Genomic DNA, 144,179 nt, shown 5'->3' with positions numbered 1-144,179 from the left:
ACATTGTACAAACAATCTCTTTCTTTTCTTGTCTAAAACAAGCCATTTATTCTGAAAGTATGGATATATATAGTGCTTTCTGTGAACTGAGACATAACACTGCAAAAGTATTCTATATTCAGGAAGATAATAAAGTAGTCATAGCCACATGCATGCAGTACATTATTGTGCAGCTACTGCTTACAGACTAAGATGCCGTCCATCTTACTAAACAGGAATGCAATCCAAAACCAGCAAAAGGTATGAAACGATTATTGATATCTGAGGCTAAATTTTGTTTGTAGCCAGTTGCTCAACAGTAACAGGGGCCATTTCACATACTTCCTAAATGAAATCCTGTTAAGCAGGCAAGATCTAATGAAGAATATGAAAAATTTCCAATTTCTATTGTTGATATATAAGTGATCAGCATCAATAGTTGGTGCCAGAATATAATGCTAGCAAGAATTGTTCTCTAATGGATTTCACTCTTAAGAGAAGTTTCATAAACATTTTTGGATTTTTTTTCTTTTTAGTTATGAAATTCAGAATTTAAATGCAGGATATTTTATCACATAGGTGCACAAGTTGTTACTGACTGCCATTTCAGCTGCATATGTCAAAAATCTAGTTTCTCAAAGCTCAGATGGTAATTAGTACCAGAGTTACATTTAGTGTACAGCTACACTGGTAATTTGGATCGATCTAGCAAACTGTTTCACACGCTGTTAAGCTATTTCTTTTCCATGTCACTCCTTAGTGGTAATCCACATCATTCTTCTGGCTGTTGGACCAGAAAATTGTTTTCATTTCTGCGAATTGCTCTAGTTTCTCCTTTCAACCCCATCCCTGGTAATCATCAAAAGAGAGGAAGTGGGGTGCTAAGATCAAGTATGGTACCTGATTTTACCACTCATGTGATGCGTGATAATTTGGTTTGACAACAAAGCAAGCTGTGTGCACACATAAAGAAATCTTATCCTGGTAACTGCCCAGGGATACATTCCTAACCCACAGTAAATGTGATACACTTTCACTAAGAGATAAACCACCTCCTGTTTTCTATGAGGTAATAGTGTGACCAAGTGTCATTGTCATGGAGCAGTTGTTGCCTGATAGTTTCTTATTGTTGCCTGATAATTTCTTACTGTTGTCTGATAATTTCTTGTCAGTAAGTCATTTCTGAGTTTGTAATCTCCCTTCCTAAGTGCTGTAGCCTGTGTAGCAATTGCATCCATCCTGCCTCCAGCACTTCTGCATGAGTCAGTGGGGCAGAAGGCTTGAGAGATGAAGAAGACAGGGTTGGCGGTATATGGGAGGAAGGTGGAAATGATAAAGAAATGGGAGTTTGGGGTTGGTGGGATAGGACAGAGGGTGTGGAAAATGGAAGAGGAGGCTAAGAAGGCAGGGGTATGCAGTAGAGAGGAATAAACATGTACTTGAGGATTGGAAATGTTGAAGTGGTTGCATACAGTTGGAAAATAGGTTATGGAGGTTGGACAGCTAAGGGGTGAGGACTGGACTGGCTTCCAACAGCCAGAGGGATTGGAAAGAGATATGAGAGCCTCAGAGTTGGGATCAGAGCAGATGGTGTTGTCAAACACCTACGTAGGGGACTAAACAGCTGGACATAACAGTAACTCAAAATTAGTCTAGTGATCTCCACACACATTGCTTTCAGAAAACAGATCCCACAACTCCAGACAAAAATGGAGCAAGGCGGATCTGTCATGGTAGCTGGACTTGCTATCCTATGCAGTGTAGCTGTGCCTCCCTGCTGTGAACTGCTCTGGGATGGGACTTTCTTGCTCCCATGTATCTGTCCTTCTTGCTGTTTAACTTTGCATAGAACAGTCAGATGTCTACCGGGCATAAGAGATTGTTCTCTTTGTGGAGAAATAACGTACATGCTGTCAGCTAGAGCAGGGAACGTGACTCTGGCCTTCCAGCTCTCTTCTGCATACTAGAAAATTTATGGTGTCCTCTGAGGTTTTGAACAAAAGAGGATGAACAGCACCTTCCTTTTACAGCACTTTGAAGTAAAAGGGTATTCTACACCTTTGTTGGGGGGATTTTTTGTTGTTACTGATTTGGTTTGTGTATTATTTGTTTGGTTTTATGTATATAGAAGGAGCTTAGGCACTTTAAAAAAGGTTAAAATGTTTCAGGCCAATGGATAAAACCCTACAGTCCAGAGTTAAGTGGCTAAATGCTACAGATGGTGATATTTAAGAGAACTCTGTGTTTCGTATTAGCTGGAGGAAGTGACTCTGTAAGAGTGCAGGTTTTTGAGCATCCTGGTCTTGCATACCCGTATCTCTTGAAGGAAAGAAAATACTATATGTGGAAGTGAGGATCTTAGAAATTTTTATACCTGGGACTGAGGTATTTTTCTGTCTGGGACTGAATTACCTAATGAACATCAGCTAGTGCAATGGGTGGATGCTTAAATTTTAAACTGATAGCCTATGAGGATACATCCTTATGTTAGACACTGAGTTCTGGCCTCAGGTGTCTTCGAGAATGGACTGCCTCTTCTGCAGGCGATGTTCCTTTCAGCCTCCTTAACTGCAGTTGTATGAAAAATAACACCAATATTTCAGATTTATGGATATGGTGATGGCAAATAGGAAATATCAGATCTTTTTCTTTAGTAATGAAAAAGAATGCTGTTTTATTTATTTTGCTTCATTTTTTGTTTGTTTGTTTGTTTTACCTTAACTTACATGCAAATCCATGGTCTTCTGTAGTAACGTAGGCTTCAGTCTGCGATCTAACACCAAATGTCTCATTTAGGATACGAAAAAAAAAATGAATCTAATTTCTAAGAAGATGTCAATTAAACAGCACATTTATTTCTATGACTTTATGACTTGTAGCCCTTCTTTGAGCTTCCTTTTGTCTTTAAAAGTAAGGCCAGACCTTGGTATATTTCCTCCCCAAGGATATTGTATATGAAGATTTAAAAGTGCCTTGTCTTGCACTTCATTTCAGTTAATATGACAATAAATGTAATAATCTTTTCTGGAGGCAACGGGATGGGATGGTGCTTGTCTGTACAGTGGTGAGAAAATTCTGAGAGCATTGCTGAGCTCTCATTTGCCAGTAGTTTCACACAACTCTAATTTCTCTGAGACTTAAGTGCACAGTGTAGCAGTAGAATAAATCTAACGTAGGCAAGCAAGAAAACACAATGTTTTTTTCTCTAATGACACTATTAATCATTACGCGGTCTTTGTTACATTGACAACTGCAGCATAAAACTCATTTCTTGAAGAAACTTTTCAGCATTCCAGCTATCTCTTAGCACAAGCTAACATGTTCTTAGAGATTTTTTCTTGATAAGTCTGGTGGTCTTGCAGGCTGCATGTTTTAAATTGGGGCCAAAGATTATCTTTGGCTCAAATGACACAGCATGCTTTGTCTCCAGATGACTCTTCCCTCTCCTCCCCAGCCCCCAAAATAGAGTGGCTTTGTCTGCACCATCTTAGGAGGAATGTCCCCTTGTACTTCTGTCCCTCAGTGTCCAGGCATTACCTGGGGGAGAGCTGGTTGGCAGAGACCAAAAATATGCAAGCAGCACATGAGAAACAGTACAGATAATCTCAGGCCAGTGCTCAAGCCTCTACTCTGGCATTCGTTAGCTAGTGTAGATGTGGCTGTAGTGATTACTGAGAGGAAAGTCCTTCCAAATCTTGAATATTAGCATATATTTATGTCTTTTCACCTAATTTTTGAATAAATTTCTATTGAAGTGAAAGAACTTGGATCAGACTATGATGAAATTGTGTATTTTCATGTTTCTTTTGGTAGTGTAGTCATCCTGAGTCAGACTTGCCTGGTACTGCAAGGTATCATGTGTTGTACAGCAAAGAACCTGGGTTGAACACACATGGCCCTCTTCATCTGCAGTCCATTCATACTCCGAAAATGTCAGCAGCGAGAAATCATGTAGGAGCTTAAACTTTTCCATCACACTGCATATTGGCGAATACCTGATCCTGGGCCCAAGTATGTTTTCTAAGATCTGGATAGCAGTGAAGTAGGGACTTAAATGCTGGCTACGTCTCAGGTTTAAGTATGTCCTTACAAAGATACGTGAGGACACTGAAGAAGAATTCATTTGAATGTGCTCATAGATTGTGAGAATTGTTTGGTTCATAGGTCCTTCGGTAGTAGCTAAGGTTTAACTACTTTCTACTCTCTCAGTAGTAACACAGGGTTGTGTCCAAGTCTGGGTAAACCCAAACTGGTGTTTCCACAGCATGTGGCATTTTGGTTATCATTGGGCTGCTACAACAACTTCTGAGAGGTTTTTGCAACCAAGCATTAATTAGACAAGCTATTAGGGGCAAGAGTAGCATAAGCCATTCCCTTATGTCTGCACTAACTGATCCCAAGCATCCTGAAGTCACTGAAAATCTTTTTATTGATTTTCAGTGAACTTTGTATTAGACCTTGGGTATTGCTCAGTTACAGCAGACAGTAAGGACATTACATTCTTGTGACGTTGTAGTATTATTCATGAAGTATTGTAGACATGGTGAATTAGTAATGGATACTGTTCTACACCTTCCTCCCGACCAAATGACGTATATGACAAACATTGAATGTGATTCATCCTGCTTTTCTTCATTTCTGTAATATTTCTATTTCATAATAACAAAAATGTAATTCCCATTCAAAACCTGCTGGACTTTCTGACTCAATGACATTTATCAGTAACAGTGTTTGTGTTGGCTGCAATATATCCTTTATCAATTTTAAATATTCTACTTTCACATTTTGCATTCTGTTATTTTCTTAGTGTTTACCAAGTCTGCTTACTTTACAATAATCAATATATAGACCTTGCATGATTTTCCTTTTTTTTTTTTAAAAAAAAAAAAAGCAAACTCTTCTTATTATATACAAATTCTCTCCTCTCCCACATATAGCCTTTTGATTTTCATCACTGCTGTCAAACTTGTCAAGAAGAATAATCAAATATGAACCAAGGATTCAGGCTGCAGATATGCTGTAGCAATAAAGCAAATCATGCTTTACATACATTTTTGTATGTAGAGTCATGCCCACTGTTTACCCTGTAATGCCAAAGGGATTTTGATCTGCTTATCAGGCTTGACATTACATATGTACCACATGGTTGTGGCAGAGCACTGCTATATGCTGCTGCCATAGTAAGGGAGAACAAAGATTACTGTTGAAAAAGTAGGTATGCTATGACCCCAAATATTCTGATGCTTAGTTTGCTCACCAGCTCCACTAAAGGATGTTCAGGAGATGCTTCCTTTCCACTGCCTCATCTGGGAAGACCTCAAATTCTCTCTTTCATATGCTGCTGCTCTCAGTGGAAGAGAGAAAAAAAATGCAATTGACTTTTCCTGTTGCCTCTGCTGTTTCTCTTGAGAAATGTCTGTGCAAAGTGATGCAAGAGAAAGTATGTAGGAAAGAAGACAGAATGTGTGTAAGGTTTAAGATGAGTTCATCTTTGGCTTAAACCTTTAACATCTTCTCCACTTCTGTTCTTTGACAACAAGTTGCAGATGACTCCATGAAGAGTCCATTCCTGCACTGAACTTCTCCATCACTCTCTGTTCAGCGCCTCAGTGTGTGTTATATCCTTGAAGAAAAGAGGGCTAAAATGGGCAGCTGTAGAAGACTGGATGCTGGGCATGTGAGTGATGGGAGAGAAGCAGATGGACAAAGGAGAGAGAAGACTAAAATACAACCACTGTTTCCTGTAATCATTGCCAAAAGCTCCAGAAGCAGTGGAGGAAGACTGCCTGGTTGTGAAACATGGAAGTGACAAGAAATTAATTTGCAAAAGGAAATCATCTGTTTCAAAACTTCATGAATATACAATTCATAGTTACTCAATGATGCACTAAATCCTTCCAGAATCTCAAATGCATCTATGTTCCAACTTCTGATAACAGAAAATGTGAGGTAGGAAACAACATACCCAACACAACCGTCTCCTAACCCTGTGAACAATGCCAGAACAAGTCAAAAGCAGGAACTGTCCTTTTTGCTTTTCTGTTAAACAGGGTGTGAGGAACGGAACATGTTGTGTCCCAGCTTTCCTTCAGCTCCGGCACAGCTGAGGTGCCACTTACAACTCACAGGCTCAGACACTGACTGTACTTGACTGTACTCAGACACCGAGGTTGCTCCCAATAAATCAAACTGTATTTCTAGAAGTTACCACTGTTAATATCTTCTTTAAAAAGTTTATTAAAACATCACCCTCATTAATCTCTTAGTGAACTCCCCTGGACATTTTCTAATAGAACATATATCTTCTTCTTTGGGAACTTATCTCTGACCCAGTGTACAGCGAGGGGCAGTTACTATACCTCAGTTTTCTTCTGCCCTAAAAATATTATGCTCCACTTTACTTGAACTTTACTTTTCTTACTTGCTTCATTCTGATACATTTTGATTTATTTTTAAATGTATATTTTCAAAGAATAGAAATAACAGTTATATAATTCAGATATTTTCAAGCTACATTTGTTTATTCCTCTTTCAGAGTCCACCTATTATTTCAGCAAGTCTGTGAATAAAAACTATATTCCTCAAATTCCATTATAGCTATTGTATTGCATAAAATATTACAGAATAGTAGGCTCATTTCTGTAAAATGACTTAATTCAAGTTTTTTTTTTTTTTTTTTTTTTTTTTTACAAAGCTGTGTTTGGAGGGTACAATTAAATACATAAATTTCCCTTTCTGTGCTACAAGATTATTCAATTTTTGCTCAACTACTTGAAATGCAAAACTCTCTTCAGTGAATACTCAGGAATTAGCTGGCACTTTTGTTGCACCCTCTCTGCATCTGCCATTCCTCACTTCAGATAATCTGTCAGAACAGACGGGGTAAAATCAGCTGTTCTTCAGCAACACCATTTTTTCCTGCTTAGAAACAGAGAATGTGGGTATCTTGAAAGAATATAATGAACATGCAACTATTTTTTTTTCAGTAATTGTGGGCCATGTATTTAAGCCAAATCCTTACCCATTATAACAGCAGCCCATTGACAGGTGCTAACGGGCAGTATATTATCTTATGCAGGGATAATTGTGTTTAACAATATTAATGGCTAAGCGATAATTAATTTGAAGATTGGCATAAGGTATACATTTTTAGCAATGCCAATCTTTAGTCTGTCAGGAAAAAGAAAGAAAAAGTTGAACTATAGCACTGGACTGTTGCCCTGATGAAGCCATAAATTACTCCAGAAGGGAAATCAAGGAGACTTGGCTTCCATTGGCTCATGGAAAGAAATCAAACCACTTCACCCAGAGAAAGAAACACCATGTTCTGCAGCATATTTCTTCCATGGAGACAGAGAGGATAGAGATCAGCTGCAAATGATCCCTGGTCAAGCTTCCAGGTGTGTTGGGAAAGCTTTCTGCTTAACCATGGCCATGAGTCAGTCTGTCTTAAGCTGACAGGTTTATTAGGCTCATAACTAGAGAAAATAAAAATGCTCATGTACAAAGATAGTGAATATTTGTTTCAGATTTATGATTTTTTTTTTCAGTAAAGGAGAAAAAAATACAATATTCTTATCTGAAAAGACACTTGTCAATTCTCAGAAGTAAAATGGGCTTGTTCACTTGTGCATTGTGGATTATTTAACTGCTGTTTTGTTCTACATGAGCATGTATATATATTATACATAAAGGTCTGTGCTATTTATATGGGCAGCATTCCAGGTGTAGCTAAAGAAGTTTTCTACAGAGCAAAAAAGGGAACAAAGATTAGTCTGAGATTTCTTTGAAATAAAAGAAAGAAGCACATTGGGCACTGAATATTCCAAATGGTTGGGTAAAAGTGTTATTTTTGTAGCAACTTTCCAAACATCTTATTAATGATATATGCTAGGAGTTGTTTTAAATATTACTATGACTTAAATTTTTCAATGACCTACTTTTTCAGACATATCACAACTGTGTGTGATATGACCTACCAGTAGTAACTACTGTTGTGATTGCTTTTCAAGCAATGTTTTTGAAACTATGGTTGCATTTCTGCCATTTTAGCTTCCAAATTTTTGTTAAATCAGTTCCAGAAAGCTTATATGCTTTTTATGGATATTTATGTACTGAACACCCAACCTTATGCTAAATTGTCAGTGATTTGGTGAATAAACGTGATTAACACATTAAAATTTTCAAATAAAGTGATGGTGACTTGTGAATTTATGCTTAAATTTATTGTACTTTGTTCATCAGTCACTGATATAAGACAAGAACAAATTTAATACAGTCCTTGCAGAAAATTCACTTTTAGTCAAGGAATATAGTGGATTATATTAAATAGAATTTAGAAAAAAAAAATGGAGATTTTAAAGAAAACCTGTTAATGTTAAGGTACTCTACAGTAAATAATGAAAAATAAGTGGGAACATTAAAAATATTCAGTGGTATAGTCACAGAGAAAAAGAGAAAAAGAGAGATTATAATGTGTTTTTAATACAACTTTATATAGATATTTCCAATACCTGGCCAAATGACCGGTATAGCTAAGATGCAGGACACTAAAAACAAAACAAAACAAACAAAACCACAATTTCTACTTTCATTTAACACCTCTCTTAGCCCAGATAAATACTTGAAGCTTTTAGACACATCATTTTAGGTTGTAACTGGACAATAATATGAAATGTGTCATTTAGTTTGTATTTCATTTGGTCATGAACTTCATCTGTAAAATAATAATGATTTTGACTATTGCTAATCAGGAATAGTGTAATAATGCTTTGCTTCTTTCTCAAGTATTTCAGCAGAAAGCTTTACTTTTAAAGGTATGGAATTACAAATGTTGAACTTATGGCTGAATCCAGTCTATTTGATGAGTTTATATGACCCATTTTACTTTTTCATGTCCTGAAAAATGTGGTGTTTTAGAACAAAGTGATCCACATTGCAATGAAAAAGAAATGCATACCTCAGAAATGTATTATTATTGAACAGCATCTGCTATCAGGACGATACAATGCATTTATAAATAATGCATGAAATCACCTCATTTGAACAATTTCCAGATCTCTCGTGGTGTCAGAGTCCAACAGTCTCTGGCCAAGTTCCTTTAGATATTCTACACAAGGAGAGTTTAATGCTTTTGATTTAAAAGAGTGAGACAGCAAGATGCTGAAATCACAAGACAAGCATAATACAGTAATTGCAATACTCAGTTAAACCACATTTCAGATGGCTTGCCCATTGCCAGTCTCTGTGTGCTCTGCTGTCATGATGCTGGGAAGGAAATAACATGGCCAGCAGCCAGGTCAAGCCTCTTGCTCTCTTCACAGCTCACTTAGTTGGCTGCTCGCTTTTGATCCTCTGTCTTGGGCTAAGCCATGCAGACGTTACTCCTGTGCTGGTCTGGCTGGCTCAGGAAGACATTTGCTCCTTTTTGATCATCTCAGGGATGGCCATTTACACAAGCAAATGATCCACCCAGCCGATACAACTGTGTCTCTAAATTTGTTTCAGAGGCCAACCTCTGTTCCCCCTTGTGTTCAGAGAAGTGCAATTTTCTTTACAACATCTGTGGCCACTTGCTACATTCTTCCCTGAGCTTCACGAGCACATCATCTGGGCCCATCTCCTCTGAGCCTTTGTCCACTGAGGGGGTATGTTGACTGGTCAATTAATTCAATATTTCATTCATTTGCATGGTTCAGCCACACGTGGGCAGTGTCTGTTCTTCATGATCATTGCACATTTGATCAGTAGCTATCATCTTCCTAAATTTGCCTATCTTGGCTGACAGACATCAGATTGTATAAATATTAATATAATCCTGCTGCAATATATTAAATCATGGCATGGTGTATTTTCTATAAAGATCTTATAAGGAAGTCACTCCCTACAAAATTATCCCTGCAGTTTGCTTATTAACTGCTAGTTATTTAAAATAATGAATGATTCTGATCAGTTTTCATCATCCAAAAGTAGTTGTTTTGTGCCTATTAGCTGATCTAAAGCTAAATTACAGTACTACTAGCTAGTCTGCAATGGACTAAAATATCAGGAGTTCAACCCTAAACAGTCACTAAAAAATGCAGGCAAAATGGTACCACATAACAGAAGGTATAATGTTTTTAGTTTTTTTTTTTTTTTTTTCTAACAATGAACCTCCTGTCAAAACCAAGTCTGCTGTAAGATAAAGCACGTGAGATTTATTGACACAGGTTTGGAGATGCATCACTTTTTGCTGTTCTCAGAGCTCTGTGAGGGTAGCAAAAACCTGAAGCCTGTGTTGAGTTTGGGTTAGTGAGTTCACTGCTCACATATTCTTTCCTGGCTTTGGGTACCTAGGTTTGTGCTTTAATTGTAAATTCTATAACCAAAAGCCTTCTAGAATTTGCTTAGATCCTTAAATTAGAACGCCCCAATTCCCAAGCAGCTCCCCCAAAATCTCATCTCAAGATATAAGACCTCAAGGTGATATGTTATTTAATTATGAGACAGTATTAAATTTAGCACATGATATACCAAAGATCTTAAACATGACTTTGAAATAACCATTGTTCTTAAAAGATAAACCACAAGAAAGTAGAGCTCATTTTCAATGCCATACATATCTCGAGCATTATCTAGACTCATACTTTGAGCTTGACTGGCGATTTCTGTGTTCCAGGAGGATGAGATTCTCCTGCTATCTTATCAAACTCTCTGCTGCTTCCCTTGCTTTGACCTAGTAAAAATAGTCCCCTAAATAAAGCACCTCTAATCCTTTGAAGTGTTCAATGGCCTTTGTCATGAGACCTCTTGACCTTTCCTCACAGGTCGTGGTAAACATTCTTCTTAAGCTATGACTCGGAACTCTACTATAGATGAAACACTTTGACCATAATACAGTATCTGAGACATATGAAATTGGTAGGATATTTTTTTCAGAGATGGTTTCTGTTTTTGTTTTGTTTTGTTTTGTTTTTTTTAAGCTCAGAGTCTCTTTGTCTTATACAAGGGGCTCTGTGCAACTTGTAGCTTAGAGAGGAGTAGCATGAAGAGCAGAAAGCAAGCAATAAACTGAAGACATTTAGGTGGAAGGCACAGGGCACAGAACGTCCTAGAAGTGATTGGTAAAGTTATTCTTTGGAGTTTTGGTTATAAGAAGTACTTGCTAACATAGAAGATTATATGAAATTGTTAGAAGTACTAGACTAAATGTATAAAACCAAAAAGCGTTGAAAGAATACTCATGAAGTTGAAATCAAGTAAAGCAAAACAGGGACAGATAATCAAATCCCAATAAAAGAATAGTAGCATTTGTAATAATAATAATAATAACAAAAAATCTCATTTCACTAGACAACACCATTCCATTCTCCAGGCATCAGGTGTGAAAAATCTATGCTAAAAAAAATCTATATCTAAGTATTCAAAGATCATGTGGAAAATCCTTTGTAATCAACTTGATATAAGTGTTAAAAGTCTCTGAAAATTGAAAGAAATGTGGTAAGAACAAATAAAGTAAAGTGTAGGAAAAAAAGCGCATTAGATTAACGACTTCAATGATTTTAACTGTGAGGCTTTGGGAGAGCACGTGGTCCCCAGTCATTAGCTTGAGGGCTCACCTGTGCCCTGCAAGCCTTGGAAAGCAATCCAACACGCCATACTGCGTCATTTCTACAGAGATGATAATTTATGTCAGATTTTCTGGGAAATTTCACTATAATTTCTATACAAACACCTGACCACATTAGTCTATATTTTTCTCTCCTCTGTCTCCTCAGTACCAGTGAGGAGACTCAGAAAATCAGACTCAGAAAAGAGAAAGATCCTGAACCTTTTTTTTCTTTTTTTTTTTCTGTCTTTAGCAGTTCCATGCAATGTCAATATAATCTTCCTTACTAAAATTTCTCAGAGTCCTGTACATTTCCATGAAACATTCTGACTTTAATAATAACCCATTGCTGTAAATGTAGCATGGCTTTTCTTCACTAATTCCCTATCAGATACAAAGGTTTATAATGTTTTCATCTTTATTTTCAATTGAAATAATGGGTCAGTCCCCAGCTATATTAGTCACAGAAATGGCTGTACTCCTCTGCCACCATGGCATGTCACAAAGCCAAGATCAAAGCTGTGCAAGATCCAGAAACAGGGCAATAACTGTTCCATAAATAGTCCGCTAAGGACTATTGATTCTGCACTGAAGATGTCTCCCATACTTAATGGCAGCACAGCCTCTAAGTGACAAAAAAAAAAAAAAAAAAAAAAAAAAAAAGATTTGTATCCTTGCAAAGCCAGTGCTACAGGTGCTGTGACTGGGTTGATTCTTGTAAGTGGATACAGGACAGAAAAAAGGGGATCCCCCCAAAAGAGCTTTTTTAGGGTTCTCTGTAGCAGTTTATACATATCCCTCAACTTGAACCTACTTGTCTGGGGCAGGTTTCAAAGTTCGTTTGTATTCTTGTTGAATCTACATTATAGCAGGTATGGTACAAACACGAAGAAGCATGCCTGCTTCAAAGAGTTTACACTCTAGTCTTTAGAAAATTTAATAACCCTCATAAACTCAAAGGAAGTTTGAATCAAATAGACTGCTGTGAAAATAATGTAGGACATCACTCTTTCTAAATAACAGACAGAAATGCATCTCATCTTTGCCCTTAAAGCATTCTCCATGAGTGTATCTTGCTGGTTCCTATACTGATCACAGCAGGTGAAGGGCATTCTGCCTCAGCCCTTCTCTCTGACCTGGGATAATCTTGCCTGAAATGTTTAGTTAAAGAAAATTGATGCATGGGTATTTTCTTCAAATTAATATTATTAAAAAATTAATTGGAGATGTTAGTGCTGTTTTTTCCCTTTAATTAACAATGTATAATGCAACTTTAACTGCAAGTGAATTACATTATAAAGGCAGAAGGTATCTTCTGAAGGCTTTTGAAGTTTTTTTTCTCTCGCTCTTGGGGAATTAATCCCATTAGTATTAATAGATTATCTGCTTAAATTCCTCATATATTATTATGAGAACTGAGCTCAAAGTTTAGCTATTCTAAAAAATGTAATGCTTGTAAATTAAACATGTTCTACTAGATCTTAGAGCCATTAAAAAGAAAAGATGTATGGAATTTCAATGTGATTTTGGCTAAACACGTTAGAAAAACTGCTGCATTGATGAAGACGATCAAACTGAAAATAATTAGTGTGATATTCACAGGAAAGATTTTGAGATTGACAGGGGACACCTCTTTTCTGCCCAAAAAGGAAGGTGTGAAAGCATTCCCATTCCCATTGCCATTCCTACACTTCTCAAGAGAAAAAGTTGACTCTTTTCCCCTTGGTTGCAACAAGAGACTTCTTTTCTCCTTAGCTCCTTGGTGTTTAGGTTAAGCTAGCCATCTGCACAGCATTCTCTTAAAGAACAGGCTTCAGAGAAGTGGCTTTTGGTTCTGGCAACTCATTGACATGAATGATGCAATCCAAATTCCAAAACAGCTGGTTCAGGCTATCATCCAGTTCCAGCAGATAAATTTCTTTGGTTATACATAGGCCATAGTTCTAATTAACCTATGAGTTAGCGATTCACCTGTACAGAAAAGAAAAAAAGAAAAAAAGAAAAAAAGAAAAAAGAAAAAAAGAAAAAAAGAAAAAAAGAAAAAAAGAAAAAAGAAAAAAAGAAAAAAAGAAAAAAGAAAAAAAGAAAAAAAAGAAAAAAAGAAAAAAGAAAAAAAGAAAAAGAAAAAAAGAAAAAAAAGAAAAAAAGAAAAAAAGAGAGAAAAAGAGAAAGAGAGAAAAAGTCATCTCCCCAAATCTTCATATTCTTATGCATCCATCTAAATTTCAAAAACAGGTAAAGAACAACAGATCCCAAACTTCATTTTGTCCTAACCAGCAGAGGAAACCCAGACACCCATAACAGGCCACAAGCATGTCATAAGAAAATCCATTACACCCCCTCAGGGGGGAAATCTTAGAATGACCACCAGAGGCAAAAGACTGGCAACATATTGATCAGAGTTGCAAATGCCATGTTTCCTTTAAATGTACCATGTGCAACTGTCTCTTTTTAATGTGAATATTATGTGTATTTCGAATTGACAAGTTCAAGCACAAAGGTTGAGTTGTAGAAGCAGAGAAGTGGAGAAATAATACTTAAATTTTCTTGGACAAGCATTGTGAAGTAAGCCTACCTCAGATTCCCTAGCTGAGATAAGCTAATCTTAAAAGGAAACAGGTTGAGCTGAACACACTCTCACCTTGACTACTGGAACTAGAAGATCCTGATGCATTTTATTGAGGATAGCAATGCAAATGAGTGAGTTTCTACAAGAGTTTCTGAAAAGCACTTCATATGTAAGAAGCTGAAAGAGCTCCGTTCTTTGTGTATGCAAAGGGAAAAGTATTTTTACAGAGGCGTTTATCCAGATAGACAAGCTTTCCCTCAGTTTCTCTAGACACACTTGAAGAGCAGTTGCAACAAATATGAAATTGTATTTGATGGAACAGTAGGCTCTGAGAGAGGTTCAGAAATAAGGACAGATCTTTTTCCACCGAGTCAGGATTCCCTCTAAATTTCTGATTCCACTTCTGAGGAGCTTCTCTGAAAAATAATGCTGGAAGGTGAAGCAAGAGGTCTGCGTAAACTCTGATGATGCCATGTCTACTGAGCACCTCAGTAAAACTGAATCACTATGGATTAGGTGGAAAGTATCCTCCATAGGAGAAGGAGGAGGCCAGCAAAGAGACGTGTGGACAACTATGACTTTCTATGTCCTTGTAGAGTTTCAGTCTCCTTATAAAATGGAAGTTCTTAAAAAGTTCTTAAAGTAATGATGTCAACCTTCCCCACAACTCTGGGTGGAGAAACCCATCCTAGGTATTTTTCAACAGAATACTCAGACCAACCAACCCCTTGTGAATCTGCAACTATGACATGCAGACAGATTATGGTAATGTCAGGATTTCAATTGCTGTTGGACAGACAGCTCATTCAGAGTAGTCTGTGAGTTGTGTTTTCTGAGAGTCATTCTGAATAATGCTAGCTTCTGGATACCTAGGGTAGACCCTAAGTAGATTTTACCTTCCTCTCTATAATTTCTTTGAGACCTCTGGGGAGACTCCACAAGGCAGTTTACAATTTTTCCTGCTATGACTATTTTTTCCTATGACTGCTTTGGAAATGCTGCCGCACACATCTAGGCAGACTGCTGGCTAAAATGGCTTTGAACAACTCACAGTTTGGTGATGTGCATTTTGCTGAAAAATGTCTTAAGCTAATTCAACTTTGTCAGCTTTGAATGTTTCTAATTTAACACCTACATCACTATCCTATGAGCAATAAGATGAAAAATGCTATGTGGATGGAATTTATAAACTAAGGTATTACAGTAATTCCCATCAATAAATAGTGGAAAAAACTTTACTAGGTGTATTCAAAGCTATAGTGAAGGAAAAAGGCAAAGGATTAATTTCACAGGCATACAGAGTTGATCCATTTCCAATTTTTGTATAATTTGATTTATATATATTTCCTTGTTTTATCTTACATATTGTAAAAGATTTTTTATACTTATTATTCTGCCTGTGTCTGTACGTAATCAAGGCCATAACTATCCACAAGGGGTCTCTAAATAATTAGGGTGAATAGTTAAAGCTTCAGTGAATCCAATACAACTGAAACCTAGAGTAACTGATCTGCAATTTGATTGCTTTAAAAACTATACAATGTGTATATAAATGAGGTAGTTTACCAGATGAATCAATTTCTTCTAAATTATGGTAGCATAAAATTAAAATCTTGACTCTAAACTTAATGCTGATGATTTATATATAGTTGTGATGAAAAGACAAAATAAGGAGCTAACTAAAATGTCAGCTGGGTACAGTAACAGTTACAGATGACACTACAATCATAGTAAATATGCAGAAATTTTATCTGGTGAGGGCAAAGACCAGAACAAAAGAAATTCTAGGAACATGAATGCAGTTTAAGACTATTGTCCTCATTTTAAATATCAGACATATATCATCTGAGATTCAAAGGGTAAAACATGGAAAAAACTATGATAGACTAAAAAAAGCGAAAGCAGAAACAGCAATGAAAACAGTCAAGTGGACTTCATTTTAATTAAATACCAGCAGAAAAAATAATGAAGTTCCTGTTCATTTGTGAGTGACACATGCTCAGGTAATATTTCTGGATTCTATAATTATCTTGTTGAGCAAAATCCAGCCAAAAAAAAAAAAAAATAGAATAAATATATATGTGGACAAACTGTCAGTGGCAATGATGGATTCAAGTGATAAATGTGGAAACTGACTTATACACGTTACTGAGCTGCATGAAAGAATTACTAAATTAACACCAGTTTTTACTTGGATTTTCTGAATACTTCTTGGTATTTCTATTACAATAGCCCATTTATCACTTGCTTTCCCCACACTGCTTGTAAACTCTTATTTCTGCATTTATCTGTGTTCCCAAGCTACATTCCCATTTACTATTAAGGTTATTTGAAGATATCACTTCTACTCTTTAATCTTTGAAAAAAAACCTTCACCAGATCATCTGTATTCCTCAACAGGGATTCATAATCCCCTTGCCTTATTGAAATGAGATAAAGCGAAGGCAGACAATATTGATTTTCTAGATATTTGGATATTGAACGAAGTACAGAACCAGATTCACAGGAGAACTAATGCTTCAAATTTTTATTTAGAAGCTTTATTTCCTAAACAACCAAGGAGATGATGGTGTTAAACGAGAGGCAGGTACATAAACACCCATGAGCATTGAAGACTATAAAGAATGTAGGTTATGAAATCTGGGCCACCTCTTCAGATCTCCTACTTATACTGATTTTTCCCGTTTAACACTGAAATGAATTACTTTTACTTTTGTCTTAAAAGTGTTTTGTGTACAATTAAGGTATGATTATGTCCTGTCTCTACTGCCACTTTACAAAAGCAATATGACTATGTAATCTGCTTCAGTGCCTATCTTTTCACCTTCCCAATCCAGGTTTAATGAAAGCAGCATGTTTCTAAACATTTAGCATTTTTGTACTGAAAAGCACTACTAAACTTTTTTCTTGTATTGACTAAAAGCATCCCTTGCCTTCACCCATTATTTAACAGAACCTCAAATACATGTGCAGTTTCCTTTCCAGTTTAACCTTTTGAGAATGTCGAAAGAGAGAATAATTTCTATTTCTCCTTGAGATATGTTTCAGAAACTAGCTTTTGAAAACAGTTCACTGAAGCAACTAGTTCTTATGTTTCAGAGAAAAATAACACATCTTTTTTTGTCATCTGGGAAGTTCAGACTTCAGTGCTCTGAGGGCTCCCTTGGTCTCTTATTTTTTTAGCTTCAGTCAAAGCTAAACAGAGACAGTCAATCAAATCCTGGCTTAAGTTTTACAATAAAGGCAAAAATAAAAGATGAAAGGTCCCGAGTACTTCAAGTTCTGGATCCTGAGGCAACAAAAATACTGGGAAAATGTCAACTGGATTTTGAATGTAGTGAATGAGATAAAGTTAAGCACATTATAGTGAACAATGAACATCAAGAGACATTTCCAAGTAACAAAATCTATTAAAATGTGTATTTTCTTCTGGGCAGAAAGGAAGTTTCAACACTGTAATTAAACCTTGACTAAAGTAGATAGAGTGATATCTGTAGATGCAGAAGGATAATGCCACTTCCTCATTCTCCTATGTGAATTAATTTCTGTACTTCAAGAATGTTTTAAAAATACAAATACATACAGCCTGCAAAACCCATACATGAAGAAGTGTGAGGAAAATAACATGAAGTTAGTTATGGGTTGATATTTTTCTGGCTGTTATTTCTATCAAAACTACTGCAAAGTCTGTGCTGATACACTAGTGGTAAAGATAAATTGATCATTATTTGAATAAAATTGCTAGAAATAAACTTAATTGTTGTAGTGTCTTACAAAATTAGTCAAGAAGATGAAGTGGGTAAAGAACAAGCTTTTAAAAAATTTCCAAGGAAATTCTGATTTTTGGATTTTAATATAGCTTTTAACAGTATCTATTGTATAACCATGAGAAAGATAATAAAAATTAAGAATTAATAGCAATGAAAGTTGCTCTTCTATACAAAAAAACAGTTAGCTCTGAATTTCTGGAGAAGCATGAACACATCACAGAATGGGATATCTGAAGACCTACCACTATCTCCCAAAGAGTTATGAACTGGTAAAAAGATGCCAGTAGTTGTTTCACCTAAGCTCGTAAATATTTTTGAAACTTTAAACCTAAAGAGGTAGGAAAAGGTTTTCAGGACTGGAAAGGTTTTCTGGACTTTCAGATGCACCTCGGTGTGTTATATGCATCACTCACATTGAAATCTACAAATTGTGTCCATAGTGCTCGAACACTTGAAAAATGATTTAGTGCACCTCTCTGAATCTTTCTGTGTCTAAATGTAACTGGCAATTTGTCCCTTATTAATTCTGCAGGCCAGAGCACATACTTACAAACGAGAATTATAATATTCAATTAAATAAAATTGAAACTGATTTGGTGACCTCAGATGGGACACTCCAGGGAAGAAAAATGTGTTAAACATATCAGGCAATAAAGCAACAGTACAGAAGACAAAACAACCCAGATGAAGAAACATCACAAGATATGTCTTTTCAGATGTGCCACCATAAATAACAAATTAGTCAAAGAAAGGATTTCTCAGTGAGTGAATTTTTGGCCACAAGTTTAATTTTTTTATAATAGTCAACAGAAAACTATTCTAGCTCATTCATATTAGTTTCCAGGAATTTGTGTGTCTTCCTCAACACAATGAATCTACTTAAGTAAGGCTTTACACTAATTTAAAACTGCTTTGGTTTGAAAATAGTGTGTTCATTTAGATATGAATGGTATTCTAAGTATGCAGTACATATCATAAACAATATAATCTGAAACAAAAGGGTTTTTTTATCTGTTCATACTTCAGATAACTTCTTGTAATCATTTGCTATTCTTTAATGTACTAGCTACTTCTGGGACTCAAAACACTACACAAATGTAGCTTATGTTTCAAATTATCTTAGTCACGTTTTTAACACTCTTATCTTGCAGAACTACGTTTACTGCATTTATTGTGTTTATTTCTGTATTATATTATTTCACAGGTGTTGGATTGGTAACTAGCAGCTAGACGTTTGATTGCTGTCTTATCACAGCCCTAGTACTAATGCTTTCTTCCCAAGTGTTCCAAGAATCACTGATTTAACATAAAATATATGTAAAGCAGAACATCCATTGTGAGGTAAAACACCACCACGAATGTTCAGAGGATTTGTTAGGTACAAAAGTGTTTTCCTGAGGAATGCCGTGCCGTCCTCATGGCAGTTGTCTATGGGCATGCCGAAAACAGGTAGTGGGGTCTGCCTACAAGTCATCTCATCTCTTGTTGCAAGTCTGGGCTGATGTATTCACATCAGTCACATTTACAGAACTCCCCTGCCTACTTCATACCAGTGAGTTTCGGTTATTTCTCAGTGATCCTCTCCATTATATGGGTACGATATATAGCAGCTCTACAGCTTCTTGACACCTTCATGACAATTATGAAAATCAAATCCTGACATTCAGGAAATCCACTCTGTATTCAAGTTATTGTTATTGTGATTTTATTGACCAAAATCTTGTCATGCTATCAGACAGAAATTGCTCATTGTGATGCATGGACTGACTAGCGTATCTCAGATTTGTCTAAATGTCAAGATTGATTTATAACAGCCTGCTATCTCTTTAATCTTTTTTTTCCTTCTTCTTCTTCTTTTTTTTTTTTTTTCCTCAGAACTTTTCCAGTCAGAAACTTCCCTGTCAGTAGCATCTTGGTGTTAGAAGAATAAATATTAGTGTAACATACACTGGGAAATTTGAAGAGGTTTTTGATGACATTAGTTTAAGACAGGAGATTAAATTGTTTTTCAGTCTAATTGAGTTCCACAACAATTAGGTATTACAGAATCACAGAATCAGAGAATGATTTGGATTGGAAGGGATCTTAAAGCCATCCAGTTCCAGCTCCCCTGACATGGGCAGGGACACCTCCCACCAGACCGGGTTGCCCAAAGCCCCATCCAGCCTGGCCTTGAACACTTCCAGGGATGGGGCATCCACAGCTTCTCTGGGCAGCCTGTGCCAGTGCCTCACCACTCTCTGAGTGAAGATTTTCCTCCTAACATCTCATCTAAATCTGTCCTCTTTTAGTTTAAAACCATTACACCTTGTCATATCACTACACTCCCTGACAAATAGACCCTTGCCAGCTTTCCCGTAGGCCCCTTTTGGGTACAGGAAGGCAGCTATGCATTTGTGCTTGGGACTGACCGAGCCCAGATGCAGGACCTTGCACTTGACCTTGTTGAACTTCATGAGGTTCGCATGGACCCACCTCTCAAGCCTGTCCAGATCCTTCTGGATGGCATCCCTTCCCTCCAGTATGTCTACCGCACCACACAGCTGTTTTATTCACAGGTATAAAGAGGCTTTTTAAAGTCTCGTTTATGCATTACAAACCTTGTTTTAGTGGGCTAAACAAGCAATAATCTTTAAGAATGCATTCTTAGTATAACTTCATGGGTGGTTTGTGTATCCACCCTAGATGTCTTCACTTTCCAGCCTGTGCATATCCTTTGTGAAGAGCATTGTTTATTAATAGGGAGAGAAAAGGGTAGAGATCACAGTGAGGATAAGAAATAAGGTACAGAATGAATATGTTACTTGACCCATTCTTATTCTTTTTTAAACTTTTTAAAGAGGAGAAGAGGAAGATTCATTTTGCCCATGGTCCTTTCAGACCTTGAATTCTGTATAAAATGAAGAACCACGATACCTTCTTGATGTACACACAGCGCTATCAAGTATCAAGGGTTTGGGCAGGAAGTGAAAAACCTGAACAACGTATAATATACAGAGAAAATTATCATTCGTTTACAATTCTGCCAATGATGTAGATTTTCTTTATAATGGCAATAAAGGCACCTATCTAACCCAAAGACTCTTTTGCCAAGCTTCCGAAATGTGCAGCTAATCATGAAGGAACTGGAGTTGCTGAAGATCTAACCATTTTCCTTATTTCAGAAAGCAGTAAAACTGGGTTAGAGGCTGCAATTCCTTCTGTCAGAATGCCTATATAGTAATGAAGTAATTATGCCAGACAATCACTTTCCAAAAGAAATATCCTTGAAAATTTTGAATATATGGTTCTTAAAAGCTATCTATACTGAAGATTGGAAATATGGTGCTTACATTTAATTTGAAAAGGTACCAAAGATTTACAAGCCTTTGATTCACTTCCTGCCCCCAAAAAATCTTTTACAGACATAAAGTTCCCATTCACATCAGTTTACCAGAACATTTAATTTTAGCAAAATTTTCCACAGAAAATATTTCTCACAGCCAAAACAAAAAACTAACAACAACAACAACAAAGGATAGGTTTCAAATTAAACAGTAAATGGTGCCATGAGACACCAAAGCTGCAATTTATAAAAAAATATACAGAGAGAAAATGACAAAAGAATTTAGAATCACAGATTTGCCTCAACACACAATGCAAGACAGTAAAACTGTCTTGGTAGCAAACATCTCCCTTTTAGAGAACGAAGTCTGAAGTGTTATAAACATCCAACCTTCTAGATGGTGATGTCAAAAATTATATATTTGCATGAGTACCAAAGGAAAGGATGTCTTTAGGAGAAAGAATTGTTTGCTGTTTTTTTTGTTTGTTTGTTTTTTGTTTTTCTATGATAGTAGAGAAGAAACTTTCAGTTAAAATAACTATTTCGGATTTGTTTAAGGACACCACAGATCTTTTGGAAGATTTAAAGAAAACTGAATTTTAGACATTTATTCAGTAAAAGATACTAAGGTTTCTGCAAGAAAACCGTATCCAAAATATTCAGGTTTCACAGCAGCTTTTTTTCTTCTCTTTGGTAGGCAATAAGTAACTCTTTTCCTTATTTGGAAACGTATCTTCAGGTCTGAAGAATTTAATATCCTTTTTTGAATTTCCACTCAAATTTTGAATAACTGTTTTTGAAGTTTTAAAACAAAGCAACTTTTTAAAGCTGCTCTTCGGCTTTTGCCTTTGATTACTTTTTATGTGTTTTCAAGGAAGATGGTAGACTTGGTAAACTCTCTGCTTCTCAGTTCTTAATTATAAGCTTTTGCCTTGTTAAAATGCTTGTATATATGTTCTCATAAGCATTCACTTAATTCAAAATTATATTTTTTTTCCACAAGAAGCCCCTAAATATAAAAATATTGTGTCCAGAAACTCTAAAATTTAGTTTTTGAACATAATGTTCAAAACATTGTGTGGATAGACACAAGGAATATAGAGAGCTTAAAATATTGTATTCTAAAAAGAAAAAGACCTTGCCAGTAATGAATACTAACAGTATATACTGAATGATATGACAATTTTGCAGCTGCATTCTCAGCTGCCCATAATTAGAATGAACAGTACATATACATATAGTACAATAATGATTGAGAACCTGTCCCAGAATTGTGCCTCAGCTTCAAATGAACAGCATCCTATGTGGACTTAGTTGTAGCGTATGCATCCAACCACAAAGTTATCATCATAGAAAAAGATGATTAAAGTGTGAGTTACTTCACGATTTGCAATGTTATTTACAGTAAAATTTGGGAAGCTAAGTTATTACCTAAATGGCACTATATTCTAAATTTGGTTTTCTGTATTCCATTGGCAACAGAGTTTTCCATCTCTTCCACTTGTAGCACTGTTGTATGTTACCTCACTTTAGTAAGTGCAGGAAAGACTGATGTCCACAGCTGCTGGTATGCAGGTAGGCAACCAAAGAACTGAGTTAACTGAGTAGCTACCATGGAGAAAAAAAGATGTACACCTATTTACAAAAGGCTTGATCAAAAGCCTGCTGGACAAAGCTGTGTAGAGCCCAGGGATGCTGTCAGACTTCAGTAGCCAGGTTAATATCAGTTTATCCACCTAATTCTTTTATGTGTGTTCTGAGTTAATGGTCTGATTCATCTCTATGGCTACTTTGCCAACATAGCATTAGTGCTACTTCACAAGCAACAAGCTGTTGGCTAGTTTTGTAAAATTGTTACAATCACCCTTCCCTACCACTCAATTTGATTCTTGGATAAGGCACAAGATGAATTTCAGTTGCTAGAAAGCACAAAATCAAACACTGGGGCTTCCATTATTTTGGTGCTACAACAGATTTCCAGTAACATCTACCCTGTGGTTAACCCCTCTCTTGCAGCTGGCAGTAAGATATGACCTGTAATCAAGAGGGTACATTCAACTTAAGTCATACCTTTACATCTTCAACAAATTATTCTAAGCATTTCAGGAACACATTTTATGCATATGTATGTTTATGTATGTATTTATGTATGCTTATACTCACGTACATGTGCTTATACATTCCACTACGTAAGTTCAATTAGCTTCAGCCCCCAAACCTACTTAGCATACTTAGCATTATGTGAGATGGCTCGTCCACAGAGAAGAGTTTATCTTTGTGCAATGTTGCAGGCAGATGCAGGTTTTGCCTGGGCTCTTGGCGAACTGCGCTATACAGCACCAAATCCCCCCTAGTTGCTTTGAGAGACTGGATACATGAGCTCTGACTCGGTGACTTGCTAAGGGGGTCTCAGGCTTTTGGACGAGAGCAGGTTCATAAGCTGCTTCCTCAGAGTGCAAGAGAGCATGTCCATACCTGCCATCAGTGCAACACTGCAGCTGTGCTTTACAAAGCTACCTGTGCTTTACCACCTGTATTTACAAAGCTACCTGCAAAGTAATTAAGCATTACTAACATGCGTTTTGGTATCTCTCTTTTATCCTTCCCTTCTCTCCTGCCCAAAGGAAAGAAGGCAGTTGCATGTACGATGGAATATTTTGGGTATTTTTAAGTATGTAAAGCCTGTTCTTTCCTTTTCTCCTCCCAAATAGAAAAAATGGCAGTTGCATGTGCAAGGAATATTTTTGTTGTGTTCAGGCATGTTAACTGCATTAAAAAACTCAGATGAAGAAACGCCTTTCTTAAGGAGCAGAAAGTAGTTAGAAAAGAAGATCAGCATATGCAGGTCATCGGACAAAGTTATAAGAGAAGCATTTGCAGGAAATCATACAGCAACCATTACCTTAAATGCAGTATTAGATTTTTCTGCCCTTTATTTCTTTCTATAGGAGCCTCCTCTGGCTTAGGACTATAGCACTAGCAATTGTGGAGGTTTTATCACGAGCCCAGAAATACATGACAAAGTGTGAAATACAGTCCAGAAATACCCAGTGTTCAGCTTTTTGAGTTATTTGAAAAAGTCTATTTTGAGTTTCTGGGACCATGGTTGTAAAAGAAACTGAAAACAGACATGTATCTCTGACATCAGAAGATAACTTTTATTATTATTTTCTTCTTAAAAGAGTACAGACTTTCAGCCATACAGGCTTGCTTTCAGCATTTGGCTCATTGTTTTTAATACTTATGATTAGTGAATTAGTGATCCTTGGTCTTCTATTTTCTTTGCTCATTTCTGAAGTAACAAGGTGCATGTGGATCAAATTTTCTTTTTTCTTTATTTTTTTCCTTTATTTCCACTGCAGCTGCAAGAGGTAGAAATGTATTTTAAAGACACAAACACTGAAATTCTCTTTCAAAGACATGATTAAATAAACTGTACTTTAGGGCTTTAAAATAACCTTTAGAAAGCAAAATTAAATATGGAGTCATGAATACACAACGGGTATTTATTAAGTCCCCTCTACCAAATACATTTCATGAAAATTCTTATATCTCTCCACTCTCCTCTTTATGATCTAATCTGAAACTGCTCAGGAGACAGAGCACAGAGAATACCTGAAGGCTCTTCTGAATCCACAAAATTTGAGTTAGTGGTGTGAGACACAAGATGATGAAAAAATACCTTTATCCTTTTCCCAACGCTATATTTTTAGTTAAAACACTATCCCTGGAGGACAGGACTTCTCTCACTTCAGTTTTCACAGGACTTCTCTCACTTCAGGTTTCACTTTTGTTCCATCCTTTCACCAACCTGCAATAATGAGTCAAAGTTAATCCTTGGGCACTGGGTCAATGGCTTCAAGTAAAACTTTAAGGATATATGCCAGTGGAAAGCCAGACTTACTAGAGCTTTGCTACACTGTGTTAGCACATTTTCCTCAAGTCAGGACACTTTCCTGCGGTTGGTTGGAGCAGATGGTTTAGGCAATGGTTTCGTGCACCTGTAGATCTCTGAGACTGGGGGACTGGAGGCGCCATCCTTTCTCAGGGCACCGCTTACAAAAGGAGCTGCTGGTCAGCAAGAGGCTCAGAGACTACAACTGACTGGTGTAACCTCTACATCATTTTTTCTTCCCTGTTAAAAATATTCTGGTGACCCTCTGAGGAAAATAAACTCTTCTAAGTTTTGGAGGGTGGGGAAGAGATGTGGCGATCAGGTCAATGATCTTTGGATGGTTGGACCAGATGATCTTGGAGGTCTTTTCCAACCTTAGTGATTCTACGATTCTATGTAATGCTCATTTTCTGGATACTCTTGTGTAACCTGACTTACAGATATGCTGAGAACCTGTCATGGGACCATTAACCATAAGTGCAAGTTCTACTTTCTAACAAGCAATCAGAAAGCGTAGTCTGAAAATATATACATATATAAACAACAACAAAACACAAACTGGATGCCTAAACTTGACTATTACACATTTTATTTATTTATTTGTTTATTTTGATTGCTATCAGTGCAGCATCTCTGCAACATTTCTCAGTGTTGATTGTATTTTGTATTGTCAAGCAAAACCAGTGGAGCAATGCTGCACAGGAAAAAAAAAAAAAAAAAAAAAAAAAAAAAAAGGGAAAATTTTGACCTGAAATACATATATAATAGGAGAGTTCTTTTGCTGTCACTCGTGCTCTACTTCCAGTTCTGTGTCTCTCTCTTACTTCCGTACAGACATCTTGACAGCATAAATGGTTGGGTAAATAGCATTTGTTATCCGTATGGAGAGATTAACTATTTTTTGGATGTAAAAGCATTAACATGTTCTTAGTAACTTTGTGCTGATTGACTCAGAATTGTGAGTAGCAACTTCCAATTTTACTGTAGCAACTGGGTTACTCTGGAATTTTGAAAAGTATTTTGCTCTCTGGGTAAAGAAAGGAAGCCAGGTGATTGTCTTACAAGAAGAAAGTTCAAAACTGAGTAAGGTGAGGAATAAGACAATTTCTACATAGTTTGAATCAGAAAATCCTCTGATGTCCACAACAGAAGAAAGCATTGAACTTGTCGTGATTGACACCAGAATGAGAAGTGAAAGACTGAACAGAATCCAGATGACTAAGCCCAGGAAAATGATGACATGTTAAGCAATTCACCAGCACTCATTTTCATGGGGTTAGAGAACAATCATTCAGTTTACTAAAGGACAGATTGCTGTTTCTTCTAGAAGGAACTGTTAAGAACTAAAACCGCAAGCGACAGCTGAAAGCAAAGAAAGAACTACAGAATTTGACAGTTATGACATTAAAAGTACCTGTGTACTTATGTGCCTGAGGCAAATAATATTGCACCTTAAAAGGTTAAGTCAGAAGAGCAAGTTTTAGCTATAGCTCTCAGGCCTTCAGATCACCTGAAACAAGTCAGAATGGAAAAAATCGGCGCAGCCCAGCATTTAGTGTGCTGTCAGTGCCCAATAGCAGATATGCTACCTACTGAGCTGTGGTTTTGTTGTCATTGTCTGGCAGCGAGAACATTTGTTTTAATGACCTTCTGCCATCATGTGAAAGCAATAGCTCTTTTGATTGGACATGCAGTAAAATTAAAGGCTAATTGGTATTCCACTGACAATAAACAGTAGGTACCTCATTGTGCTGCTGACAAGATCTGATTGATGCTGCTTCTAGAACATACAGGTTTAAAGGAAATTAGTTTGATAGGAAAAAAATTGCAGTGCCAAATTTTCAAGTTATCTACTAGTGTTCCATTTCACAAGAGATATTATACAATCCAAATTTAATACATACCAGGCAGAAGAAACCACAATGACAATAATCCTAAACATTATTGTGGCATCTGTCATATGCTGTATGAGGTTATCACATCTTTGAAACAAGTGCACCTGAACACAGCAATAGTTTAACAAGAGTGAAGACTTCTGAGTGCCAATTTATCAAAACAGGCAAGTCTTGAGGCCAACAGCAGGTCTCCTACCCACATATCCCTTTTTCCTACTAGAAATGTTATAGGAGTTCCTGAATATTAGTGCTGGGCTGATAGACATCTAGAAACCCAGCATATGCCAAGTAGTTCTATGTTGTATTTGCAGTAGCGTAGTGTATCTGTAGTGTTAGAAGTGGTATACACAACTTTAGAGTTCATCTAGTTAAGCACAATTAATATAACACATTTTGGACAGTCTATTCTGCTGAACACAAACAAGTAGTTGGGGCATGCCTCTAGACCTACCTCACACACACACTCCTGTTTCATTCCAGAAAGCTCCAGAGAGAAACGTGGCAACTGTTTTAATGCACATAATACACGGTAAACGCTTGCTTCTGTGATCTAACCCTCGTGTCAGAACAAGTTTGCTTCAAGTATTAGTCATAAGAGATTAATTCATTAAAATTTAAGCTTACATTATTCACTAAAGACAGCATTTTAAAATGCAGAATTTGTCAAAGGGAAAGGTGGCCAGCCATAAATCCAATACTATCTTCGGCACAAATGGAAGAACCACAACAGAGGTCACCCTGGGGCAACATCTCTTTCACAGGACCCTGCACCTAAAACTGGAAAGAATATGCTACTATCATAAACTCCATTCTTCACCATGAATTTTCTCACTGTGGGTGAATCTTGTCTTATTAGCTCAGGTAAAGAAGTGAAGGCAATGGGTGTCATAAAACCCAATGCTATCCCAGCAAGATTTGCAGCCCCCATCCATGCCAACCGGGCCAGGCCATTTGAGATTCAGGTTTCTGTTTACACACTCAAGTGAGCAAAGTGTAGGAAAAAAACTTTTTTTTTTTTTTTCTAATTAACAAGAAGTTACTTGATGAAAGAATTGCTACCTCTGTGTGTTTTAGGCACATATAAAATGTACATGTTCCGTGATGAAGAATTTCTTTGGCAGCTTTCTGAAGTAAATAAAAGCTCTAGGCTCCAGATGATAAACAATACTCAGACACTTTAACTAGTATAGTCCTAAGGCACAAAGGAATAGACTCTCCATCCTGGAATACCTTGTAATTATGTTGTAGATTCCCCTGTGAAGATATATAATAACTTATGCTACTTAAAAGCATGACATACATGAATAAATGCTCTTATTCTCTTGCTTCAGCATCTTCCAGTCAATAGCATACAATAATTTTTAAAATTATTGCATATTATTGTATGCTATATAGTAAATCTTCATATATACATTATATATAAAAGTGAATATTCTACAGTTCTGAATAGGTCTTTCTGAAGTCTTTATTTTTCTCCTTATTCCTCTTCTCCATGTTCTTTTCTGATATACTTTTCTGGTGCTTATCCTCTTTTCCTTCTTGAAAAAACAGCCTCTCTTTCTAGATCTGCTACCACCAGAATGCCCAAACAACAATAATTACTGTGGTTTACTGAATCTTGTTGGCCAGTGGAGGTGAGGCTGCCACTTCCCTAGGTCCAGCGAGTAGCAAGGCTGAGCGTGTATTGTCAGTAGGTGCACAGTACACGTGGCTGGCCATGCAGATCAACCCAGACAGAAAACACAGCACTCACAATCACAAACAGCACCAACAGCCGCATCCTGCTTCCCTGTCAGGCTGATTAGGATGAAAGCCGGTTAGCAGGAACATATACATCTATACAACATAGATCCCTCCAGTAGCTTCTCCCAGGCACTCAGTCTATCCAGTAAGCTGGACTCTGGGTCCTCTGGTCCCTCCATTTGCTGGCACCTGGATGTGTAAGCCCCCAAGGCCACAGCCCCACACCAACTGCTGGTACTCAGACCCTCTATGCATGTTTGCACACAGGGGCACACACCCTATGAATCTCTCTGGTAACTGGCCTTAGATGGGCTCTCTAGTACCTGCCTCCTGCATCCCCGGGTCTTCTAGTTGCCTCATGCACAAACACACATGCAAACAAGCTCTCTTAGAGCCCTGATCCCATGGGTCATTCCATAAGATGCCTTGGACCTCCTGGTTCCTTCCATAGCCAACACTCAGTGTGCTCTGGTCTCTCCAGTATCTAGGCCAGACTGATGTCTATTCCAGTAGTTGGCTCCCAAGCCTCACATCCTACTATCCTGCTAGTAGAGCTTGATGTCCATTAACAATTGCACACACCGACGTACACATCAACACAGTATTCATGCACTCCAGTCTCTCCAGTTGCTACCACTCCAGACACCTACAGCCCTTGTCCCTCTTTCCAGTTGCTGGCCTGTAAACCTCCACACCCTCCTGTCATTTCAGCTGTTGGCATCACAGAAGCATGGGCCCCTGTGACTCACGGTCCCCTCTTCAGCCACTGGGACTTAGATGCCCATGCACAAAGAACAGAGAGCCCCTCACCCAGGAAAATAGTTAGAAAAGGAGTTTAGTAGGAAGAGAGGACAGACTGCAGTGATCACATACAGGGCATGAAAAGTGCACTGAACAGCAGCCTTGCAACTGGCTCCTTTTGTTCCTTTTTCCCCATCTTTTCACATTTGTTACTCCTTAAATCACCTTGATCTTCCTTTTCCCCAGCTTTCCCCATCCTTACTCTAAACATTTCATAATAAACTTTGCATAATCCCAAGTTCCTTTACACCTGCATTCCATAATGATTCCGATGTCCCTGACAGGGTGAGCCAAAGCCCCACTAACTCATCTGCTGAGTTTCATACCTGGACAAGGGGTTGATCCTCCTCCTTTTATAGACCCAGGTCCAGGTGTTTTCCCTGACTTGGTGACTGGAGTTTCACCACCTGTCACTGCTCCTCTGTGTTCATGGAGATGAGCCTCTAATCACATAACTTGTCACATACACCTTACACTACAGTACTTTTTTGTTAGTGTCATATCATCAAGAAAAAATTAACAATTTAGAATTTACTCTCTCTCTCTCTGCCTGCTGGTGTTATTTTAGTACAGCAAATCATTTGCATTTTTCCTGTGACTGACTCACACAAAAATTTGGGCTTTTCTGCTGTGAAATCCAGGAGTTTTCATCTGGATTCAATACTGATATTCTAGATACATCATAAGCATTAAAGAACACAGAAGCAAAACTACTGAAAGCAAGAATTGCTCCAGACACAAACTGTGAACTTCTTGGTTTATAAATACCTCGTGATGACATGCTCAAATCACTAGGAGCTTTTCCACTGACTTCAATAGCTGACGGATCAAGCTAAAGGTAAAAGATGTTCTGTGGGAAAAAATAGCATAACTTTAACATTTTATTTCCATTCTTAAATATTTTAATCATTTCAAGGCTTACTCTTTCAAACTGATTTGTAAACAGGTCTAAAATGAAATGCAGCGACCGTAACCAAAGATTTGCAAGAAAATGATACAAGTCAAAGCCCTACCCTGGCAGTTAGTTCTTCCCCAGGCTTTTGTGCATCTATGCACAACACAAAATGATTTAATGCTCTTGCTGTCCAACTTCCACATAATTGTTTCTTTTGTTAAAACCTCTTTTCTTATGAGAGGAAAAAGGAAAAGAATTTGTTGAAATTAGAATGAGCCATTACAGAGAGACAGGAGCACAGCAGAAGGTCCTTGTAATTCTTACATACGGAAACCACTTGCATGCTGCTTGTTTCCATCTCTATTGAAGGACGTATGCTTATTTATGTTTTATTATTGCTGTGCACATATGTTAATAAAAACCACCAAAACTCAGCTTGCAGGTTGCTGAACATTTGCAGCCATATGGCAGCCATAACTAGTAATATCATTTTTTTTTCCAGATATAATTCTAAGTATTTTGAAAACCAAAACAGAACACACATGAATAAAACTAAGGATAATGCTATATTAAAAGGTATCATTGGGACTTAAAATATAGTACCATCAAGTATGCAATTGCTAACTAGTTTTTTTGGACAGAGGAGCCTTTTGCAACAATAACAGAAGGAATTGTTTAGGGGATTTCTTTACAATTGTGAAATTCTATTAATAAAATAGAAGGATTACTGGAGATTTTTAAGAAATCAAATGGAGTTTTGTCTGGGGACAAACATACCCAGAAGTTGTGTGATAACAGGTCTGTAGTTTAAAACAAATATGTTTTGTAACTTTCAGAGTTTTCATTTATTTTATACATTTAATATTTCTATTTGCATAGCTGTTCTTGTTGAAAGATTAAGAGGCAAGGAAATATCAAACTTTCCAAATTTTAAGAAACTTTCAGAGGTAGAAGCTGTAAGATATTTTCTTAGAGAAACAGCATCATTCACAGAAGCACTTCCCTGCCCACTTACTTATCATCACTTCCATTAGGTGTGTAAAACTGGGCTCATACAACACATTTCTGATGAAATGTTGCAATAGCTAGAAATGGCAAGAAAGAAAGAGATGTGGCTGCCAGCCAGCTCACACAGAACTGGTCTTCAATGCTTAAATGCTATCTTTTTTATTATTATTATTTTAATTTGAGTAGTTAAAATATATCAGCTAGGAAAAAAAAAAAAAAAAAAAAAGGCCAGTAAATTTTAAAATCCTTTTAAAAAAAAACTTATTTGCAGTAAAACTTGAGACCAGATCTGTTTTACCATACCTGAACTAATCTCAGTAAGTTTACCTCATGGCAAATTTAAAACTGCCGAGTTTTAAAGCATTTGCCCTGACACACACTCAGCAGAGCAATCAAGAAATTTGGGGGTGACATTAGTGCCAACAGTGCAGCAGGCGATATTATGTCATAAACCTATCTACTCTAAATTCAGACCGGCTGGGAAACCAGTTGCAATATTTGCTAGACTGGCTGGGAACAAAACTTGGGGGGGGCAGTGCAGCTGGCTGAGGACTTAGGTCCCCTAATTCACTACAGGTCCATGGAACACTTTCTCCATTAGCACTTCCTTGGATCCATCTCACACATTCCTGCCCCCACTTAACACACACTGTTAGTACCTCTCACTACAACTAATTAGTTCGTTACACTGTCTGTGAGTCGATTAACATTTTTGCTCGTATTGACTTCTGAAACTCCCAACTGTGTGACATTAAACCTAACTTAAGAGACTAAAGACCAGGTGAGGCCTGACAAGTCCCAAGGCCTAATACGGCCAGTGAGGTTTGTGTAACTCAAGGCCTGTTGTATAAAACCACCATACTCTATCTCAATTATAGGCAGTTAATGACTGTCCCGACTTTGTCCAGAACAGCATCTTAGGTCCATGACTACTACAGCTTAATTATAAAGGACATAATTATTCATGGAAGGTAAGTTTGCTTTAAGCCTGCTGTACTGTCAGTTAGCAGCCCTAGTGCTTGCAAGAGCAAATCATTGCTCCTTTCACGTGCTCCACAGCAATCACTGTACACATCCATCAGATCCCTCCTCATTCACCTCTTTTCCAAGCTGAAAAGGCCACCACCTCCTGAAAGCCTTATTGAACAGAGCAACAAACAAAAATCACAGTGAGGATGGGCCCTGTAAGTGCCATTATTACACTGTCCTTGAAAGAGGCCTGGAGCTGCAGGCTGCGGTTAAGGCACAGTCACAAGATGGATCCAGACAGCAGCCGAGCCGCCTCCTGCCTTGCTCTCTGCTCTCTACATAACGCTGCCTGTTTGCCCATGCTTTGTATGGTCACTGAACTATCCACTAGGGACACGAGGACCCCTATTTTATGTGGTCACAGCTCTGATTTATAGAGCTATGTGTGGTCCGGGCCTCACGGCTGAGCAGGTATTCAGAGCAAGGCACTGGGTAGCAGAGCAAAGACAACCGAAGCGCTTTAATTTTATCATGAGGCAAACTTACTTAGATTAGTTCAGGTATGGTAAAACAGGTCTGACCTCAAGTTTTACTGCAAATAAGTTTTTTAAAAGGATTGTATTTACTAGCTTATTTATTTATTTATTTATTTATTTTTGGCCTAGCCGATGTGTATTCACTACTCAAATGAAAGGAATAATAAAAAAGAAAAAGATAGCATAGCCGATGTGTATTCACTACTCAAATGAAAGGAATAATAAAAAAGAAAAAGATAGCATTTTAGCATTGAAGATCAGTTCTCTGTAACCTAAGCTCTGACACTTAAATCTGTAAATGACCTTGACAAGATGTGAGAGGAGAGGGCAGATTTGACACAATGAAACAGCAGGAGACAGCAGATACATTCAAGAGGCTAGAAAAACAGACTCTGCCATTTGCCATCTGTATTTGGAAGTAATAAAATTAAATATATATCTATATATCTATATATATATAACAATCAAATGCTTAACATTAGCAGCTTAGGCATAAATGTTGTGTTACTGAAACATAATAAAGGCATCTGGTCAACAGTATTCATGCAAAATGAATTAGCATTTAAGCACAGCCCTCCTGCATTTTACATCCTCATGCTCACCCTCTAGGGGAAAAGAAATGAATAAGGTTGAGGGACACAGCATTTTCTCAATATTTCAAAAGCTAGTACATGGAATAAATCTGTAAGCGGCTATCTGTTGCTCTCTGTTTCCAGAACTGTTCAACCCCCTATCTCTGTCCTATCCTCCAGTCATCCAACTCCCTGAACAAACAGGTTTAATTCAGCTGGAGACTTGGTAGTGCTGTGTACAAAGAAGCTCCATGACCTCTGCATCATCTCTCTACAGGTACCTTGAAGGAGGCTGTAGCGAGGTGGGGGTTGGTCTATTCTCCCATGTGCCTGGTGACAGGACAAAGGGAAATGGGCTAAAGTTGTGCCAGGGGAGGTTTAGGTTGGGTATTAGGAAAAACTTATTTACCGAAAGGGTTGTTAGGCATTGGAATAGGCCGCCCAGGGAAGTGGTTGAGTCACCATCCCTGGAGGTTTTTAAAAGACGTTTAGATGTAGAGCTTAGTGATATGGTTTAGTAGAGGACTTGTTAGTGCTAGGTCAGAGGCTGGACTAGATGATCTTGGAGGTCTCTTCCAACCTAGATGATTCTGTGATCTCCTGGCAAGCAAGGTGGCTCTGCCTGTGGCAGCAAGCAACAGAAGGAGACCAAGGGTTGAGCACAGAGTGAACATTAGGTTCAAGCTGCTGGCAGCCAACGAGAAGCCACGGGGAAAGCCATATTCTAGGGCAGCTGCCTTCATGCTCCAGCGAGCCTTAAGACTTTGGCATGGGACAGGGGAGAGGCCCAATTCCAGAACCAGCGAGGGTGCATGAGCAGCATCGGGTGGCGGCAGCATTAAGTGACATGGCAGCAGCAGGCAAAACGTTGGGAGCTGTGAAAGGAGGAATAGGTAATACAACGGAGCCTGTGCTGGGGATGTAGAAACGCACAGGGCTGGGGTCTGTGAAAGGACGAACAACACCACAAAGTTAAAAAAAACACTATATTTATTTAGTTTTCAGCAAGCTCTAAGCCGTTCCTTGGCCCTCTCTGCCCTTCCCTGCTTTCTCTCAGCTCTCCCGTGCATCAGGCCCTCCACCACCCCTCGCCCCCCGCCCAAGCCGCGCCCTCGCAGCACCGCCCGCGGCCCCGCCGCTGCGCGAAATCCCGCCGCAGGGCCACGCCGCTGAGGGGCCGCGACTCTTCTCGCGCGGCACCTTCCGCCCCGCCGCGCTTCCCCATTGGCCGCCGCGCACCGGAAGGGAGGGGGGGGGGGGGAGCGCTTGGAGCGCGTGCGTGCGCTGAGGGGAGGCAGGCGGCCGGGCTCGGCGGCGGAGCAACGGCCGTGACGGATGCAACGGTCGGAACGGTTCCAACGGTTTTAACGGCCCTAACGGCGGCCGCAGCAGCCTTCTTCTCCTCCTCTTCCTCCGGCGGCGGCCGGGCTGCCGGGTAGGCGCGTGCTCGCCTTGCGGCGGGGGCGACCGGGGCGCTGAGGTGGGGCCGAGGCGTGGCGTGGCGTGGCGTGGCTGGGTCTGTGCCGCCTGTGTGTGTGTGTGTGTGTGTGTGTGTGTGTGTGTGTGTTCCTTATGGAGGGTGTAGGGGGCCCCGCTGAATTTATAACAGTTAGTCCTTGGTGATACATGGTTGAAGACTGAAATTATAAGGCTTATTTCAAGCACGAGAAGAGCCTAACGTAGAACTCAAGTGGTGCAGTTATGAGGATGCTATCATCATTTTATCTTGCGTTAGAAAACTGAGTCAGGCCAAGCAAAACAAAGGTAAGGCTACGCCTGGGCGAGAGCTTCAGGCCAGTGACTTTGCTGTGGTATGCAGCTTCATCCTGTGTTGCCTGAGGCTGCACATCTGGGAAAAATGCTGTATGTGTAAGAAATGTAATTGGCTTTTCTCATACTGTGTAGATAGCTTGAGCAGGGCATTTCAGCTAACTGTGGAAATACATTGCAGAGGAAGACACGATCACTGTTTGCACTGCATGAAAATAGTAAAACTTCTCTTTTTTCTTTCATTTTCCCAGAGTCTTTAACTCCTAATAGGAAACTGGAATGGAGAGCACAGTATCGGTCACATTCCTTGTGTTGTTTTCCATACTATTGTGTGAAAGTTATCATCATGGAGTGGAGACGGGCACAGTTGTGCAGACATTGGAGAGAACTTTTCCGGAAAAGGCAGCCAGCGTTAACGTTGACTTGGCAGGACTAATACAGAAACTCCACCTTCAAGAACTTTTTCGTCGTTATGGGGAAAATAACTCTCTGACGATTGAAGGATTTAGAAAACTGCTCCAGAACATAGGTATAGATAAGATGAAAAGGGTTAAAATAGACCATAGTCACGACCATGATCATCATCTTCATCATAACCACGTTTCACTAAGTAAAAACGCGGAGAAGACTGTTTGTCCAAACCACGAATCTGATGCTGGCAAAGACCCCCGGAACACTCATTCGAAAGAACCTCATAAAGCGGAGAACGTAGATCATCAGCAGAACTTGGTACGCAGCAAGAACACTGTTAATGAAATAGTGGTGTCTATCAACACTACCCCCACAGATGGCAATCCTGAGCTGCAGAGTCTGGATCCTGGAGAAGGCAAGTCGGTTGCTCGGTTAGGTCTGACTAGCTCTAACGCCATTAACATCACAGATGGCAGCAATACCAGTTGGCTTGCTAACAGCAAAGCAAATGAATCTCTTGCTTCTCCGAAGGAATCAGAAAGAGGAAGTTACCTGTATTCTAAACTTAAAAACCAAAATACCCAAGAGGTGAGACTGACTCTTTTGTGTTCTGGGAATCCAGGTCCACTGGCGGTATTGTTACGGCTTTATTTGCTGGGTGCTTTACGCTTAGCTTGGTCCAAGCTTTGTTGTTTAACGTAGCAAAATGCATGCAAGCAGCTTTCCTCGAATCTTAACCCTTTGCTTTGAAGGAATGTTACGGTCATGCGCTCAGGAAAATATGCTATCCAGTTAATATAATTTTCTTTTCTTAAAAGGCAATATATATTTATATTAACAATATTGACGTGTTTTTAAATATATACTAAAAATGAAGAACACAAAACTCAGGCAAGTATAAAAAGTTTGCATACTCCACGGAAAAACTCTTCATGTAAAAACTGCAAGGAAGGATCAGGTGTTCAAGGTACTTTGAAGTGAATGGTACTTCATTTTTTTCCAAAATGAATTTCTTGCTTTGTAAGTGCAGCCAAACAGTCATGCGAGTATATGGCGGTTGTTGAGCTTGTTTTTAGAGCTTGTATTCTTCTGCTTGTGGGCAGGAAATGAGTAATGTGCTCCCCTGAGTTAGAAATAACCGAGGGCTGATGGAATTTTAGACTAACTATATTACCTATTTGCTTCTCATTTCAGATATATGTAAATCAACGTTAAATTCTTAGTAAAATGTAGCGAATGGAATGGTAAATTCTTTTAAATCTTACTGACTTCTTTTTGGTTCAGCTTGTTTTTTCTGCCGTAAAGTCAGAATCTGTATCATTTTCCAAGTAATGTGGTGAAAGAGGAAAAGAAAATACGGTTAAAATAGTGTTATTCTTATGAGAGCTGCCTCACAGGCATAAGATAATCAGGTAGGCAGGGCAGAATTGTAGGGAGTTAACAGGTACATGCATTCTCTTTTTTTCCACTTATATCTTCAAATTTTTCTTTTAAGATTGTGTCTAAGGACCAACTGTAAAATCATAATAAGAAAAAGTATTGCTGCAAAATGATATCTATTACTTTAAGATAGTAAAAATGAGTGCTGATAAAGCCTATAATTTTGCTGTAGACAGTTCTGTTACACAATCGTACCTTTCTCCATGAAAGGTTTTTAAAACTAAGTGTCCCTCTGGAGTCTTAATGGATGCAGTCGCCCTAGATAATTCCGGGCGGGTATCTGCAGCATGCGATTTGTGGGTGCTGGTTACGAGTTACTCTGCTTTCTGCACAATCAGACCAGGAGTGCTATGATGGGGGGACTCGGGGGGGGGGGGGGGGGGGGGCTACTGAACCCCGTGTGACTGTAGGTCATGTAGTGGAGGAAATGTGGGGTAGAATATGCTCTGTCTGAGACTTCCCATAGTAATGACCCATAGTAAAGACAAGGTCTTCAACCATGTTGCTACTTCCTTGTGCGGCCTCCAAAACAGCCTGAAAAGTGTTAGGCTTTTTTCTAACCTCAAAACAAAGCATCTGGCACCCACCTTTGAGCTGAGAACGTGTACTGATTGCACGTCATCTATCAGTGCTACCCAGCCAGCCTCTGGGCCCGAAGAGGGGATGAAGGTATGGTTCTTCCAGAATGGGCTCATTACCAGTTTTTAATTACTGCTGTTACACTGGTTTTCATGCAGGGTTACTATATTCACTTCAATTAAAATGAGATGTGCCGTCGTTTCAATATATGGTATTTTGGCTCTGCTTCACCTTTAACAAATGTGTCTTTCCACAGTGCTCCAGTGCATCCAAGCTGATGCAGTCCCACGGAATAGGCACTCAGGCTCTGTTGACTGCTACGGAATTTAGCTATCTTTGTCCAGCTCTTATTAATCAGATTGATGGCAAGTGCTGCATAGTCCATGCAAGTACTGAAAAAACTGAAACTCCTCCAAAAGGTTACTCTTTGCAAATAGGTAGGTTCCCTTTTTTAATATGGAATAAGAGCCTATTGGAAACTCGTTTATGTTATACGTTTCAGAAACATATTTCAGAGTTGAAAGAAGCTTATGATTTTCTTCTGGCACTTCTCCTTACCATGTGTAGAGAGAAATCTTTGTGGCCTACCATTTGTTAGCATCTAATTAATCAGATGATCAGGAGTATTTGACAACAGGAATGTTAAGCAAACAATCTCACACAGCAGTTGTTTATTCTAATTGCTTTTTCTCTTTTTTTTGTTTACCAGCTTGGATTGGTGGCTTCATATCCATCTCTGTCATCAGTTTTCTTTCGTTATTGGGTGTTATATTGGTACCTCTGATGAATCGTGTATTTTTCAAATTTCTTCTAAGTTTCCTTGTGGCATTGGCTGTGGGGACTTTAAGTGGAGATGCCTTCTTACATCTCCTTCCGCATGTAAGTATTAATTACCATTTTGTTAATTATCTCAAAACAGAAACACTGACAGCTGCCAGTACCTATTAGTGGTAGTTTTGATATGTATTAATACCTACATGGTGGATAATTTCTCAACCTTGTAGGGTAGATTATTTGATAGAAATAATTTTGCTTCTACTAATAAGCACCTATCTGGAGCTGTATGTACTATTCCTCAGTCTTTATTGTGTAAGAACTTCACACCATGTTCCCTCAATCTATTTCCTGTTTTCAGTCATGAGTGCTGCCAAATCACTCATAGTTCCTTGCACCAAGAACTTTGGGTAAATATTTTTTTAGTCTCTTATTGCAGTGCCATGTCTAATCCTAAAGCCAAAACACAGCACCATACAAGGAAGAAGATTAACTACCCCAGCCAAAACCATGACAAAGGTGGAATAGAAAATCTTGTATTTTCTATTACCAGTCACTTGTGTCGATTGCTTATCCATTGTAATGTTTTTGTCAGAATCTAGCATTTCTGAAGTCCTAGGAAAATATTACTCGATAGGCTTTGAAATGAACTGCTACTGTTACGTAATCTGGACAAAGAGATGGGAATATGATTGAAAAACTTCTGAATTTCTTGAAACTCTTAAAAATATTTATGGATCCAGCATTCAGGTAAGATGCACTAAACCACAGATCCTGTGCTGGTTTCAAAGCCTTGTCCTTAGGGTTCTTCCTTTTCCTTTTCAGTTAATCTTGAACTTGTCATGTGAGGTCACTGCAAATTTAAATGTGTGTGTGAACGTATGTGCATCTGTGGATTATACCCAAAAGATTTTTCAAGAATGCCAGATTTGTTTGAAAGAGGGAAATTACTGTTAAGTGCTTTGTAGAAAAAGGTGTTTGATGTCAGGTAGCTGTTTTAGGTGGGAAAATAATTGTTGTTCTGTCTTTGATTACTACTTAAAATGTGGTTTCCGCGTCTTGTATTCAGCAGAATGCAATTAATTTTGGTGAGGGAAGGAATACCAGTCCTGCTCTCAGTGTTTTCCTATCAACAATTTGTCCTTGTAATTGTTTGAGTTTGTATCCAGAGCATTTATCCCATTACAAGCGCTAAGTCTGGACTCCAGAGTTGAGGAAAAGAATGTGAAGAAAGCTTTGTGTGTTTCTCTTGTTATCAGTTCATGTTATGTATATAATGATTTTGCCTGTTTGGTTCTCCCCTTAGTCTCATGGAAACCACCACCATCACCACGAAAAGCCTCCCCTTGAACAAAACAAAGGTCCTCTGTTCAAACATCTTGTTTTTCAAAGTACAGAGGAGAGTGCTTACCTGGATTCTACGTGGAAGGGACTTACAGCACTTGGCGGCTTGTATTTCATGTTTCTAGTGGAGCATTTGATCACTTTAATAAAGCAGTTCAAAGACAAGAAGAAAAAGGTATAACTACTATTTTGAAGCTGTGTTATATTGCATGAGGATTTTTGAATACGCTTCTGTGAAAACATAAGTATCATGTATATTCTGCTGATAGGATTTGCTAGCAGTTGCTGACTTGGTTAGTGCTTTAATTTATATTAGCAACATCTACGCTGACAAACTAGGCGGTAACGTTTTTTGTGGTCATCTTCAGGAAGACCTCTGAGTTATTTCCTTAACCAGACAAGTAGCACAGGGTTAATGTAGTGATTTTTTTTTTTTAATAAGCAAACACCTGATTACAGCCTTTGTTTTAAGTTATTTAAGGGCATTGCTTATTAGTGACTTCTTTCTGACCTCTCAAGGAGATTATGCAACTGATTTTCTTATTGTTGTTTTAAATCTCCTACTGGCTGAAGTAAGATGACCTCTTGCAGTTATTGCACTACTGCTGAGGGGGCACTTCCCCAAAACGGGTGAGGGTGACAGTCACTCCTTAGACAAGTAAGCATCTGACTATGCTGTAGAAGGTGACCTTGTTAGATAGTATTCAGTTTGAAAATATCAGCTGCCAAGGTCCTCTTCTTTCCCTTCTCTCTCTGCAAAGAGGAGAGCAATACAGCCTTCGTGTTACGATGCTGTGTTTTATGTGGAAGGTGTAAATAATTGATTTGGGTGGGTTGTAAACATTGGTTCAGCAGACTTGGTGCTGTGTGCTCTTTGAATTGGGTCACAGCAGGTTGTGTTGGTGTGGTTGGTGCTGGAGTAAGCTAAATTAACTGTGAGTGACAGGATCACTTTCCCAATCTATTATTAAGTGTAGTCATCAAGAGATGACTTGAGTTCCAAGCAAAGCAATTATTTTCTGTGTCCTTATCTCTTAGCTGCGGAGAATGGATTTTCTGTTAGGCTAATTGTGCCTTTCTAGATACTGAGTCACTGATCATAATTTTTTGTGATGCCGACACTAGTGAGCGATGATTTTATTTGGCTTTCTTTCAGTACATCAGGAAAAAGCATCACACTGACATTACACTGGAAGAGAACTAGTGGAGTAGCTCTTGTTCAGCATTTGCTGCACTTTACTTACTGAATGACCCCCTCTGTTTAGTCCTTTCACAGAAGTACATGGTATTTATGCAAGTTCATTTTTTTCCCCCCTTTTGGAGCCTGAGGAACTTCGGTCTCTTTATTGTACTTAGAGGTTTCTAATGTTCCTCTTCTGCATTCTTTATATGGCTTCCATGTTGTCCTCTTTCTGTGCAGGCTGCGTAAATGTTGTGAATATTATGTTGCTCATGTATATCCTGAAAAATAAGTAAAATATTCATAACTACAGTATTTTCTTTTGGAATAAGAAAAAAAATGAAGATGATGGAGAAAGTAAGAAGTTTTCAGCGAATGAAGAAAAGTTAGATACAGATGATCGTAAGTCTCAGTAATATTGTTGAACAGTTGTTGTTGTGCAAAAGCACAGCAGCACAGTTTAAAAAACCAAACAACTGATTGATGGCAGCTCATAGATTTGATTCTTACTGTAGGTTCGATCACTGCCTACTTAAATTCTCTCTGAAACAAACCTGAATGTGCACTGATCTGTAGAGCAGTAGCTTTGTTTGCTACTTCCGTTTAAAAAGGATTGATAGGTTGGAAGTAGTGGATTCAGTTTAGAAACAAATGTGTTAATTCTGGATTGACCAGTGGAAGTAATTTTGAGAAGCTCTTCTGGCTATGCCTGTTGCATATGTAGCCATACCTAATGGCTTCTACACTTCTTGTATTAGACTGTTGGATGCCATTTACAAAAATCTAAATAATAGACCATGCGTATCTGAAATCCAGACTTGAGTACTTAATTATTTTTAAGGTTGATAATCTAAAATCCAAGGTGCTGAAGTATTTGGACTGCAAATAATCAGGTGTCCTCAATGCTGTGTTGTGAGCAAAGCCACACCTAACTAGATACTTGTTAGCTCTTGTAGCTAAGGGAGGCTTCCAGTTTTTTCAGAAAGTAGTTGTCAGCCATGCGGGATAAAAACACGCATTTTTTTTCATTCAGCAGAAGGGAAAGAACTTAAGAAGTTTGGGGTTTGTCAGTTAAAATCACTAACATTACTGTGCTCTTAATGTTTCTGTGAGGGCACTTCAGTCTGTTGAAATTTTTGAGTATATTTTTCAGGTGTTCAAGCTTAAGAACTTGTGTATAATCAATTACTTCCATATGAAATACAGGAAGTTTGCCAAGATTATCTGTAATGTAGTCCTGCTCTTTTGCATTCCTACTCTGTAGCCCTAAGATGAATAAATGGCATATGCATGTCAGGCTTTTCCCTTCAGAAGCAGTTCAACTAACAGCCTTTGTGCTGTGAAATTGAGATGCAGAGCCTTATGCTCTTGTACTTAAATTGCACCGGGTCTTAGATGAAAAGCTTTATTTTTTATTTTTTTTTAAGAAGGCATTTGTGGCCATATTGTATGGGGCTGCTTTAGTGTTAGGGGACAAAATAAAATGTATTTATTGTTTTGGAATAACAGGAATTTTCCCAGAAATCTGATTGAATGATAAATAGCTCGTGGAGGCACTTGGTACAAGGAGCTGGGTTATCAGCCTCAACTTTCAGACTTGCTAGTTGTTTCTTTACTGTATCATTTATTCAGCTTGTTTATTGTATCTTTGCTTCCTGAGTGACTCTAAAATGTATAATATTATACTCTGGGTTTTTGTAACAGGGTCTGAGGGCTATCTAGGGACAGACTCACAAGATCCATCGCCCTTCATTTCTCAGCAGCCAGCCATGCAAGAAGAAGAAGAAGTCATGATAGCTCATTCTCATCACGAGGAGGTTGACAATGAATATGTGTCCAGGGGCTGTAGAAACAAATGTCATTCTCACTTACACGATACTCTGGGACAGACGGATCATCTCAGCCACCACCACCATGATTACCACCACATTCTGCATCATCATCATCATCAGAACCATCATCCACACAGTCACAGCCAGCGCTACTCGCGTGAGGAGCTGAAGGATGCTGGAATAGCAACTCTGGCCTGGATGGTGATCATGGGAGACGGACTGCACAACTTCAGCGACGGCCTAGCAATTGGTAAGTGTTAGTATGAATGCTGCAGCTTTGTCGTGTGTGATTATAGCAAGGTCTTGCTGTCACTTATCTTTTTGTTAGGAGTATAACTAATTAGTTTTTCAAAAACCCATACTGCTAAACTTTTATCTTACAGCAGCTCTCAATGAATGATAAAATTCTCCAGTTTAACAACCTGCAGACCAGTGACAAGTAAAGCAGAAATTTTGTGCTTACAGGTGCATTTCTTTAGGAAATCTGTAATTTTTGCTCTAATTCCCACTCTTAGGATAAAAGTAGGACAAAAAGAACAGATTGAAGGTTTGTGTTTTGGGCTTCTGGATTTGAGGTCAGATCTGGGGGTCACCTTCTTTCTAGAAGGAAAGCTAGATGGTGAAAGTAAGTTATAAAGCGAAGTGAAATCAGTAATCCGTAGTCCTTCTGCTAGTCTTTCGTGATCTTGACTTCAGTAATTAAGACTAATCTCTGGTTTTATCGCTATTGGCTTCATTTCCAGCTTGTTATAGCATACTGGGGGCAGTTCAGCAGTAACAGTCTGTAAATTTTCTTGTATAAACAAGTTCATTCTTGTTTGAGGAGGAAGCCCCATAGTTACTATCTTCTCACAGCAGTATTTGCAGTTGTTCAGGTTCAGTCAATTCAAAGAATAATGTGAAAAGAGACCGTCTGATTTAATCTCTTTTTTATGAAAGTAGAAGTGTGGAATGTAAATTTCCTAGCAGATCAGTACTGAAAATGTGGTAGAAGGAGGATTTGCATACAAATTACATGCAGAATCAATTATCTGTTAGCATTAGGGAGATTTGGGAAGGAGCTGTGATTTGATAGTTATGAAAGGAAAAATATGAGAGGTTAATAAAAGCTTATTGAACAAGTGAGAGTAATAGCTTTTAGAAGTCCTGCTGTGTGGCTTGTTCAGACTAATGGAAATGTGGCTTTCCGTCAGTTCTGGGTATGCTTGAAAATATTATGGAAAACACTGATGCTCTGGAAATGCCAATACTACTTGTATAATACTTATACATATTTAAATGAAGGCGTGAATGTTTCTGTGAAGATAGGTGTAGCCAAGAATAACCCTTCACTTAAGTTTGTTTATTTCTTGAGATTGCTATTGATAACTTCCATCAGTTTTTCTCCTCAAAGCTGTTGTGGTAAGTATGTAGGAATTAGGTTTAAGTGCTTATATTTCTGTTAAAGCATGCAACAGTTGCATCTGACTAACTTGTTTAAAATGATCTGTGATCTGAACTCTGTGTAGGTTCAACTAAATAACTAAAATGCAGAAAACTGTTTATTTCCATACTAATCTATATTTTTTTTCTTTATTGGGGGGAAAAGTGATGTCTTAAGTATATTTTAAAATGCCATAGCACTATTAATTCAGTTTCTTGAGAGGGCATGCTATCAATCGGGTAGGTTAATGTTGTCTTCAGTTTGAGTATTAATGTTTTAAGAGCTATTTTTAGTAGTGAAAAATAAAAACAGATATTCCTGTTCATATTTAAGGTCCTGCTTTAGTGAATCTGGACAGTATTCAGCCATATCAGCCACCTAGGAACTTTTTAACACTGTCAGATTTTGTTTGGCTTGCCTTCGTGGTCCCCAACTCAGACTTACTTTCTGTGATTTAGCTGGATTCTTGTATTTTCCCTTTTATTCTAATAAGCTCTAAGACTGGGAAAACATTGTATAAAGGCAATAATTTAGAAGAACTGGTAGATTATTGAGGATGCAGACATGGGAGAAGGTAATTACCTTCCGCGTTCCTTTCCTTATCTAGTCTCTTCAGGATCTGAAGCCCAGTTAATGCTGTTGAGTTCTTCTGTCTTAGGAGATAACTGCAGCTGTTCTCTCTCAAAAATCTGACTCAAAAACTATAAAGCAATGTTTGGAAGAAAACAGACTGCCTAGGAAAGATTGATAGTGTTCACTAATACTAGCTCTTGCTAGTCAAGTAGCATTAACTCGTCACTTACATATTAATTGCTGTGTGGACTGCTATGACAAAGTGTGCTGGAGTGCAGTGTGAAATACTCCTGTTGAGGTCTTAAATCAAAATAACTTTAGTCTTGCACACTGCACCTCCCTGAATTGGACTTCATAACTAGAACCATAAAAATGGATGTTTCCTAGAGGTTATCTGGTCAAACCTTCTGCACCCCAAAGTGGGTTCTCTTATCCTGGGAACAGCCTCCCCAGCATGAGGAGTATTATGTGAGGCCTTTTTTAAGGCCCTGGGGACTTGGATAGCTGTGACTTTCCATCAGCACCCTTGGGTGAATCTCATCCCGTGCATCTGAGTACTTCGTTTTTTTTCTAAATAATCTCTAAATTATTGCTGCTTTGCTGTGGGCTGTCCATTTCTTCCTGGAATGGTGCTGATACCTGCTGGTAGATTCCAAGTCCTAATTTTACTGCTTCCCTTCCCAGCTTTCTTCTCTATCCTCAGCTCAGTTACCTTGTGCTCATTGGAGCACAATCTGACCGTTTTTGCTCTATTTTCCATCAGTTCTCATGTTCCTGGCGTTACTCTGATCTTGATTAAGAGACGATCAATAGGCACAAAGAACTGCATTCATACTTGGTTTTGTACTGGAGCTCTGTACAGCCAAGAAAACCCTTTCATGTAAACCTTTTCAGGGAAAAAAATAAAAAGAGGGGTAATGTTTGCATTCTGTCCTCAAGCAGCCTGTACCTGTTTGTGGCAGATCAGATGAGCTTTGGTGGATCTCCACACCACCACCAAGGTGGGTTCTGCGCAGTGGACTTCCCTGGGCAATAGACCTTATCAGCAGGTCTGCCTCTGTCATCTGCCTTGTGTGTGAGGGAGTTGCCTAACACTAAAATTCTTTCTTTTTATGGTGCTGGCGCTAATCAGATCATCTGAAGTGGTGGGTGAATGTTCTGGGCTGGGCAGAACTCATTTCTCCTCTAACTGCTGCCAAGATCACAACCATGTTCTTTAGATCAGCTGCTGCATATGGAGGTGGGAGAATTCCTCCTGTTGCAAGGCACTGCTGCTCTCCAGTTTTACTCATCTGGAAGTTCACGTTGGCTTGCTGGTCCTGTGCTCCTTTGGTCCTACCTTCCTCTTCACCCTGAGGAGCCTTGGGCTTTTGCTTCTCTAGAATCTCTTCTGAAGACCTTCTCGATCTCCTCCTCATTAAACCAGGTCCAGAGATGCCTGCATGTTTTTTTGCACCTCCTTCACTAGGTGCAACAGTGGCAGGTAAAGCTGTTGTCACTGCTCCTGCAGGGGAGAGCGCTGATCACCTCCTGCGGCCAGGTACTTGGGTGGCAGTGTCCACCCCCAGGAGCTTTGTCTGGGTGGAGGTTGCTGGAGTACTGGTGGTGGCTGCCCTGGTGGAGAGAGAGGATGGTCTCCTGCGTTCACCACCATAGCTCTCCCTCTGAGCCGTGCTCCTGGGACCCCCGTGTGCTAGCTGCTGCAACGTGACCTCGCGCCTTTTTCGGCCCTTGGTGGCTGCACCCTGTTTGCTGCACACTTGGGGAATCAGCTGGACAAGAAGCTGGATGTGGTTCTGCAGCACCCCTTGGTGAGACTTGGGGAGAAAGGTGGCTGCTAGACTGATCTGAGGAGCTGTGTGTTTGTTTTTTCCCAATTTAAAGTAGGGTAGTTCACTGTACATACAAGCTGTCCAGAATTGCCTAATCTTTCACTGCTGGCTTCATGTGGCTGCGTGGCATCACGTGTCATTGAATGTGCTTTTTTCTAGTGCCTGACTCGGAGAGGCAGTTGAGATGAAATCTTCCCTTTAATCTTTTGAAAACCAGTGTCCTTTCTAATGGTATCTGCATATGTTGTGGGTTTTTTTTATGAGTTGTGTTGTTGAACAGTAGTGGGCTTAATTCAGAAATTAGATGGTGAAACTTGGTTTGCTGTAGAGGATTAGAGGATTTCATCTTGCTTTGGATTGACTTTTCTGAATCTTAAACAAGAACTGTTCAGTGACACTTTAAATGCTTGTGGAAGCATAACAAAATTCGAGTGAGACTAATCATATGTCCTGACCGAATATGAGCATGTGCACCAATGCTTCTGCACTTGATGACTGAATGTGAAGTAATGCCTCTTGTTTTTTTCCTTTCATAGGAGCAGCCTTTACTGAAGGGTTATCAAGTGGTTTAAGCACTTCTGTGGCTGTATTTTGCCATGAATTACCTCATGAACTAGGTAAGACCCAAATAATTTGCTATGCTGCAGCTACCTAGGTACTCATAAGTGCCCTCTGGAGAATTAAAGGTTATTTTATTATGCAGCACAGTAAAATTTCTTGATTAGAAAGCCTCAGCCATATCAGGCTGTCTGTTCAATAATACCCTTAATGTATTTAAAAGAACATTTTATTTATGAACTAATTTTCCTTTTAAAACCCCAAACACCCCTGCTACTAATTCTAAAGCTCATTGTCTTTTGCAATTATCTACAACTTGTTCTGTGCGGTTCATCTCTAGTTCATACTCTTTATAACATAGATTCAGGAGAATACATGTCAGAATTTGTTTAGTCACATCTCTGCCTAATTTTATTGTGTTTGTGCTGTTGAAATGACTCCTTTGTGCATAGCATGTGCTACTTTTCCTGTTAAGTCTTACAAAGAAGCAGTAGCTATAAATTAAGCTTGGCACTATTCAGAAATCTTTCCTGGAAATACTTTGTCTCTTTGAAGCTCGAGTGATTTAAATTCATGATGGTAATTTTTTTAAGGAATGCATGTGTTGTAAGTTCGGTATTGTGCCCTTTTGCAGTGAAGCTCCTGAGAACAGGACTTGGCTGTTTGGTTGAACTCAGAATGATTTTCTTTCCAGTTGTTGAAGCATTTTGAACATGTAACTGGTATGTCTGTCTTAGCAGCCGTGGTCACATCTGGTATACAGAATGAGGAAAGAACAGTTTGCTTACACTTTTTAAGGTTTAATCTTCTAGAAAGTGGACTGTTCAATCTCATTTAACAGAGCTTGTAAGCCAGCGTGTGTATGTATCAAACCATTTATTAAACAATTAGATGTACTTGGCTGTCGGTACAATCATGTTGTACAGAAATAAATTACTTTCTCTGGAGAATGTACCTGGTTTTACAGCACGAGGGGAATTGAGCCTTGTTCATCTTAATCTAAATTCCGTGGAAGTCGTAAGTCGTGGAACTTGTATTAACTACATGTACTAATGACATTCAGTACAAGTATACAAAATAAATTCATGTTACAAGTCTGACACTTTGGATTCAAATGTCCTGTTTACCTTCAAGCAAGAAAAGTATGAAACTTAAATCATGCTTTTTTTAACCAACACAGAAAACTTGTTGCAAATACCTTCTTTAACAGAGAATGTGAAATGGCATAGGAATACTAAGACAAATTGGACTGGTTAAAGTTAACTAGGGAAGAAATTGGATTGTTCTGTTAGTGCTGAGCACCGTTGATAAGATTATACCAGTTCATCTTAACTGTAACCTCTTGTGGGATAACCTGTTGTAACAAATTTCTCAACTCAGCTTTGAAAACTGCCTTTATTTAAACTGGAGAGAAGTTACATTTTCTACGTAGAATCAATTTCATTTCCAAATAATAAGCTTGTATTACTTTACTCTTTGTTTAAATACATTATACTGATCTTAAAACAGATTTCTGCTCTGAATGATGAAAAAAATCTGGTAATCTACCATTCTTTCAAACAAAATTAAGACATTATGATTGCTTATGGAATTTAATTATGACTTTCTAAATTTAAGCAAGCTAGACTTAAAGTAAAAAGCAAAGTTACAGGATAATAAATGAATTCATCTTGGTACCATTGTTCTCTGCAGTTAAGTGGGAATACTTGGTTTTAGAAACTGACTTGAAGTGTTCATACATGTCAAGGACTGCAATGTGTTGGTTTAAATACGAGCTACACTAGAAGCTGCTGCTTCCAAAAATCAGGGAACTTTAAGGCTGTAAACTTACCACAGTAGTGTTGTTCTTCATGTGTGCTTTTTAACTCTTTGTCCCACTGTTTTCTAATTTTGTGAAGAAAAATGTAAGGCAGATAACAGCATAAAAACTTCCTATTAATCTTGTAAGAAAGAACAGAGATCGTGAATACTGCAGTAATTACCTGAGGGTGTAAACACATGCTTTGTTTTCCCTGCTGTAGGAGATTTTGCTGTACTTCTGAAAGCTGGTATGACTGTCAAGCAAGCTGTGCTTTACAATGCACTGTCAGCGATGTTGGCCTATCTTGGAATGGCAACCGGGATCCTGATCGGTCATTATGCCGACAACGTTTCCATGTGGATATTTGCACTTACTGCTGGCTTGTTCATGTATGTGGCTCTTGTGGATATGGTAAGTAGCTATGTTTTACATAACATAGTTTAAAAATGAATGCCAGTTGCATTTTGATCATAAATTCTTCACCTGTTCTCCCTTGATACGTTTTGGTACCTGAAGGTACAGAGGAGTGTTCAGTTAAATGTTCAGGTGCAAGATTACTTAAAGGTTACTGTTGGTGCAGAGATTACTTCTGCTGTTAAGCATCTGATTTAAAAACCAAGGCAGAAACAAAGTAAAACAATTGCTGTGACAGTGGCTACTGTAGCAGGTAGTGCGCAACTTGCAGTCTTAGGGGCTCTCTGCAGCACCAAATGTGCTTCGGCTTTTGCAGCAAATCGTTAGTGCTTCTTGTGATGAAGCCCGAATTGTGTTAAAATCCACACTATACCTCAAAGGTACAACAAAGTACTTAATGGATGCTCGCGGAAGTTTAACCATCGTCTTAGAATAAAATTCTTGGTGTGGCTTGATTAAATCAATTGGTAAATAAGCCAGCTATTTACTCAGAGTATAATTAAGACATCAGCATAATTATCATGAAAACAGTAATTATACCATTACAGACTCTGTCTCTAGCTTATGTGAAAGTAGACTGATAATGTTATTTACCTTGAGTGACACCTAACTCAAGGAGTAGTGTGAATGCAGGCAACAGGAGAGTCTCAAGGAGTGAGGCCCAACCACTGCATGCTTTGTGGCTGAAGCACTGGGTTCTAAATAACTATTTATTTTGAAGGCGTTTAACCCTTTCTTTTTTGTTTAGGTGCCCGAAATGCTTCACAACGATGCTAGTGACCATGGATGTAGCCGCTGGGGATACTTCCTCTTACAGAATGCTGGGATTCTGCTGGGTTTTGGGATCATGTTGCTTATCTCTGTGTTTGAACATAAAATTGTATTCAGCATAAACCTGTAACCTTTGCTGCTGGGAACAGAGCTTGGCATTACGTTGAAAACAACAGGTAGCTGTTTTTTCTATTCCGTAACAGAGGGGTACGCATGATAGAAGCTAGATATTTTTATTGGTGTATGTATTGCGTCACTTTTCCCCCCACGCAGATCTTTTTCCCTCCTGTAGAAATGAAACTAAGTGTTTTTCACTCAGAATTTAGTTCTGCATATGGTACTGTGGGAAGGCATACTTAGGAAATCATCGTGAAAGTGCCAAACCTATGAACGCGTTATCACCCGTGGTGACGGTGGGGATCTAGTTTTTTTTTGTGAGTTTATTTACTGTAAGTAATTATGTGTAACATTGGTGTTTTTTTTACTTTGGTATTTGTTTTTACCACATTTATTTCTTTATACCAATAAAACATGTCAGTGGTTCTTATTTTAGCACAATCAAAACAAGTGAGTAGAAAGCACCATGAGCAGCGTAAAACAAAGGCAGGCAGTGTGTAGCGTGTGCTTATAGTGGTAGAAACTGGTCTCTTCTGCGTTCACCTGGTTTACATGGTGTGGCAGATGAGCCCACTCCATCCTTTTTGCAGTGGTTCTGCTTTTGGATTCTGTTTCCTATTCCAGCTGCTTTCTACTCCAAATGGTTTCATGTGAAATCCCGTTTCAGTTGTTTGCAACAAGTGTGTTTTACCTGCTTCATCCCTTCTGATGAGTGTTACTCTTCACTGATTACTCAAATCAGCAACAACGGTACAGCTATTATGTCGTAAAAGCATAGCTGTGTCTATAATACACTTGAATTCCATTAAAAAGACTTAAAGCAGTGCTTTATCACATTTATGCTGCCTGGAGCAGCGAAGTTGTATTACATAGTTTGATATCAAGGGGAGTAGTGTTACAGGCTGAGACAAACAGTCATTTACTGCGACAGCTTTCCAAATCTTGATTTATTTTGGGAAATGAACTAGTCAGCTCTCCCACTCAGCTCTAGTTCTGTGTGATTACACACAATAAACCTGTGCTTGCTCAACAGTTACATTCTTTGCAACAACTAAACCTGAAAGATCCAAAAAGCAAAAGTTCTTTGATAGCACATATAGGGAAGCAGCATATTAAGAATAATAACCAGTGTAGGTATAAGTATGTAGTTTGAGCTTACTGTCTTATGGTCTTAATATTTTAACCACCCTGAAAGTAACCAGGAAGGAAAGAGACAACTGTCACAAAAAAAGAACAAGACACACCCCAGCAACCAGAATCCTGCATTTGTAGGAAATATGAATGTTAAATTGTTGTGTGTCTCAACTTTTATGTAAGAATAAGAAGATAGGCTATCTTAACTAGCTAGGTTAACGGAGGGGAAAAAAGCCCCATAAACATTAGAACTTTTTTCTGATTCAACTTTACTGCTCTTTCAAATCACCAGCTGAATAGGAAACTTGAACAGAGAGGACCTATTTGATCATACCATGTCTGACAAGTCCAAAAAATCTGGCATATGTTGCTCTGTCATAGAGTAGCATTGGCTTTCATTTTATCACATCAGAAATAGATGCTTGGAAGGAATCGAAAGATTTTTATTTTAACTAGTTGAGAAATGGGGTCTGCAGGAGTTTGTGCAGGCAGTGGACTATTATCTTTTCTTCCTCCTTAAGTCTTTACTCAGGTTAACAAGACAAATTCATTTAAACTTCTTTCCACAGTGATGAAATACTGTTTTATCAGTGTTCTCTGAGCAAGCTGAAATAATCAGCATAAATCTGTTAAGGTTTTAATGCCAGTGTCAGAGCTCATATTAAGAATTTACATAAGAATAGATTTTTTTTCTGAGTTTTCTCTGGTGAATTGTTACCTTTTTTTTAATGTAGAATAAGCAATGTCTTGAACTTCATTTTTGTGCTTTCTTTAAAGGTCAAATGATATCAATCTCTCCATAATAGTAGAAAATTATGGAAGGGAAAAAAATAGTGTGCTCCAATAAAACATATATGGCATCTAAACTGTGAGCAAAAGAAAAAAGAGCAAATAAAGCTCACTTCTGTCCTGCAAGAGATTATGTCTTAAGGCTGGGAGACATCCGCTGGCAGCTCCCTTGTAACCTTTTCTCTTGGGAAGCAGTGTGTGGAGCAGGAGCCAGCAGAGCTCCCTGTCATTCTTTAGACTGTCTGATCTGCATCAGGGGACCTCAGCCTCAAAGGAAACTTTCACTCCTTGCATCCTCCTGTATTCAGTACTTGGCCAATGCATTTGAGACAGGATTTGTCTTGTTTTCTTTTGAGTCAGGAGGCAGAGAAAGGCAGCCTTCTTCAGCTTGTCCTCAAGCTGAGGCATCCTGAGGGGAGTGCTCAGGTGTGGTGGGGTCTTACCAGTTCCCCCAAATCTTCATTTGTATGAACCTGTTTTTGTTGTGTCTTTTTTTTTTTTGGTTTGGTCAGTAGTTGTTTGGAGAGAATAGACTTGTGTTTTAGAACTCTCCATTCCATCATTCCATCTCTGAGAAGAATACTAACAAAATGCAGGTACATCCTTTCCTTTCATCAAGCACTCTGCATTTTGTTTTTCTTTTCTACTGTTTTCTATTCTACACTTTTGTGTTCTGGTTAGGCCTCTGTACTTTGCTCAGAAGCACACCTCTAAAGAAACAGCATATGCACTCTGCCAGGAGGAATGCTGCAGCTCGTGGTGCAGAGGAGTCGTGCCACGGTACAATAGCCATCTGCTATGTCTTTGTAGCATCTCTTTGGTCTGTTGTTCTGTGCTACCTGTCTTTATAGCAGTCCTATTCCAGTGTTTCCAAGATTGTTACTCCTAATTCAGTCTAAATTCTAGAATTTGTCATAACTGAGCCCTAAAGGCCAGCTGCTGATCGTATTCTTTCCTTCACTACCCCTAGTGCTTCAATGCCATCAGCTCTGGCTTACGGAGAACTGGTCAATTTCTGGCATGTGCACATTGCTGCTTTCTTCTTCAGAAAAACAAATGCATGAGTCTAAAACAATGCCCCTATGTACCTTCCCATGCCTAAACTAAAGCTTTTCATACCTTGACTAGTGTTTTCTCCTCTAATGCCCTTCCGTCTACGGTCCCAGTCATGGGACAGAGCTCTCAGAGCATGGCGGCTCTTTCTCCTCTGGAAGTCTTTCTGATGTTTATTGCAGTTGGACGCGTCCCCTCTAGAGCTGCTTCCCAGGAGTTCTTGGCTGGCTTGCAATGTAATAAATTGACATTAAAATACCTGCATATCAAATGTGCTGCTGATGTAGCAATGTGAAAAGTAAATCCCCCTGTGGAATGCGGGGGAAGAAGAACGAGGTAAACTGGCCACGGGCGTTTCAGACTGGCTCACTGCTCCGGTACTTTTGTCTTCGGTGGGATGTTGAGCAAACTGAGGGCTGAAACTTGCTGCAGGTTTGTGCCAGTGAGCTGACAAAAGTGGCTTAGATTTCTGTTGCCAGCCTGTAGTGGAAGCAGATCTTCTGTGTCTTAACTGTAGTTGCACTGAAATTTCTCACAGTTTGGCAAATGAATGGGGCTGAGCCTCTAAGAGCATTTTGCTGTTACACATGTACGTTTCTGCAGCAGCTTGTGGTGATGTGCATGACAGCTGTGACTGATCAACAGCAGCACCTTTTTGTCTGTCTCCCTCTGTGCTACCTACGGTACAGATCTTAATTTTATGTGCAGCTGGAGTGCCTGTGCTAGGCTGGTGTATACAGAATAGGCAAAAAAGGATGGATTCCAAGTGATTTTCTTTGTAATGTATTTATTCTTCTCAGATTTTTGCCTGGGTTTGTATATAAAAACTGTCAGCTGAAGTTCCTGTGCACAGGGAGAGTTAAAATCAGCCCATGGCACTGCTCATCAAGTGCAAGGCCTGGGGGGCTCAGAGCGGGAGGGTGTCTCTCATGCCAAGAGCCACATCACAGGTCTTGCAAGGGTTACAAGGACTGGATTTATTTAAAATTCATTCAAGGCTAAAATGCGGGAGTGGCTCTTCTGCTGTGCCTGAACGTGGGGTCACGTGTAGTTAAAACTTCTGTGAAAAGCTGGGTCGCTCTGCTTGCCACAGAGGGGCTGAAAAGCTGTTTTCGTGAAGTGTATTTTTACTTAAAGTACGGTTTTAGTGCATATGATAATCGTTACAGACTATTGTATTGCTGTGTGCTAAAACGAATAAACCACTGAACAAAATGCTCTTTTCTCAGTGTTTTCATAGAGAACAGCGTGGGTTGGAAGGGATCTTAAAGATGGTGTAGTTCCTAACCCCTGCGGTGGGCAGGGACACCTCCCACCAGCCCAGGTTGCCCAAAGGCCCATCCAGCCTGGCCCTGAACACCCCGAGGGCTGGGGCACCCCCAGCCTCCCCGTGCAGCCCGTGCCCGCGCCTCTCCCCCTCACGGTGCGGGATTTCCCCCGCTCCGCTCCCGCCCTGCCCTGGTTTCGGGGCGGGGCCGCCCCCACGCCTGCGCCCGGCGGGCTGCGAGATGGCGGCGGGGCGGGCGGGCGGCGGCGGCGGCGGGGCGGCGCGGTACTTCACCCGCTGGTACAAGCCAGGTGCGGAGCGGCCGGGGAGGGAGGGATGCAGGGAAGGGGCCGGGGCGGCGGGCCCGCGGCCTCACCCGTGTTTGTGGCCTTTTGCAGACGTGAAGGGGCGGCCGTGCGAGGACTTCTGCGTGCTGCAGCACTCCAACAGGCGAGTGGCGGCGGGCCTGGGCTCCCCCTAAACAGCAGCAGGCTGTGGGGGCCCGGCTTCCCCGGGGGCACCCCGCGTCCTGTCCTGCGCCTCTCCGGTCACTGCTCCCCGGGAGCACCGCGTGTGGGCGCCCTGCTCCGCCCGCCGTGCTCAGCCTCAGCGGCTGCGGCGCTGCCCTCCAGTCCCTGCAGCCTCCCCTGCTGCAAGGGCTCTCCTAAATGAGAGGCGCTTCAAAGCCTTCTCCACGGTGATATTTGGAAGCAGTCTGCTTCACTTGGATTCCAGGAAATCAGTTGGCTCAATTCAGATTCAGCCCTTTCTGTTTGGCACTACGCACTCGCTTTTAATTGTGCGTTCACAGAGAGGTAGGCAGCGAGCACGAGATAGGAACCAGAGATGTGTGCATTGCTTCTCCCTTGTGCAGTGGCATGGTCTGTACACAACGTGCCCAGCTCCTTGTGTGTGCCAGGCGTCTGTGGTGTGGCTCAGTTGTTGCAGGATGAGCAGAACTTGCCTGCTGTCTGCTGCAGAAAAAGGCAGCCTTCATCTTCCCAGCTTCAAATTTCTCATCTTTTGAGGAGAGGTGAGGTGGAGACGCGTGTCTGTTGTTCGCAGTGGGTTGCCCACTGCTCTTAGGAGCTCAAAATCAAGCAAGAGCTTGACACCAGCTAAACCATGATGCTGACGTTTCCTACAGTACCTCTGGCTGGGTGCTCAGTAAAATAACCTCTTTGCCCTTATAATGGGTGGGGCCGTGGCTTGGTTTGGTGCCATTTAGGATCACAAAAATCCTTTTTGAATTGCACTGCGAGGCCTCAGCTCTAATGGCTAGGTGGCAGCTCCCAGATCCTCCTGCTCTTCGCAGGAAGCCGGGGTCAAAGAGAAGCGGCTTTTCTGGTTCCTCTGAGCTGCTGCAAAGCTTCCCGGTAATGCCGGGGCATACAGCCCGTGTTCACCGGGATCCAGCTCCCTCTTGTGGGGAGCTGCTTGCCCAGACCCTGCAGAGCTTCGGCGCTGCAGCAGCATCAGGGTGCCGGCTGTGGGCTTTGTGCATTAAGTGCAAGTCTAAAATAGGGGTGAAGTTAGGTCTCAGCTCTACAGCTGGGTTTGTCTTGAGCACTCCGGTTTTGTGACAAGAAATTCTCCACCCTTAGAAAAAGATGGGATGCAAGCAGCAGGTTAGCTAAAACCCAATTCACAGGCAGACCACTGACAGCCCCCAGCTTCACCTTTGGCTAGTCCGAGAACTGTTGCCCTCTGCTACAACATCGTCCTTCAAAAGCAAACCATGCTTTACTTCATCTTGAAGCAGCTACTTCAGCAGTCCCAACACAAGTAAATTAAATATGCGCATGTGGAGTGCAACACTGGATAAAAGCTCTGGTTCTGTGTAATTACCAAGTTTACTGTTTTTTGATGACAGCCTAGTGTCTCAAAATGAAGCGTCTTCTCTGTGGGTTGCTTTAGATCAGAGGTCAATTTCCATTCAGTTTGGTAGAGCTCACTTCAAGTAAGATGCCGTGAAGAAAGCGAGTCCAGTTTCATCCAGTAGCTGACATTTGTCTAAGTAGGAAACTAAATTTCTGTCTCATCCACAGGCAATAATCACCATAATTTCTTCATCATTAGCTCAGGTAAATAGCTTTCTGCGTTACCCTGCTCAACTCCCGTGCTGCCTCTGGGCCTGCTGAGTGACCCAGCTGCAATAAGCTGAACTACCAGCTGAACTTTCCTACTAAACTGTAGAGGGACTAAACTTCCACTGTATACTATGGAAGATCAAGTATCCAATAGAGAAAGTCTTGCTAACATTTCAGACTAGAAGCCCAAGTGAAGTCCCAGTCTCAGTTTTAAATCCCACCAGTACTGACAGAGAAGGTGGTGGAGCTTGCTTAGGGTACGTAAAGGCATGGCTTTTCACAACTACAGCATAATAATTATAACTCTTGTTGCAGAATCTGCGTCATCACCTTGGCAGAAGCCCACCCTCTTCTTCAAAATGGAAAAACAATTAAAAGTATTAATTACCAAATCAGCCCCAACTGTAGCAGACTTCAGAATAAGGTCTCTGGGAAGTCAAAAAGGGTATGTCTTTGATTTGGTTAGCTTTCATTGTAGTCTCTCAAACTGCATGAAACTTTCTGTCCTTTCTAGAATTGAAACTTAGCAAGTTACCTTTGTGTTTTATTTCAAGCCTCTCCCTAGTTAAATAATTATTACTCGAGAGAGAGAGAGAGAGAGCATCCCAACCAGGATGTTAGAGGGATCGTACAGCTCTGGTGGTTTCCAGTGTTGCTCAAACCAATGTTAATAGTCTCATAAGTCATTTTGTTGTGGTATATAGAGGGACTTAAACATCCCGTAATAGATTAAAAAAAAAAAAAAAAAACTGTTTTCACCAAAATGCCAAGGATTTGGAAACTACTGTTTTTGTCAAATAGACCTAGACAGCAGATGGCCTAGTTCAGTTTTTCCTGGTGGGTTTTCAAACGTGTAGTTAAAACTGCTTATGCTAAAGTTAACTAAGCTATGTTTTTCTCCTCCTTTTGCTTGTTCTAATTTCATTAAACTACAAATCTGTTATTCCACAACAACCAGTTATAAGTAAATTTATAAGCTTTTACAAGCTTCTATTTGTGCACACAGTTGTCATCTCTTCAGTAGAAAAGCATAAATACATAACTTGCAATGACCTGTAACTATCCCACTTCCTTGCTTTGTTCTGCAGCTTACAGACTTACGTTGCTGATGATATCTTAGAAGACCTGTGCAATTAAAAGTGTGTGTGTGTGTGTGTATATATATGTGTTATTTTTTTCAAATGCAGGGAGCTCAGTTTTTAACAGAACTTGCCCCACTGTGCAGGATATCCTCAACAGATGGAGAAGAGTACACTATTTATAGGTAAGGATATTTTCCTCCTTTTGCCCCCTACAGCCTGACATACCGTGCACGTTTACTGAATCTAACTACTTTCACAGTTGTATACGAGGGCGACTGATAGAAGTGAATGAAAACATTCTTAGCAATCCAGCTATTTTGCAAGAAAAGGTGAGAAACTTTCTTGCTTTTTATTTTCTAACCTTTATTTTACTACTAACTTCAGTCTTGCTTTTTAGCCATCAACTGAGGGATACATTGCAGTGGTTCTACCCAAATTTGAAGAGAGCAAGAGTATAACTCAGGGACTTCTGACGCAGGAGGAATACGAGGAGGTTTTGTTGAAACGTCATAATAATTCTGCATGAAGTTAATTATACAGGCATCATCTGTATTTGATATTTAATAAGTTTCTTGGACACTGTAACTTTCATAGGATTGAAAGGCCTGTGTGTCTGTTTTTAAACGTGGAACTTAAAATGCTGGTTTCGCGCAAGAATAAAACAGTCCGTTTTGTATATGAAAATCTGCTTTCTTTTTTTTTTTCCTCAATTCTAGTGCCACAACAAGCTTTTAAATAAGCACAGATTGATATTTTGGAGAATATTTGTGTTCCACAGGCTTCTTTGCTTCTGCTTAGTGCAAGCATAATACAGAAGAATCACATAATTTAGTTGTCATGTAATTTAGCTAAACTAATACAACATGGAGTTTGACAAATGCAAATTAAAAATAAAATGCAACAGGAGCCTGTATACAAAGAGCAGATAAACTTGAAAAAGAGTATTTCACACCAGGCTACGTTTTCCTAGCGTCCTGAAGTCAAATAATGCCCTTTCTACGGAAGTTTGTCATAATCAGTATCTATTTACTTCAATTTTAAATGCTATAAAGTCTACATAATACTTCAGTGGTTCCACATGCAATTCAGATTCTGCTCAATAAGTTTTAATCAGAAAGGAAGCAACAACAGCTATCTACAAATAAAGATAGTAAAAGAAAAGGGTATTGAGACAGGAGTACTAATGAGATAGAAGTATAATTTGGGAAGAATGAATCATGCCAACAAAATTAAGATTCTTTGTTCAGCTATTGCAGGAGTGTTTTTTCCTAGGACTATACTTCATTGCAGGTATAACTCAAAACTAAGGTAACATTTCAGTGCTTTAGGCTACAGCCTTTCAGACTATATTCCTGATTGGGCTTTATAAATTCATAGACTGAAGCAGGCCAGAGATGAGTTTACAGACTTCAGCAGTAGTGTTACATATCGCATATCGAGCACAAGGTTCTTTACGTGAAACGTCTATTAGCAGCATCTTTGGGTTGGAACATCCATTAAGACATTCAGAAGCATTAACTACAAAACCAGTATCGATAGCGAGCGTAGGAAATTCATTCACATTATAAAAATATATAACGATTACACTAGTTGGTGCTGTAATTGTTAAGTAATGGGACATCTATTAGATGTGACAAAGGTCAAGGGTTTTAATTCAAATTAACCTGGTTTGACTTTCCACAAATGAAAGCAAAATTGAAACTTCAGCAAGTGTTATTCTCTGGTGGAGTTCCTGCATTTCTAAGTGCTATAGTTACTTGCTCTCTAAAAACGTCATGTTTGTTACATGATTTTCCAAAGACTTGATGCCAAATGTCTCAGCTCTCCTTTCTGGAGCGTGTGCATTTGTGCCGGTTCGTATTCTGTCTTCTCTCCATGGTGGAGCAGGTTTAAGATAGCCGTTTCCTGCTTTATTCTGTATAAAATGAAGATTTATTAAAAAAAATAAGCAAACTAACAAAAAGCAAACAAGAAAAAACTAAAATACTGCAGATGAATCAAGTACCTTTCTCATTAATTTGCTGCAAAGTGGAAGAAGTTGACATAACAGAGTCATCACGTTCTTTGTTTTCTGAATGCATGCATCAACCTAAACAAGATAAGTACAGTAGAGTAAGATCACTGATTAGTTTTGTCAGGCAACTATTTAGTACATGAGATGATAATCTATTTTGAGCTCGAATGGATAACATTTGTCCTTCGTAAATATCTCATCTAATCAGAAAGTTTTACCTAGCTGTTTTGAATTTCTCTAGTGTTCATAAAACAACAGCATCCCTTCTGTTAAAGGGAGACTTGGGCTGGGAAACAGAAGAGAACAATACACAGCTCAGGAGAAGGAACTAAAATAATATAGTATTAGAGAGTAATATTATGTTTCACTATTTTTCTTCTTTTTTTTTTTTTTTTCTTTTGTCAATGTCCTGTCAGCAAGATTTAGAAAGCAGTGTGACATGTAAGCCTTACCTTGATATGAGTTACACTAAAGGTTAACTAAATCTTGAAGCATTTGAATTTAAGCTTTATGTATAACACTCAGCAGAGGTCACAAGTTCGGGCTGTTCAGAAACATTGTTTTGATAGCCTTTCAGCACTACCTAACTATAAAGAGACTGGAGTTCCCATTTAGTTTAGCTAGCGAGTGTAAAACAAACCAAGCAGTAGCTCTCAGGTGCTGACTTTGGTTTTGATTAGCTTGGATGGTTTAGCCCCTTTCAGAACTCAGCTGTCCCTCCCACGAAATTGAAACATCTCCCACATAGCTACTTGGAAACAAACACCCAACTACACAGAAAAACAGATCCTACTACTGCTCCTTAACAAGCCTGACCTCCGTTCACCACTCAGGTTTGTAGACCTACTTATGGTAACAATGCAGAAACTTTTATGGCAGCTATGTGTAAGTTTACATATAACAAAATGAGTAATAGCAGAATAAAGTAGGCGGTGTAGGGTAGACTCTTTACTTTCTGAGAAGCAAGCGTGTACTTCACAAATAGAGTCTTCGGGGTTTGGAATTTATGTTTATGTAAAGTATCAATAACAAGAGAATAACAATAATTATTACAGTGGTGGTAATACAAATTGCCTTAGTTAATGCTTTGAGCACTTCTTAGCGAGCTACACTTAACTATGGTTCATATAAATAAAGTTCTGTGGCTTACAGTAAGATAAATACCATCTCATTATTCAGCTGAGAATTCTCAGTTTCACCATGATAAAATTCCAGTACCTCTATTTATGTAGTGGGTAGAAGTTGAGGGAGATGTTGACAAGTTCCTTGAAAAATGTTCTCAGCAGTAAAAAGCAATGTAGTGGAAGTCTGTGAACAACTTTCCTTCTTTTTTTTTTTTTTTTTGACAACATCGTTGTCTTGGGAAACTCTTTACTAACAGTGAAATCCAAAACCCAAATGGTAATTTCACTATTTTTAACAATAATAAGGAAAAAAAAAGTCTTATTTATTGTACACTCTATAAGTTGATAAGTTACTGGTAAGGAAACTGTTCATTAAAACATTAATATTAATGATAAATCTGGTTAGACAGATACAGTTAGACAATATTTGGATATCCATGCTCCCTTAAGAAAATAGTCATATAAGCCTGGGAGTAGTAATGTTCAAACTATCCACCTGCAGGCTTCCATATATGCTGGGTGCCAGTGTATCGTATTTTGCCTCCTTTCAAACTCTCAGCATGAGTGAAGGGGTCAGGATAAACTTCACTGAAGCCCTGCTCTGCTACTGGGGGAAAAAAAAAGTCCAGAAAAAGTTGAACCTGTGCTGAAGAACATCCTTTCCTAACACAGGATACTGCAGTAAATGGCTTCGGCTACAGTGACCAGTGAGACAGTAGACAAAACATTTTCATCAAGAGGAACAGTTCTTACTGTTCTTCCTCTATACTTTGCACATCAGCTTCTCAAACCATGTTAAGTGCAAAATAGTTTACTTCAAGTTGAAGTAAATTCCTCTTCTACATAAGGAACGGCAACAACGATATATTGCATAGCAGAAAAATGCTTTTGCAACATAAGATTTTGTACTTGTTACTTTTTATGGACCTCTGTCAGTCGAAGAAATTCAGCTGTTATTAACTGTTTCATGTTTTATCAGGAGCATAAATTAGTAAAATACCATATTTTAAAACAAGTTAGGTTTTATTTTCAGGGATGTATATAATTTTTTACTTTACCTTTGTAAATATGGCACTTTTACCCTGAACAGAAGCTTTTGCTGTTACTTGGAGCTGCTTGCACATAGGGATCAGTTTTTCAGCTTCCAGCAGAAGCAAAGGTTTGTCGTCATCGTGTATCTGCAGTATGTTTTAAGAAGACAAAACCACTCTGTGTTAGACTCCAATATTAAGTTAATGGAGAAGACAAAACAACCAGCCTTTACGTAGTATCATTAAAATCATAAGCTGAATGGCTTTTCAGTTGTCATACGTCACCTGATCAGAAAAGGCTTGAAAAGCCGAAGCAAGCTTCATGCCCTCTGTTGCAAAAATCTGAAAGTGGAAAAAAACACGTTAAAAAAAAAAAAAAGTGAAGCAAATGAACCGCCACTCCTTTTACCTTTTGTTTTAATACATAGTGTACTCTAAAAGGGTAACAGGAAATATTTGTGCAAGTTGCATACATTTATAATTAACAAGTTTGCAGTGACTTCTGAAGTAAAAACCTACACTAACGCATTGCCATTCTCCCACATAAGCAAAGTTTTAAAAGTTTTTCCCTTTACATGCGAAAAAACATGTTTTGAATTGGAGCAGCTTACAAAAATTTTGTGGTTAGATGATACCCTGTCATGTTTGCTTTCTGTCCTAACGCAGGTAAGCAGTCTCCTGTTAAACATACATACCGTAGAAATGTCACATTATAGTCCCTCATTTGGTCCCTTGTCTTTTGTCTGTATTATTCATATTTTTGCATCTTCTTCCTTTCCCAATAGAATACTGCTGCTCAGATTAGGATAAGTATCTGTAAACACCATCAGGGACTAAACTAAGTGACACAATGAAGAGTACTATCGCACTGAAGGCCACTATTTCCCATTCCTAACTGGAATCTCAGTTTAAGTAATGTCTTAAATAAGGTCCCACCAGAGCCCTGGAATGTTAGCTTTCAGAAAGTACCAGAGTTATGCTGTTTAAGAACTACAGTTGCCAGTCAATTTCTGATACTCTGTACTCATGTATAAGGAATCAAAGAGTTAAAGTTGCATTTTGTTCTTCATTCAGAATCCCTAACTCCCAGTTCATTATAAATGTATTACCTCTGCTTGATGAAATAAATCTTGAGTAGTTTTCAGAAGTCCTTCTCCTCTGTGGAAACAATGAAAACGGAATATATGCCATGTATAGACCGCAGAATATTTTGCTGACTGCCTGTACAATTTATTTTCTCTGTCTCTCACACAAACATAGCAGGTGTGGGGGAAATGGGGACACATCTATAATACCAAAAGGCAGGATGTGATCCCTACATCCTTGTCGGATGGTTTGTACTATTACCTATCTTCTTGATACATCTCTTAATGCCTACTCTCTTAACATGCTCCATGTAACTATTATAAATAAATAAATACTTGGCATCATAAATGTAACAAAGCATCTCTGCCTAGGTATTTAAAAAGCAACAGTCAGAGCTCTTTCATTAACACAAACCTGCATGCTGCAGTAGCAACACGTTTTCAGTAGCTAGCATTCTAACGGTTTCCTCCCATTCTATTTGAAAAGAAGGGTACACTGATATACTCTTTGAAGTGTGGGCTCTAGAAAGGAGTCTTATTTCATTTATCGACTAGAAAAGAGGTTGTGTGCTCCCCTCCCCCTGTGCCAGTAACTAAGCCTCTGTTCTTTTCTAGAGTGAAGTATTTCTGCAAAACACAGAAGGACCTGAAAATTACAAGAATGAAAAAGGGCATGCTAAAATCTTATCAAACGCAGAATATATTTAGCTATTTAAAGTAGAAAATCTACCAGTAAAGACAGTGAAGTACTAATACTTAGTGTCTCATAGCTAAGAAAAGGGACTAAGTTGTATTTGAATGGTGACAGCGTGATGCTTAAAAACGAACACACGAGGGCGCAGAATGAATAGTGGACCACAGAGAATTAAGCTATAAAGCTAGATAACACCGAAAGAGCTTTTGCAAAGAAAAAAAAAATCAGTTACTGCTTAAAATGTTTTACCTATCTATTAAAGCACTCTATCCCAGAAAGTCTTAGGTCTTCCACTTATGTAAGCATTAACACCACTGAACTGTAAAATTCCACTCTTTTGGAAGATGTTTCACAGAACTTATTACAGAAGCCCCATTTCACAGTATTACATAAATACTTCAGTGACTAGAGCACTGCTGGGAAATTAGACAGAAGTTGCTCAGTCCTCATCAGCTGAGCAAGGACAGAAATCTGGGTCTCTGGCATACTGAATAATACTGGAATACTAGGTGAGATTAATCTCTAATTTTTCAGCAAAAAATCCTAAATTATTCAAAGAGGCTGGCATTGTGCAGACAAATTTCAGAACACCCTTCAGTACAGCAAAGATCAGTAACTCTGATCTGCAGTAATATAACTGTGCATTATTTCCCTTAGTTTTGAAAATATTTAGGACCATCCATCTTAAAATATTTCCCTACACGACAGGTCTTTAATTAGTTGTTATGCAACAAAACAGATGTTTAGCACTTAAAAAACAAAACAAAACACTAGTTTATTACTAAACAGTTTAGAAATTACAATTTATAAAATACAAGGATAGAAATTAAAGCTGCTTTCTGACCGTCCCCCAATACTTATACTCTGAAAATAAATTTGCCTTATTTCTTATAAATGCTTCGAATTCTATTCTCCCCATTGAAACATACTGCATACAGCATAATTACCTGGTAAATAAATACATGGAGTAAGCCATACTTGACATGCCTTGCCCATGTTGCACAATCTCATTCTCCTGATCCTCCCATTTCTCTGTCTCAGAGTCCACATCAGATGTGAGCAGGTGCAGTTCTAATCCAAGTTTTGCAATTTTTGCCTGTTCCTATAAATGGTGACAATATTCATAACACATGAAAATACTTTATTCAGACATGAGGATTTTTTTATATTTTTTAAAAATGATGGTGTCTTACCTCAGTATCTAGTTTGACTGGCTTTAATGCTTTCAGATTTGCATTATGCTTCTGTTTCAAACAAAAAAATAACATTTATTAAATAAAAAGAACTGGTAATATTTTTTACAAACAAATTAAAAAGAGATGGCTGTATACTCAGACTGTGCAGGAAAGTTCCAGCATTTCAGACAAACTTCTCAATAGAAGCTAAGAATTTGTTCCGATTTGACTGTTCTTCTGAAATGGCAAGTGCAGACAGGGTCTGTGCCTGCAGACACAGTAAAGTTTCAAGGAGAAGACCTCTTCCATAGTTCTCATGCTCATGTCTCTTCTCTACTACCTCACACAGTACCATCTTTTCCCCTTATCTTCAAAATCCTGATTAACAGGTATTGCTAAATAGTCATAATCAAGTACAACTGTGCTGATTTTCCCTACAAATATGACACTGCTGTGACAGTGACTTGGTACTAGCTGAACCAACTTCCAAGCTGATCTAGGGTACAACCCACGTAAATGCTGGCATGACAACATAGCTGATCATTCTGTCATTCTGTGTCAGTTTGCTGAAGTAGATGGAAACAAATATTGAAATTCTGAAGTTTTTTTTCTTTCCATCTCCTATTTAAGCCACAAACTATCTAAAATATGTTTGACTGCAAGCCAAATATTGTCTCAGATTAAACAATTAGTGGTACCGATGTGAGTGGAATACTTGATAAGACAGAGCTTGCAAACTGCATAACGGATGTACACAGTAATACATGATTTGTTGTAAATTAATTTGCATGTAGAGAGCAGCAGTTTCAGGCTTTAACTTCATGTGCTAATGCTGTCACTGTGAAAAGACAGCAGAAACTAATAAATATGGGAGCCAGAGTCCACACTGAGAAACTGCACTGGAGTGCAGGGAAATGAAAAGAGCAAAGCTGGTGTTGTAGCTTGGAGAGGTAAGTGTCAGCCACTAGAGGAGGTTGGATGACAAAGAGTGCAGGATTGAGAACCTTGCCTGAGAATCTAAAAAGAGCTGCTATTAATTAGTAGGAATACTCAGGCAAATTAAGCTAAGGAATCCCTGCCAGAGAGTGAAGAGGGGGAGCACTACTCATTATGAATAGCATCATAAATAAGCCCCAGGTGTGGTCTCCATCTCTGACTTGAGGAATCTGAGCAAAAATAAAACAGTACTGTTAACTTCCTACTGCAATTTGCTGCTCTGAGTTTAGCTGTCATGTCATTTCTCTTTCCCATCCCCAAATTTTTAAACATTCTGGATCTTAATGTCTACCCAGACTACACGCTGTAATTCTGCCTATGTATTACAGATAGGACAAGCTGATCTCATAGCAAAAGATTTAGAAAAAAAAAAGTATGAATTGATGCTCCTACTTGTCATTTAAGTTTGACTACATTGTATATATCGCTGTTCAAGAAATATTAGTTTTAAGGCAGAGTCTTAAAAGAAGAAACAAATACAAAACCAAACTAGATTCCTATTTACATACAAACTTTGGGCTACAAGATACAGCAAAAATTTAAGCTGCTGAGTGAAGGGTATTCAAGAAAACCAGCACATATTTCTTTATCCACAAATAACTAAAGAAACCTCAAAGTGTTTGTCAACTTTGTAGTTTTCTCCACTCTAGTGTTCACTCGCACTATTTGAATAGGAAAATTGGTAAAAAAATAAATAAATAAAAAGCACATGAGCAGTTACCACTCAGCTTTTAAAACATGATTTGACATCTAATAGTACAGAGGAAAATAAAGCTGTGCATTAAGCGCACGTGAATCATCACCATTGTTCTGTGCTCAACTAGGACACCATGGTCTAGCATGCCATTCACACCAACAAGCAGCACTGTTGCAATTAAAGGTGGAACAAAAAGGTAAACTAATTAGATCTCCAGGAACAGTGTGGCTTTGTGGAGGGACAGCTTTGGCATTAGCCACGGACAGCAGACCAGCTCCCCCAAACCTATGCATCTTGCAAAATTCAAAAGACAAAATTCCAGAAGAGAGCAAAGTAGAACTATTTAAATCTTGGGAAGAAAAAAAAAAAGTATTTTTAAAAGGCATACAAACCACTATGTGGGAATATCACTTAAAATGTTTCTTCAAATGTTGGCTGAAGCTCAGAAGCTATGTAGCTTAGTCAAACCGGAACAATCTGACAGGGACAAAAACCCTACCAGGTCACCAAAGCAGTCTGTTTTCCAGTGCCAGTATTTTGTGCCACAGCTGTGAAATTCACCTGTGGCAGGTGGGCTCTGCTCCTCTTCTTGGCATAAGTCTTGCTGAGGCTTGTGAGCCACAGCAGGCCTCAATGCGATCGCTCCTTGAACTGGGCAGCAACAGGGCCCCAGGCAGAGCTCATTCCCATGAAATCTCTTGTGGGCAGTAATGAAGGAACCCGAGTTTGACTACAAATCAATCACTTTATCTAATAAATACTGAGCCTCATCTCTTTCTTCTCCATAACCAAAGGAGAAGTCATCCTGACACAATCCGTCTTATCTATGGAGCGTGGTGAAGCCTGACTTTTGCCTCACTCCTTTAAGGCCTGTTGTTTATACGATACAGGCCTCGGATGGTCGGGGCTCCCCTCCGATCGCATCGGGGCCCTGTGGTGTGACTAACTGACAGGGGCACAACTAAGTGTTAAGAGGAGGGGGGCTGTACAACCTGATTCCTATACAATTTGGCCGATCTGAATTCTGGAAAATTACTGACCAAATGACAGTGGCCTCGCAATCCTACAAACAGTGATCCCAAACAAGAACTCTTAGAGGTCTCCAGGGTCCACAGCAGGCTGCACCCTCAATTTTCCCCAGTGCTGACATGCCTCTCAGGGTACCCTGAGGAGAAGAGCACCTCAGGGCTGACTCCTCAAGGAACAAACTCATCCGCAGACAAATGCCAGCAAGGGAGAAGGGTGAGTAATTCACTCTAGGGAGGTATTTCGGAAGCACGCAACTGGATTTAGAAACACTGCTTCCCCCCCAGTACCCTGCAAGTAAGTCTCAAGAGAACCTTGCCATTCAGAAATCTTCAACTAAGTCACTGTTCTTATTGTAGCAAATTTCTTTAGATCATTGTGTTAATTAACTAATACTTAGATACTGAACAAGTGCTGATAAAATCACATAATCTAACTTTATCTGCTCTAAAGGTATATAATAAATCCTTAATCGTTGCTACATTACAGTTGTGTAAATCTAATTCCACAACATCACCCATGCTCACCCAGCCTACAATTATATTCTATTTAAATCTGCAGGTTGGATTTATAATGGATGACCTTTTCTCTTACCCGTTTCTCATTAAGGGTCAGAAGTATAATATTGTGTTTCAAGTCAAAGAATTGCACAACAGAAGACATGGAGATAGGTGATTATTTCACACCCAAATTCCTCAACACTACTGGTTAAAGAGAGAAAGCAAGGAGAGAAAGAAACAACCCAGAGCTTACTGTAACTTCTGAGATCATTCTTCCCCTTCCTCCTCCCAGTGAAGGGATTCAGTACGTAACAAGGAAGTTAAATGACTGATTACAAGGTTTAGGGTGTTTCCTAACGTAGAAACACTCTCAGAAAAAGTAATGTCAATTATTCAGGTAAGGGTATTAATTACCTCACAACCAAACCTGGACATTTGGTGTTGCTTTTTTTTTTTTTTTCCTGCATTATAAACCTTTAAGATCAAATAAGGAAATGAGAACCCATTACTTGAAGAACCTATGATATGTTTAACCATGTCCATTTCTTCAAAATAGGTTAATTCAGAGAACAATACCAAAACGAAAAGTCAGGAGTACCAAGACTTATTTTACAGTATGTTGAGTTTATTCTTAGTATTTTAATAGTGACCAGGCATTTATTATTACACAGCATAGGAGTCAAGTATGTGGTACAAAATGTCACATTAAAAAACAGAAATTAAAGGTCACCTACAAATTTAGTTATTAAAACATATTACATGACTAGTTACCCTAGTTTTGAGTATGTTTATTATTCAGTTAGTACATGTACAAAGTTTGGTATTTTACTGACAGTCATCCAGTCAAGATGCATGTTAGAGCTTAGTGATATGGTTTAGCGGAGGACTTGTTAGTGTTAGGTCAGAGGTTGGACTAGGTGATCTTGGAGACCTCTTCCAACCTAGATGATTCTGTGATTCTGTATTACTAAGATATTGCTATATCCTCATTAAATGCAATATGGAAAGAAGTCAGTCAGTTAACAGAGTGTATAATGTATATAAAACAGTCCCAAGAGCAACTTACCCCTGGTCTGGGCAGTGACAGGTAGACACGCTTCTCTCCTAGGAAGAACACACATTTACACCAAAATTTGTATGCAGATTTTAATCATCAGACCACATGCCTTACTTCGTCCTTCCTCAAGTTGCAGTACTACATATAAAAGTGAATTACTTACCTGTAATTTGAATATTGCAGAGGAATAGCACTCTATCTTGTGTTTTCAGAGAGAGACAAGCTAAGAACTTCTGTTTAGATTTTAGCTCTCAGTAACTGGCACCTAAGTATCTGAACAGCTTTACTCCTTAAGATTTCTAGTCCCCAGCGTGCAGTCCCGCATAAGAAACTCTCTCCGGTGACTAGTAGCTATCCACTACATGCACTCATGTTGTTGTTGCCAAATACAGAACATACTGTTGTAGTTACATGTAAGGCTTTTCTTGGCCTTGGATGGTATAAAATTTGGAGTAGGCAAAGTCAATAGTGAGAGAGATATAAGAAAGCTATGGCGTTGTTTTTTTGTTTTTTTTTGTTTGTTTTTTTAAAGTAACAACAATAAAACCCCTGTGTTGTACTGTACTATATGTATCCCATGTGCTCTGTATTTTATGAAGAAAAGAAGTTCTGTACCATTTTACACATTTACTAAATTATTTCTTATATCCCCAGGACTCTCAGTTATTCCAAGTCCAAGCAAAACAAGTTGGAAAAAAAAAATAAAAAAATTTTACAGGTATTAACTGAAAGTGGATAAGAAGAATTTATTGGCAGGTAGAAACAAAGACAGGGCTAATAGCCTACTATTAGAGCTCCAGTTACCAGACAATGTAAATATCAATAAAGACTTACATTTGTTACAACAGATTCAGGAGAGGAAAGTCTGCTAAATAAAAATGAGTAAATAAATAAAATCCTCAGAGTTAGTGAAAAATAGGTGTGTCCTGAAGAAACAAAGGACTGAGATAACGGATATCGGTAACATATCTGCATGGAGATAATGCACCTGGACAACCAATAAGCAAGCAACAAAAAAACCCTATCATTGTTATTTCCTCCTCTCGTATCAGCTCCCAAAGAAATTCCATTTTGAGTGCTCAGAGGACAACTCTGTTATACACTTAGGATTTTTTGAAAGGATGCTCTTTATCTCCTGGCACCACAGAAAGATCATGAGCTCCATGGACATGAGCTCCAATGGACTTTTAAAAAACAAATTTCAGCAAATTGACAAGTATCCCACAACCCACTTGATAAGTATGGGAAATTGAATTCTTCTTTTCTGTGATCACCTCTGTCTTCTCTAGCCAGTTTTACAAAAGGATAAACTATCAGGGCATAAGTTGCCTAACTATTTTTCTAAGAATGCAGAGTTATTTAGATATTAGTTGCCTACACATGCATCCCAAGCACACCAGATTTCTAAATAAAGACTGACAAAAATTATGCGAACCACTTTACCACGTCCCCTGTATCAAAACAGCTAAACGGGATGCAAGAAATCATGTAAGAAGTACCAAGAACAAAAGCTAAATGCTGTAACATAAAAAAATCTCCTTAACCTTATGTAAAACCATTTTGCACCCTGTTAAAATGAAAAAGAGTTCAAAAGCCCAGAAAGGTTTGACATAGATGGAAAAGAAATACGTATTGAGAAGACAAATGCAAAAGAGGTGAGCGTTCAGAATTATGCCAACTGAATTGAAAGTAGTACTAAACAGATATAATAATTAAAAAAATACTTTTGCTCATCTACCAATTCCCATTATTTGCCTTTGGAAGGTTGAATTACTTACCATATTCAGAAAGAGGAAGGATCTGCCTATTTCTTGGAATGTTAATTAAAACCCACCCCCACTCTGAGTGGACCCACAGACATCATTCCTTTCAGAAGCACAGATAACTCAAGCCAGAGATAATCCTCCTTCATCAGAAAATACATCTACAACAGTATAAGCACAGAATTTATATTTGATTTCATTAACAGAATACTTTTTTTTTTTTTTTTCAGGTATTTAATTTTCATGTTTTGGAAGTCAGATCTAGGCTAAAATACTAAATGACTTTCTGCTATATTATGATCTTCCTTTCACTTATGCCAGCCTGTCTTTGTTTTCTCTAATGGGCTTTCTGTAATGTAGTTTTTAATGTAGTTTTCCTTTTTTTTTTTTTTTAAATAATTTTATTTCAACCTCCTTACCTTGCAATCTTCCACTTTCTAGTGTTCTTGTGTTTCTAGTAGTTCTAGCCCATGTTTTTCCTTCCAAATTTTTGAAATTTTAACTTCTAAATCATGCTTTTGACCTCATGTCTTACCTGTGAATAGGATAGCTACGTCCCTACTTCACCTGTCTATTCTTAGAACTCTAATTTCTAAATTCTAAAATTAGGATCTGTATCCCCTATTCATCAACTATGGCCTTCCTGAATCCTAACGGTCATCACTCCTCTCAAATCAAGTGAGCAAAATGAAAGGAGGGCAGAAAAGGAAGTTATCTCATAAATCATTCTCACACTTACAGACAGGTTACTAGGAAACAATCAGGGGATTGTTTGTATTCTTTTTCAACACGTTGAAACCAAAATTTATAAGGGGGAAAAACTGACTGGAACACTGGCTGACACCCAACAGATTGGATGCTTTCTTTAGGTGATTCACCTCAAAGAGCAAGAACCTGAGATTTAAGTATAGCCTGAACTAGGTATTGCCAGCTTTCTGCATAGTCATTGGAGAGAAAACGATCACCTCCACTGGCTGAGCCAAATCACCCATTTTTTGTGATCCTCCCTGTAGAGGTGCCCATCACACAGGCTGCCCTTAGCTCAGACTAGGTAAGGCTAACACTACGCAGAACAGGTCTCCTCACCATTGGATTATATGAGGTTTTAGGATTAACAAAGAAGGTCCAGCTCTACCTTACTTGACAGTTCTACACAGCATAGAGAGATTTGCAAAATGTACTTGAAAGTGCATCGCTCCCCCCTTCGTACCCCCCAAATGTGCCCACTTCTATTTAGGCATTTTTGGTGCGATTCCATTTCAACTGAATAAAAACCAAGACTTCATTTCCAACCTAAATTTTGCTCTCTATCCATACGAATTTTGAACCTCGTTATCAGAAATACCTAGTGTGCTGGTATGATGAAAGAAACACCGGATAAAGAGTTATGCAATTGCTTGTTAAAAAAACAAAAGTTTAAACAAGAGAATCTCCCATAATCATAAAAATGCTTATTTTATTAGATGTGTCCAGCACATTTAGTCACCATTCAGTTTCTTGCCTCTTATACTGTATTCTGTACTCTCTTACAAAGCCAAACATTTACATTAGTGGTACAAAAATACAAGTTTTTAAACGAAGGAGAAAAAATATATATATACACCTTCTTACTGTAATGCTATCTTTTGTTAACACACAATCACAATTCTACTAGGAATAAAGCACTTGTTACATTGTAGTGTAAAATGAAGGTACTTTTTACCAACCTCAACATTAAGACAAGTAGCATGAGTTACAAGAAGAGTAAGTAAAATCTTATAAAATATTGTGAAACTCCATTGTGTTTGGAGCAAGAATGGCATTCACAAAACTTTTATAATCTCTTAGCAAACAAATATTTTAGTCTAATTTATTAATTGGGTTATCTGTAGTGTTTTCTAGAAGAAAAAATGTTGAAAGTGGTGAGGTAACTTTAGGGTATTTTTTGAAAGCAAAGAGGTGAGGGTAATTTGGGTGGGACTTTTCTTCTTTCAAGAGTCGCCCTGAAGTCCAACAACAGAAAACAAGCAAAGAAAAAAAATTGTGCACAACACAGAGGAAAACTGTAGAAAACCAGTGGATATAGGAGACCAAAATTAATTCCAAGGAGATAACTGACAGTTAATATGAAACCATCCAGATTCACTGAGAGAAATCCCTTACTAGAGATAAATCCCTTACTAGGCTGGGCCATGCAACAAGCAAAATGGAGACAAGACTTCTTCAGCATCTTTTAAGATCTTTTAAGACCCAATGCACCTAAGGAAATACAAAGTATACAAGGTATGCTCATTATCTTACCAGAGGTGGTATCAGAGCACTTAATGCTGAAGACCGGGGAAACAAGAAATACTAACTGACACAGACTCATCTACCTACGCCAACCAGGAAAAACAGTCTTCACTGCACTCAGGCCCCCATACCCTATACTCTTTGCCATGCTCAGCAACAGCTACCCATCTTCTTCTGTCTCCTACAAGCAACAAAGTTGGGGAAGCTTTGTGAAATGATGCTTTAACGAAATTGGAAAACATGCATTTATGGAAAACGTCTGTTATCTGCTGACAACATCCACAATAGGAGAGAAAGTTACTGACTAAAGGAGATGCTGGGAATATGCCATAACACTTCAAGAACTATTTGTTTTGAGAGCCAGGTGTATGCTTTACTGTGGCTGCATGGTTCTTGTCCTAATATCTTTAATTACATTAATATTTATACGTATAGACACACACACACAGATATAGAAAGGTTATCAGTCAACTCTGCTAGATCATTGCATGAATATGAAAAAAATCAACTGCATAATCAGCCCTGCAAATTTCAAATTTATTGCTATTAGAGCAATACTGTGTTTTTAATTGTATTATATAAAATTTAATGCTATGTTTAGGGAAAGTTAATACGTCCTTGGCTCTCAAAACAAAAGAAAAAAGACACTGAAAGTTAAAAGGCCCATAAATTGGATCTCTGATCTAATAGATTGCTACACATCTTCATATAGCATTCCAGACTAAGGTGGAAGAACAAGTAAGATAACAATCACATATTTCTCACATTCCTAATAAAGTGTGCTACCCACAATTATTGCAAACCCATTCAGAATTTCACTATGTTTTCCTTTCACAAGTCTTCAGGCCAATACACACATCCATCTAGCAACCAGCAGCAACAATTTAAGATATCACTGCCCTGTGGTTGCTTACTTACTGTCCTCACAACAAATTGGCAGAAAAGAAATATTTGCATGAAAACTCAATCAAATATAGAAAATTAAACTTCCAAATTAAACTCTAATACTGAAAAAGAAGTCTCATGTTAATAGCAAGATGAAGTACTGTATCATTGATAAAGTGTCATCTAACCTGAATAAGTAGTTACTTTTTTCTGTATCTTAGGTACAAAAAATCGAAGTCCCTGTATTTAACTAAATCTGAACTTTTTAACCTGAGCAATATTCTTAGAAATACGAGACATTCAGTATTATTATATATTACATTCTATGTGTATGCAATTATACTTTAAAGACTGAAACAAACACACAGCCACAAGAAGTATAACATCAGGCTACAATAAACACATAATCTGAAAAAAAAATTACGTTAAATAAAAATGAAAAATAAAAGGTTTTTTTTTTTTTTTTTTAAGATAACCTATGCTAAAAGTAAACACAGATCTGTCTCGTCGTTCTCTTCTACATGTTGTACAAATACCAATAAACTTACCAACCAAAGAAAATATCCCAAGATTGTGCAGAGTCATCAGAGATTCCATCCAGGAGAAAGGACAGCAGTTTAAAAATCAAATAACTACATTCACTACATTATGAAGTAAATACAATGCAAGAATGCAAGCTGACAGTACAGAATATATTTGTATATATGTTATCCAGAAATATAGGAAATGAATTAAACATGCCTCACAAGTTATACCTTGATTGTCATGAATTAACATGTCCTATTCAAATCAAAAGGTAGGATGAAAGCCTTAAATCACTAACATTTGGGCACCACTGGCAAAGAGTGGTGTCGAATACTTTTGAGTACTTTGAAAAGTTCCATTCAATTTTGCTGAAAGTAATCACCATGCAGGAAGTTAAACATTCTTAATTTTACACAAATGAGGCCTTTAAATTTCTGGCTATGTTTTTCCTTGAAAAACATACCCTAATTCGACATCTCTACAAAGTGAAGAAGATATTTGTATATTACCGCCCAGATTTGACATTGCTGTATGGGATATGGGACAGTGTATTGTGCTCTCGTCTTAAGAAAGCAACGTTTCTTAAATCACAGCTAAAATTCTTAGCCTTCATTTGTTTTGGAAACTTAATTTTTCTATTTGTACATAGCATTCTTACCTCTTCTTCCTTCAAACACATCATTGATTTCTCTCAACAGCATAGACATGTCACTCAGCTGAGACTCCCAGGCCTCACAGAACACCTCCAGATTTTCTTTTGCAATCTTGCTAGATGGATGCAATGCCAATGTTTCTACAGCAGAAATTATCTGGACAGAGAACAAAATATTTGCTATTGGAAGACATCCTGATAAACAGTGTTGCACATGAATTCACAAATGCCTCCACAGGCAAACCACAAAATTTAAACCGTTACTATTTTATGTTTATAGTGTATTCATCTGACACTTGCAGGTTTGATGATCTTCCTTGCGCATTATTTTAGCCAACACCCAACACTGAATTGTAACTCTTTCTCAGAGCTGCTTTGAACAGTTTAACGTGACATCTCCAAAGAATTCATGCAAGTAATTTTTATTTACGTCCAGTTGAAGTGGCTAGATAAAAGCTAAGCATACCTGTGGGCCAGTGACCTGAAAAGTATCTTCTGCATGTATGCATGTAATCTCAAGGGGCTCTGTTCCAGAAACATGCCTCAACAGGCGACACATCTAAATATATATATATTTTAAAGAGAAAAAAATGGTAAAAATATGGTTTCATTAGTAATGAGAAAAGGCACACACACACAAAATTACTGACAGTCCTGTCAGAAACTTACTGGGGACTGTACAACTTGGTGTTTCTCAGGGAGCATTTACAATAAAGAAAAAAAATCCTGGCTTGAAAGGTGCAGAAAAGTCACCAGGAGAAAGAAAATTCTTTAAAAAAATCATTCCAACAACAATTTCACACATAAATATACCTATGACTTAATAAATCTGAAAGTAATCAGACATCTACAGAACCTGGAAACATTTTGTAACATAAATGACATCAGCAAAACAGGCTTATTCAGCAATCATCAACTATGTGGAAAATTTAGGCTTTTATCATCCAGAGGACTGAATTTGAGCAAAACAGTGCCATATTCACGTAGGGAAGAAATATTGTTTACTTCCACAGTAGGCAAAAGGTAGCCACCTATCTTTTTGTAGTAAGATTAAGAGTGAACTTTGGGCTGAGGATGAACACTGAAGATTTCAGATCAAAAGAAGAATTTATAAGACAGATATAGCACATACTAAACTAACTACACCTTGTCCATTACCAGAAATGCTCTAAGGCCTAGCTACAAATACTATTTTACCTCGCAATAATGCCTGGAAAAAATCAGCGTCTCACTAAAAGAGGAACACTAATTAGTCACAGAAGAAGGGGACATTAAAGCTGAAATCAAAAATGACCAGAGTTGATCTGTTAGTCCCTGAAGTTCAAGCATGTTGCTTCTGCATAGTCACTATACTGGGATGAATTCTCAAGCCCCATATTGAATCAGAAATTTTTAGAAATTGAGTACTAGGTGTCACATAAGTATAGCTACCAGTGTCGCCACGTTCCAGATCAAAATAATACATATCTTTTTGTATCTCCTGCTGGTGCAGTTACTTCTGCTCCACCTTAAGACCATAGCATGTGACAGAATTTGTAAAAGTGAAGCAAAACCACGTATGCACACTCTTATTTTATTTTTAAATAGTTGGAATTATTCAAAAGGTTTTCTAGCTTACTATGGAGAAAGATAAGGGAATTAGGAAGTTCAATTTAAATAGATACTACAATCTGTCCTCTGACAAATTCAACACACTAAAAAGTGCATAAATGCTAAAATTCCAGAAACAGTCCTAAATATTCCTGGCACAGGAAGCTCAAGTCTCCCTCAGTCTATCTCAGTGCTCCAACACTATCTTAGCAAGCCTTGCTTTCAAACCACTTGCTTCTTCATGCAACTCAATACATCTACTTAACACCACACATCACAAATGTGGCAGGCAGAAAGGCAATCTTCATCACCTTAGAAAGGAACAACAACAACAAAAATAGGCCTTACTCTGTTGTTCACATGTATGAGTACTGACATACAAAACTGTGGATGCAATAGAACCTGCAGTATATAAACATTGCTTTTCACAAAGAAGACAAGATTTTCTGTGATCCTCTGACTGACAAAAAAAAAATCTTCAAAACAGTGAAGTTCATTGGACTGAGGAACTTAATCTTAGGTTCTCAGCATTCTTAAAATAAATCTTTGGGTTCAGCTCTTGCTGGATAGCCGCTGCTTGAAGAAAAGGCTATAATCTCTACTTGGATCTAGAATCCTACTTTTTTATGAATACTTTAGCCCCAAAAGATACATACAGATACGAACAAGTCAAACAATGAATTTAACCGCAGACCTGACCCAGGAGGAGAATTGGTAAGACTGTAAAATGTACGCTCCCCTTCTAAACAGCCATATTCCACAATTATACGCCTGGCTCAGACCATACCAAGAACACCATAAAATTCAACAGTATGCTAGGAAAAAAAATAGTAATAATAATAAACAAAAAAACAAACCATATCCTTCCTAAAAAATAGATTAAGACAAATCCAGCCACTCATTTGCTATGTGTCTTATAAAATCAAAGCAACCGTGAACTCACCTCGACAAGTTGTTCTTTCTGCTCTGATAGCTTGCAAGTATATTCTGCTACAGCTTCTAGATTTCCTTCTACTCCTGTTATTTTTAATGCTTTGAGAACCATATGATCTGTATGGTATTTTAGAAGATCTGCTGCCAAAGATGTTGCTGCACCGTGGACCTTGAATAGCATTAAAAAAAGGAGAGATAAACCTTGGAAGGAAAGAAATGCACCCAGTATCAAACTGAATCAACTTAAAGATCAAGTGATTTTTTCAAGAAGCAAAAAAATTTACTGCTATGAAAGCTCATAGACAGCCTGGGGCTTTAATTCTTCAATTATTATTCAAAGTACAAAGATATATAATCCACTGCACTCAAAAACAACCCAACCAAACATGAAGAGAAACAAAAGAGCAGCTGGGTAGAATCAGGACATGAGATTATCACACAGCTGCTTTCTGATGATGTTACAGCTGGAAAAAAACAGGTGCCTGAACTCGTGGGGCACCAAGTTCAGCATAAGCATGGCACAGTGACCACTCCTCATGAAGAACACGTATTAACAGAACCAGAACACAGCTACAGCAACTGAATTTATAATACATTAGAAATTAAGTTTCCATCAATAAATTGCCAGTGATGAGAAAAAAAAAAAAGGCTTGAAAATAATCCATTGGCTTGTGACACAGCTTTAGAAAAGTAAAAAGCTCCTTTTCTGCAAGGAGCTCCCCCTTGAAATGCATCCTTAAATCCAGACACTTTCAGACCCACGGATCTGCTCAAATTGTGTTGTTGAGGACTCTGCTTGACAAGAGCTATCAGCAACAGCTGCTGCAAGTTCTAGTGCCTAGTCATACTGGCTTTACCTATGCCCTGTAACCAGCCCCATTTTAAAAACGTGAGTAGAACAAACACAGCATCCTGTTTTAGAAATAGCAGAGCATTCTTTTGACTGCTGAGTCTTGTAATATTCACTTTACTGGATTGCATTGAATATACAACACACTTGGCTGTTCCAGAAGGTTATTTTTCAAGTTCTTATGAATACAAAGACCTTGATAATGTGATGGTGGTGAGCCTTGGCTGTGGATAGAACAGAATGTTTTCTTGAATTATATGTATTTTTTTTCTCCTTTGGACTCTACCTGTTTTCCTCCCTTCCCCTACGTAGTACTATGCAGCATCATAGAGTCATTTAGTTTGGAAAAGACCTCTAAGATCATGTAGTCCAATACTTAACATAGCACTGCCAAGTTCACCATTAAACCATGTCCTTAAGCTCTACATCTACAAGGTTTTTGAAGATCTCCAGGGACGGTGACTCAACTTCTTCTCTGGGCAGTCCATTCCAATACTTTACAACCCTTCCAGTGAAGAAATTTCTCCTAATGTCCAACCTAAACCTCCCCTGGCACGACTTAAGGCCATTTCCTCTTGTCTTACCACTTGGTGCTTGAGAGAAGAGACCAGTCCTCACCTCACTATAGCCTCCTTTAAGGTAACTGTAGAGTGCGATAAGGGCTCCCCTGAGTACTTCCTATGCAGTCCAAAATTAAGAGGTTATATTTGATTCTCTCTCTTTTTTTTTTCTTTTTCTTTTTCTTTTTAATTTAATTCAAGAAACCTGAATTGCTTCCTTAAAACCTTCTACTACTTTTTAACAGAAAGAAATAATGCTATGACAACGTATTATGAACTTTTTATATGGTGTTGCTTCCATGCCATTAAAAATTATCATAAACTACTAATCTCAGAAATGAAGTCAGCTCTGAAGAAAGGATATCTGCAATTTATAACGTTGAAGTAGGAGCTGGCAATTCTCATTTATATATAGACTACACTGTGATTACCTTTTCATTAGAGATTCTTTTCATCATGATCTAAAAAAGAAATTTACTTATATTAATGCTGTCTCAGAGCATAGAGCAAGAAAATGGTCTCAGGGAAGGAATGTACCTCTAGTTTCTTTTATAAAGTGACAAGAGATGGGAAAATGCTATTATAACAAGGTTGTATTGTGTTCTCAGCAACCCAGGCTGTTAGAACATTCTAATTAGTGTCACAGTATTTAATTTCATCAACAGAGAGCCTGTTTACTGACTGATACGCTGTGGCACCAGAAGTCAAAGACTGGCAGGACAGTCCTCAACCAAACACTCTGGCTACTCTGGGATAAGATACAAATCCAATCACTGCATAGGGAACAAGATAAATGACATACTACTCTAAATTTGTTTCTACTGATTATCATTAATCTTGCACATTTTAACTAAGAAAGCTTTTGTACTTTACAGGTCACAAAATCAAGGCATACAAAACTAAGGGTTGTTAGTTTAAAAATTCAAACTCACTCAGATTGTTCCAGAATTTCTAGAATAGCTTCATACACTTTCACTTGCATAATATGGGACTAAATCACAGGGCATAGGTAACCCACTATTTTATATTTTATGCCACCTCTGTTAGCCAGCTTACAGAGGGTAATTTTCTTTTATTGTCACCTGAAAAAGTTCTTTAACATAAGTGTAATGAGTATGTAGTATTTGTCGCATGATGTTTTCACAAATAGAAGTCTGTGGGCAGGATAGTATGGTAAGATCTACATTTATGGAGCTAAAAAAAATCCACAATATTTGTAATTTTTTCTACATACTACATGACAACTCCGTTAGCTTTATGGTCTCTGTAATTACATAGTTTCATATTATTTTTACTGGGAATCCTTCCTTCTTATTCAGTACACAGGAATGATGTCACCCAAAAAGGACAGTCTTACAGGGGAATGTCACTCTGAAAAGCTCTGCTACTGATTTACTACATAACAATGACCGAAGCAAGAAATATTAGTCAAAGAGCACAGATTACGTGCTCTCCGTTTCCTGGGGGCCTGACACACTGCCTAGCAGCAGAAGTGCAAAGAGCTTAACAGTACCTGAAATAGATTTGAAACACAGTTCAAATCTTCAGGGCAGCTGTAGGAATTATTATAATCCACAGGTTCAAATTTCTCATTTTGCCTCTATTAAAAAATGTACAGCATGATCTTTGAGCACAGAAAGTTAGTATGTGACAGGTAACAAAACTAGATGAAAGTGGTTTGTTAGCCAAGTATTTTCATTTAAAGCAGCTCGGAACACAGTCTGAGCAAGTTCACTGAGTCTCTCTAACATCTTTGTACTGTTCTGTAGGCTTGTATAGAAACCATCACTGTCCTTAACGTTCGTTTTGCAATCTGTTTAATGGAATAATAATAGGGAGGACTTTAAAAGATATTTGAATGCTTTTCAAACATTTCAGAAGCTGCCAGCTGCCGGTAATTCTTTATTTGGCTCACGTCTGTGGAACAGATAAGGCACCAATGCTATCCATAAAGTGAAAGGGAGGTGGGGGGGAAGGTAGGGCCCTGATCAATAAGCACAATCCATCCCAGGTGCTAAATGAGGCAGCTATCTCATATTGTATGTAAGGATGGGTGACATTTGGCATGCTTGCATTTAGGAAAAGAATGATTACAACGAGCACATACACAGCTGCCAACTATCCAGAAAAATACCTCAGTATAATGCATAGTCATAACACATTTCTGCTTTAGAATTCAATAGAGGAGGTCACATACAAATGAACAACTAATGAACAACTAACTTATTCATTTAAGCATATACTAACAAGAAAAAGCATTAAAAACACAGTTGCATGCATACGCAAGCAGAATTTAGCTGGTACATTCAAAGTAACAATTACATACATGGTACTTTCTACCAAACACATTTTTATTTGATTCTTGTCAGAGTCAGCAAACCAACAGATTTCTAATCAGTGATAAGAAATGAAACAGAAGGTGATTGCATACTAGCTTGCTTATGTAATTCTGATTTGGCTACTCTTATCTATAAATAGATACTAGTGTTTTCAGGTCCAGGATCCTATTTTACAACTTTGTATCTGAAAAGTAAAAAATGCAAGGTTTTCTTCAGTTTTTTCAGTTTTTTTTTGTTTAAACTGGACTTACCTCTCTTTTAAGTTCATTCATGCACTGGCATGTTTTTAAAATGGCTACTTCCAAGTCTTCCATAAGATCCTTGGTCTTCTGGTTTTGCTACAAGCCAAAGAAAGAAAGCAGACAATAAATTACATGCACACACACACAAAAAAACCCACACAGCAAATCCCACCTTCACACATTACTTCAAGTTTCCTTAGAAGACAGTTATTTAGTTCTAGATGTAATGTTTTCATTTGCATATCCCGTGTACGTTTTACTTGAAGAATTCCTTTACAGAGTTATTTATCACTAAATCAAATCTAAAATTAATCGTGATGAAAGCTAATTGACTGTTTTAGTTCAACAGAAATTTATTTCTGAATCTTACTGATCTCTTTTCAGCAAAAGCGTTTCATTAAGATTTAGAGCTTCCAAAAATCTACTTTAGAATGTTTAGACAGAAAAGTAACCTTTTTTTTTTCCCTATTTAATATCAACAAACATCTTTTGCAAATAAAGTATGACCTAAAAAAATATATTAAATGTTTTATATTGAATTAAAAAAAGGCAGCATCCTTTTAAGACTTTAGCTCATTGTCTAATTTAAACAACTATGGTAGCTACTTTTTGTTGAGTTAGCTTCAAGACAGAGCTCCAACTTCTGCAAAAAAATACCCATCTGTGGAACAAAACAAATGTCAAAACACATACAGAGGGAAAAGAGTCAAGTAGCAGTGAGTTTGCATCCACATCCATAAGATATTGGAAACAATTATCCAAGGTGGGACCTTTAACAAGGGCACAGCTGCAAAGCCACTAGCCCCTCAGAGTATAATTTACATAAACATAAACACAAAATGTATGTAGATAAAGACATACACACTCTCACTTATTTTAAAGGAAAAAAAATATCCCCCCAAGCTACTATCATCATTTCTTCAGGTATTCTTATCTGTTCCAAGTCTCAAAGCTACCTGCCCCTTAAATATAATGCAATGTTACCAAAATTACTTAAAGAAAAGTAACATCACAAAATCATTTTTTAACACAAGGATCATAATATTTTATATTCACTATAGTGTCCTTTTTTATTCTTTTATGTATTTATTTAATGCGCACAATTTATCTCCTTTTATGTGCAACTTTTTTTTTTTTTTTCTTTTCAATAAACACAACTGAAAGAATTTTCCAGTCCAAATAAGCTTACAGGAAAACCTAAGCCAGGACACTATCTTCCAATTTTACAAGCTCAAACATATACAGCAAGGATTTCAGAAACATTTAACATTCAATCAATAGCATTAGATTCTCTGGTACGTTTCAGCCAGTTTGCATTCACACAGAAGAACACAAACAAGCAGGCCAGTGATGCCAGTCTATAATTTAAAATTGATCTACATTACAAGACACTTCTGCTTTAAAATCCACTCTTCACTGAAGACTCACGGTTACTCTGCCTACTGAAAGGAAGTACAATGAGTGAAAATGGAGATAATTGGGCACTCTAAGAGCTCTACATATCACTCAGTTCATGTATCCCAAGGCATGAAAGTATTTTGATTGTCAACAATTCCATGTGAATTCCATTAAGCCCCTCAGAAAATATTCCCCCTCTGACAAAGCTGCTGAGCTAAAACTGAAAGGCCGCTTCAGTGAGCTGATACTGTTTTAACTGCGGAGTCCTCATTCATAGCTAGACCAGATTATTTATTAATGTAAATATTTAATGCATAAGCACACATGTGCACACTCAAACATTTTCACGGACCATATATATGCATAGTTTTGTACTAGGTTCTCATTTCTATCACCTGAATTGTAGCATGTAAATGATCTAGAGGTGATGAGTTTCCACCAGTAACACAGCTTAGAACTACCCAAGCTAAACAGTTTTAGTTTCTTATAGTTATTGTATTCTATGCAATAAGCATTCTAGATATGTCTTCTTTTTAATAACAACACTCTGTATTATCAAAAAGATTTATATGCTCTTCAAACTGCACTACTGCATTAAGAACAGCTGATTCAAAGAGGAGAAAAGGAAGAAAAATGCCTTCTCAGAAGTAGAAGAATTTAATACATTCAGTATTAAATGTATCCTATGCTAGTACACATCTGCCATATTTCAGACTGTTAAGATTTTGTGCTATACATTTCCTTAGGAACAAGATTGAAAGGAAGTCAGTACTAGGAACAGAAACTGCATTTTCCATCTCCGTTTTTCCTCACCCTTTTGCATGTATATTCTACTATCTTCAAGGAATAACGTATGACAAATGACAGAGAGAAGCCTAATGTGCTGCTTCTCTAAAAAGCAAAATTACCATCATTGAACCTTTTTGAAAAGGATGAACAAAAATACCGTGTAGTCATAGCATCTTTTCTCTCTCTTCACTCCTTCTCTCCACAAGAAAAAAAAAAAGTCAAGTTTTAGAATATTTCACTTTTCAATAGTTTAAGTATTTCCAATATTCTGTTGAAGAACAGAAATACAAATGGTGGTCATTGTCATGGGATTAAGACGATTGAAGTCTCTGAAGAACCTCATCAAAAGACCTAGTTGTTTAAGACTGTGCATTGACATTTCTATTAGCCTTCTTGTTTCCACTTACAGCTTCATGAAAATTAGGCTATCATCAGGGTAGCCTAATTTAGGTGTTAATGAATCAGTAAAGCAATATCACTGGGGCAGAGGGAAGATAGTATTGAACTTGCAGAAGCATAGAACAAACTCTGACTTCCTTGATTAGCTAACTTACTCTGAAGGATGCAATCAATTCTCTCTTCCTAAACCAGAGGAAGCATGGCATTAAAAAGTTCTTTCAAAAGTAGAGGTGAAAAGATTTACTTTGCTAAAAAGCTCTTACAGCTTGCATCCATACTGAAACCAGCTGCTCTAGTTCCATTTTAGCCTGCTTAGACAGCTCCAAAATGTGTTCTCTGTGCTCATGACTGGTATAGGCAGAATCCGTGAAGTCCTCCGTATGTTCCAGGATAACCTCCAGCATTGTTGAAAGGTTCTCTTTTGAGAGAAAATACAGATTCTCACGAAGACCCTCCACCTTATTCTGAAAAAAAAAAATCCTTGAGAATTTGTGTGGTTATACTGTTGTGATGGAAATACAGAAAGCAGATGCATCAATTTACATTTTATTTTTCTTCTCAGTGCTTTTTAGTATTCACATATTTTCAAAATAATCCAATAACTTTCTTTTATCAGACGTCCAGTTTAGGGTGGTGGGTATTTTGTTTGTTTGTTTGTTTTTAAACAAAATTCCTGACCACTCATCAGATCTAACAGCACTGTTGTCCTGCAGTCAATAAGATGCTTTTCAGTTCAGCAAGTTTCAGAAACGAGTTGTGTATTCAGTTTGTTTGATCTTTACAAGATTTTCCACACCCATATCATCAATTTTAAGTATTTTTCTAAATATTTACATATAGTATATTGAATACTTTGAGAGTACGTCTCAAAAATTCCAACCAAATTCTAAAGAGGGGAGGGAAAAAAATAAACAAAGTACTTTATAGACCCTGAAGAAATAAGACACAGTTGTTCATTAACTCTTCTTAGCTGAATATGAAATTTAGATGAGCCTTTATCAGGAAAAATACACTGAGCTACAAGATACAATTTCAATTTATAACATTTCCTTTGAATGACAGTATGCTCTTCCAAATATTTGGATGAGTATCTGAGTATCTGTGGGCATAGTTTTCAAAATGTTACCAATTATGAAGAAAAGATTCTTCAACAATTTTAACAACAATTTTAAACAACATTTTTAATGAAGTTCTGATATCCTGATACTTATGTTTATTCAACATTAAAAGCATCGCCTCAAAAAAAAAAAAAACACCAAAAACATTAGAGTTTTGAATGTATTCTGACCCAGGAGGAAATGGCAAATATCAAAAGGTATATTTTGGCCACATCAGTGAACTTATCATCACCTTTTGTCAGGTTCTCTTACATTTTGAGACACTTATTTAAATTACATTGCTAAAAAGATGTAACTCCACCATTTATAACTAAAAACAAAATGAAATAAAGAAAAAATCAAGATTCTGGTTTTGGCGTAATTTTTTAAGCTATATAAAACAATACTCTTTCTATTCTTACCTTGAATTCTTTGATGCCAGAATATATACTGATGGGTGCCATTTCATTTTCTCCATTTGGTCTAGAGTCAGTTACAATTTCTATTACCTGTTCCAAAGCTAGTCTCATCCGATGAAAAACACCATCTTTGTTTATACGAGCAGATTCGCAGTCTGGATGCCTAAGACAAGTCTTTTAAAGAAAACAAAGTTATATGAAAGAGTAGCAAAATGAATGCTTCCTGCTAAGACAAATCTAAAGAATGTGTTAGAATACAACAATTTCTTTCTGTTAAAGTGCTATCGTGTTAAGCAGAATTCATAGAATTATCAGAATATAAAGATATTCCTCTACATGTTTTTTACTCTTATACCTTTGAGTATGAAATTTAAAGTAAGCCTGAGAAAGAACAGTCAGCTCTCCTGCCAGGTGCCATACACAGTGATTTATCTAAGTTGTGTAAGACTGTGAATACTCACTCACCTTTGAAGCAGTTAGGAGCATCATGGTGCACTTCTCAAGAACAGCTCTAGAGGCTGCCATTCTAGCCTTTTTCTTCTCATCCTTCAAATCCTAAACACCAAAAGAAAAATGATTTGAATATTGCATATTTTGTTTACCACTTATGAGACCGGAAAAAAGAGACTCTCTTGAAGATGGACGGGTTGTGAAGAAGCTTCTTTATGACGTCTGACAACAGCTATTTTGAGCCTAGCTCATGATCTAGAACTTGCCTTTTAGACGGATTTTAATTTATGCATTTATTCTGGGCTCATTTCAATTCAGATTTCAAAGAAGGAAGATCTCAGAGATACAGAGCATACTACATAAACTGTCACTAATTTCTCTATCCTTATCTTAGAGCATTATTTATAAAACAGGAAACGAAGCAATAAAAAAGACTAAAAATATTGTCTGAAATGGCAGGGAGGGAAAGACAGAGAAAAACAGATTTTTGTTATAATGAGAGAAGGAAATAGAAAATGTATCTTTTATCTGCTTAAATATTATATTTACCATAAACCAACTAATAAAAAATGTTTTAACAGGCTTAAAAAACAATTCCTGTATAGAAAGTACTGAGCAAAGGAACTTTCCAAGAACTCTCCGGCAAAGATAGCCAACTGCTTTTTGAGTGCTAATAAATGGACATCTGAATGCAACTTCCAATGAAACCATGCCTAGTTCTTTCGTACGCCAGCTACACGTGTCATACGATAGTTTTCATAAGCCGATTAAGTTTTTTCTTAAAACTAGAAACTTTTTAGATCTTATTGCTACTAGAACGTCTAAGCTCCTCATCACAGCAAAGTTTAGAAAACTTAATTCCTAACCTAAGTGCATTCATTTGCTGTCTATAATTCTGTTTCTACAAAAATAGTGACATGCATTTTGCATCAAGACTCTTATTATTCATCTCAAAATACATACTGTAGAATGGACAAAGTTGTTAACGGCTGAAAAGGGAACAGTCTACAGGATGGAATTAATCCTAGATTTACTCTAGATCAACAAAAAACAAAGTGTTTTGTTTTGTTTTGTTTTTAAAAAAGCTTATTTCAGAAATTCTTGCATTACGTGATGATAAATCTGACCAGACTCAAGAATTTCAGGCATACTTACTACAATTATATTAAAGAAAAATACCTAAAACTAACAGCACCACACAGCAGCCTACACACTGCAAAGTGAGCATATCAAGCATGTCCTGACAGCATTTAAAAAAAAAATACTAATGAAATACTATTTCCAAAAGAGTCAAGTAGAAAAGAAAGCGAGAGCCAAAGCCAAGATAATATTGAAAAACAAAAATAGATGAAAAGAGTATCATTACTAGCAATGCATCCTTCTCTTTCCGAGGAACATGAATATTTGAACAAAAAATTTAAAAACAGCTCATTTCCAAGCAGGGATTTCCTTTAATTACATGTAACATTTCCAGACCACATTATTTGATACTGAGCATGTTCTTCACAGATTCAGGACACAAGAAGTGTGATATGGTTTTAGCAAACTACTCCAATGTTTATATGAAGGATGCTGTGCCATGTCACAGAAAACTACTTCCATATGCATGAGGATGGCCAATTTGTTCATACAAATTTAATTTGAATTTTGCTGTGTATTAGGGAATCTGTATATCTATATCAGACCCTGGTCCAGTTCTGAATGGGGGATTTGATTGCCAAGGGGAAGCAAGTAGAGCTCCGAGCAGAGTTCTAAAGCTTCAGCAAATTTTATTAACATGGAAAGTATCAGTAAACAGAAAGGACCATTTCCCTGATGAACTGAACAACAAAGATGAGTAGAGTCCCTCTGTAAATGATGAAAAAAGGCTTTGACCTAAACCTAGAAAGGTATTTCAGAATAATGAAAAAATACAAGCAGGTTTAATTAGCTTTAATTAGATGTAAAGATTTCAAGTTTTGAGTTTCCTAAATTAATTCTTCTGTTTTCAAAGCCTTTTATTATGTGCAAACATCAATTGTTTCTGTCAAGTAACAGCAAACAAATTCTCTACCACAGTAACAAGCCAGAAATGCTAGAGCCAAGGATAACAAATGAAGCTAAAGCGCATATCAGATGACATGCATCTAGGCTTCTGGAAGATACACACAGCAAACACCCCAGGCTAAGCTTTAAAACCAAAGGAGGTACTTTGGGTGGAGCAAGGAGAAAAATTTGGGTTTCAGAGACAGAACACCAACATTGTTTTGCTTTTTAATAGTTAATAATCACAGAAGAACACAAATCTTCAAGTGAATCAGGTGAAAAGTGATACTTATAACATTTCTCATAGCTTTTTATTAATACTTACATTCTGCCGGTCTCCAGTTAAATGGGCAAACTCAACCATTTCATTTCCAAACTGGCTGAATATTTGTACAAACTCTTGGAAGCTACTGACTTTTTCTAGCTGTTCCATTGTTGCAAGAACCTGAAAGAGAAGGGAAAAATACTGTGGATTATCAAGATACTAAATAAAAACCATTACTACTAAATTAGGAATTTTATTATTTATTTCTAAATCATGTTACTTAAAACGTACATATTTTGTTACAATTGAAGTATTAATAACCCAAAAGCTGGAAATCAAAGCCTAAATTAATAATCATGCTTCAGTCAAATGAGTCACTTATTCTGAACCCTCAAAAACATTTTCTTCACTCTTCCCAATATCAAGAGAAATGTTATTACAGGATTCAGTTTCCATATTTAGGAAAAATGTTATTGTCATATTAAATTTATAAACACAAGTACTTAAAAATAGTATACTGTTAATATCATGTGTGGAATTCTCAGTTTCAAAGTTCAATATCAGACGCATAATTTTCAAAGTCTAAAGCTGTAGCTGAACAGTCAGTCCAACAGGTGTTTGGTGACTGGCAGTGTGAATAAAAAATTCATTCACAAAAGAAAATTTTAAAAAGTTAGAAATGCTTTAATATAATTTTATGCTTCCTATAACAACTTATTCTAACTCTGAAGATAAAAATGGATTTGAAATATTTTTTATTATTTCTATATGAAGCAAAGTACTAAATGAACCCAAGCTATATCAAGCTCTTAGTCAAGATACATAAGAACACGTGAAATCAGCATTTTGTAAAAATTCAGTAAAAACTATCACATAGCTTATAAATTACTGAAGCTATACTGCTGAGTGCAGTGAAGTATGGTTTCCACCAGAGGTTAACATTAGGGTTTTTCAGGTTAGATGTACAGTATCACCAAAGTGATTTTTCAAATCCACTTTCAGAAGGGAAGACAGCTAAAGCAGATCTTTGATATGTTTCAGACTGGAGAACTAACAAACTGTACTTAAAAGAGAGAAACTTCAACTCAGTTTTTCTTTACTGTGCCAAAAAAAAATATTTCTCTCAAGTAAAAAAGCAGCTTACATAACTGATTATGATAATTTCCCCCTCCCTGCAACCTAGGAAAGCACTCATAGAAGCAGCCATTCTTTGTAAAAGGGTAACTCTTCAGTCTCATAGTTACAATCTTAGAGGTTTGACTAGATTGATCGTAGAGGTCTTTTCCAACCTGAATGATTCTATGATTCTACAGCAAGCATTCCACTAAATCCTGAGCAATGTGAAACTGAATGCCTTGCTGTGCAATACTAGACCACAGTATCAGTCTGTTTTGTTATGTAGCCACTTCCACAAATGCTGCAGAAACGAGAACTTCAGTGATTCAGGTGTTTAATCCCTGTGTGAGCCTGGCTGGGGCATAAAGGACTTGAAAGGAAATCGTACAACAATGAAGATAGGAAAACAGCGGTGTATGTGTGTAAGAAGCAAAGAACCACAGGACTGGGAAAGTGAGGATGTAGAAAACAATGTGGGGAAAGGAGAAAACATACAAGACCCAACTTTCTTTTCCAATGATGAAAAAAAAATAGAGTAACTATGCTTAATCATTTTTGGTTTAAGCAAGTAGAGTACTTCATGTGTATGGTCTTGATTGCAAGAAACCTCTGTTACAGTTACCCTAGAGCAAGTGTTCCTGTCATGACAAATGTCATCAAGTAAAAATTTCAGTGAGAGCACACACATTTCTATTACAGCTAATGATTCTAGACGTTCCAGCCTAACTGACATTCTAAGGAACTACTTACAGAAACAGTATAGCCAACCCTAAATCATCTAAAGTTTATTCAATAAGCTTCTAAAATGCAAAGTATCTGTGGTGTCTCTTTTTTTTTTTTTTTTAATTTTAAGCTTTCAACGTGAAACATAGACACTAATTAAAATGTACATTTTTAAAATTCAAGGTTAAAATATATATAGAAAAGACTAAGTTTCTATTAATACCTAATTTAGAACTTACTATTACACAGCTACTGCTGCACTATGAATGCCACTTTTCAGACTGCAGTCTTAGGCTGGCATCACTTCAGGGCGTGTCCATATTTTGATTCATTCTGCACAGGATAGCAATACCCCCGCTATCTGTCACTTCTCTATTCATTGTTCTGGTGCTCCTAACCTGATTGATGACAGTAAGCGGAGCAAGATGTAAACCTACTAGGTATGATGGAGAATGAAACAAATTTTGAAAGGTAGGAAAGATGTGGGCATGGACTTAAGATGTACAAAATCTAAAAACACAGAGGTGCTGAGGATACAGAGGCAGGAACAGAATCATTAGGATCATCAAGCAGAGATTGCTTTTCTGCAGTAGATCACCATTCCAGAAGATCTCAATCACTTCATCAGTCTATGAAGTTGAATGTCTTACCATTATGGCATTTTTCTATCCTTCACCCTTGGTTGACTTAACTACTCTTGATTCATATGTGGAAAATGATCATGACAATGAAAATGAAACTATTCATAAAGAGGCTGCAAGAAAATTGGCACTAAGAGTTTGACATTGGGCATTCAGTCTCTAAGATGAAAATACAGGTGAGATGTTCTGGAAAAGTAACACGATCCATAAAGTCAGCATCTGTTACAGTTGACATAAATGATGATCTCACTTCTGCCTTTCCATCCTCTATGCCATACTATACTACACTGTCCCTGAGTATTTGTATGCACTGCTCAAGTCCCTGCCTACATCATCCCTCTATCACAGTATTTCTCAAAGGAAGAACTGCTTTGCCATCCATCATACCACTACCTGACACACTTTTCAGTGTACTCTCGCAGAGTGTGCCTGTATAAGACACCATCATTTGTTTGACTTGGTCCTAGATACGTGAATTGCTCTACTGATTCCATAAACAGAAGCAGACATTCTCAAACACATGTAATGCATGTGGAAAGGAGACTGAAGTGAAACTCAAAAGACCACAAAGACTAAGTGACTACAGCAATCACAGTGAGACACACTTACTTTGGAATATAAGACTTCATTTTATATATTGTAATACTTTCCAAATTAAAACGAATTTCTGTACCTATGATTATTGTACTCATAGCACCATAACACTCAGACATTAGTTGTCTGAATGGCTGCAGACAAAGAAGAAAAGCTCAAGAAAAGCAGCAGAAGTTATCAAATGTGCCACTCTGGTTTCTGCTACAAGAAAAGACCAAATTGCAAGTAACAACAGGAAATTAATATGATGAAACTGATGCTACCTTCCCCAACCACTGGGAGAAGAAAAGACCACTAAAACAGCAAATCAGTGTCGCTAAGCCTCTGAGCCAGATTGAAGCAGGTAATACATGCAACATGGTTTCTAAATCTTGGGACTCAGTTAGGTGCCTTGAATCTCAAAGCTGCTTAATAAAGAACAGCCTGTCTAGAAAGCAAACTGGGAGAAAATAAGAGAGATATGAAGCATGAGGAGTCAAAAGAAGAAAGAAAGGCTCTGGATTACGAGTTGAAAGTTAATGGGGGAAAAAAAAAAAGAGAGAAGCCTTCTGAAGCTCTCATTTTTCACAGTTTTTTTTCTATTTTTATCTTAGAACACTTTTTTTGGGGGGGAGGGAGATATTCTGCAGTCAAGACAGTGCAGTACTTGAAATAGATTACACTCGAAGTTAAATGGCCTTCATGCACTATTTAAATCAACTAAGTTTCAAGCCATAAGCTAAACTGCACAAAAATCTTTTAATCTGTAAGGCTCACTGCACTAGCACATACTTTCATCAGCATTCCTCACAGCTTTTTGCCTTAGATACATGCTGAATGGTCTCCTTGTCTTGTTCCTGACAGTAGAAAGATCCTGTCTTTTAGTAGCTTTTATTGGCCTTTTTACTGACAGACACTCTTCCCATCTCACAGAAAACTTACACATTTCTTCTCCAGCATGCTAAGTCAATAGTGCAATATGGATCACATAAAACATAACAAGTCATTGAAAATTTTATTCCTCTTGACTTTATAGTCATCCCATTTCAGATATTTGGTAGGTGGACATAATATAAGGCATTCATTTTTACCTCTTTATTTTGCACTTCCCCTAGAGATACAATGAAAATACCCCTTCATGTAGCACCATTCTTTTGCATTGACTGCAGATAGCAGTTAAAAACTAAAAAGAAGTTAAAACAAAAAATAAGCTCCAAATACCTTGTTTCTGGAAGTTATTATTTGCTTAATAACAATTCTGTCTGCTAACACCAGCACCTTTGTGACTGAAGAAAGCAACAGCCTTGCAGCTTTTACCACTCCCGTTTTGTCTGTAAAGATTGTTATGTGGCTATCAGATTCCGGATGATCCAAGCTTGCTACATCCGTAAGTTGTGCAATTGTTTCACCTATAAGGAAAAATGTAAACAGTTACCATTTCATACTAAGAAAAAAGACACTGGGGTATTCTTAACTTTTACTTTTGAGATATTTCAGAGCAATCCACAACTACTCTTTCCTTCATTTCACTTCCTCTGGCTGACTGTTGGTGGCACCCTCTCCAAATTTAAATTTAGATGACTCAGTACTGCCTCGTACAACCATCTGTAAGCAACACTAATTTTCTTACAGGAGTATACTGATATTTAAGTGGAAGGTATTTCTCCAATTTTAATAGCAAAAATCAAATAAATATCAACTCTTGCAGCACCATCACACTGAAGGAGTAGGATGCAGCAAGTAAAGAAATACAAATTCCCCTCCATCTTCCAAATTCCAGTTAGTATTCCCATAATTTATGGATTTCATATTCCCGTGGAAGTTTTCTGGCATGAAGTATAAAGAGATTCCAAAAAATAACATCCTAATTTATAGGACTGAAGCACGACTGTGAGGCTATTGCACTTTTTATATAAAACACCATCAAACACTACATTGTCAGAAACACAAGAGAAAAACAACAACGAAGCACTGATTTTTGGTTCATGAACATCTTTTAGTCAACTAGCATTTAATATAGCAACAGTTAAATAGGGCTATTTGACAACTTTTATTTTTAATGTGGTTAGAAAGTTCACGGTCCAATGCAGTCAATGAATCTTCTCCTTGTTTGAGAAAATCACAGGACCCTGCCCTGTTAAATAACAGATAGTTCTAAATAATAGTCCAATACAGGAAAGGCACAGAGCAGTTTCCTTACTCCACAACTGCAGAATGACTGCTGAGAGACCAAACACAAGCAAGCTCTGAAATAAGGCATACTTTTTATTAGCACCCAAGGCAAGATGACCAAACCACAGCTAACCTGCAGATCATCCTTGAAGATAGTGTCTAGGACATTTGATTGAGTGGATTCATGTCCAAGGATTCATGTCCAAAACCACGACTAAGATAATTCACCTAAGCATCCAAGATAATCACTTCAAAAATCTGATAAAGCCAGGGCTCTCATATGAAGAACCTGGGGCTGCATTATTAATCTGGAAATGACACATACAAACTCTATGGAAAAAGGAAGGCCTGACAGTCCTTCAAAAGACAGCTCCACACTTCATACTATTTACACATAATTTTTCTCCTCTGATAATTATAATCCCTTGAGCTCTCAAGTTGCCTGAATATATATTTCACTACGGTAAGAGACTTGCAGTCCTTTGCCAGGACCACATCAGGTCATAAAAGTAATGTCAGAAATAATCAGAAGGTTTCTCTGTTAGAAGTATGCAAATGCAATAAACAGAGTACACTCCGAGACGGTTGACAAAATGAATTCCACAGCTGAAAGGCCTGTTTTGGCCTCTCAGTACAAGAAAAACATTGACATACTGAAGCATGTGACAGTCGAGTTTGAAGGAAGCAGGTTTGTTCTCCCTCAAGAAGAGAAGGCTAATGGCAAAGCTTACTGCTGTCTATGACCATCTAGTGGGCAGGGATAGAGACAAGAGGGACGGACTGCCCCCAGTGGTGATAGGACAAGGAACAATGGACAGGATATAAAAGGCTTTTATGAATATGAGTGGTCAAACACTGCAAGAGGTATACAAGTGAAATTGTAGTGTCTCCATTCTTGAAGATAAACGTCCTTACCAACCTCAGTTATCTTGCGATTCTACGTATCCATTTTAAATTGCTGCTTGTCAGACTTTTTTGTTTATTCCTTTCTCTGTACTAAAAGACAAGACAAAAGTAGGAGAGAGCTGTCACTCCCATTTTACTCCATGTCTTCCTTTAGGGCTATGTAGTCAACTGGCAGAGAATACTGAAAATGTTATGACACTAACTCATTCTTGACATGTGTTTTTTCTTTTAAATTAACCAGTCTTTCCTTAGTTTTGGGAAAAAAATATCACAGATGGGCATCTAAAGATGCGATTCTTTGAGTTACATTCCACTACTATACTGTCACTGTAAACACTGACACAGTGCAAGAATAGTGTTAGGCAAAATCTGCTACATGACCCTCTGCAGTGTTAGATGATTCTTTTCCGAGTCAATCAAATTACAAGGTTTATTGCAAGGAAATAGTCATAACAAGTCTGAAACACTTCAGATCACTGATTATACCCTTCACAAGAGTCAGATACTACATCTGTCATCCTTCAAAGCCTCTGCAGGATGTGCAATTGATCTGAAGACTCGCTACTTTTCTCAGCAATTCAGACCCTTAACGTTCTAAATCTTTTAGGCTTGAGATCTATTTTCTATGGCTAACAAATCTTTCCTTTAATTTTTGGAGCCTCATCTAATTTATTGGCTTAAAAGGAAGTTTAAACAGCTCCACAACATCCTGCCCTAATCACCGAGGACTTTCTGCTGCCCATGCCATCAGAACATGGGACCTCAAAGTTTCAAAATCCAGCACACAGACATGAAAAACATATGCTTTAGCTGCATGCAAATCTGCATTACAGAAATTTTGTTTCCGTTAGAGTAAAAATGTTCAAAAGTGCAGAGCTAAGCTATTACTACTTCACATGTGATATCACAAACTTCACTCTACTGCTACTCCTTAACACTTCATTAATGTACATATAATTTTACAACATAGAACATTTTCTTAAGTGACAGAAAGCTCATTCAGGTCAATTTCTAAATTTTTTGCTTCCTTAATATGCATGTGCAATTAGAAACAAAGGAAACTTGGTGACCAGAATGATCTCAGTCAACAAGAAGCAGTTACGACTTACACTGAGGATATCTTAAAGGCTTCTTCTCCCACTTTTCCCTTCATTTTACCTTTGCAGAGATAAAAACAAAGGAAGTTCACACCTTCCTCACAGAACTCAGTAACTGAGGCAAACTACAGCTTCCCATAAGAAGAGTCGATGCATGGTTGGCTGAATTTGTTGTGGGAACTCCACTCCATATAAAGCTTTATGCTTGTCATGCGTACTGTAATGCATAAATCCAGTATTTAATGTTGCCATCTCCAGTATTGAAGAGTGGTTGATACAAAAGCAGAACAATGAGCTGGCAGTTTGGGCTTTTCAAACTAGTCACATTAGCTGACATCTATCAGTGACAAACAATGTTTCCATGCTGATTCTTTTATGGTCAATATTCTTAGATATAATTTGCCAGGAGATTTTATTGGCTTGCTTAGAAACACCAGAGCTGTTCAAAATGGCACTTGGGCTACTGTGTTCTGAGACTGAATTCAGAAGACAGCTATCCTTAAAAATGTCTCTGCACAAAGGGCTCTCTTGCCTTGTCCAACACTTAGCAGTCCACAGAGGTAACATGAACACAAAAACAAACTACAACACAAAAATGGGAACAAACACATATGATATACTGAATTTTCCATGCAGGTCTTCAGTTAGATCTGAAATACGTAGGTCTGAAAAAATAACTGACCTGTGCCATGGTAAATTTAAGTCTTGAAAGAAAAATAAACAACCCATATCCTCCCTCCTCTATATTGAGGAAATAAAACTTAGAACGTAGAGGAAGTATAACCATTTGGTGAGATAAAATAGGGCAGCCAGACTATTTTTAGATTCTCAGCTCCTCCTGGAGACACTGATGGAGAGCGGGGGGAGAAGCACTTGGCCACAAAACAACTGCCAAGTCAAGAAACAGAGATTCACACTACACTGGTCTTTTAGCAGCTGAGATTATCAATGGGAGTTTTTGGCTTGTCAGCATTTTACTTGGATCTCTGGAGAGAAAAGACATGCTTTACATAACAAATGGAATGTTTTCAAATTAGGACATTTCTGTTTGCAGCCAAGCTTAGTGAAGCAGCCATGAATCTTCAGCCTCAAGTTTATCTAGAAGAGTTTTTCAAGTAACAAAAACAGTCCTTTACCACCAGTGTGTTTTGTTGCTACTCATTGATGAGGAATTTTCAGAGGATTTCTTACATTACCGTGCCTAATCCGTAAGCTTTTTTTTTTTTTTTTTAAAGCACAAAACCAGTATTAACTGCACACGCTGAATGTACTAAACATGCATCCCCAAAGTTTGAGGCCAGCAAGGGAATTTAGCAACAAATACGCCAGTTAGGACACCAATAGGCAAGTTCCTCAAGGCTTCTGCAGCTACTAAAAGGGTAACAAACAAACTAATAAATAAACAAAAATAAATCACACAAACACCCACAAGTCCACTGTTTATCTTAACAGATCAATTATAGTAATTCATGTCTTAGAGTGGAGAATGGCTCCTTCCTGCAGACAAGACATCAGTGTTGAAGGAAGGGTCATTTATTTGCCATCACATCTGGAAACTTAAGACAGACTTAATGCTTCCTGTGGCTTCAGGGAGACAATCTGTCATGCCAGGAGGTACTTCTGCCTGCTTAAAAAGGAAGAACTTCAAGCAGAACTTCCCATTATCTAAAAGTATTTGAAAGAAAACAAACAAACCCCACACCCAACCACCACAAACAACAAAAGGAGCATTATTCTAGCTCTGATCTTTTTGAAGGCTGCACTGCAGTTGTAAGAATATTCATCTATGAATAGTCACTAAAACATCATTCAAGGGACATATCCGGGAAGATGGTTTCTAACATGACACTGACATTCTCTTACAGTATCAGAGAATGTAACCTACTGTTTGCCTAGAGAGGGCCTTCTGAAGGGAGAAGGGTGACAAAGGCAACTCAATCAATTTTACATACTTCAAATTCAAACCATACACCCAGTAAGTCTGCAACAAAAACTGAATCCAGCAAAAAGACAATCATGGTATGATTTTCATTTTACTGAGGGAAGTCATAAGATGACTGATGTGAGTCATCTTATTGACTCTTGATGAAATATGGGTTGACACTGACCTTCATTCACACATTCAGATTTAGAACGATCTCATATTACTTTATACACTCCACTGTTTTAGCTTGAGAGCAACTCTAAGCTTATTTTCTCAACATTCTGCTCTCTGTCTCTAGTTACATCTTACTATAAACATCAGGTAATTCCTTGTGGCAAAAGATCAAAGCCAACATACAACTCCATCCACCTCTCATAAAATGACAGCAGTTTAAGCAAGCGACAAAAATGAGTGACAGATCAGGCCTTGAATGAACCAGCAGAGGTTTAAACAATTACATAACACATTAAAGTTCTTGCATTATTCCTGACACTAAAAATGCTGTGCCAAAACTGGCACATGCACAAAAGGTTACAAATTTTGTGAGTAACTACATACCTGCTCTCCTTGCCTCGATGCAAGCAACACTCATTTCTTCTTTCAGTTCATGGTTTTCGTTGGCTATAGCTTCACCTACTGTAACAAATCTTCCAACTGCCAGGTTAACTGCTTGGCCCACTCGCTGGATTGCTTGCAGAGTCTTGTCTGAACGCTTTGGTTTATCTTTATGATTAATAAGAGTAGTTATCTGTGAACAAGTAAGAGTTAATTTTTAGAACTGTGTACAAGATGAGTTTTTAATGTTATAGACAAGTTTTGAGCTGTTACTGAACTCAGTAACAGATTTTAGGATACTAATAAAGTAAGCGTGGGGTCATGAGTTATTTAACTTCTTAGAGAAGGAAAAAAAATGGAGCATAAGTTTGCTCATCTGCTGTGATCTCAGCTTATCTCAGATCTTAAATGAATTGATTTTTTTTCCTCCTACTTGCAATATTAAAATAAACTGCCCTAGGTCTCAACAGGCTTTCACATTAAGGACAGACTAGAAGTTGAGGAGTCCAGCTGTAGGCATATCAACACTGTTTGGGGTTTGCCAGCATTAGAAATCCTATAAAGTATTTGTGCTGCCAGGTAACTAAACTCTCTCATCTACTAGGATTTAGGATCTTTGGCTCCTTTAACTGAAATAAGCCGTTCTAAAAGATGTTTGATCCAATTGAATAAGGCAGGCTTTAAGAAAGAACAAGCAGTAACACAGTCTTTACACAAAAAGAAAGACCATTTACCTTTTAGAAACCACCTGAAGCATCCTATTCTGGCCTATCCAAAAATCCTAAACCAGCATAAAAGCCATTAATATTGCCAAAAAAGTTAGTCCTGCTTATCCTTGCCTCCCCTCCCCCCTCCCCCCCATTTTTGCAATGAATTTATCTGATGTGGGCTAAAATTGAGCTGTGGAGAAGGTGATGTTTATTAGTTTAGTTTTATTCATAATCAGTTGCCCGTAATCAGTTTTTGGCAGCAAAAGACAAAATGTACAGACTAGAAAGATGGCAGAGGTGCTTCTTTCAGTAGCAGTGCGGTTTAAAATGCATTGCAGTACTAGCCACATCCTTAGGAGTTCAAAGAAGTCTACTAAAAGAATCACAGAATTACATGAATCAAGTGCTTAAACACCTCGGCTGTATCAGCTATCAAGCTGATAGATGTCTGTCTGTTCCTCAAAAAAACATGAATCACCATTCATTCATACATTCTCCTAGAAGCTGTATCCGTAATGCTCACATCACATCCAAGGAAAGAGCCGGAAGCAGTGTAGGAACTGTTCTGCTTTGTAATTTGATCAATGCCGAAGATTTTTGTGTTATTCTTTCTCCACCTTTTTCCCAAACCAGAAGTTCCAAAGGAATGCCACTTTCTACAGTTCATACAACAAATTTGTCCCTATAAGAGGCCCACACCACAGTTCACCAACCTCCATTCCCAAAGCCCAAAAACCCTTGATGTCTCTCCAGCAAAAAGACCAGTTTAGGATGAAAACAGTCCTATTAAAGAGTAATCCAAGCATATATGTCAACACTTCCAAGTTCATTCTAGAGATGGAATGATATTCCCAAAATGGATACCCCTCCCAATTACCATCACTTCTGTGGAAATTCAGCTTATGTTAAAAGCAGATGTTAAAAACGCCTGCAATGTGCAGCTCTCCAAATTCCAGCTCTCCAAATTCCAGCATTGTGGACGCTTTGGGTACACCAAACCACCAAATACCTGCAGCTAACCTAACAAGCCCAGCTGGCTAACTCCTGACTAGCCATGGACAGTAAGCGTAATAAGAGCATCAGCCCAAATGCTGCAGAAAACCAATTTGACAGAGGGGCACAACTTTCTTTCCTCAACTTACATTCAAGCAAACAGGAACCCAATGTTATGCAAACAAAGGACTAATATAAACCCGTTGAGTTACTGACTTTTCAAAATTATATAGAATAACAAATAGAATACAAGTTGGATGCACGTCCTGGCTGCAAGTTTGCCTCCCACAGCATTTTATAATAGCAGAAGTTTAAACATGTTCAGCATAACCCTGAAAAAATGCATACAGAACTAACACTGCAGAATGAAAGGAATCCCACGGTCTGTTACAAATCATCGAGGGCATTTTAATCCCATATGTTACTGTAAAGGTACACAAATGACAAAAATCACTAAGATGTCAGTTATGTCAGTTTAAGTTGCTTTAATAAAAGTGCTACAAAACGTTTTTAGAAACACTTTCATTTGAGATATGGGAGAACTTCACGATTCTACCACTTTAGCACTCTCTTTATAGGGGTCATAGGTATTGCACGATTTCAGAAATAGCCACCTCTTATTCTCTGCCACGTAAGGTGAAGCAAGAAGCAGCAACTGTTTTGGCAGGTACCACCACCAGTGTCATCTAGTCTGTAACACCCACTGAAGGAGTTTCTAAATGCAGATTAAGTTTAGTATGGACACCTACGTTTACACATGGCAGACGATGCTTTTCAGATATTTCCTGGAATAATGAAGTCCTAGCTGGGTAATATAATTTCTTTGGGACTAGCTGCATTAAGGCCACTAGAGGAACTCTCTCAACGTTAGAAAGGAAGGAAACTAGTTCCAACAGAAGCTGGTCAAGAAGTTTGAAACATACCAAGACATAAACAGCTTCACGCCTATTCAAGTGTGATCAACATTATAACATTAGATGTGACACGTGCAGCCTGTGCTGATACAGTAAATTTTGTGTAGGATGCTTATTAAAAAAAAAAAAAAAAGGTAAAGTAGCAAGCAGCCCTGAAATAGGAGTAGGTAGTTCCTAATAAAAGAATGAGGTAGACAAATGTGTGAAATATAGATCAACTAAAGGAATAAAGGCTCTTTGGTTCTAGAACCATGAGTTAGATATTCCAAACAAAAAAAGCTTAATGATGTCAAAGAAATGACAGTTCAAAAGTCTTCAGATATAGATGGGCTGCTCATAACCTGTCACCTGCAGAAAGCATTGCTGTGCAAGCAAGAAGAATGTGTAATTCTGAGAAATACCTCTTTCTTTCATGAAATGTTAAATGCGACAGGATATACTCAGATATATCCTCTGTTTAAATTTATGAAAAAGCAGAGGCGCAAATCTATTGGAGGAAATTAATTTTAATACTGTATTTCAAGCCAATAGCCACTGCAGTTTCAGACTTTTTCGGTGAAGAATTAATCAAGCTTAAAACAAACAATCAAGGGCTACTGAGATGGTGAAGGGCCTAGAGGGGAAGACGTACAAGGAACAGCTGAGGTCACTTGGCCTGTTCAGCTTGGAAAAGAGGAGGCTGAGGGGAGACCTCATCGCGGCCTACAGCTTCTTCATGAAGGGAGTGGAGGGGCAGACGCTGATCTGTTCTCTTTAGTGACCAGCGATAGGAACCATGGGAATGGTGTCAGGCTGAGGCAGGGGAGGTTCAGGCTGGATATCAGGAAGAGGTTCTTCACCGAGAGGATTGTTGCGCACTGGAACAGGCTCCCCAGGGCCGTAGTCACAGCACCAAGCCTGTCAGAGTTTAAAAGTGTTTGGACTGTGCTCTCAGTCATATGGTCTGAATTTTTGGGTAGACCCCTGTGGTGCCAGGAGTTGGACTCGATGATCTTCATGGGTCCTTTCCAACTCAGGATATTCTATGATTCTATGAATCTAGTGTTTAAGGATGTTTTTAGATTATAAAAAATTACTTTTTCCCTCTATACGGCTGTGACTCACAGCCCATCCCGTGGCAATCAGGCCAGAACTGTTACTGCTGTGTTTCTTTCTTGTTTTTTATTTTTGAATAAAATCCCCTATGACTCCAAGAACATTATCTAAGCTCTGCTTTAAACTTAAGACCTCCCAGATATTTAATTTGCTGTATACTGATCATGCATCACCCAGTCACTAACATTTGTGGTATTTGGGCAGGAGGTTAGAACTGAAGAGATTACCTGCAAGCCTCTTTGAACAAGAGCATTATACTACATGCTGTTTACTTAAGAATTTACCAGTCAGGTGCTAGAAAGGAAGCAGTCCTTTTGATAATACTTATATTCTGTTGAATAAGGACTCATACTTTTTCCATGGAATGCTTGGATGAGACTGAGATGATCAGCTGAAGGATTGTGCTTTCCCAAAAAATTGCCAGTTACAACCTTCAGTCACTTGCCATGAGCAGCCCCCAGAAAACTGTCTTTTCCCACAACTTTACTGAAACTAACACACAGTCATAATAGATCAAGATGTACTTGATATTTAAGGAAACAAGTTCAACCGTGGCACTTTTCAAGCAGCTGTTTTCAAAGCTTTTGGAGAGCCTTCAGATAGCGATATTTAAGTTGTTATATGCTTCATGAACAGGAAGCATCATGACAGCATGCTTAGCTAAAAATATTCTAATGTCTATTTATTATCGGTGTAATTAAGTCTTGCATGACAGAATAAAGTGATATTTAAGAGATTGGGTTTCAGGAAGTATTTATAGACTACTATATATAACACCAGCGGAAACGTAGCTATTTCACAGCCACTCCCACAAACAGAAGTTAAATTGGGAAATCAAGTTGGAAGGTACCCTACACACCTCCTTACACACAGTGTACGTAGGATGATTTATACTTGCGTGAGTAATATTTGTTATTGCCTCACACTAATCAGTTTTCCTACTAGAGCAAATATTTAAGGTATTTTCTCTATGCAGTGAGGATTAGCTATTGCCCTGTAGCATCATTAGTGTAACAGCTCCTCTTACATTCTGTGTATTTTCACATTTGTATCTTCCATTAAGTTCATGTAGGTTAGAAATCCATTTTTGAGGGAAGTATAATAGCAACAATCGAAAGCCTTTGCTAAGAAAATGCAATAGTACTACATGCTAGGCAAGAAGTTATAAACCCCTACAACATAAGTGTACTGTAAAGCAAATTTAGTTGCAGTTGATGGGACATGTAAAAATCTTGATCATGACAGACTTTCCAGCATGGTTCATGCTTTTGTTAGCTCGTATCAAGTTGGGGGAGGGCAGGGAATGACTTCTAATACTACTTTTAGGTACGGCATCTCATTCAGTCTTGTGTAACTACCCAAGGACAAACAGACAGGTCTTCTGACTCATTTAGCAGGTCAGCCACACACATCGCTCTAACATCCACATCTGCTACAGAATGCAACCTCACTTGAGAGCGCGCAGAAGCAGCAGCTGGCATTCGACATCTAGCGCATCCAGACTACCAGCAGAACTGCCAGGGAGGCTTCCCATCACACAGGACAAGCCTCAGGGAACTTGAGAAGTTGACAAGGACTACCTGCTTACTCACCCTAGAAATCAGAAGTGTTAAAATTAAATGCACATCTAGGCATTACTGAAAGTCTTACTAACCATTTTCTATAATTTTAAGCACTTATATGTGTGTGTATATATATATTTTAGAAATCTGGCTAACATGCAGATCTTTTATTATTTATTTAATATTTGGAAGGCCTTATCTTTCTACTCAGTTTTTCTTTGTAAGAATTCATCTTTGAAAGATTTTTTTTTTCAAATGCTGGAAAAGATCAACCAAAAAGAAATTTTATATGCAATTAGAAAGTATGCAAAGGAGGGCTATAAAGATGATGAGGGGTCTGGAGGACAAGGCATGTGAGGAGCAACTGAAGGTCCCTGGGTTTGTTCATCCCAGAGCAGAGCAGGCTGAGGGGAGGCCTCATGGCGGCCTGCAGCTCCCTCACGAGGGGAGCGGAGGGGCAGGCGCTGAGCTCTGCTCTCTGGGGACAGCGACAGGACCCGAGGGAACGGCATGGAGCTGGGACAGGGGAGGGTCAGGCTGGGTGTTAGGGAAAGGTTCTGCACCCAGAGGTGGTCAGGCACTGGGACAGGCTCCCCAGGGCAGTGGTCACAGCACCGAGCTGCCGGAGTTCAAGAAATGTTTGGACAACGCTCTCAGACATAGGGTTTAGTTTTTGGGTGGTCCTGTGTGGAGCCAGGATCCAGATTCAGTGATCCTTGTAGGTCCCTTCTCACTCAGGATATTCTAAGATCCTATGAAATGCAAGTGCATTAACTGCTAGTGCACTAATTAACTGTATACACCCATATTCTATTTATCCTGAAAACAGTATTTGAGACCACTGCCTCTGCTTTATGAACACTTGAAACAGAAGTTTCTTCCACACATTACTGAGCGGTAACCAACCCTTCCTTGCAGAAGTTGCACAGACCTCAACACATCATTCAGGACCTCACGTCACGGCTTCTGTAAAAGAACAGCTTCCAAGTGGTATGATCCCATTACCCATATTTATGTATTTTCCTCATACTGCCTGCAGGAAGTATGCAAAGGACAGTACAAATATGCTGCATGTCCAAGACTACTGAGTTCTGTTAGACTTATAGTATTGGGACTGTTGTAGTCACGTCTTTACCTGAAGGCTTTCCAAAAGCATCTTCTCACTGCTTCGGTACACGCCTTTCATTAAAGTCTTCAGGGAAGCTAATGAAATAAACCACTTTAACAACCTAAGTTGGTTCACTTATCTGCAGGGAAATGCTTGGAGGAGCCTCTGGCAATCTTTCACACCTAGTGCCTAACAAGCTGATAAGCTACCTCTGGAGAGGAAGAAGAAAAAACAAAGGGCAGGCAGTGACAAGCAGAAGCTGACAAGCAACAAAAGAGCCCTACCAACTCAGATTATTGATCTGCCTAACCGATTACCTCCAACAAGGGCTAAGCAAGGGTGTCTAGGAGGAAAAAAAAAAAGAGGTAAATGAGGTACTAGCTAATTACACTTGTATCCAGAGTTTTGGTTAACTGCAAATCATACTTTTAATTAAAAATATTTGTGTACTTCTCATGCATAACAGCTTCAACACACAACATCATCTGGAAGGGGTCGGAACAGCCCTCTTCAGCTCTTTCAGATCTAGGCTTCAAAATGTACTTCAGACCTCTCTTAGTAAAGTTTGCCAAGAAAGGCAAGGGTACACAACTTCTAATTTGAATACACACCTCGGATTATTAGCATCATTACTATTCACTTGTTACACATTCTTGGAATTGTTTAGAGAACAAAAGAAAGGACTGAATTCATAGCATGGCCGTACTATAGTAGTGAATGCCCTTTCTTTGTGCCGAATGCATTCTTAGAAATCCAAGGGTCCTTTAAACTTCAAGATCCAAACCAAACGCCAACAAAATGATTATCTAAAAAGTGAAGATACAGATGACCTTGTTCAATTGACTTTTATGACACTAATTTATTTCCTCCAGCCTGTTTGGTTTGTTCCCACCCCCCCCCACCACCCCCCCCCGGAAGGGGGTGAGGGGTATTTGGATTTTCCCTCCCCCCTAGAGTAATGAAAACTCGATATTTTTTTTTTTGCAGTGTGATTAAGTTATTTTGAACTTTTTTTTTTTGGAAGTTGCAGGAGCTCTAGAGAAGCAAGAGAAAGAATAAACACAACTCACACTAGTATAAGACATTATGTAGAATTTATAAATACTTTAATAGTACTACTAAAATGACACTGTTGTAAAGGAGAAATACACTTGCTTTTTTAACATTCACTTTTCAGACTCCTTTAAAACCAGGGAACACCAGTGATCCACAGATACAAGGCAGAAAAGTAAGTGAAAACTGATGTGCACTCCTGCCATTCCCCCCCCGCACCTCCCCCCAGAACAGCAGCAGAAAAGAATCCCTGAAGAATGTTCAGCAATGCTTGACCACTGATCAAACAAAGCTAACTTTTTTTACTCTTACATGCCTTACAAGTCAGAGGACTGCCTTATCTTCCCCCAACAAAAGGTGCCTTCAGAATTTCTATAGAAATGAGTGACAGTGGCAAAGATCTTCATTTTCAAACAATCCAAGTTCCAGTTTCCTTCTCTTTTCAAAAAGATGTGTGGAAGTTTACAGACTGAAATTTGCACTTTTGAGCAACTTGACACTTATAAGTTAGCAAAAAAAATTGAAAATCCAATTTAACCTCTTCAGATTTTATATGTGCATCAAGTACACTGATCACAGAATGAGTTTACCTGTCCTGAAACACATCCAAGGATAAAACAGCCTTTCATGCCCTTTTCTTTGTAAATTGGCCTTCTAACAACCACCATCTTGAAGTTTTGCTGAAGTGCACAATTGCCTCACTAGAAAAGTGAGCTTGAGCTAACAAACAACTGGTCTTAAGGGTGTGCGAGCCTGCAAAAGTGCATTTTCCTCCCCTCCTGTTGTTCAATATCTTCTAACCTAAATGGGTGGATTTCATAAACAAAGCTATTACCTTTTTTTTCATTTTGCACCTAGAAATCCTGGGCATGAGCACATCTAAGAAAACAAAACCCACTCAGATGAGAGCTCATTGTTTAAAGTGTACTTTCAGACGTGGTCAAAACAAATGCAGACACGTTTTCAGCACCAGAGAGATGCAAGTCTCAAAAATAACTCAATTTACTAATACCATCAGGTAAACCTAAAACCAGAGACCCAATGTCAAATAATTATTTAATTATTGTGGCTTTCCTGTCAAACTTTAACTTGCCTTTGTTAGCATACTTAAACCTCTATTGCTTGTGCAAACAATGCCCGAGACAACTCTGAACTTCTCGTTTAGAAAAAGTCACTGTTGTGGAACTAAAAATTCAGATATTGTAATGTTGGACGTAGCAGGAACAACACTGATACTGCCTGCAGTTGAGAACTCTTTCATTTCAAGTCGGGACTGGCTCCTGTAGATGTGCAAAAAGTTGTTAGCCCCATAGGCAGCTTCACTGGTATGAATACCAGCCATTCACTGCGGGCTGCAGACAGGATGGTTCTTCGGGCCTTTTTTAGAGAAAGCTTCCTTAGCAGCTTTTGGCATACCACTTCAATTCAGAGAAACACCTGGCATTTCATCTTGAAAAGCACATACTTGCCTAGGGATTAACAGAGAAGTATACTGTACACTTGAAAATGCTTTGCATGTGCAACTATTATCCATTTAGATGAGTGTAAAAAAAATAATACCAACAACAAAACAAAAACTTGCATATAATTCAGGAACCATTACATGAAGGGCAACAAAAATGCATTTAAATTTCCTTAAATTTTGCAACTGAATGAAACACCAAAATTCAATAACAAACTCTGATAATAAAAGGGAACATCCATACACTGGTTTAACTCCTACATTTAATTATGTGTAACTTTGGACAATATTTCCTTTCTAAACAATTTTGACACCTGTGTATTTTTTGAATAACCCCCCCCACACACACTTACAACATTAAGTTTCTAGAACTCATTTTCAACTTCATTCTTATTTGAAAAAATATAATAATTTATGTGTTTATAAGTGGTTATATTGATTCTGCTTAATATAAGAAGTCAATACAAAGGTCTTCTTCTAGGACAAAGGCAACTGTGTAATACTTTATTTTTCTGTATACCTCTGAAAGTACTGTAGTATTTGCTCATAAGTGGTTGATTATTTATTTTATGTATAAAACAAAGAAATCATCCCATTCACTGTTTAGAGCAAATTAACAGTTACAGTTGGGTCCAGACTCTGTATTACTACTCAGTTACCCCACTAGCTTTAAGCAAGGCTATTGATGGAATAGAGTACAATTCAGTGAGTAGAAATGATTGTTTAAGGCTCTGGCTAGTCAGGGTTATGTTTTGCCAATGAATTCATAAACAGAAAATAATCCATGCTAAAAGCAATAGGCTCACGTTACAACACAGCAATTTTATTAAACTATAATCAGAGTTGTTTGCAATCATTAATTCATAATTCATCCTTTGGGGATTTCCGTACCTAATCTGTCTAAAACCATCTGTTCACAATGCTGAATAGCAAGAAAGCCGCTCTCATTCTTTTTGTGCTGTATCGTTGTGTGGCAGTTTTGATTTAAAATTCATTCTGCTGGAGAACTCAAAAAAAAAAATGTTTAATCTACAAGAAAGCCATTAATCTGATCTCCTAAATGTAAAAGATAAGCTTCCACTGAAAAACAATTGATTTTCAACTATGTCTGTATAAAGAACCTTACTTCAGCTACTTAACATGCTACTCTTACTCAATTGTATCAAAGCTTAAGGTACTGAACATCATACCAGAGGTGTGAAGCTTAACTCAAAGCCAATTTCACCATTCAAGGGTTCATGGAATGGAACGAAAACCACAGGTTTTTCCATGCCTGTGCTGTTGCTGATGTTGTAAGTTTTCAAATGTAATTTTTCTTGTGAAGTAGATTATCATTAGTGATACCAATTATCATCAGTAATTAGCATAACAAAAAAAAGAATATTCTGGACGGGTAAACAAAGTATAAGGTATTCCTGCAGTCCCCAGCATACCTTAAAAACCACAACCACAACCGTAACTGACCAGCTATGTCCCTTTCACTGTTTCCTAACAACCTAGCTTCAAATCACTAAACAGCTGCCAATTAAAACTAGCCTCTGTAAAGAGAAACCTGCAACTACATCAGCCCAGAGACCCAACTGCGGGTGTTCTATGACTGAAGGAATCACGGGATCTACAGTCAGGTGACAAACTCGTATGGTTAACTTTCCTGCAGAAATCCCAGACAAAGAAGCAGGCTCCTTAAGGGGCATAGGGTACCTCTTGTACACCGAGTAACAGCAGAAGTGCTGCAAGCTTTGTTGTTTGCATAGGGTAGAAGAGTAGTAATACAGAATACACACAAAACTTAATCCACAACACCTGTGGAGCCAAAGGGAGGAGAAGAGTCAATGAGCTAGTCGCTAATTGAAACTAATGAGGTACAACCCTGTAAACAAGCAGCATACCACATGCTTCCGACTCAGCAGCAGAGTTAACACATATGACTGTTTCCACGGTAGTTTCTCTGCAGCGCTAAAACAGGAGGTTTTCTTCACTCAGTACAAGTAACAATGCAAGCCTCTACACAACAATTCATAATTTCATTAGACTTGGCACTACTGTTAAGTAAAGTCTCTACCAAATTAATTCACACAGAAGAAAATCCTGGAAAAGGGGAGAAGCAGCTGCTTGTGAGTTAGTGGAATTTTTAAAGTACTGAAGGAGAAAGACTAGTACCCAAGAAGCATTTAAAGAGAGGAGCACTCTGTTTTCTTTCCTCAGATACACTGAAGAAAGCAGTAGGTTTAAGACAAATATGGATTACCCTACTTTTTCCAAAAAGGAAGTTTCCAAAGAGTACCATGAGGAAGAAATCCCAAGCCTTGGCACCATCTTGGAACAAGAACAGCCCGCAACATAAAAAACCTTTAGAACACTGAAGGTGGCCTAGAGGTCCCAAAAATGCCTAGTGAAACAAGACAGGCACAGGACTTGCTAGAACAAATCTCTCAGTGTGTCTGCTACATGGGAAATGCAAATACGTTGAAATGGGTAAGAGCTTGGACTGAATACTGAAGTTCAGGAATGAGAGTACACTTATTCTTAAAATTAAGAATATTGTCCAGAGAACGTATGAGAAATGTTTTGACAGTCTCTAAATGAAGAAGAGAGAATTATTTGATTTGCAAAAAGCTCAAAAGTATGTATGTAACTGAGCCTGTAGTTCAACACAATGGTACAGCTACAGACGTTCAAACACCAGGACATACACAAGACTAACACATGATGCAGATGAAAAGCAAGAAAACTTTTCCAGTTTTTGCAGGCTTCCAAGAATAAAAAACTAGTGATAGCAAGTTGAAAGTCTGAGTGCTCTTAAGATACCACTCCGTGTTTTAAAGTTGTTAGTGAAAGTCCATTAAGGCAAATCCATGACTGAATGATCTCCAAGATGACTAGTTTTGCAACTGTTAAGTTTAGAAGAAACAAACACTTGTAGGAAGATATTATATGTATCTTTTCACCTATGTGATGCAACAATCTTTCATAGATGTTTTGGCCAGTGTTGGCACCATACATGCGTACATTCCCAGAAAGCTCTCATGAAGCTCCTTAGCTAAATCCAGAAAAAAAAAAAGTCCCTCATTAAAGACACGTACTAACCTCCATATCCACAAGCGTTGTGGATCTACCTGAAGGTGAGCTGCTGTTCCCAGTTTTGCTGCTACTGGGTACATCAGGAGCAACCTAGCAGTTTCCAGGCACCTGAGGACTTTTTAAGCCAATGAGACCACAAAACAGCTTTCCCAAACACAGTGTTAGCCCACAGATAGCATTCAAAGACCAGTGTCACGGAACAGTGGCATACTGAACTCAGTGTCTACAGTTTAACATAGCTCTGTTAAAAATCTTCAATAGACTGTGTTTGTTTAGTTGCATAAAGAGTAACAGCAGTTCCACTACAAGTAACTTACCGGCTCTTACCTTCCATTTCTTCAGGAGGCTAAGTCTGATATACTTGGTTACATCCTCAACACAGCTTTGCCTCAACCCTTTGACAGAAGATGAGAACAGAGCAGAGCAGCTACTCATACTTGTGCTCAGCTATGACAGAAAGTGAGGAAATCCCTACTCCAGAAGGCATCTTTGTGATCTGCTCAGAGAATCTCTGTGGAATCAAAGTGACAGTAGAAGCGGCCATGAAAATGTTAGATACAATGAACTGGTACAACTTGCCAACGTTAGATGTCATTCACTAATATTTCAAGGAACTCAAAGATGCCACAGATGATACCAACTTTCTCACGCCACTTAAAACTAGATTGATAGTTGAGGTATGGATGTCGCCTGACACATTGACACAGAAAATGAGGAAGAACAGAAGTAGCGGACACCTGAATAAATATGATGTGCTGGGAAAAACTCATGGTGTTTGTTAAGGGAAATCATGCCTCACAAAACAACCAGAGCTCTCTATAGAGATCAGGGATTACATGGATAAGGATAGACTCTGCTGAAAGAGAACTAGGAATCAAAGTTCATACCAAAAGTTTCAAAGAAAACCAAGTGATTCTGAACAAAAAAAAAGATCCTCTGCACAAATATTTAACTAATTAAGAGACGGAATGAGAAGAAGGAAGATGGAGTAGGAAGGCAGAAAGTAAATGATTGCTTATTGTAATAGAGGGAGATCACCAATGGAGTTTCACAGAAACCTGTGCTGGGACATGGATTATTCTGTGTTATCACAGGGAGGGGAGATAAGCTGGTAATAAAACAATTCACAGTTCACACACCCTTGCTGAACAAGCTAGCCCATCATCCCAACTTTCAGATCATCAGTAAAAACATTAAAGCTTAAGAACAAAACAAATGTTAAGTTGGGCCCTGTAACAGTCCGTGTTGGACGCCACTGGTAACAGAATGCCAGCTGGGGTTTGTACTACTGATCACCACCCTTTGAGCCTGACACTACAACCAAGTTTGACCTACTCTATCACAACACCTTTTCAGTATATATTGCATTGAATTATTTGCAAGGGTACTAGGATGATAAGGATACTACTGACATCAGATATACACTCAGCAGCTGTTCTTACGAGTTATTAGGAAAGAAACAGAGACCACTATGCTTCTGTTTATTGACTTCATCCACATCGTAATACCGTATGAGTTCTAGTTCCTGCTCTCCACCTTGACCACAGAAAACAAACAAACAAAAGATATAGCAGAAACTTCAAAAAAGGCCAAAGAAGGATGATTAAGTATTAAACAAATGTAAGTAACAGTTTACATAAGGAATATCTCCAAGTAACTTTAGACTAACCCTTAAAAATGTGATTGAAAGTGGGATGACAGAAGTTTAGGAAAACTTTATACCACTGAAGAAAATTGATAAAGATCAAGTGGGCAATGTCTCTTCCAATGATGTATCAGAGAGCAAGTAATATAGGTGGTAGGAGCAAGATTCAAAAGCAGAAGAAAAAGCATCTGATAGGGACAACAAGACAGAGAAAAGATCGCTGATTCTGTGCCGATCTGTAGCTTGATCCAGTGTGGTCATTCTAAAGTCATGCCTTCAATCTGAAAACTACATCAGTGAGCTTTTCACATACATGGGAAAGCATCATTTGTTGGCTCTTCCTGGGGCTCTAACACAACTCCAGACAATTCTGGAAAAAACAGGACACTGGCAGAACACTACATACATTATATAATTATATAATATTTACTGAAATGGGAATTATTTTAGCTTGCTTCAGAGAAACAATGCCATAATAAAGAACAGACTTGTTTTTTTCCTTCTCAAGGCACATACCATTGTAATTTATTCAGAATCCAAGACTGACTGGAACAAAAGTCAGCAACATTGGTATCATGGACTTCCCCCCCCGCCCCCCCCCCCCCCCCCCCCCCCCTTTTTTTTTTTTTTTTTTAAATTATTTAGGCTTTGAATGTGTTGGCCAAACAAGTTCCAAAACCTCTAGTGGTATCTTCCATAACAAGGAAGTTGGAAAAACATGTTCAGTAACATGGGGGCACACAATCTTTTTCCAAAGTGCCTGTGACAAATGGGCTTTGTGAATATTGAATAGCTAGCTGTGATCCCACAGGCCTACACACAGGCAGACAGGTTACCTTCGACTCTGAAAAGTGACTTTCTTCTTTCATGAATGCAGGCAAAGCTCAAAGTTTCATCTCTGAACTTTTTCAAGTGCCTTAGCGCGAAGACTTACAGAAAGCTATTCTGCCATTTCTCAGAACACTTCCCTGGAACAGATCCACCCAGACAGGCTCCTCTCCAGCTGTGAAGGTACCCAATTACTGCTAGGCTAGCGAGCAGGTACATAATGGCAGCTGAGGAAGTCACTGGTGGAGCCACATCCTGGAAAGTGCTTTTCCCCTCGTCTTTGCCTTTCCTCAACTGTTTAAATGACTTGTTATTAAGTGAGTCAGCACAGACCACGTTAAACACCCTTCCTGACTTGTGTTGCCAAAAACTTTCCATAAAAAAAAAACTTAACATAATTAAACTGGAAACGGTAGCAGCAGTGAAGGGCTAAGGAGACGTGAATGGTACAGTGTTCAAGTGAAACACAGAACTAAAGGCACCTACCCAGAAAAAGAGAATTATTTTTTTTCCCAAACAAAGTGGGTTTTGACCCATAAAACCATGTTTTCTGAACTGCATGCCAAATAGTTTGCACAATACTGTAGAATAATTCTCTCCACAGTACAGATAAGTGGATAGCTAAAAAGAAGTGTTAGCAAATACACTTAATACTGTGGCTTAAGTCTGCAGTTTTCTTTTGTCAGTTGTGGCACAATCAAAAAAGGGAAGCATGAAGCTATGAATAGATCTACATAAAATGAAGATCTGGTTCAATTCTGTGATTTTTTTTTTTTTTTTAAATTAAAGTTAACTAATAAGCATATCCAGTACTGACTCTAAGGGTAGTTTCTCCTACCAGGAAAACAAGAATCTCTTATCGCTGCTGGTAGTAAATATACTCCGATAGCATACAGTCTATAAGTAAAGCAAGCAAGAAAGTGCAATTTTATTTATTTTTTTTAATTGCTAAGTAAAAACAAGTGGTCAAATATGCATTTGCAGTATTGCATGAATTAAAAATAAGAATTAATGCAGTTTTTTGTTGTTGTTTGCTTAAAAAAGGAGAAGATTTAGCTAAACAAGGGAGATTGAAAGCAAATTTCTCAGGGCAGCCTGTAATTTCTTCTTTGCTTAAAAGCAGTAGTGAAAAGCAGTAGCAACATTCTGACTACTTTTTTCAGTGGTAAACAAGTATCACATGGCACTTCCCAGCTTTTTACCAAATGGTCAGCTGTGAAGTTAACTTCACAACAAGAACAAAAGTTCCCTTTGCAACTGTACTTCGTACAAGCACAGGCAAAAGTCCTGCAGTTACTGTGGATACACAGCTTATGCAGAACACATTTCAAGAGATCGAGTAACCTACAAACATCATTTCTGCAAAAATACTCAAAGAAAGCAAGCTAGTGAGATCCCTACTTAAAAAATCTCCATGAAACAGTAAAGGAAGAGCAGGTAGACCTGTACAGTAAGTAGGGCATGCTATCTGGCAAGTTTAGCGAACTGCTGCTGACACCATCAGCAAACAGAGCTCAGCACTCACGCTTCGAGGGAACAAGCTTGTTTGAAGTTTGGAGCACTTTAGCAGGAAAACAGTAAGCTTGAAGTATTCAGAAATGCTCAGACACTTTATATGGCATGTAGTGGAAGTGAAAGATGCACTTCTGGAAAATGTAGTCATGGGTTTTGTGGTCATTAACAAAATCATACATGGCATATTACACGTGCAGGGAATCTACAGAGGAACAAGACAGCCTCTCTCAAGCAGTATTGCTGGAAAATAAGGATGCAGAAGTCTGCTTATGTTAAATTCTTAGTGTTAACAATTAAGTCCGTCAAGCCTTTGCAATTAGAAAGGTTTTTGTTTGCTCCTAAGCTTCCTGAAAGGGGTCACCTTATTTTACCTCTCTCCATTGTTTCAGGGGCAGAAAGCTGATTGAACTCTATCATTAATTTCACTTTGCCTTGGAACAAATGATTGAACCCCTGAGATGGGGTTCTCTGAACTGACTGGGATTTCTTTGGAGGAAGACGAATTGCCATGGGGTAAGTGCAGAACCCCAAAAGCCCATCACGAGCCTCTCCTGCAGCCTGCCTGCACGAACGCAGGACGAGGCTTACGACAGTTTGCTTCCAGACAGCCAGGACAGTACGAAGACAACTCGGTATCACCAGGACGAATGCTTTTTGTGTCGCTGTTACACATCCTTTAAGCGTTCTGTGCAGATGTGGAGACAGGTTTCGACTTACTTTTATGATCAGTTTTCAAAAACGCTACAGAGTAAACACTGCATGTTATTTTCACTCATTGTTTTTCAAGACGGAGCGGTTGTACCGGGTACTTCAAACTCCAGTTTTATAAGCAAGAGACCAAGGAGAACTAACAAACAAACAGACCCCGGAGTGGCTTCCACACAACTACCCAGCAGACCGCCAAAAAGCCAAACTTTTCCCTTTTTAACCTCGCTCAGGGCGGCGTGGGACCTGCTGAGAGGCCCCTAAGGCTGCTTTTGTGTATTATTTAACTTTTAAAATTCACCTAGTTCCTTGGGAGGGGGGGAGCCCCCCTCACCTCAGAGCCCCCCGCACCCCAGAGCCCCATCCCGGGGCTCCAACCGCCCCCCGGCGGCCGTTACGCAACGGCCCCGCGACCTTGCGGGGAACTTCGGCTCCCCCGAGGTTTTGTTTGTTTGTTTGCTTTTTAATTTTTAATTCTAGTTTTTTCCCCTCTCGGGTTGCAGAAGCATCCCCTCGGACAGACGGGCAGACACACGGACGGACCGCAGCGAGCGGATTGCTACCTGCGACACCAACGGCACCAGCGTCTGCTCCACGGAGCGCGTGCGGATCTCCAGCCCCGCGTCCGCCCCCAGCCCCGACGAGGACGACGAGGAGACGCCGCTGCTGCTGCACGGGGACGTGGCCATGGCGAGCAGCCCGCCGAGACGACCCCTGCCACCGCCTTCCTCCTTCTCCTCCTCCTCCTCCTCGCCCCTCCAACTCCGCTGCCGCCCCGCCCCCCGCTGCCTTGCGCGGGCTCAGCCCTCAGCTCCCCCCCTCCCGCCCCTCGGGACGGGATTTAAAGCGGCAGCGCCGCTCCTCATTCCCCGATCCCCATCCCCTCGCACCGCCCCTGGACCCGGCTCGCCCCGACCCGGCTCAGGGTTCCCGGCCCGGGGGTCCCGGCCCGGCTGTGGAGACCTCCGGGGGAACGGGAGCCGGCCTGCCGTGGGTCTCTGGTTGGGCCCGGCCTTGGTGCCGGGGCACGTCGTCTGTGGCTGAATAAATAAAAAGTACTCAAAGAGGAATAAAAGTTATTATCCATTTATTTATTTCGTGTTCTGGTTTTGGAATGGGCTGAACGCGCTCCCCAGCATCAGCTTGTAAGCTGTATTTGAGCTTGCTCCCTAACGCATCGTCCCGTGAAGGCTTCCCATTCCAGTTCAGCTCCGTTTGGTCCCACCAAGGCACGTCCACACCAACCTGTGGTATCAGGACCAAGCTCCTGGGGCTGTGGGCCACTGAGGTGCAAAGCAGTTCCCATCCAGAAATGAGAGAACCTAGCTCAGCACCATATGCATGCCCACATGCACTGCCCAGCGTCGAGGCGAGCAAACCACACTACCACCACACACCATAGCTCCCCAGCCAGAGCCCAGGACCTGTGTCTGGTTTCTCAGAGTTCAAACACTGCAGCCCTAAAGACATGTATCTGGCTTTCCTATGTTGTATCATTCTGTGTCTTCGGAAATATTTCTGACCTGTTCTGCACAAAACATCCTTCGCACGGTTTTGAAACCTAGATATAAGATAAAGGACAGCGTTTGTTGTCCCACGGAGTTATCTATATTTATTGAAAGAAGAAAATTGCCAGGACTGCAAGTATAACCCTAGATAAAGATATGACCCTACTCCTAGCTCTTCAGGAAATTGGTTTCCAGCACCGTCTCATATTTTCTAAAATGACATCTTATATAACATCGAGTGCTACATGAGAGAGAGGAAGATGTAAATCTACCATGGTACAAGAACATCTAAACGATGGCATAGACTTGAAATAAATGCTAGTCGTGTTTGATCAAAGTGGTTTAGAGCACAATCGAGATTTCTTGTTTTTTTCTCCTAAATTTTATGCATTTTCTTACAATCTATTTTGTTCTTTTCCAGGTCATTTGATTTCCCTTTACGTCTTTCTCAATACCTAGATTCTAAGCCTTTGGAAACAATTGTTATTTTCTGATATGTTTTGGTAGAGTGCTTAGGACAGCTGTGGCTGCAGCCTCCCCAAGCCTGCACACTGACCGGTACAGGAGACTGCTGGATCATATGAGTAAAGACATACACTGCACAAAGTGTCAGTAACAAAAGAGAAAAGTACCTTCCTTTGTCCTCTTCCCTCCCTACGCCCTTCTATTTCGTCCTTCAGAATTGTTAATTCCCATTCATTGACTGTTTTCTAAATATTATCATAATATAAATCACATTGACATGTACAGATATGAATCTGTGATTCATATTAGAAATGAACGAGAAGCACACGCACACTTGGATGTATAATTTGGTGTGGTCAGCTAAGTTCGTGTCACTTAATTTCAGAGACTGCCATCTGTCTTCTTCAATACAGTAAAGAGATCGGACATCAAGGGTCTGATAAACATTTTTTTATTCAAAGCCGAGTTATTAGCAGAGGTTAACAGTGAATTTTACAAATTTCGACTTCACATTGAAAAGGAAAACAAGTTGGGTATGAAAAAAATGGTAGCAAAATAGCAGTTCAAAAATCATTTTCTACCCAGTTTGGATGAATGATAGAAACATTACAATGACTTTCTGCAGACAGAAGTCCTGTTCCCAATCTGCCACTCTCTATTTCTGCTTTCAATTTACTTTCACTAGAGAAGCAACATTAGTGGGCCATGCTAGTGACAAGAAGGTTTCATTCTCCCACTTCTCTTCATGTGCTTTCAGTACAGACATGGAAACCACACGCTCTGCTTCTGGGTCCTGTGTTGGGCAAGCAGAATGCATGCTGTGATGGTTTAATTTAATACATTTGAAAAGCTCTAGCATGCTGCAGACTAACATGTTTGAAGACTTCTTGAGGAGATCTTCAAAAATGATAGCCTGGAGCCTAATTGTGTTTTTTTAATTATGTTGAGACAGTTTGAATAAGCCAGTGTGATAGATTACAACCACACCTTTGGCGTGCCAACACATACTTCTGAGGGAGCACTCTGAATTTGCAATGCACAACACCGGAATGCTTTGCATATGAATATTTTCATGTGATGGATCCAGGAAAGCAGCAGTCCCTCACCCCAAAAAGAATGCCCCTCACTCCTGCAATGCAGGAGGTGTACTATCGGCCAGTTTCTGGACAGCTACTACCATTTAGCTCTGCTTTTCATATGAAAGGCTTTTGAAGTACAAGGATAGAGGACAAAAGTAACACCTACTAGACTATACTTCTAACTTCATAAATTTGTCAGTGATCAAAGGGAAGGAAGTGATTCATACCTTCATAGCATTATGATCGTGGCAATCTGTTCCTCCTCATTCTGTTTCCAGGCTTCACTCAGGGATGTGACACCTTCTGCTCCTCTATCCATGATCTCCCACAAGCTTGGGTTCCCACACAACAGGTAAAATAGCTTTCTCTAATCTAGCTCTTCACCTTTTTTTTTTTTTTTTTCCTATCTGAAGCAAGTTTTTTTTAAGAGGAAAGATTAATATCCAATACAGTGTTGAGCCAAAACACTATCTTTTCTCTGAATTAATATCCCCCACACCTTGACAGTGACAACACTCTTGAGAAGGAAGGCTGTTTTGAGCTTTTGTTCATAGTTAGGCTTCTGACCATGAATGTTGGTGTCTTAGCTTTGGTGGGACTGATATGAAATGCACTAATGAGCAGGCTTTTGTTCTGTCTGCACCGTGGTTTGTCTACAGAGGCTGTCAGCCAGCCTCACTTTGGTGATCTAGCACCTGCTTTTACCTTCTAGCTAAGAGATGTGTGTTCCCTGGTCTGTTTAAAGCAAAATGAGATGTATATCAGATGTATAACTGAAAGTGTTTTTGCTAATGTGGCCATTTTGACTGGCATAAGGTCAGTGGCCAGGGTTGAAACCTTTTCCACTGGGAGAAACCTTGTGTCTAACCCTTAGGAAACAGATTGTTATACTTGTGACACGCGTGCTGTCAAGGCAGAGGCAGTAATACAGATGCCATTGAACCAGTCAAGACAGGTTTGAACTTGTGTTTTGTGAAGAGGAGCCTAAAAGTTTCTGGCCACAGAGAGCAGTTGGTCTAGGAAACACAAACTGCAGGGAAAACAAGGAAATACTGGTAAAAACCAGCTGATGGGATCAAAGGGCTTCTCAGTAAGTTTTGATAACGAGCATTTTTCCATGCATACTTATAAGTAATCAGATAAGATGTATAAATTATCTAAATTAGTAACACTTTGAGGGTGAATTCCAAAAGCAGGTAATTGTTCTTTATCCTCCCATGGAGAACATCCCAAATATCCAGGGGTGAGAGGAAGTAGTGCCACCCTTGCTTCCTTATCTCACAGCTGCAGTCTGGAAAGCAGAGCTGCGTGGGCTGTGTCAGATTGCTCACCTTCAGCTCCTTTTCTCTTTCCTCCAGGTGAGAATAAAGCAAGAGCAGTGTGGGAGGGGAAAGCACTTCAATCATCTTTCCAGATGAAATTTAGAAATCGACTCTAAAATTAAACTTTTCCCATGATTACCTCCAGTTGCCTCTATCACTTGACAAAGTAATATTTCTTTTTTGTTTCGGTGCGGATGCTTTAGAGTGAACTCATGAAATCAGTCATTTTAAAGATGACTAAAACTTTTAGGCTTTTCAGAAATGTCAAAAGATGGAAGACAAACATTGCTTGAAATGTCTAATCCTGATTATTAATGGTTATTAACTCCAAAGTACATTACTTTTCTTTATAAAACCAAAAACTCTCTTATGTTTACTTCTTACCCTGTAGTAAAATACTTCACTTCACAAAAAAATAGCATTTTAAAAAATGGAGAGTATTTTATGTGACTATGTATTTACTATATATGTTTGTCATTTTCTGAATTACTAGTTTTGCTACATGACTGTAACATTTATTACAGGGACTATTAAGAAGAAAGGGATGTAAAAATAATGCATAGAAATATTCCAAGGACTACAGCTAGTGTCAATTTTTACTCTGAACGTTTATTCAGGATGCCTGTGTGCCTATACAGCCAGAGGATGGTTTCAGACCGTGTCTCTGAGTTTACAAGGTTGTAACTGCCAAAATCTTCAGCAAGCAGCAGCTATTTGGCCGTGCTACCAAATGTAGTACCCCTCCGGAACACTTCTGTTTGCTATGGCTATCAGAAATAAAATAAGGAACCTTGTTTGAATGGTCGGATATTGATAACCCATCATGGATTGACTACCTCTTTTACAGAGCACCCAAGAATACAGTTCCCCCTGATAGTTCTTAGAGAAGTCTAGGGACTCAACGTGGTTCATAACTCCTAACACCATCAAAAGACTTCTGCAATCAGTAGCTCATTTTTGAGAATTGGTATACAGTGTAAATTACCTGTCACTTGCTGACTGTGAAGAGCGCAGAAGTTTCAGTTAACTGACCAGAATTATAGAAAAATAGTTAAAATCAGGGTCTGGAGAATAAATCCCACCTTCTCACTGAAGTTTCTTATCCAAAGTACTTAAAGTCATAGCAGAAGTATGTCTGAGGTAAAAAAGAGCAAAGGAAAATTTTTCAATCCTACAACATGTTTTTTGTTTAATGTTACTATGAGACTTTATTGGCAAGGAAAGGTCGACACGAGTGAAGACTGCTAGAGTTGCCCAAGACTTTCTCCTGTAAAACCCATGCTTTTGGTTTTATATGAATACACTAAAATTCAAACCTTCGGTGTGGTTATCTGACAGGTGTTTGTCTCAAAAATTATTTGTTCATTTAATTTTCAGAAGAAATGACATAGGTTGTTTTTGTTTTTGTTTTTAAGTGAGGTTAGGGAAAAAAATGCATTTGCCAAAACTGAATGATTCTTACCCTTGTTTTGTGGAGGAGATCCAGGCTGATTCAAGAAGGTAAAATTTAGTGACATGGATGTAAACAGGATGAAACAGTCAGAGAAATGCCTTTTGTCATCTCTTAATGAACAGTTTGCCTAGATTTAGATGAAAAATAGTTTTCTGAAAACTCTTTTTTTGGAGACATTTTTGAGAATTTGCTTGGAGGTTAACAACTAAATTTTCTGAAACCTCCACGTAGTTTAAGCAAGACTATTTTTTTGAGAGCTTAATAAACAAGACAAATATGATGAGTTGGAATAAATGAAAAAAATGACAAGCTGAAGGAGGGCACAGCAAATGATGTGAGAACAAGGGCCAGAGTGTGAAGGGACTTTGTAAGAGGAAGTAACTGTGCTGGATTTCAGCATTCTCCAGCTGCAGGAATTACCTTCAAAAGACTCCTCTGTGTGACAACCAGGGACTTCTGTCTCTTCCACAGGTACGAGATACTGCAGAAGAAGTTGAAACTGTTCTGTAATCAAATATGGTATTTTTTTTTCCTTTATTTTTAGTTTCCCTGCATTGTCCTTTAAAAGTATTACTGGTATATGGACATGAGTCTAGCATTCACTGAGAGTGGTGTGACCGCTTTTGGAGGTGAAACGCCTCTTTAGTTTAGTGTCACCTGTGAATTTGGCCTTTATTCAAAAGGACGTCTGAAAAGTACATTTTCATCTTGAAATGTGAGTAGGAATTACAGTGCATTTTTATAAAATCATATCCTAGGAATGGTGGAGTACGAGACCTTTTTGAGACTAACACTATATAGATTTAGCAATGAGTTAATGTACTTTTCAAAACTCTCAATGCTGCTGTAACATATCAGGCAAAATCAGTTCTTGGATGGTCTGTTCCTGGATGATAAGCAATAATTTAGGCTTGTTTTCTTTGCAGTCTATGAAATTCTTCTTTCATACATTTTTATTTTTCACAGGACTGTGGCTGTGGCTTGTTACTTCTAGGATCCTGTTCTAAACAGTAGCTGAGAAACTAGTTTTAGTAAAAGGTATGAGCAGCCTCACAATGCAGGATGATCATCCCTTTGGAAAGTCTTAAACAGGCCTGTAGTTAGGGATTAGATTAATCTTTGATGCAAAATGTTTTCTTTCTTTCAAATCTTTTATTATCCTAGTACTGAGCATTTTATTTTAACCATTCCTGTAGGCTATAAAATATATATGGAGGATTAAAGGTTTGAAGAAATCTCTAGCCTGCAAAATCTCTAAGAGCATTTGCCACCTAGCAACAGCCAGGACCATGTGTGTGCTTAGAACAATCAGGAATTGGGTGATTCACAAGAAACCTCCACGCTGCTTTTAAGCACGACTGTAACTTCTGGAGGAAGGAAAAACATAGCAAAAGATTTGGGTTACATCACTGACAAAGGGATTTCATTACCATAAGAAGTCCCTAACAGGGTGACAAATAATCAAGATGAAAAAGAATGTGTGAGAGCAGCAGAAAGGGAAACAATGACGTTCCTATTACAGCAGTGGCCTTTACAATAAATGATATGTCAGCTTTTTCATTTTGAATTGTGCTGAATAAGTTGGTCATTTCAATTCATCAGCAAATGAATACTTAGATTAGAAGCTATTTTCTTTTCAAATTTGCATTTACTAGCTTAGTCATGCAATAAATACCACATTCCTTGAGAAGCTGGAATTATCTGCATATTATTTTTAAATGTGCTGTTTGCAAATGTTAATGATTCAAAAATACAGGTACTCTGTTAGTTTGCATGGGGATATGCAGGGAAAGTATGGGAATATTATGAGAGGGAGTGTAATTGCAACATGCATGAGCTGGCTATCCAAATCCCATTGGTCTGCATTTTGTGATGCTAATGAATACGTAGGAAAAATTACACAGCTGCTAAGGCACAAGAATTCTTCTTAGCCTACTCTTCTGCATAAGCTTTTGCAACATCTATGAATGTGTTTCATTGTATATCAGTTATCCCATTTGCTCTGTTTTCCTGCTTTTTTTTTTTTTTTTTCTTTCTTTCTTTCTTAGAGGAAAGAAACAAGGGATATCCAAGGACACTGTGTCTTTCATGCCTCCCAGACCTCTGAACTGTTGATACTTGTTAAGGAATTTTACCCATGTGACATTGTTAAATTAACCTGGATCTGTTGTGAAAAAAAATAAATAAAATAGAAAAAAATAAAAATAAAGGCAGCTTCTAGACTTGTGATCGTATTATTTAAACTTCCCTATTAGCAGGGTACTAAAAAATACTTTATTTCAATACATGGTATTTTTAGAACACAGGCTATAGTGTCTCAGTTAACAAACCAACGCCAACCCAACAAATACATGATTAATATGCATTGCTAACAAACTACTTTTAATGCTTGAAGATGGTGCATTGTTCCTAAATTAGACTACTTTACTATTTGGAGAAATCATTACCCTAGCCCCTTACAGGCAGCTGGTAGGATTCAGTTCTCTTTCTGGCAGCAGGAGAGTACACGCTGGAGTATCAGAATTGGAGCAGAAAATTGTAAGTGCAGCTGAAATGGAAAGGGAAGCAGCAAGCTATTGCCAAGGGAACACAGGGATTTTTGTAATAAGTGCGTACGCTGAGTTTATAACAAATATAAAAAGCTCTGGAAAAGATCATGTAAATAATGGAAAATTTAGTACTAAAAGTGTTTCATAAAGCTTGACATTCGCACTGAATTGCCAGTGCTGCATGAAACGTCGTAATATAGACAGGCCCTAATAGGCAAAAGTTTTCAAAGCTGAACAAGGTGTTTAAGTGTAAAGAGCATGTTGACAGATTGTTTTTGTGTTGTACTCACTAGCAGTAGCCCCTACTCGGCAACATGCCTACTGATGTAGGTTGGTGCATTGCCAGACAAGGACTGCATGTTCAGATATGCTCAGGACGCTGTAGATGTTCCTCCGAAAAGAGCAAGCTTGCAAAACACAGAAGGAAGTCGCTTCAGAGTCCAAGCTTTCCTGCCTCACTATTAGTCTCTTCCAGCAATTAATCAGGATGTGAAGTCTAGTTGTGTTTTGGTTAAGAAGAAAATAATTTTATAGTCATACGTTTCTTTGATTCTGTTTATTAATGAGGAGTGGTAAAAGTCCTGCTTCTCTGAAGACAACAGAAACCAAGCAATAGGAAACGGTTTGTGCTTTCAGAACTTCAGGTTTCTTATCAGCTGCTATTTAGCCCACAAGTGGCTTCGGGACCTCATCCAGTGTTTTAACCTAAATGTGTATCCATTTTGATTTCTTATAATACCTAGTGTCATAGTAGAGCAGCATAATTAGAAAAATATTCTTAAAATGGCACGTTTTTGGAAATGTAAAATATTACAGGGCAATATATACTGATGGTTACATGGTGATGGAGTTGACCTCTGTCATGCTCAAATACTGATCTGCATTTAAGCAGGGAATCTCAGCCCTTTCAGCAGGAACTGTGCAACAGCTGTGTTTTATCTGCTTCTCTGGCCTTCTCAAAAGTGAGGATTGAGGGAATACAGCAAACAAGATAATGTTTCTATTAGCTCTAGCAGAGCTTGTCCTTGATGTTGAAAGAGAACGGGTTAGGATTCATATTTTTTAAAGAAACGGGCAAAGCAGAGACAAGAAGGAAAGTGAAAGAAATTCACATTGACCAGTGTAGTCTTGTGTCCGGGTCACATACGTAGCTCATCCAGTTTCAGATCAGACTCTTGAAAACAGACTCTCTCTTCCCATGTGAGTGCTCAGCTGTGGATGTTTCAGGGTGGTGGCCTTTTTTCAAAGAAGTCTGAGACAGGTTTTGACTCCATCCTGGTACAAGACACAGCTTTGTTCCCTTACAAATCTTACCTAACCCTAGAAAAAATAATAGATGCAATAACAAATTGAATAATAATAATAATAGACAATAATAAAATTTCAGTATTGACATTTTACCAGTATACTTATGATTTATGCTCTTTTCACTTGAAAATAGAACTGGAATTAAAACATGTGATGTGGAACAGTTCATAATATGTTGAGCAATATTTCATCCTAAATAAATGGTGCTACATTCCACATAAGGATTTAAGCATAAATGCTTATTTTTTTCATTCCTAATATTCTCTTCAATGTCTGAAGATACTTTAAGATACCTCTTCCCCTTTAAACACCTTCTTAGTGAAAATTGAATGTATACTCTTGACTTCTAAATCATACAACATTTTGATTCCTTCCCTTAAAAGTTTCCCCCAGGTAAGTCATATTTGAAATATGAGTTTCAGAAAAACTTCAGCATTCCAAGAGTACCTTAAAAAAGGCATGAGCACTGTTCTTCTGCCAGGGATTTTGTGTATCTGGGCAGATTACAATGGACTTAATGTGCATGATGAAATTGTATTATAGCCATGCAGTTTGTATTATATTGTTACTTATATATCTCCTGTCACTTCTTCATCCCAGTTAACATTCTCCTCATTTACACCTCGAGACTGTTATCCCTCAGGAGATTATTTTCCCGTTTTTACAGAGCAACATGTTCAAATGATTAGAATCACCAGTTTTTCATACTCCTCATTTTTAATAGAGAAACCCTAGAGTTGGTTCTGTTATACTTGGCTGCAACCCTCTAGCAAAAAAAAGAGTAAAAACCAATTAACTCTTTCAGTACCTTACACCTACCCCATTAGGATTCCACTGAATGAAAGTCTTTGGCAAAAGCTAAAGACTTGGAAGTCAGCTCTCACTTCCTTGGTGCTCTGGGAACAGGCATAGGCCAACAAAAGGCACTTTTGTTAATCCCTGAATCCTATCACCCATCTTCTTGTAATCTCAAACTCTCCTGCAGAGACTTGGCTGTATTCTGGCTTCCTACCGTCCGATAACTTTTCGTGTGTATCAAGGTATTCTCTGTTTAGCACTATTGAGGCTCTTGTTTTTTTGGCAGCTTAGTGTGAAGGAATTGTTAGAAGGCATTAGGTGCAGGGAACCTTCTGAACCTTACAATATGTACAGTCGTTGCGACTCTACTTTTGTCCTGTGCTACTACAGTTGATAATGAGAGACATTTCATTCCTACTTACTCAGCTTTCTTACATTTATTTCCTTTGTAATGAGAGGGATGCACACTGGGGGTTGTGGGGCAGGGGAGGTGAGGGATCCTTTCCCTGCTATCTGCTGGCTGTGCGCTGCAGCTGCTCGCCCTGGGTAGGGCTGAGCACCCAGTACCCCAGGGATGGACTTCACCTCCTAATGATGAGTACCACTGATGGAGTTGCTTTGCAGAGGCACAGAGTCTTCAAGTCAAACATCAGTAGCAACCTCGCAGAGAGGGGAAGTAGATTTGTTTCCAGTAAGGAGACAACTTCTTCTTCTTGTCCTGTCTTGGGAGTTTTGCTTCAGAAGAATTGGTTGCAGATTTTCTGGGAAAGGTTTTGGTTTTTGTTTTGTTTTGTTTTGTTTTGTTTTGGTTTGGTTTGGTTTGGTTTGGTTTGGTTTGGTTTGGTTTGGTTTAAAGAGTGTTTTCCTTGTTCCTAAAACTGCACTGATAGATCATCCAACCAAAGTTAGCGTTTCCTTCTGTGGATCATTTATGCGAGGCTGCTGGGAGAATTGATGTTAAAAGCTGGAATTAAATTCTCTGGCTTTTACTTTTTGTAGATCCCACCCTTAGAGAGCATCCTAGGACAGAATAGGTCACACATAACCCTATACTGTTCCAAGAAAGAAAGGAAATGCATGATTCAGATGAGTAAGTGCTTTAATGATTTCTGGTTGAGACATGCTGTTGTAAATAGTTTTTTCATCTTCCAAGGGATGATAAACAAGTTTTTGAAACTGGCAATTGAAGGGAAACTTAGAAGAGCTTTTAGCTGAGAAGGTAAGACTGCATTAAGTTCAGGCTTGGTAGAAGACAATACAGGGAACTATGATCAAGTATAGAAAAGCTAAATTTAGCCCATTCCCTTCAAATTTTTATCTGAGATCAAGGTCTTATTGTTAATCGTTGCCTTTCTTTGTGCTAAGTCTTGCAGTTTAGGTTATGTTCTTCCATTTAGAAAGAAGGAATGGAAGAAGAAAGATGGAAATGTTCAGTGCTTTTACAAACACGTATAAAATGTAAGCAAAGAGAGATAGTTGAGTCTCTGTTCCACAGCACTAAAGCAAAGAGAACATACAATACAGGCATCCTGAGCAGGTTTTTAGCACACAAATCTTTCTTTTTAGAAAGATTTCTCTAAGATGTTTTGTTAAGTTATTGATTGAATATATATGGAGCTTGTTGCTCCAGTATAACACATAGAAAGGAAATTTCAGCTATCACCACTTCTGGCCTAGGAGGTAAATACTTGTAGAGGGCTGTGAATCACTACATTTGATTCCAACAGGAATCCTATGACAAGCTGCGTTCCCATAGAGTACATGAATATGGATCTTAAGGTTTATATGTATGCAATGCCTTAGTTCAACATAATAAAGAGATATTGTGTTAAGTTTCTGTATCTAGTACTAAGTTACAAAGGTAGAGGTTCCCTAAAATGCCTCTGCATCCAAAAGTCTCAGGAACTATGTAAAAGTTGTGATAAGGAAAACCTGAACTAACCTGTTACATAAAAAGAGAAGTGCCTTTGTGCAGCTGCATCTACTTATGTACCAGTAACACGGCAGAGAAACCTGTGAAAATTTAGGGAAGACTATGAAGAACGTTAGCTTTTTTTGCTGACAAGGTGTCAACGGATACAATGACTATCACTTCTTTCTTTCTTTCTTTCTTTCTTTCTTTTTTTTTTAATTAATTAATTAATTACTTTTTATTTTATTTTTTTTTTCCCAGTGTAGCCTTTACTGGAAAATGTTAAAAAAGGCTTCCTTGAATTCCTTGTCCTCTGCTATTTGGAAGCTCAGAATTAACCTGACTTTGCTGCTTATAGATTCCCTGCTCATCTCTTTTCCTTGGTTGAAAGTAGAGCTTTTATCACATTACTACAGAGAATATTTTCCAAAGTCAATTCAGGGTTGCTTTCAACAAATATTTAATTGTGTCACTGAAATTCATTTTATACAAACATCACAGATGGTGCTATTCAAATGAATAGGTATAGAATATAATGTAAAAACTGATGTATTAAATTAAATTTAAATATCTATGGGGAAAAATGTATTATCCATCCAATGCTCTTTTCTACAGATTTTGTATTCTCTCATAAAAATTAGCAAATCCCACCAACTTTTATGACAAGGGATTGGAGTGATTTTGTTAAAGAAATATGTCTTTACATCACTAAGTATAGACCCGCAACTCCTAAGCTTTCCTTCTCTATTAATTTCTCCCACAAATATTTTTGAAAGCTCATAACCTGTGTTTCTTCTCTGTAATTATTTTCTGTACGTGGAAACTTCATTGCAGGGGAATATGAATGATTCAGATATGTAGACTCTATTTTGTTATAATTTTAATGCCATTAATTTGATATTTTCTGTATTACTTTCAATACAGCTATACGGATCCAGATATTCAGTAATGCAGTCTGAAATCACTGAAAGCTTGCTGAAGTTAGGGAACTGGAAGAAACTTACCTGTAAAGGGCTACTGCACACGCATCACATCAAACTGATCCCAGTGCTCACGCTCTTCCAGGCATGGCTTTCAACTTCCAGGTCTGTTTTTAATAAAAGCTTTGCTCAAGTTCTACACACTTCCAGCTGATGCAAATTGTAACTGTTTAAGAACAGGTTTATGTTTTTATGTTTATTTATTATTGTTGCCAAGTTGCAATAGATGCTTGTTTATTTACTGTAAGAAAATTGAAATGGCTTTTGTATATTTTAAGTAGGTAAAGGTCATGAGTGTTTGTAAATGATACACCATCCTGTACTTTTCAGCCAAACACCACTCGATAACATTTCAGTCTTTACACAATTCAACTTTTCATTTACCTTTCATGTCCTGATTCTGCCAAAGTAATGCCTTTTTTTTAATTCGCATGTGAGAAAAATGCATAACTTTCAGTTTTAGCCAGATTTTTTTTTTAACCAAAATAACACAGTCTGCCATTCCTTCCAAATGAATTTCTCAGGCTGCAAGGTGATCTGCAGAGTTAAAATGTGGAAATAAAACAGTCTTATAAATTCATGTACAAGATGTTCCAAGAATGTAGTCAGAGCTCAGAAGAGAAGGAGACAAAGAGGACTGGTGAAGGATGAAAAACTGTGCAGACTCATTTGCAGTTCTACAGTGAACGCCTTTATATGCCTGGTGCCTTTCCACTCCTTCTCAAAAGTGTAAGACTTCCAGGAGAGAGTGAACTTGAAATTATTTTTGGCTTTTCTTACAAGGAGAAAGTTACTAGTAGCTACAGCAAAAAGAACTAGTGATTTAAAACTAATTTCAAAATACTTGCTTTTCCTTTAACTCCTTAAAAGCAAGACTTTTGTTTTACAAATAACTAGATATTTATTTTTGTCTCTGGTTTACAGACTGGATTACAGGAACATAAAGAATTCAATTTGCTAAGACTTCCACAACAAATCTGTAGCCAAGGCAGAAACAGAAGCCTGGGTTCTTCAGGCCACTGCTCTAACAATTAGATTTGCTGCGTGTTTTTGCTGATATATATGTGATAGCTCATGGTTTTTGAACAGATAACATTCTGGATAGTTAGAAAGCAGCCCAAGTAGAAGCTTAGTCATTGCTAGGTTATATTTTTAACTGATGTCATCATCTCACCATTCACTCTACCCAGCGTCAGTTTGGCTGTACATTTCTCTTGCAGGCCATACATTTTCTTCTACTCTATTATTGTCAGAGAGGATTTCTAAGCTGGTCCGCAGTATCCTTCTCTACTGAATGCAAATCTCTCGTGATATTCTAACACACCACTTAGGAGAAACTGGCAACCTAAGAGCAACGTAAGAGGCAGTTAGAAATCATTTACAACTAAAATACAATTCTGACTGTAGAGGCAAAATATTCCAAAGATAATATATGTACAGTAGATGGCTCCTTGGCTCCTTAATAGGCATGTTGATAGTACGGTCCAAAGATGCTTCAGGCTTACTTTCATGCTGACTGTTATTACCATTAATGCAGTGGGAAACTATACCTGCCATAAAAAGGGGATGTTACCAGTTCCAAAACATTTAATGAAGTTTCATAATGAAAGAATACAAGGATCACAACAAAGACAGATAATGCCAGTGAAAGCAGAGAGACTGAACAGAATGGCAGGGTTTTCTAGTTGTCGAGCATGTATGAATGTTGACTAATATAACTGTATGTTGCAGCACAGTGCTAAATGGAAAAACACCCTTCAGACACAGGTGTTGAATCTCATAGGGGACCACTCCAATCCTTGCATAATGAAATGAAGAAACTTTACTGCACTAAACCAAGAACAGATACTTTTAGCAAAATGATTTAATGTTTTTTGTTTTTGTTTTTTAAACAAGCAAAGAAACAAACAAACAAAAAAAAACCAACAACCAACCAAGGAACCAACCAACCAACCAAACCAAACAAAAACAGCCAGAACACTGTCTTTTCGCCAAGCAATTCAACATACAAAAAGGGGAATTGTAGCTACACCGCCCTAGGAACTCTGACTCACAGTGTCACACGTCCTCCTTGTTCCAGAGGGGAAACAGTTTGCACCACCCTTTTTCCTGGCACAGCTTGCTTCCTCCTCTCCAGCTCTGAATGCAGCCCAGCCCACTGACCCATGAGACCACAGCTCTCTACTTTCTTTGCCCACTTCAGGAAGAGGATGGATCCATCCACCAACATCCCCTTGCTGTCTCATACAGAACAGCAGGTAGTCCTTGCTCTTCTGTGCAGGCATTCAAAAGGGCTCACAAAAGGATTTCACATATTTGTGCAAATGTTGACATTCTGGATGATGTTTTAGCTTCTTAAAATAAATCAAAATGTTACTGATTCGACCAGTTCTTTAGTGAGTTTACTGTTACCTCTTGACACATTTTCAGCAATTTCAACACAGTGAAAACTTCTGTTGTTCATCTTATCTCAAAAATACTGTTAAGGTTGCCAGAAAAGGTGTACTTACCACTTAAATGCATCAAGTATGGTGGATGACTCTGAATGTACAGACAAGGCTTTATGCTAGCCCTCCCAAAGCTAACCATCAGTTCTGATTTACTGGTTTCTTCTCCTGTCCATTCATGGAATGGATTAAATTGAAGGGTGCACTCTTAGTAGTTATGCTGTAATTAATTTCTAAGGTCTAGTAAAGCATCAGGAGTTTAGCTACTGATGTGGTACTGGTCCTTTGTGACACTAAATATCACTGGATCTTGGTTACCTATGATGTTATTAAATGCACCCCAATCATGTAAGTAGCCCCATAGTTTCAATGACACCACTTCCATGAAGAGGCAATACTAAAAAACATTGGTTAACTCCTTCCTGAAACAACACAGTACTAATTGTTTATAGAGATACCTCCTTCTATATAGGATACTGCTAATTTGCTCGTGGGTCTGGGAAAGAATGAAAACAAGACTGTTATGAGGCAGACTTGTTTCCTGAGACATTCAAGACACCTACTCTGAATGACAGGCCCCTGCATATTCTGCCTCCTCAGATTACTTTTAATTCACTTCTCTCTTTTGTGCAGTGCTTATAAGAACACTGTTTTTAATGCACAGATAACTAAATATTCTGTTGTGGCTGGATGTAGGAGGGACAAGGGTAACATCTGCTTCTGCTATTGAAGCAGTTACATGAGATGCAACACGAAGATGTGACATGTTGAAGAAAAAAAATTACTTCAGACTGATGGACTGCAAGGGGAACTAATAAAGACTTGGGTATAGACTAAGATGTAATGTTGTTTTGGTTAGGAATACACACAGCAGAAGAGTTAGCACAGCAGTTGTATCCATCACCTGAAATAGCTTGTGGGATAAAAGAGAACATCACAAAGAAAGTTAGAAGATGCTGTCATCACTAACACTAAGACAGAGGAACGTGTATCATGGTAATTTGACTAGTAGTTTTACTGTTCCTGTTACCATCTTAAGAAAACTTGCAAGTGGCTAAATGGCAGAGCCTTCTTGAGATCCTGAAGAATTCTGTATCTGTGAAGTGTGAGCTAGATGCTTTTGGGGAAAAAAATGCAGGAAGTAAACTTGGCAGGCAAACATGCTTTAAGAGTGGAAAGAAGCTGTGATTGAGAAGGGATAGGTTCTCTGTATGTGACAAGAGAGCAACTTGTTTCTCCAAAGAGGCAACTGAATTTGTTGGAGGAAGTAATGTTCAGGAAAAAAAAAAAAAAGTAAAAAAAAAAAAAAGTAAAGGAAACGGGCTACTTATATATGCAAACCCAGGAAAAAAACATGTTCTGGATCTTGATAATGTTATTTGGAAATTTCCCTCTCCGTTGTGGTTGGGGCACCATAGTGCCCCCTTCACTTCTATCTAGTCACCTAACAGAGTACGACCCAGGTCTGCAACAGATTTCTTCATCTGGTCCCTAATTCTGTAAGTTGGACCTCAACCTCTGCAAGTTCTATCAGTCTCTTCTTGTTCTCCTCATACTGAAAGCACTGGAAAAAGTACTGCAATTAGAGCCAGATCCCATGCTTCTGGAATGGCACTCTTTGTCCAAAACTAGTTTCAAACAGCATCCTCCACTTTCTTGGAGGAAAGAATCCACTCCACTGCCTTTTTCTCCTACCCCACTCCTTCATGAGTCCTCCTGAGATCTCTCTTCCCCCCTCCAATCTGCTGGTTTATGTAGTGAGTCAAACTGGGGACAGATCAGATGCATATGGTGCTCCCCTCCAGCAAATATACACACATTGCCTCTGTACCTCAGAGCTGGACTGCTGCAACAACGCAGTTGTAACTGTTTCCAGTCCACTCGGAGGCTGAGGTTGTTACAAGATGTACCACTTCATTAAGCAGGATATTTTACTGTGAGTGAGAGAGCTAGTACTCTCTGTTCTGCAAAAGCTGGTTGAGGATTATAGCCGGAGATTCAGAAGTATTGCTTTAAATACATGAATCTCTAGCTCGCCCATGACTAATTTTCATGAGGCTGTTTTCTCCTGTGTTGTGTGACCTTGCAGCTGTCAACTTCAAGTCAGAGACTTTTAGCTGAAAGACTTTGATACATCATGAAGTATCAAAAGAGACAATGAAAAAAAAAATGAATTAATTCACAGAATGGTTTGGATTAGAAAGGGCCTTAAGGACAATCTGTTTCCACCCCCCCTGCCACATGCAGGGATACCTCCCACCAGACCAGGTTGCCCAAAGCCCCATCCAGCCTGGCCTTGAGCACTTCCAGGGATGGGGTATTCACAGCTTCTCTGGGCAGCCTGTGCCAGTGTCTCACCACTCCCTTAGTGAAGAATGTCTTCCTTATATTTAATCTAAACCTACCTTCTTTTTGTTTAAAAGTGCTACCTCTTGTTCTGTCAAACCATTCTCATTTGCCCGCTTGATGCTCATGGTGTGCTTTACTTATGAAGTACTAAAGCTATCACATAGCACAACTGCAATCCAAAAGTTTAAAAAACACATGATTTATCCTGATACATATTTATCCTTATATATAATTCCTTTATCAATGTAATATTAAAGGGGACTTATCAGAGTGAAATATTTGCATGTTTCAGAGCCCTGCTAAGGGCTTTCACTGAGACAGTTTCATGAAGTCGATAAAGTTGAAAGTATTTAATGGGATGACTAACTTTTGACATTCACTTCTATTACTCTTTTATATCCTAACCTTATCAGTTTCAACCCCCCACCCCACCCCCCAAGAGACTTTCTGCATGATTTGGGTGGGTGAAGAGTCAAGTACTACAGTCATATATGTTTAGCACGTACTTCATTAAGTTCTTTACCATATCCAGGTGTGTTAACTTTAATATTCATTTAATATTCATTTTACACATAATGAAGCAAAAGGTTTCACTCCGAGCGTGGTGGCCTTCAAGATTCTCTTCTGCTACTGAAACAGGGCCACCCTGGCACTGCAAGACTTTCTCCTTTGGCAGCCTCTCATACCAAGCTTGCAGATCCCCACCCACAAAGTTTGTTTAAGAGATAAGGAGGAGCACGCTGCTCAGCTCCCCTTTGCCCAAGGCCGGTGCTTATCAGTGACACCAAGCCTGCCTATTCTCCACAAGCAATATTCCATTGCTGTTATCTTTGCAGGGAGTTGATATCAATGACGCTCTCCAAATCTCAGAATCTTATTTCTGTTGTTTCCTCGGAAGGGGAAAAGCTCCTAAATTTTTAAAAAACCTTTTCCTTCCAGCTTATATATCCTGTTAGATGATCACTAAAATATACCATGGGTATGGCAATGACTTCACAGTCACTGCTTCCCAGGTTAAACGGTAAAATTTTTGACATGCTCCATAAAAATGTCTTGTAAGTTTTTCTTGTACTGCTTATTTTCATAATAAATTGCTTTGTAATTTCGTCATGAACATAAAAGGAAAAATCAAAGGAAAAACTGTGCACAATATAAGCTGTACTTGGCAGCTGCACTGGGTAATATACATGACAGAAAAATGGAAACAGAAAAACGAATAGGCAGTGGATATGAACATGAACTATGTCAGAGTTGTTCTAAATCAGTAACATTTGACAAAAGATTTCTTCTTCTCTTTAACTTTCAAATTATTGGGTATCCATCATGATAGTATAAATTATTATTCTTTTGAATATCTTTTTGAAAGAGAATGTAGAGATTAAGGGAAAATTATCAGATTTTACTTATTCACAGACCAAATTACTTCCCAGTTAAGCTCCAATAGTAAAACACATCTAGAAAAACATTTCTTTCTCAATGTAGGTCAGGCTAGCCCAAAAATTCACTTGATTTATTTTATTAATAAAAATTATCTAGGCAAAAAGAAAAAAAAATCATTAGGAGATTTAACATGTGGTTGACTTGAATTGAGACAGCTTGTCTTGAAATGTTTTTATTTCTTAGTTCAAATTAGTCTCAGTTAGGCAGTCTCCCTTCTCATTAAGCTGATATAATGCACTGCAGGAGCCATGGGCAACTGCAAAGGCAATCTGAGTGGGGAGCTCAGGCTGTTGAGAAGAACAGGAATACCACTCGCACCTCAGGTACCAAAGTAAGGCCAAGGGACAAGTTAATTTCAAGCCAAGACAGATTTATGTGTTTTTACATTTCTAAACCAAAAATGTCTAATTGAAAATGAATAAATCAGTATTTTGGCTTTGGGGTGTTCAAGATGAAATCATCCATTTTTCAAGAGTGGAATTCCCAGGACCTACAAATTCTCATTTATAATATACTAGAAACTAAAATATGCAGCGGACCTCTTAAATACCTTTTACAGGAACAGTTAACTAAGAACAATGTCTCATTTAGACTTCAGCTCTACAGGTCACAGGGGCACAAACGTAATAGGTTTACAAATTAATCAAATGCTAGTGCTGATTCAGAGGATTTATTTCAGATCTGTGAAAGTTCTGGGTCATGAGCAGCTGGGCTGTCATACCAGTACTCTCTCAGTACTGTGGAGATTGGGGTGACATGAGAGCGTGGGCTGAGATAAAACAACAGGTCATGGTGTAAAGCAGTGGAGTAGGACACAGGGAGCCTGGATTCCAGTTTTGCCTTCCTAGGCTTGGCTGTTTGCTGGATTCTTCAGCTCATATTTCATTTATAGAAAGAGAAATTTCATATCCAAGACGGTGACAGTCAGCATGCCTTGTTTGTCGGAAGAAGCTAGCAGTACTCCATGTACAGCAGATTGCAGGGGGTCCCAGAGTATTTAGGAACAGTGCATCAGCAAAGATTTTCTCTCATTGCTGCAGACAAAAGAATCCCATCGAAATAATTTTCATGGTTTAGAGTATATTCCTTCAGAATTTAGCCCTACAGGTTGCTTCACTTTCTCCAATGAGAGAGGAGAGGAGAGGAGAGGAGAGGAGAGGAGAGGAGAGGAGAGGAGAGGAGAGGAGAGGAGAGGAGAGGAGAGGAGAGGAGAGGAGAGGAGAGGAGAGGAGAGGAGAGGAGAGGAGAGGAGAGGAGAGGAGAGGAGAGGAGAGGAGAGGAGAGGAGAGGAGAGGAGAGGAGAGGAGAGGAGAGGAGAGGAGAGGAGAGGAGAGGAGAGGAGAGGAGAGGAGAGGAGAGGAGAGGAGAGGAGAGGAGAGGAGAGGAGAGGAGAGGAGAGGAGAGGAGAGGAGAGGAGAGGAGAGGAGAGGAGAGGAGAGGAGAGGAGAGGAGAGGAGAGGAGAGGAGAGGAGAGGATTTTTTTGCATTTTCGCAGCAGTCCCCGTGGGCAGTTTCCCCCAGCTCCACTGACTTAGGGCAGCACTACAGGCCCAAGCTGCAAGGTATGGCAGCTCACCTGAAAAGATGCTGGAGCTGATCCAAGAGCAGCAGGACTGCTGAGGCTCTCACATTCCCCAGTGTGATACAGGGGATACCAGCACCACGAGGGAGGAGGAGGATGGATCAGCACTCTTGGCTGGGGAATGTCTTGCCCCCAAGCACAGGAATGTGAATTTGTGGATTAGTGTGATAATGAGGTAGTGAATTAGTTAGGCTAGTCCATTAAAAGCAGATTTGTCCTCGTTTGAATTTCACCTAATGAGCTCATGAACTCAAATTTGATTCATGGAGTACGTTTTTCTGGCAATGTGAGAGGTCCAAACTGTGCCATTAGGAACTGGCACAGTGTGGTGGAAGGAGACAGGCTGCCTTTGTTTTCTTGTTGGGGGATGTTCTCATTGGTTGACTGGTTTGACTTTGCATTCACTGTTCTTGCCATTTTTATGTTTTTGTTTGTTTGTTTGTTTTTCCTAGTGTCCAGCAGCATTTTTCCTAGGTATTTTGGACTTTGTCACTTCACTACATTAAGTTTATCGGTGTTTTATATGAACATAATTTACTACTGGCAGGTCATTCTGCACAAGCCTAGTGAACAAATTCCACGCATTCCCCATGCTCTCATTCTCCTTTACTCACACCATGTAATTGTTTTTATGGATTTAAATGGGACTTCTTCAGAAAAAGGGAGAACACAGCATGGGAAGATGTAATAGGAAATAATGTGACCTTACAGTGATTGGGGTACTGTGTTATTTTTTTTTTTTTCAAATATATTTCTTGTTGCTGTATTTCTGGGGTTCTGGATATGATACCAGATACTTCAAATTTCCAGGGAATGATTACTGTAGAGTACATACTTATTTTTGACATTTCTGAAATTAACTTTGCCTAGTCAGAGGACTAAGGCTTTTGTAAAGGGTCCTGACATTTTACTTTGATGAATACTTTAACCAGTGCTGTATTCTCATTTACATTAAAACACAAACATCTTGAACTATTTATACCTCAGAGATTAAAGAGTAAATAAACTACCGAAAGATAAGATACTTAACATTGCTCTGACAGAGAAAGGAAACAAACACAGGTCTCTGGGCTCTTTGGGGATAAGGCACTGGGACACTGAGGAGAGGCATGAGTACTTTCCAAGCACCCACTAATTTATGCATCCAGATAATTATCCCTATTTTTTTTTTCATATTAAGTCTCAAACTGTCATTCCTTCGTATTCTTGTCCCCCTCTGAAAATCCTTACAGTAGGGTAAATCTTCTAAATAGCATTTTGGGGCAAGGCTTGTCTCATCAATGATGATTTTTAAGATTGTTTAATGTATTTTGATATGATTCCAACATACTTCCTCCTACCATTTAATAATTAATCTTAAACCTAAGTTAAATGACATCTCAGACAATAAGTGGCAATTTTAAAGCAGCATTTGAGTGTCTGTTTTAACAGTACTGTTCCAGTCTGTTTAAGTGCTGTTCTTTAGAATCCCAGATTTTTTCCTTAAAGGCCTTTCTGCTAATTTCCTGTTGTGTCATATTGTCATCTTTCTTGTTCTAGAGAAATAAATCATCTTCATATAACTGGCTTCTGACAGGACACTGACAATATTTAAGAAGGATCTCCAGGTCGGAGCATTACTATTTATCATTGTCTCTTGCCTTGATGACTGATACAGCTGATTAGTTGAATGGATGGCATAACTACTCAAAGCACCAGGAATAGTAAATGCGAAATCACTCATCACCCAGGAGACATGCAGAGACTGATCTTCTTTCATACTGATACAGCTGAGATATGTGAAGTTAGGATTTCTGCAGGTGGTGCCCAGCTAAGACAGTTTCAGTAGTCCTCTACTCTGCTTTAGTTGCTGCTGAATGGTATTTAGATATTTCCCAGTCTGCTAGAGATAATTGCCCCTAAATCCTGCCTATTTAACTTTTGTTTTCATGGCTCCTGAACCTGGATGAAGGGTGTTTGTTTTTTTTTTTGTGTTTTTTTTTTTTTTTTTCATCTTGCATAACTCATTAGAGGAGAACAAAGTGAGCAGCTACAGTGACTAAACCAGGCCAGTAACAGAGCAGCTCTGCAGACAGAGTGGAGCAGCTAGAGGCAGCGACCTCTTGATGTGAATACTCAGCAGCAGTGACAGTCTGCTTATGCCTGTGGGGCCATCCTGCTACTCTACCATTAACGGTTTCTAACAACTCTTGTTGCTTGCATAAAAGAAACTGTTTGCTAGGAGATAACTTACAATTCTTGTTGTGTGGTCAGACTGAGGTCATTACAGTGAAGTATAAGAGAGTAGGAAAAGATGTAGCTCTTGGATCCTGGAGTCCAGACTCTGACCTAAACTCGAGTTGTCTGAAGGCATGCTATCCGTCAGAATATGAAAAGTGCAATGTTTATGTCACAGCTGAGCAGTTTTAGCTGCACTTATTTTTCTTGTACTTCAAGCGCATAATAATGCAAGCACAACTGAGGACAAGTCAGACACAAGCTTTATGATCATGGCGAGAGTACATGTGGACAGCATCTCCCCCTCTGCTTCCCGTCACTGCCCAGTGAAGGCAGAGCCCTGACCCATACACTGTTTTGGAAAAAAAGAAAGTGGTGAGGAAAACCAACCATCCCAATGTTAACAAGGCCAGGTACCCATCCCTGGCAGGGGAGGACTCCTGCAGTGGCTTGCTAAGTGCCACAGCTCTGGGAAGACACCGAGCAGTGGCTACACGGCAGCGTGGGGAGATGGCTTGCTGCCACTCGTGGCAGTGGCACACCCTGTGTTAGCTCAGACATGGTGAGTGGTAGCAGTCATGGACTGCTAGCTTCGGTTGAAAGAGATTTTAGTTTGGATAAACTTCTCAGCCAGACCTCCCAAAGCTTAAATATTGCTAATTTTATTACCACAGCCTCTTGTCCTCGCTGACCTGGGTTATACAGCAGCAGTTTTGCTGAACTTCAAGCGCTGCTCTCTCAGTGGCAAATTCCAGGTGATTTTAGAGAGCCTTCTCAGGGTTTAGGAGGTTGTGGGTTAAATCCCCCAGAAGCTGGTGCTGTTCTCTTCTGAAATTGGAATTAAAAATGAAATTGCCATTTTCTCATAGGGTAAAACAGCTTCTCTTGAAGATGTTGGAAATCTGCCACAAGGTCTATGCAGCAGCTGTTGTGAAGTAGGGGAAAATGGTAGAGAGATGGAAATTGAGACCAACAGCTGCATAATTATTTTTTTTACAGCTGTCTCATGCCTTTTTTCTTTGATACACATCTTTTTTTTTTTATTTTTGTGATATTTATGAACTCCTTCTCATGACAATGCGTCACTTCTGGGTCTGGGGCATGGGGTGAGCACTCGTGAGTGACAAGAAGATTGCCTGCTCTTTTGTGATGAGCTGCCTGGTGAGCAGTTCCACTGGGTTGAAAGAGAACAGTGACTTTGCTTTGGAAAACGAGTGCAAGAAATAGTAATTGCACTTTTGGAAGACCCCTGGTAGTTGATACTACTGCAGAAGACTCAGGAGAGTGCAAAGGGAGGGAGGACTGAGCCAGGCTCCTTTCAGTGGTGCCCAGTGCCAGGACAAGAGGCAGTGGCCACAAACGGACACAGGAGGTGCTGTCTGAACACCAGTCAGCCCTTCTGTGCTGTGCGGGTGACAGAGCACAGGAACAGGCTGCCCAGAGAGGCTGTGGGGTCTCCTCCTTGGAGATCTCCAAAAGCCGCCTGGACATGGCCCTGGGCAGCCTGCTCTGGGTGACCCTGCTGGAGCAGGGGTGGGACCAGGCGGCCTCCAGACGGCCCTGCCAGCCTCAGCCGTGCTGTGATCCTGTGATTCTGTGACTTCCCAGTGAGAAATGAAGTGCAGCTACCCCTTATCCTACATCTGAAAAGGTACACCATTCGATGAGATCCTAATGAAAAGCTACTAACTCCTGAACTCGAAAGTAAAGTTCTCATCCTCACCTCCCAAGTATCACTCGATTAAAGTAACCCCCATGCCATGACAGAAGTATTCAGATCACTCCGATCTCCAAGTATTGAAGCCCATATGTCTTTTCTATGTGTAACCTCTCTCTCTCCTCCCATGTTGGTAGAATTTTCAGGAAAGATTAAAGAAGACTGGTCTTTGTAAGAGCAATTGGAATGCCGTGATCACCTCTGGAAGGGAGGAAAGAGGATAACTATGCAAAAAATGTCAGAAAATGTTTTAAGCTGGAACTCTGTAAGCTTTAGGTGTATGTTCACAGTTCCCTCAGATTTATAATCCTCTACTGAATCTTTCAATGTGTATTATTTTTATACATATTATTATAAAACAAAGCAATTCCAGCCTTCTGTCACTCTTCAGCCCTTCAATCATACTTATGGCATGCTGAAAATTGATATTTTTTCCACAGGAGGTGGCTGGAAATTCGTTTACTGATACCGACTTGTGAAGTCAGGTCTCTGAGAGCTGAGGTGTGTTATTGAATTAATCCCTTCTCACACCTTGTGCTTTGTTCTGATGTGTTTTCAGATAAGAGTTACCATTATGACAAAAGAATTTGTCATCAGTTCTTTGCCATAACACCATCTGCAGAGAACGCGTCACTTCAGAAACCTCGGTATGTAAAATGAAGCTGCTCAAGGGTTACACAATAATAAAAAAAGATTTTAACACGCTGTAAAAGAAATAAAAGTCGCGTTCAGTTACCAATGGCAGTTTGCCATCATCCATACCTTCATCATCTTTAAACAATTCAAAGGTTGCATTTGAGAAATCCTCACCTAACATACAGAAGAAAGTTATAGAAACTGGAAAACAGGTAGAAGTTGGAAAAGCTTTCAGATTCTTTTCAATGGCATGGCACAAAGACAAACATTTTTGGTGAATAAGACTCAGAATATTTGTGTATTCTGCTGACAAGGTGATACATATCCTGAAATTCCTGAACTTTTTGGTCTCTGAGAGATTTTTATGTAACTTTCAAATCAAGAGTTATCAGTAACATTCTTTGTTGTATCACACAGCATATAATCTGAGCAGGCAGATGGGAGCAAGTATGCTTCAATTTATTCACACTGATACTAGAATATTCCCCTTGTTAACCTATATTAAACATGACTATAATAACTACGTTCATTCCAATTATTCCAAGTATCAAAGGCCACTGAGAAAAGCATGCCCTTTTCATCGAAGTCTTTAATTATTTTCTCCTTTTATTCAAAGATTCAAAGATCCTAAGATTCAAAGCCTGCACACATCTCACACCCTCCAAGTTATAGGTAAAAGAGTCACCCACTTCAGATTGAATACTCCACTGCCATAATATTGCTTTCTTTGGTTGGCATACTTTGATTGCTTCTGTAGCAGTCACTTCTGCCTTTGCTCTTTCTTACCAACAAAATAAGCTGTTTATCAGTAGAAATGTTGGGACAGATTTTATGATTTTCTCTTTTAACTTGCTATCTGATGTCTGACAATCCAGCATGAAAAATTTGAAAACTCTTGTCTTTTTTGATCTATGTAGAATTATTCTACAGTGAAAAGGTGTCTTTTATTTTGCTAATGAGAAGTCTCAATCATTTTTAAAGTCATGGCCATCATGAATAGAGGCATATAGTTTATCAAAACATAAATATATGAGTGATGCAGCCAACCCTAACTCATCTCTTTAGTGCCTGTATGTCTGTCCATTAAATAGGCAGGTGTCACATATAGCTGTATATGAGATTTTAAACAGGTAGCATAGCATACTCTTTATAGGGAGTGATTTTAGCTTTACATACTGAGAGTAGAGCTTTTTCTGGATGACACATAATGCATCTTAAATTTCAGCAGCAGGTGAAATCCTTTCCATGTGAAGTTTACAAACTTATGAAATCTGGGGTTCAGGATTTAGTTCAATTACAAGTCTCTGTAGGAGTGAACATTTATCATATACCTCTCAGCTACTCCTAGTCTTTGGAAAAGAGGAGCGATTTCCATTTCAGGGTTTTTGGAAGATGTGCTGTCTCTGGATCTCACATGTGGCCTGTACTGGGCTCAGAGGGATCCCAGATCTCTTTCCAATTCCCTCAAAAGACCATAGCTCTTCTTTGTGCAGTGTGTGCGGCAGAATATATCAATGCCAAAGCAAACCCCTCAGTGATTGAAGTTCTCCTTTATTTATAGGATGCTGAACCTGTTATGAAACTTCCATAAAGCTTTGGTAAAGTCATAACTTAAATTATAGAAACCAGAGGGGATGGTTTGTTTCTGCCTTCCCCACAGTACTCACTGCACATTTGCAATAAAACATATAAGACTTCAAATAACATAAGTATTTTCCTTTCATGTAGCCTGCATGAAGCGTTTGAAAGATTTCTTTCTTGCATGCCATTTCCCTCACTGGGTTACAGATGCAGAAATAAAAGTGTGGGAGAGCATCTGTCTTTAATTGGCAATGGCTCAGATTGATACACCACCACAACCATCACCTTATATTTCAAGTCTGCAGTTCAGGATAGCCACAGGAAAAAAAAAATAGAAAAGGTTATTTTTTTCCTAGGCTTTGTCTTCAGATATTTTTACAAGATTTCATTCCCTCAGGCTAAACTCCAGCCTGAAACAAGGTTTAGTCAGCAATTAGATTGGCTGGTATTTTTTTGGCAAAGCTCATCCCAGTAGCATTTGACTGAGTGTTTCATTTTTTTTCCATGGCCTTCTGACAAGTAAATGAAAAAAACAAAAATAAAAACAAAAACAAAAGCAGAAAAGAGATGTACCTTAAAATTAAGGATAGAGTGTACCCACGGTGAAAAAGTTCTTCTGCCAGGAGGGAGTGATGACACTTGTAGGTCTCATCGGCCTTTTACAAATTTGAGTGCATCAGTTTGCCCTTTTTTTGACATTGTCCTTTAAACCTACCTCTGCTTTGCTAAGCCCAGACAGGTGCAGTGTCACTCCAAATGTGTTGTCATTAGTGCTATAATCCAGATCAGAACTATGCTTTTGAGGTGATTCTCCTGATTGGGTCCACTTACTTCACTTTGGTCTACATCACAGGCATGACTTGGGGTACATGAACTAGGTCTTCCTAAGGTTCTTGAAACTTCCTTTTGGATGAAATTAAAGCAAACATGTGCTTTAGGACCACATTAAATGTGCTCTAGCCACTTCTCATTCCAGGTTCCCAGGCAGAGCAAATTTTATAATTGAGGAGGGAATGTGATGGGACACAGGTATTTAGCAAAAAACAGTGCAGCATCCTTTTGTCCCCACTGGTGTTGAGGTCATCTCTGGTAAAACAAAGTGACAGCTGGATATGTGCATCAGATATTTTTGGCTTCTGGATCTCTCTGCTTGGAGAGTTCGCAGAGCCCGCAACGAGAGCTGGGACCTCCAGCCAAGCCACGGTTTCTCACTGCAATCCCTTCCCAGAACTGGTGATAAGGAGGAGATTGAACTTGCAGTTTGATCCTACCTCTGGCTCCTAGAGGCTTTGCAAGGGAGTCTGAAGATGATCACTTATAAGAGCTGGGAAATTGAAGCTAGCTTCACCTCTTTCAAAATACGGAGTCACTGCTCTGGTTATGGGGGATGTGAGACCAGCCTGGTTACAGGAAAAGAGGGATGATAAGAGCTCACTTGGACTTAATCCAGTCCAGCAACAGAGAGATGATGAAATCGAGCATTTCAAAACAAAATTATGCACAAGACAGCAAGCTGCGCCAAATGAACAAATTCTGCACCAAAATTTCAAACTCTGCTTGATTATGTGCATGCAGGAACAATTCTACATCAAAACAAATTTTTTTTTTTTTTTTTTTTTGGTGACTGAGTCAGAAGGCAATAGGATTTTCTCTGCGGAGATCTGTACTGCTTTTTTCTTCTCTAAAGAGAGAGGCAAGGTCTCACAAAGATGGCATTTAGTGGAAATCAGGAGAGCTGCTGGATCAAGAGATGCAAGAAGTGGGATTTCTTGCCCAGATAAGCCCGAATGTGTTAAAACCTATCATGAGGCTGTAGCAGAGCAGTGGGC

The 144,179-nt window shown here is 38.7% G+C and overlaps 3 protein-coding genes and 1 long non-coding RNA gene across 7 annotated transcripts; 2 read left to right on the top strand and 2 right to left on the bottom strand.

Moving 5' to 3' along the window:
- Positions 1-24,222: 24,222 nt before the first annotated feature.
- On the bottom strand, positions 24,223-32,755 carry LOC125184798 (uncharacterized). Its single transcript, XR_010828978.1, has 4 exons — positions 32,566-32,755; positions 30,333-30,414; positions 24,913-25,041; positions 24,223-24,592 (listed from the first exon to the last, which is right to left on the bottom strand). It is a non-coding gene; the product is annotated as an uncharacterized lncRNA (long non-coding RNA).
- Positions 32,756-34,814: 2,059 nt separating this feature from the next.
- On the top strand, positions 34,815-54,554 carry SLC39A6 (solute carrier family 39 member 6). Of its 4 annotated transcripts, none has more exons than XM_048079556.2 (10): positions 34,815-34,979; positions 35,566-36,313; positions 38,001-38,181; positions 38,454-38,623; positions 39,825-40,037; positions 41,375-41,444; positions 42,747-43,124; positions 47,239-47,319; positions 49,282-49,472; positions 50,224-54,554. In XM_048079556.2, exons 2-10 carry the CDS (start codon positions 35,594-35,596, stop codon positions 50,374-50,376), a joined length of 2,157 nt encoding a protein of 718 aa, XP_047935513.1. In that variant the 5' UTR covers positions 34,815-34,979; positions 35,566-35,593; the 3' UTR covers positions 50,377-54,554. The 4 variants fall into 4 exon arrangements, with proteins under 4 accessions (XP_047935513.1, XP_047935514.1, XP_013036633.1 ...); XM_048079557.2 differs by having other exon boundaries at positions 34,816-35,024; XM_013181179.3 differs by lacking the exon at positions 34,815-34,979 and adding an exon at positions 35,138-35,308.
- Positions 54,555-54,805: 251 nt separating this feature from the next.
- Positions 54,806-58,462, top strand: ABITRAM (actin binding transcription modulator). Its single transcript, XM_048079558.2, has 6 exons — positions 54,806-54,917; positions 55,005-55,056; positions 57,012-57,141; positions 57,884-57,960; positions 58,038-58,107; positions 58,176-58,462. Exons 1-6 carry the CDS (start codon positions 54,848-54,850, stop codon positions 58,302-58,304), a joined length of 528 nt encoding a protein of 175 aa, XP_047935515.2. The 5' UTR covers positions 54,806-54,847; the 3' UTR covers positions 58,305-58,462.
- On the bottom strand, positions 58,307-115,779 carry CTNNAL1 (catenin alpha like 1). Its single transcript, XM_013181168.3, has 19 exons — positions 115,571-115,779; positions 98,340-98,529; positions 92,904-93,091; positions 88,690-88,809; positions 86,355-86,444; positions 85,893-86,063; positions 84,637-84,837; positions 81,797-81,883; positions 77,807-77,965; positions 75,740-75,832; positions 75,280-75,430; positions 69,187-69,224; positions 64,920-64,970; positions 64,674-64,828; positions 63,057-63,105; positions 62,233-62,289; positions 61,975-62,094; positions 59,784-59,867; positions 58,307-59,693 (listed from the first exon to the last, which is right to left on the bottom strand). The coding sequence occupies exons 1-19, from the start codon at positions 115,694-115,696 to the stop codon at positions 59,532-59,534; spliced, it is 2,292 nt and encodes a 763-aa protein (XP_013036622.1). The 5' UTR covers positions 115,697-115,779; the 3' UTR covers positions 58,307-59,531.
- Positions 115,780-144,179: the final 28,400 nt, after the last annotated feature.

This window comes from Anser cygnoides, chromosome 2 (assembly GCF_040182565.1).
Source record: "Anser cygnoides isolate HZ-2024a breed goose chromosome 2, Taihu_goose_T2T_genome, whole genome shotgun sequence".
NCBI classification, from domain to species: Eukaryota; Metazoa; Chordata; class Aves; order Anseriformes; family Anatidae; genus Anser; species Anser cygnoides.
The sequence above is the reverse complement of the archived record's forward strand: the minus strand, read 5'-3'. Positions and strand labels throughout refer to the sequence as shown.

Bases quoted from the DNA above. Each gene is read 5' to 3' on its own strand.
- SLC39A6 (XM_048079556.2), top strand. From the start codon at position 35,594: ATGGAGAGCACAGTATCGGTCACATTCCTTGTGTTGTTTTCCATACTA. The intron at 43,125-47,238 runs GTAAGTGTTAGT...TTCCTTTCATAG, and splicing joins CAGCGACGGCCTAGCAATTG to GAGCAGCCTTTACTGAAGGG. The intron at 47,320-49,281 runs GTAAGACCCAAA...TCCCTGCTGTAG, and splicing joins TGAATTACCTCATGAACTAG to GAGATTTTGCTGTACTTCTG.
- ABITRAM (XM_048079558.2), top strand. From the start codon at position 54,848: ATGGCGGCGGGGCGGGCGGGCGGCGGCGGCGGCGGGGCGGCGCGGTAC. The intron at 54,918-55,004 runs GTGCGGAGCGGC...GGCCTTTTGCAG, and splicing joins CACCCGCTGGTACAAGCCAG to ACGTGAAGGGGCGGCCGTGC. The intron at 58,108-58,175 runs GTGAGAAACTTT...CTTGCTTTTTAG, and splicing joins CAGCTATTTTGCAAGAAAAG to CCATCAACTGAGGGATACAT.
- CTNNAL1 (XM_013181168.3), bottom strand. From the start codon at position 115,696: ATGGCCACGTCCCCGTGCAGCAGCAGCGGCGTCTCCTCGTCGTCCTCG. The intron at 69,225-75,279 runs GTAAGAATGCTA...TGTTCTTCCTAG, and splicing joins TGTGTTTGAAGGAAGAAGAG to GAGAGAAGCGTGTCTACCTG. The intron at 62,290-63,056 runs GTAATACATTTA...TTCCACTTTCAG, and splicing joins ATTTATTTCATCAAGCAGAG to ATTTTTGCAACAGAGGGCAT.